Source organism: Hylobates moloch, unplaced genomic scaffold (assembly GCF_009828535.3).
Source record: "Hylobates moloch isolate HMO894 unplaced genomic scaffold, HMol_V3 SCAFFOLD_8, whole genome shotgun sequence".
Taxonomy (NCBI): domain Eukaryota; kingdom Metazoa; phylum Chordata; class Mammalia; order Primates; family Hylobatidae; genus Hylobates; species Hylobates moloch.
Window position 1 is genome coordinate 120,226,780 of NW_026652283.1, and position 144,179 is coordinate 120,370,958.

The window sequence follows — 144,179 nt, forward strand, 5'->3', positions numbered from 1 at the left end:
CCACACGCACACCACATAACAAAGAACGGGTAAAAAGGGCATACACACCCTTTTTCATTTTACACCAGAGCAGAATCAAAACTAAAATCGGAGTATACAGAAATCCAAGCCACGTCAAACCAAAACCAAAGTATCAAGCAATTCAAGTCAAGTCAAAAACAAGACCCCAAGTGCTGGTACAGGCACACCGTGGGTGATCAGGCCACGCTACCACTCAAATGGAGTGGGCAAGTTCCAAAGACCAGTCTTACCAAGTTTCAGACGTCCAGACTTAAAGTGCCAGTTCCTTCCCGGTGTTCAGCCACCACATTGATCCTCCGCGGAGGCCTGCCCCACACTGCTCTGACGAGGTGTTCCACGAGGGCAATTGCCTACCCAGGAGCGCTCTCAGGATCCGCTTCGCTGGAGCTGGTTGGAGTCCCCCGCAGGGATGTTCCACAGGACAGGTCTAAGCCGCCTAAGGGGCTGCCTCGACCCGTTAATCACTTTGCTTCCCGGTCAGGGAACCAAGAAATGTAGCAGGATGAGCCGTAGACAAAACTCCTCAGATACCGGATTAAAGAAGGAAGAGGTTTTTTATTTGGCCGGGAGCGTCGGCAGACACGCGTCTTAAGAGCCCAGTTTCCCGAAGACAGAGTTCCTGGCCCTTCCAAGGGCTTACAGCTCTAAGGGGTTCCACGTGAAAGGGTCGTGATGGATTGAGAGCACATGTGGTTAGGTTGGGGGGGTTAATCTTTTCACCTCAGGCCAGCTCATCAGTGCCACGGGCTGGTCTCGCCACTGACTTCATTCCTCTTGTTTTTCAACTTTTACTTCCTCCTCCTCTTCAGAGACAGGAGACACTATAGAAATGGCTTCTCTCCTCAGTAGCACTCAGTCAATCATAGCATTTTCTAGATTAGAATGACTCATTTCCCCCAGTGGTGGCTTCTGGTGCGCTTATGAAAGTGAGTTCTGAGGTAGTCTTGTGGGGCCACCAATGAGCACTGCTAAAGAGCACAAAGGCCTTGCTCATTATCTGAGTCTGGCGATCTGTAGAGGAATGGGAATCAAAATGCAGGAGGGGCTTGAGAATGGATCAATTGGGTTTTCTTTCTCAGCCTCAGCTTTAGGTGGGAAGCTGAGGCACCGAGGATACCGTGTGACTGTGCCCTGTCACACACCACACAGGGGCACATCCAGATCCAGGACTCTATCCAGGAGCTATTCTTTCCTTCCTAGCACAGTACTGCAAACTCATCCCCGGCAGAGCTAGCTGGGCTTGTGTCTTCCCTTCTGAGGCCCAGACAATGCTCTTATTCTTTCAGCCAACAAATGTCGGAGTGTCTCCTCTCTGAGATAGTGTCCTCTCTCACAAGGTTTTCCCTTTGTGGCAGAAACATCAAAGAGCACAACTTCAATTGCCCATGCTTCTGTAACTCAAAACGGCTTTGGCCTCCTCTTCTAATTCCTAAACCCAGTAGAACCAGGAACTGTGCTCTGCAACCTCAATTATAAACATACAGGAGTCGGTTAATAAATGTTTAAAAATCTGTGAATGATTACATTGGGATAAGGGACAAGAAGTAGATCTTTTCAAAGAATCAATACGCTATAATCTTAGAAAAGCTGCAATTCAGTAGGTAACTTGAGACTGCTGTATAAAAGACTAGAATATTTTTTGTTTTTTTCTTGTTGTTGTTGTTTGTTTTTTGTAAGTTCGCCCCAAAGTTGACAGCTGGCCAAAGAAGTTTTCAACTAATTGCCTCTTGCCTAGTTTCAGGATTAAACTATATTTGATTTGATTATATAAGAAAAAGAGGAAAGACTTTGCCCTGAGTAACAAACTGTGGGTCATCCTTATCTAAAGTGTACAGAGGGGTACTTTTTTCATTCCTAAAATAATGCCGACTCACAGACACACACATAAAATTTGCCAGCGTGGCATGCGGCCCCATTTTTCCAAATCCTTGGCCTGGGAATGTGGAGCTGACAGGCTGGCCTAGACGCAGAGAAAATCCAGGCTTCCCAGGAACTGAAAAGCAAATTGATCTTTGTTCAACATCTTCAGACATTCAACATTTAAGACTATTCAGCATTTCGGCCAGGCATGGTGGTGGGAGCCTGTAATCCCAGCACTTTGGGAGGCCGAGGTGGGTGGATCACAAGGTCAGGAGATCAAGACCATCCTGGCTAACACGGTGAAACCCCATCTCTACTAAAAACACAAAAATTAGCTGGGCATCATGGCGCATGTCTGTAATCCCAGCTACTTGGGAGGCTGACGCAGGAGAATCGCTTGAACCCAGAAGGAGCAGGTGGCAGTGAGCTGCGATTGCACCACTGCACTCCAGCCTGAGTGACAGAGGGAGATTCCATCTCAAAAATAAATAAAGTTTAAAAATTCAAAAAATGTTTAAATGAAAGGAAGAGGTGGATAGGAGATCAGAGTGACTACAGGAACAACGGTTGTAGAAGAGAGAGAGATGTCACGCTGGCTGTGAAAATGGAGGAAGGGGTCAACCCCACAGAGCAGGAACTCTACATGATTCACTGACACCCGTATAGCACCCAGAATAGCATCTGGCACATAGTAGCTGCCCAATAAATGGTCATTGAGTGAACAAACAAACTACTCGCAGGTTCTTTGGTGAGGGGTCAGGAACCCACATTTTGCTGGACTTTCCCAAGAGGCCAGCACTCTGTGAACCCTTATGTCATCTCCTAAGAAACACTAGGATGAAGGTGTTATCCCCACTGCACATATGAGATGAACAGACAGCACATCTTCTCGGATAGTTATAGAAATTCTAATGCAAAGATGATCTAACATAACGTATGGTCCTATTATTGTGAAGTCACTGTATGGACACACTTAACTGATCTGAATTCAATATGGAAGAAAAAGATGAGAATAGTCTTAAATTTATCTACTGTCCCTACTATCCCACCAAATGAGTGTATTCCCCCCAAGGGAAGCATGAACTCACTGGCCTTATGTTCTGCATGCCTCTGATCGTATGAGTATCTTTCCAAGCTGCGAATGAGTCCAGTGTTTAGAGATACACATTTTTCCCTATGCAATAGAGCCGTCAAATGGAAGACCACTATTTCATTTTGATGTTCGACTAAAGAAACATTACCAGAACTGGAGAAAACAAAACAAAACAAAACTAGCTATGTTGAACTAGTTGCAAATAATGGTTATCCTTCAGTTATTATTGATTCTTCTTTTCCCCACAACCTGTGTCCAACCCACCGGCTGTCCCTGCCAACTCCCCCTACAAAGCATGAACTGAATCTGCTGCAACTTCCCAACCTCAACGCCACCACAAATCCAAGCTTCCAGCATCTCCGGCCTGCACTGCTGCGAAACTTCCTAGCTGGCCTCCCTGCTTGCCCCACTACCAGCCTGCAATCCATGCTCCCCATAGAACATGAAAAGAGAATGAGAGAACTCGAAAAGGGAATTCAGATCATGAAGTGTCCTTGCTCAGAACTCTCCCAACACACTTGGAAAACAAACCCCAAAGCATCTATAATTCCCTGCCTGCTGGGCCCCATCCTGGGCCAGTCTCCCTGGGGCTGCTTTGTCCTGGCTTATTCTCTCCGCAGGAGCTTATCCTAGCTCTTCCCTCTGCCTGGATGCTCTTTCCTTCCATCTTTGCCTGAGGCTCCTTCTTGTCACTCAGATCTCGGCTGAAATGTCACCTCCTGGGAGAAGACTTTCCTTGTCATTTCCTATTACCACATAGGTCTTTGAATAGTGCTTAATACCCACTGATGTGTGCTGACTGGCACCCTGCACCAGATGTCAACCTCTATAAGAGCAGGGACCTTGCCTGCCTCGATCACCAGGTAGCTGGTGCACAGTAGGCCCTTCACAAATAGTAGCATCATTGCTATCAGTATCATCAGGACAAAATTTGCATATTCACAGTTATCTGCAAACCCACACTAAGTCTTGACTCTGCCAATGGTGGGTCAGAGGGTCCCCCTAAATGACCACTTACTTCTACTTTCAGCCAAGGCTTCAACTGAGCGGGAGCTAAGAGTATATGTCTCTTTGGGTAGACTGGAGGGAAGGGGCCCAGGAACCTTGTCCATATCTAGCTTGAGAAAAATGAGGACTAGTCTTTTTCTTTTTCAGAATCACCACCCAAGCCCCAGTTGTACTCATAGCTGCTAACTCTGGCTTGATTTCAATACCATCTTCCCCATCTCAAACACCTGCCATGGCCTGTGGTCTCTGCACAAGTCCACTAGAATCAGACTGTTAGAAAAAGCCCACTTATACTAATTTAAAAAAATCTATCTCCCTTTTGCTTATTGTTGGCCCTTGTGACAATTTAGAGCGAGTCTAATGGCCCAGCCGTCACCCTTTTCACATTGGGAGGCAGCTGTCAGTCTTCCTATTTCCTTCAGCGTCAGCCTTCATAGGAATGATCTCCAGCCCTATCACTCATCTGTTACGCTTTTTAGTTTGTCTAAATCCTTTTTAAAATGCTGTGCTCAGAAAGACATGCAGTACTCCAGATCTCATCTGATAGTGTGGGGATCGCTATCACATCAGACAGTGTGGGGTTATAACCTCTCCATTCTCTATTTGACTCAAGGCATTGGGCAACCATGTGACATAGACACCTTTTGCAGTGTTTACTGTCAAATGAAATTCCACAGTTGTTTTTCGACACCAGCCTCCAGCCTTCCCTTTCATGCATGGGTATCTCAGAGTCAGGGAATATTTTGGGAGGTTCTGGTGCCACAGAGTTGGCTCCACATACATCAAGTTCTGATGTTGCAACATTAGCTAGTAGCTGAGACTACACCAATACCTCGGTCTAGGGTCAGCGCTTGGTGACAGTGGCCCAAGGCACACAGAGTCATAGATTCTTTTTTTTTTTTTTTAAAGACAAATTCTCACTCTGTCGCCCATGCTGGAGTGCAGTGGCACGATCTCGGCTCACTGCATCCTCCGCCTCCCAGGTTCAAGCGATTCTCCTGGCTCAGCCTCCTGAGTAGCTGGGATTACAGGTGCATGCCACCACACCCAACTTTTTTTTTTTTTTTTTTGTATTTTTTTAGTAGAGATCGGATTTCACCACGTTGGCCAGGCTGGTCTCAAACTCCTGACCTCACGTGATCCACCTGCCTTGTGATCAAAGTGCTGGGATTACAGGCGTGAGCCACTGTGCCTGGCCCTGAGTCATAGATTCTAAGGAATCCAGTTTAGTGTAGGGCCTGCTGTTCTTGCCTCTGACCCAACAAGTGCAGGCATCCTTGGGAATTCTGCTAAGCTGTTGGATTTGACCATGGGCACACAAGTCCAAAGATAAGTAAAAAACCACAGCATCAGTCTGTGTGTTTCTTATGAGTAAGATCCCAGACTTTGTTCAGTCCAGATATTTACCAGCAAAGATCCCAGCACATAGGGGACAAATACCTGGAAGTCTGGGAGAGGTACAGAGAGACTGGGTCCCTGGGGCTGAGTATTAAAAAAGTAGGGCACACAGTGGTCCTCATAAAATAGGAACCAAACGCAAATCAGGAATCAGAACAGGGTGCTGAGGTCAGACAGACACTGCTTCATGCTGCACTGCAGGCTTTCTAGTGTTCAGCGACCTATTTTATTCTAGGACGTGGTCTCAGCTCCAGAGTAAGTGAAAGCGAGACAGAACCTTGTCTTTGCTCATTGTCCAGCACCGTGGGGTCTCTCGTTCTCCTGTGTTCCTGGCTTCCCCAGTGGAATCCCTTTTTCTCACTTCCATCACTGGATTTCTAGAGAGATGATCAGTTCGGGGGCACATTTTTGTCTGCTGCTAATTAATAACAGTTTGTATATCTATGGATGTTAAATGCAAGTTAATCACCTTCCATTTGATATTTGTTTCCATTTTAATAACCAGTATCACTGTTCCTCCTTTGTCTCCAACCTAAGTTAGAGGCTAGTTAGAATTCTTTTTGGAGTTCTCATTGTATGCTATGCTTTCCCTTCTTAACTTTGGCTACAAAGGTAAAGAAAAATGTGTATAATGACTTGTTTGATGTCTGTCTCCCTAATAGACTGTGAGTCCTGTGAAAACAGGAGCTACATTTTTCTTTTTTTTTTTTTCAGATGGAGTGTCACTGTCACCCAGAGTAAAGTGCAGAGTGCAATGGCGGGATCTCAGCTCACTGCAACCCCCGCCTCCCTGGTTCAAGTGATTCTCCTGCCTCAGCCTCCTGAGTAGCTGGGATTACAGCTGTGCACCACCACGCCTGGCTAATTTTTGTATTTTTAGTGGAGACGGGGTTTCACCATGTTGGCCAGGCTGGTCGAGAACTCCTGACTTCAGTGATCCACCTGCCTTGGCCTCCCAAAGTGCTGGGATTATAGGCATGAGCCCCTGAGCCCAGCCAGGAGCTACATCTATCTCATTCCATGGCTTATCTTCCAGTACAGTGCCTGCTGCACAGTCGGTGTTCATAAATATTAGAGGAGTGAGTGAGCGAGTGAATGAATGAATAAATGAGACAAATCATGGTTACAGTTGGGACTTGACTTTGTGACCAAGATTTTTTCCACTAGGCCCTACATTGCCCTGGGGTTAGAAGGTACACCAGCTGGCCCACCCCATTTATCCAACCTGCTTGTAATCCTGTGTCTACCTGCAACCCCCAGCCTTGTGACCCTAGTCAGTCATCTTTGAGGTCACCCCCTCCCCATTTTATTTCTGTCTTTCTCCATTTGTCTGTCTTTGGAATTCAATTTCTTCCATCTCTATTGTCTGGCTTCTGATATGGGTCTGGCTTTCTTATTTAAAGGAATTCCAGTTGTGTTTTTTCTTGGTTTGTTTTATTCTTGTCTAGGCTATAGGTGTCTCTGCATTCTGAGGCCACTAATGTTAGATTGTCTCTCTTTCATTTAGTACCTTTGGGGACCTTATCAAGCTGCTACTGCTCCAATCTGGCCTCACTGAAAGTCCTGATCATATACCCTGTTTGGTTCTATACAGGCTTTATAGGATAAAGCCAAGAGGAGGCTGGGTGCAGTGGCTCCCACCTGTAATTCTAGCACTTTGGGATGCCAAAGTGGGAGGATCACTTGAGCTCAGAAGTTCAAGAACAGACTGGGCAACCTCAGGAAAAGCCATCTCTACAAAAAAAAAAAAAAAAAAAAAAATACAAAAATGTAGCTGGACACAGTGGCAGGTGCCTGTAGTCCCAGCTACTCAGGAGGCTGAAGCAGGGGGATGACCGGAGCCCAGGATGTTGAGGGTGCAGGCAGCCGTGACTGAGCCACTGCACTCCAGCCTGGGTGACAGAGTGAGACCCTGTCTCGAAAAAAAAACAAGGGGATTTCTAGTCAACATTTACTTACTTATAATATAGAAAATGTAAGACGTTTTTGTTCTTCAAACTTCACAGTCATTTTTGAGGAGGAGCTGCTTTACAGTAGAATGGAGAGGAAAGAATTGGGGTGATACCTAAGACGAGAACATCAGGATACACTACTAAAGATCGCCGGGCTACTCAAAAGGCACAGGCTACCAGTGTGACCATGAACAAGTCACTTTTGTGGGCCACAGCTTCCGAATTTGTAAAACAAAGGAATCAATAGTTTCTTGGATTCTTTCTAAGTTTTATGATTCTCTAGCATTTTGAGTTTTTTAGAAGAAAGTTCGTTATAGAAATACTAAGAATAATTGCTAACTGCCCCAGTTTGTGCAGAATCAGAACTTTGTGTTAATTTGTTCATAGACCAAGTTGAATTTGCATTAGTGCCCTTGACAAAATAAGTATTGGCTTTTTAGATTTTTTAATTACCACGAGACTGGTGTACTGACGTGGTTCTCAGAGCAATCTTAGAGAACAAGGAACTGTTTATGAGTCTAGTAACCTTGCAGTAGGCTATTCATTCTTTGGTATTCGGTTTGACATTTATTTTTCTTTTTCACTCATATTGATTTAAATATCATTAGCCCAAAAATGTACCAAAGGGTAACTGCATTGACTGTTTTGGCTCCCCTCAGCTATTACTTTGCAATCCATCTTTTATGGCAAAGCTTCCCTCGTGAACGAGCCAAGAGGGCTGAGTTTGAATCGCAGTCACACTTTTTGCAGCAAGTGTGGAGTGTACTTTAAATGTAACAAAAGCAAAGCACGGGATCAGGGAAAACATTTGCTAAATGGCAAATGGCTATTTGGATCTATTCAAGAGAGTATATGTTATGAGAGGTGTGAATGGCACTATTCAACTGTACTGTATTAAAAAGAAAAATGAGTGAAAATCAATTCCCATGAAACTGTGTATTTCCATTGAAAAATCTCCCTGGTTGATTACATTTTGAATCTTACTATTAACCCATTAATCTTCCACCATTTCTTAATTGTACAATTGTACAATGGATTTTTAATGGAAGCTGGTGGGTCTACCCCTAAACTGAAGAACTACATTTCTTCTTCTTCTTTTTTTTTTTTTTTGAGACGGAGTCTTGCTCTGTCGCCCAGGCTGGAGTGCAGTTGCTCAATCTCGGCTCACTGCAAGCTCCGCCTCCCGGGTTCACGCCATTCTCCTGCCTCAGCCTCTCCGAGTAGCTGGGACTACAGGCGCCCGCCACCACGCCCGGCTAATTTTTTGTATTTTTAGTAGAGACGGGGTTTCACTGTGGTCTCGATCTCCTGACCTTGTGATCTGCCCGCCTCGGCCTCCCAAAGTGCTGGGATTACAAGCGTGAGCCACCGCACCCAGCCTAGAACTACATTTCTTAATTGAACAATTATACAATTAATTAGTTGTATAATTAACAGGGTTTAACTGTAAGATTCAGTTGGCCAGGTGCAGTGCCTCATGTCTGTAATCCCAGCAATTTGGGAGGCCAAGGCAGGTGGATTGCTTGACCCAGGAGTTCGAGACCAATCTGGGCAACATAACAAGACTCTTTTCTCTATGAAGCATTTAAAAAAAAAAAAGAAAGAAAGAAAGCCTGGCATGGTGGTAAGCGCCTGTAGTCCCAGCTACTCAGGAGGCTTAGGTGGTAAGATCCCTTGGAATTCACCTGGTGACAAAGCAAGACCCTGCCTCAGAGAGAGAGAGAGAGAGAGAGAGAGAAATTGTAAGATTCAAATAGCCCAAAGGTTTCTAAGAGCCACCAGAGAAGAAAGAGAATCTTCTGGGATGCAGGAGTTATTGTTGACAAACGTGATAACTTTCATCCCATAAGGTCAGAGCTCAGAAAAAAGGAAAAGAGCAAGAAAGCCTCTGAATTTAAACATTTTTGGTTGACTGTCTTTTTAAGTCTATTTCTTCTGATTGAAATTCCAAAGCTGGGGGAGATTGGGTTGTAGGGAAGGAGTCTCCCAAGTTCATCTTACCTTTGTTAAACATCTGTCATGATGTTAACGGATGTTTAGTGGAAGCTGGTGGGTCTAAGCCTAAACTAAAGCAGTGTTTTCCCACAGCCCTTCTGCTGGATTTGTGTTGGGAACCACTTTTTATAATTAACCAGCCAGTACCCTGTCTTTGGGGCAAAGAAGAGTCAGCTACAATGTGACAAAAAGAAACAATGAAGAATTTAAAAACACATATTCCTGTAGGGCTCCTGTTTTGTGGAGAGTTTGTATGTTTTCACTGTCCTTCCCTCTCCCCTATCATTCTCCCTCTCCCCAGCCTCTAAAATGCCTGCCCTTTCCATAGATTACTGTTTTCTTATCCAAGTCTTCAAACCTGAATTTGCAACACCTACTATTCTTAAGAAAATGGTGGAAAATTCTTCCAAGAATCCTCATTCATTCTAACTAAAGGAAGAAAGTATGTGTTCTCTTTTAAAAACTACAGGCAGAGGGAGGGGCTTAAAGAAGCAAATAAAAGAGGTTTCAGAAGACTAAACAAAGTTAACAATGCAACTACTAAAAAGGGATTGGAAATTATTGAATTCTACAAACTTATTGTTAGATTTTTAAAAAAAAAACTGGAAAACTGAAGAAAACACCAGATCAAAATGTAAAGTGAAGCCTCATATGATGCCAGTTCACCAAAACCTAGTGACCTTCCACAGTGAGAGAAGTGTGGCTGATGTGCGGCCCAGGGAGGCACCACATCTCCAGGACCCTATGGAGTGAACGGTGGTCACGTGACCACATTCTGGCCAATGGATGAGAAGTGTGCTACTTCTAGACAACTCTGTAACACTTCGCAAGCATGCCCCTCACCTTCTTCCCTTTTTTTCCCTGCTGGCTGGCTATCTGGGCATGACACCTAGACAGACAAGACAAATGGTTTAGAGAATAGAGAATTAACAAGCTGGAAGCAACCTGGGTCCCTGAGTCACTGCAAGGACAAAGCCTCCTGCTGATCAGGCGCACCCCCCAAGACTGTTAGGTAAGAAAGGAATCAACTTCTATCTTACCTGAGTCCTTGCATTTTTGGGGCCTCCTCATTACAATAGTTTATTGTGACGCTAACTGATAATTTGGTGTTGGTCTTTAGCAATTAAATCACAAAGCATATGAACAATAGACTTTTTGTCAACGACCTTATGATTGCTCTATTGGCAGAGAATCCATGGCAGTGTGACTGTCCCCTTACCTGAGCCCTATGCAGGCAGAAACCATGCCTCCCCCTTAGTTACCCTTTGCACAGAAGCAGTGCTTCTGTGTGCAAGGCCAAATATCACTGCCAGGTAATGCTCCATAGTGACGGTGGTGAAGACGACTAGCATCAATCTCTATGAAGCAGGTCTGCACTTCTTTGCCTCCCGTTCATTTTCAGATCTGGCTGAATTCAGCAGGAGGGAAATCTGGCATTAAGCTCACCTGTTCTCTGTGCTGGGGTGCCACAGAAAACCAACACTGGGCACAAGCGTACCCTTGCTCTTCCTTTCTCCAGGACACAGCCTGGAGAAAGGAAGCACCTTTGGCACCTAATTGGCACCTCAGCAGTGGCAACTTCTTTCACCAAACCAATCTCTATACTAATGTCCTGTTATCATGGAGGTCTCATCTACCTTTGACGGAGGGCTTTCCAATGCCCCTCTTGAGCTCCAATCCCTCCTCGATGCTAGAGCTTCTCCCAGTGCTGCTGCAGAAAGCCCTGAGCATCCAGCTATCCATCTATCCAGCTATCCACCACTTCCAATGCCTGACCACAGCCCCATCTCCCCCGAAGCAAATAACAGCTTCAAGGTACCTTCTGTTTACCTTTTGAGATGGGTCCATTCTTCTTGTAATTTTTGCAGAAAATTGTAGAGGAGAGAGCTAACTGCAGGAAATGCTCCAGATTTCAAATAATAGACATATAAATTGTCTATTCACATCTGTCAGTTGACACCTGCCACTGAAGACGGCACTGGCAGAGTGAAGGATCTGTCTTATTTTTGGTGATGTGTTGGAGCAAAACCACAGAAATAACTCACATGTCCAGAAATTAGCAGCCTGGCAACCTGACTCATCTTGAATATAGGTAAATATCAGGAAGAAACAAAAAAGGTCTCCAAGTGGCTAGCATACAGGAGGAGAGTGGAAAACAAAGATGATTCACATTCTGGGCACTCACGGGCACATATTTTACCCAGAGGAAAGTTCCTGAGACCATATATTGAAGACTTTGTTTTTTAAAAATAACAGAATAAGTTAACTTCGTCTGGATTCCCAGTGCACAGAGAGTCAGAAACAAAAGCTGAGGATGAAAAATGAAACCCCATTGTCTGAAAGTGATGCTGCAGACAAAAAAGAAGAAAGAAAGAAAGAAAGAAAGAAAGAAAGAAAGAAAGAAAGAAAGAAAGAAAGAAAGAAAGAAAGAAAGAAAAAAGATATTAAAACAGATACAACTGAGAAACCCATAAGGCTCACGGAGCATTGGGTGAACAACTCACTGTCTGGCTAGCCTCAGTCACCCTGAGGATACATCCGTATTATAACACAGTTTTACAAGTGATGCACCCAATAGGTTTTTGAGCTTTGGTGTTTAAAAACAATGCACTTTCATCAGTCTGTAAATTTTAATATATAATTGAAGTACTCACTGTTCAGAAATGCCTTTAAATGAGCTATCATGCTGGTGCGGTGGCTCACGCCGGTAATCCCAGCATTTTAGGAGGCTGAGGCAGGTGGATCGCTTGAGCTCAGGAGTTCAAGGCCAGCCTGGGCAACATGGTGAAACTCCATCTCTATGGAAATACAAAAATTAGCCAAGTGTGGTGGCATGTGCCTGTAGTTCAGTTACTTGGGAGGCTGAGATGTGAAGATAGCCTAAGCTCAGGATGGGGAGGTTGTAATGAGCTGTGATTGCGCCACTGTACTCCAGCCTGGATGACAGAGTGAGACCCTGTCTCAAAATAAATAAATGAATAAATAAATAAATAAATAAGCTATCATTACCTCATTATAGAGATAAAAACCTCTGGATTAATAGCTCTGTGTTTTGAGTACTTGTTATGTAAATTAGACTCCCCATTTCCTAATGTACACTCATGCCAAGAGGCCAGCACTAGGAAAACGTCAGTATTCCTTGTGGTTGTAAGATGACAACAGAAGCAATCCATAGTCTGGAGGTGACCAGGACACTTGGAAGATGGAGGAACATTTTTCTTGAGGGTAGCTGAAGGCTATAAGCCAAAGGCAGAGGCTGAGGCCTGAGTCAGAGCATGCCCTGTGGCTTTGGCATCTGCAGAGCTGGGAGTCTCATTTGCAAAGTTAGTGAACGAGGCAAAGCTCTCACCTAATATGCTCTTCCACTTTTTCTGTACTTATCTGACACTTTCCTCTTCTTTTAAGGTTAAACTTACAGTAACATTTATGACCACATTGGCCCTTCCTGGTCTTCCCCTTCTTAAGTCTGCTCATATAATTATCTAAATTACTCATTTGGCACTTGTCATAACTGTTTTATTTTGTTGTGTATGTATTATTCAAACAAATAAGAAGGAAGCCATTAGCTGAAGGTTGTCTTGGTAACCAGAGCTCTTATATAAGCAAACCAGAACTTAACTTGAAAACATTTCTTGTAATTGACTTTAAAACAAAATGACCCTCAGCCAATTGCAAGCAGCCAACTAGCCAATTGGTTATATAACTAGAGACCTCACATCAGACCATACTCAAATAAGGCAAACACTCATCTATAGCCAAGCAGGTAATTTTGCCTCCGTGTTCATTCTATAAAAGCTTGCTGCTTATGCTGCTGGAGTGAAGCTCCCTGAATCTCTTTAAGTTCTTATCACTGCCCAACTTATGAATCGTTCTTTGCTCAAATAAAATCTGTTAAATTTGTCTAAAGTTTTTCTTTTAACAATTTGGTGTCATAAGTGAGATGTGAAGGAACCCTTTGGCAACTCTCAGGAGCACTGAGTGTTGAAGCAAAGGTGCACACCAGGCTCACTGTGCCCACTGCTCTTTCATTGCAACTGAAGGTCATGGATGAGTTCCTTCTTAGCTTCCAACTCTGCAAGTTTACATTTTCAGCTCTCTCTGTAACTCTATTTGAATAATTACTTAGCCAGATTGGATTCAAAATGCGATTGGATCTGATAATTAACTTTACTGAATCCAGTTAGGAGCCTTGGGTAGGTGGCTTCTGAAAACAGGTTCTTTTAAGATTCCAGGAGTCTGGGACTTCATTTTATGAGACACTAGCTACATTTATGTACAAAACTTATGGTTCAAAAACCTGTGTATTTTTGGATAAATAGGTTAACCTTACTAAAAATAATATAATTACAGTGTTAACAACAGGGAAGTTTAAACTGACAAGGCACATTAGAAGAAAAAAACAGATTCCAAGGTGCCTCAAAAACAATGGGATGGATTTTTAATTGGCATGCTGAGGCTTCTAAAAAACTAAATGAATCAAAGACTGCCTTTCCAGAAGACTGTTTACAAACGGCAAATGAGAACTTTTAAGTCTTTTTTTCACAAATACTCATTGAAAACTTTAGCCATCTAGATCAGTAATGCTGTTCCACTGGCCAGAAATACAGCTCAAATCCAGATTTTTTAATAAACGAATGAGCTTTATATTATTGTACCTGGCACATGACTCGCACAATTAAAATTTAATAATGAAAGCCTCAGCCAGTCACAAACAGCCAACCAGGTTACTGGAGATACAATTAGGGACCTTCCATAGGACCATATCCAAATAATGCAAATAACTCATTACATAATACTCAAATACAGCTGTATTGTACAGAGAGAACAATACATGAATTGTTCTCTGCTGAAGTAAACTCTATTAAATTTAATTTGTGACAAGACATGGTGGCTCATGCTTATAATACCAGCACTTTGGGAGGCCAAAGCAGGAGGATTGCTTGAGCCCAGGAAGTAGAGGATGCAGTGAGCTATGATCATACCACTGCATTCTAGCCTGGGCAACGGAGCAAATCCCTATCTCTTAAAAAAATAAAAAATAAATAAAATAAATGTAATTTGTCTGAAGTAATTTTATAACGGTATATATGTATGCATATATGTATGTATTTTAATTTTCGTTACAGTACAATTTATATATTTCAAATAGATGTAAATTAATATCATTTACAGTATCTTAAGATAAATTGCCTTTGAATGAGAGCTTTCTTCTCTATAGTTTGAGGTCTACAAGACATAGCTAGAAAACTTACTACTGTGGAGAATAAAGACTGATGAAATCAAATGGGGGAAAGGGAAGACCTGTATTTTTTTCTTTTTAATTTCTGTAATATTGTTGTTCAGTGGGTCACGATGTCAGGAGATCGAGACCATCCTGGCTAACACGGTGAAACCCCATCTCTACTGAAAATACAAAAAAAAAAAAATTAGCTGGGCGTGATGGCGGGCGCCTGTAGTCCCAGCTACTCGGGACGCTGAGGCAGGAGAATGGTGTGAACCTGGGAGGCGGAGCTTGCAGTGAGCTGAGATCGTGCCACTACACTCCAGCCTGGGCGACAGAGCAAGACTCCGTCTCAAAATAAAAGTATATATATATATATATAGTCGTTCAGGTCATTGAGAGAGTTTCATATTTTCTTTAGATATCATTAGGCACTAAAGTTCTTACAGAACAACTCTAATGCAATATGAATTCTACCATTTTGCTAGCACTGATATGTGGCTCTTGGGCCCATTATTCTATTAGCACTATTATATTCATATTGATTTGGTTACAAATCTTACAAATTGGGGGTGCTTCTGGGGATTTAGGCTCACATTCCATTTTAAGGTTGTATATTCGGTTTTTATAAATTGTACTTTGAGGCCCAATGATTATCCTTGTCCATCTTGTATTATATCTTCATTATCTTCTAGACCCCAAGCTAACTGTGCCATCACTTCTTCCTTTCTGGCCTTCTTTTGAGTTCTTGCAACAGTCAGAGATTTCAAGGCACTTTTGTTCCTGAGCTGACAGTGGCTGCCATCTTGCATGAGCATTCATGGAGATGGTATTTAAAACCATGAGTGTGTGTAAGTTCACCAGTGGGGTGAGTGTTCATAGAGATGAAAAGAGATACAAGGACTCTTACTTCCTCTTTCCCCAACTGTTTTAGGGGGCAAAAAGTCATAGGCTGGTGGCAAAACTCATTCTTCAAGAATTTGATGCTGTTTTAAGATAAGCACATGTGAGTCCACACTTTGGAGCATGCAGAAATGAGAAATGAGAAGACAATCCAGAAGCTAAAGGATAAAAGCCATGGGGAGAAACAAATGCAGCAAATCCTCCAATTACTGCAGCTCACCCAGCCGTGCTGCTCGACTGCCTGTGGTTGTGGTTGAGCTTTATATTTTGTTTGTTTTGTGGCATTCTCATTTTGGAAGGAAGAGAAAAATAACTAGAAAACAAAGTTTCATCACTATTTTAGGACAAAAAGTAACCTCCAGGCTCTATCCTTCAACTTTTGACAGTCTTTATTCCTGTCCTAAGAGCCAATGAGTAGAGTTAACCTAAAAAGCTACAAGGTCTTGGCTAAGCAAACAAAGGTTCAGTTTCATTCACTGAGCTATGCTTTAGAAGGCAGAGGTAGTAGGTAGGTAGGTAGATCATAGATAGGTAGATAGATAGATAGATAGATAGATAGATAGATAGATAGATAGATAGATACAGATATACAGATAGAGTTGTATACATAAAAATATATATTACGTAAATATATACATAAGAAGGACGACATTAACAGGCATTTTCTAGTAAATTAAGAGTTAGCCAGGAAATGTAACCATGACACCTTTAACCCCCTCTTCCCAGAATCCCAGCTGACCTGGTATTTGCTAGACACTATTGTTGAACCCATGGGAACAAGACTTTTCAAGTTGGTATATATATACTTGAAAATTTGTAGATATATATATACACACACAGACACACAAGTAATAAAGCTGGCATTAACAGACATTATTGATGATTTTTCAAATACATATATATATTACTGTGATCAAATACACATATATAATCTTCAGCATATACATTATATATAATATATAATATAATATACATAATATATAAAAATATATACAGTGAGACTGTCATTAAAAGATGCTATTGTTGATTTTTCCACAATACTGTAATACTCTCCTTCAGGTGGCTGGGAGAGTATATACACATATATAATATAATATATATGTGTGATATAATACACATATATAATATATATGTGTGATATAATACACATATATAAAGAATCTCACACATATATTACATATATAACATTCATAGTAAGGCTGGCATTAACACACACTATAGAACCACTGGGAGCAGGACTTTTCAAGTTCTAAGCACATAAGCCACATTAAACAAAACACTACCCAGCCCTTAGAGGATTAGGCTGTGAGTCTTTGACTTCTGTGTGCCTTTTGCCACGTTGGCAGATGGTACAACTCCTCTTAAATCATCAACCCCAAGCTGTCCAGTTTGCCACAGCCGAAACAACCTTGGCCCTAACAGATGGAAGAACAGTCCCACTCGAGGCAAGTTATCAGTGAGGTTGTTCGCAGGAACTTTCCTTATTAGCTTCTGCCAGAAATTATACTCAGGACGCCTCGTGACTTGGAATAGTGGCGGTAGGAACCTTGCCAATCAAGAGGATCTGTTTCCAAGTCATCTGGCGTGGCCCCAGAAAGGCTCCACCTGATTGGCTGGGAAGGTCATATGCCTAGCCAATCAGAATATTCAAGAGGCCAGTTAAGCAATTTCGTCCACCCTGGAAGGTTAAAATGGAGCTTGAATGTACTATTGTAACATCTCTTTTCTTTTTCACCAGCCAGACTATCCTCTTGCTTACGTGGCTTTTCTAAAAGACCCAAGAAAGTAACCCCAAAGCTATTGTAGAAAAAAAGATAGCATTAAAGATTTTTGCCCTTTCATTCTCTTCCTCCTCTGGCCACGCCTCTCTTCTCCTTGGATCTTTCACAGCCTGGAGGGAGGGTCTTGCATCTCATTCCACCATCTTCTTTTTTTTTCGGGTGGGGGGGCCTTTTTTTTTCCTTCTCTTCTGGAACTAGAGAGCTGAGTTTTGAAAGTCAATTTCAGCCAAGACTTTTTTTTTTAATTAACATTTTGTGTTAAGTGATACTGCCAGGCTGGGATTGACTTAACCAAATAAAAGGACATTAGAAATCCACAGAGTCAGATCAATCTTTAATGAAAATCCAACACAAATGAAAAAGCCACTGCTAAGTAGCAAGGGTTTGAAGGCAACTCCAACTAATTGGCAGTCATAGCGCTTTCACTTGCTGCCAAATTCCAGAGAACTGGCTCTCAATGCTGCCCCACCAAATAAGGCCAGTTCTCTACAAGGCTTGTGTTGCTACGCTGCTAATTAGGATAACGTGGGATACAGAACACCCCTAACCGAATGCAGCTTCTTCTCAGCATAGATGCTTCCCTGAAACTCCAGGAGATTTAAATGCCCCCTAAAACTCTCCCTGCCATTTTGTAACTTGCATCAATTAGCTGTGATGAAATTGCTAAGCAATATCTGTTCTCACTACATAATGCAACACCCACTCCCTAACAACGGCGGGACTGAACAGGGTGAAGAGCTCATTGGATTAACAAATATATTTCATATCGGGGGGCAATAGACCATGCTTTATCAAATCCAAGTCTTTTAAATGATAATACAGAAAGAGGCTCTTTGCAAACTTTAAATTCTCAGGGTTTTTCTAATCAACTGATCGTTTAGAGACATTTTTCTCACCCGTAGCTGCATATGAGAATCAGCTGCTTTCGGGTAGTGGTGCCCAACAGAGGCCAATCATTCAGAAACTCTGAAGACGGAGCCCAGACATCAGTGGCCGCCTTTCCCCAGTCTCCCTAGCTGACTGCAATATGAAGGTGGGATTGAGAACTGCAGTTCCACAGGAATAAGGTTTATTGTTTCCAATGATTTTTACAAACGTAGAATAGGAAAAAAAAAAGTGTTGTGTAAGATATTTTAAAACCTGATCGTTTACAATCCCTATTTAGCCTCATGGCTTTGGATATATCCATTGATGGAGTAGGTTTTACCTGCAAAATTAGTATTTTTCTCAGAGGTGTCAAGAAAATGATGGCGAGCTGTATCAGTTTGCTGGGGCAGTTATACCAAAGTACCACAGACTAGGCGGTTTGAACAACAGAAACTGATTTTCTCCCTTCTGAAGGCTAGAAGTCCAAGGTCAAGCTGCTTGCAGGGTTGCTTTCTCTGAAGCCTCTCTCCTCGGCATGTAGTTGGCCATGTCTTATTGCGTCTTTATGGATTCTTTCTTCTGTGTGTGTCTGTGTCCCCATCTCCTCTTCTCAAGGATACCAGTCATGTTTCGATTTGATCCACACATATGACCTCACTTTACATTAATTACCTTTATAAAGGCCCTATCACCAAACAGTCACATTCTGAAGTACTGAGAGTTACAATGCCAACATATGAATTTGGAGGGGGGGCACAATTCAGTCCATAAAAGGCATTCTGAGGTGATAGTGGATGGTGTGTGTGTGTGTGTGTGTGTATGGGGTAGAGTGACAGTTAAGATTGAGTGCCAACTTGATTGGATTGAAGGGTGCAAAGTATTATTTCTGGGTGTGTCTGTGAGGGTGTTGCCAAAGGATATTAACATTTGAGTCAGTGGACTGGGAAAGGCAGACCCACCCTCAATCTGGGTGGGCACCACCTAATCAGCTGCCAGCACAGCTGGAATAAAGCAGGCAGAAGAACATGGAAGGAGCCAACTTGCTGAGTCTTCCAGCCTTCTCCTGTGCTGGATGCTTCCTGCCCTCGAACATCAGACTCCAAATTCTTCAGCTTTTGAACCCTTGGATTTACACCAGTGGTTTGCTAGGGCCTCTCGGGGCTTTGGCCACACACTGAAGGCTGCACTACCGGCTTCCCTACTTTTGAGGTTTTGGGACTCAGAATGGCTTCCTTGCTCCTTAGCTTGCAGACAGACTATTGTGGGACTTCACCTTGTGATCGTGTGACTCAATGCTCATTAATAAACTCCCCTTCATATATACACATCTATCCTATTCTGTCCCTCTAGAGAACCCTGATACAGGTGGTGGTGCTGGGAAGGTGAAAATTCGTCTTTAAATCGAATTCATTTTTTTAAAAAAAGACACTGAGAATAGATTGAAAAGTTGCCTGGGCATGTGTAAAGATCTTGAACCAGGGCCCATCATGATGGGAAGATTGTGCCAGAGGAAGGAAGTCTTAGGACCCACTGAAACTCTAGTGCTGCGGGTTTCCAGGAGATGCCTTGTAAAGACGTAAAGAATCACCTACTCATTTGAATTCTTCAATTGCCTCCATTGTTCAGAATGCACCAGACAGCCTAGGATGCTCTAAGAGCATGGCGTAATAGACCTTCCCTTCCCAAAAGATCTCTCCTTTCTTGGCTCCTCAAATGCTTGCAAAATTTATATTCATTGAAAAGGTAAAGCAGTCTGCACAATGTGTGAAGTCTTGGTGCTCTTGAATTGTAGACATCTGTTTAGTTAAAACACTGACAAATAATTTTTTTCACCTTAATAATCCACTCCCTAAAATTGTGGTTCCTGGGAAATATCACCTCCGTGCGTTTGAACTTTAGTGCTGAGTTTAGCTTTTATAATATTACATATTTCCAGAAATGAGAATGAGAGCAAATATAGAAACAAAACAGAAGGGGAAATCACAATATGTGTGTATGTATGTATATCTGCATGTGTGTATGTGCATAGGTTCATGTGTGCACACATGTATATGTATCATGTGCACATGTGTGTATGTGTATGTGTGCAAGTGTGAGCATGTGCGTATCTGTATGTACACATGTGTATGCGTGTATATATGTGCACATGTATGCATGTGCATATATACGTGTGTAGGTAAGTTCATGTATTATGTGTATGCATGTCCACACATATACATGTGTATGCATGTATGTGTATGTGTGCATGTGTGTGTGCCTATGTATGTGTGCGCATGTGTGTGCACACAAGTGTGTATGTGCATGTATGTGTTGAGTGTGTGTATGTATGGGGTGCACAGTTAAGGGAGCATGGGACCAGAAAACGCAAAATACAAGCTCATGGAGGATGTGATCTACCCGGGTTGTGGATTTAGACCTGTCATGAATGTGAGTTAGTTTGAATGGATCTCCCAGTTCCTTGACTTATCCTACAACAAGAACAAAGATAATCACCATTTTTGCAGATTTTATGCCCCAAATCAATCGCTGTGCCATTCCTCTAGCAGAGTAGATTGTTTCTGAGAACCTTACATGTGCATAGCACTGTGCAGAGAGCCATGGCCAACACAAAAGGGTGCATTGGAGTTTAGGTGGACAGACAATGTATACTGTCGGAGATAAAGCTGGACACTAATGAAAGTGGCAAGGACAGCTTTTAGCAGCTGTATACTACTGCAATAGGGAAAAGAGTCCAGCATGAAGTGACCTCAATTTTGATTTGTGCAGAGTTAACCAGACATTTTTTTTTTTTTTTTTTGAGATGGAGTCTCGCTCTGTCGCCCAGGCTGGAGTGCAGTGGCGCAATCTCGGCTCACTGCAAGCTCTGCCTCCCGGGTTCATGCCATTCTCCTGCCTCAGCCTCCCAAGTAGCTGGGACTACAGGTGCCTGCCACCATGCCTGGCTAACTTTTTGTATTTTTAGTAGAGACGGGGTTTCACCGTGTTAGCCATGATGGTCTCGATCTCCTGACCTTGTGATCCGCCTGCCTCGGCCTCCCAAAGTGCTGGGATTACAGGCTTCAGCCACCGTGCCTGGCTAACCAGACATTTTAAAAAGAGAATGAAGGACTGGGGAGGGAGACAAGGGGGTTTCTCAATAGAGTCAAGGAAGTGAAAAATTACAAAAGGTGGGAGAGGGGACTGGTTCATGTGAACCCAGCTGGGTTTGCTCACTGACTCCAATTGAAGTTAGGCTTTCACCCTCCCACAGAGCCTGGGAAACAGGGGCCCTACCTTCAGGTGATGGCTGCAACCAACAGTACTTTCTTTTGACAGCCTTGAGTTTTCTCAGGTAGTCACATTAAGGGAGCTGGGGTCATCCTAGGGACGAGGCTTTGAACTGTCAAAAATTATGTTAGTGCTTGTTCAAGTCTATAGGCCAAAGTTGAGGCCTAGTAGAGAAGAGGGCTCAGAGGAGCCTGGTTAGGGTGTGGTCAAAGAGAGAGTCTTTGTCAATACACAAGTTCAAAGATAAACAACACCATGAAACTTACAGAGCAATGCAAAGGCTATCATGGGGTTATGGTATACGAATGCCCGTGTAGTGCCCCAAGAGAAAAAAATTCAATCCTTTCAGAACCAAAGGCTGCAGTGAGAGATGTGAATTCGGAGCCATGCCTGTGGACTGGACTCAGGACAAGGAAAACAGGGAAGAGAAAGTTCGAGAATGAAAGGACTGGGCTAGTTCTCATAATGAGTCAGGCACCACCATTTTCATTTGTTTGTTTTTCACTGATTTGCGTTTATCAGATTTCAAATTCAGGAGAAAAGCACTGAACACATTTGTAATAAAATGTAAGTCAAATTTGAGTCAATCTCTCAGTTTTTAACAGGGCTTTCTTTCAGTCCCATTCCTACTCTAAACAAAAAGGCAAACAAACATATGACTTCATGACCGGCTCACACTATGATTACTGTCAGTGGGAAACTAGATCTTGGCTAGGGGCATGGTAATTTAAAAGGGTTCAATTTGGCCCTCAATAAAAACTGGTCATTACAGAACATGTGAGACCTGACCCTCCTTCACGCAGCTGCCCAGTGTGGCTAAAATTGGCCTCCTGAATTAGAAATTGCTCAGGAGAGAAAACACACCATGGGCTGAGGGCCTTTCAAAACTCTTTTCTTGGTCCAAAAGGAAACTAGGCCAAAAACAGCAACCAGAGTGGACTCAAGTTTATAAAAGCTATCTAGATTCTACCACAGGAATGTGAAGGAAACTTAGGTCTTTTCTTTTTCTTTCTTTTTTTTTTTTGACAGGGTCTCATTCTGTCACCCAGGCCTGAGTACAGTGACATGATCTTGACTCTCTGCAACCTTGACCACCTGGGCTCAGGTGATCCTCCCACCTCAGCCTCCTGAGTAATTGGGACCACAGACATGCACAACCTATGCACAGATAATTTTTGTATCTTTTCTAGAGATGGAGTTTCACCATATTGGCCAGGCTGATCTCGAACTCCTGGACTCAAGCGATCCACCTGCCTTAGCCTCCCGAAGTGCTGGGATTACAGGGGTGAGCCACCGTGCCCAGCCATTAAGTCTTTTCTTAAGCAGTATCTTTTTATCCAATTTGCTTTTTAAAAAGAATTTGCTGTCATGTTCGGGTTACTGTCCCTTTTCTACAATTTTTTTAAAAATTTAGTTACTTTAAAATAAAAGCCAAGAATATGGGATGCCATAGGAGATGACTTCTTAAGCGAGGAAGACTTTTCTCACTCTCCTGCCCCAGGCTGCAATATACATGGTGCAGTACTAACCTGCTCTTTGGGCCTGGGAATGTGTGAGCACATGATCTGATTTATCACTCTGAGACTCACGTGCCCCTTCATCTACCTGGTAGGCCAGCTAGCCTTTGTGCAACCCATTTGCTCTCACACAGACCTCAGGCTGTCACTACCCTGTCTTTTTGTTGTTGTTGTTGTTAGTAATAGGGAAAATACATCCTTGTGAATGGTTAAGTCTACCAGTGTAAGTAAGCTGAGATAATTGCATGGCTTTGGGCGAGTCGCTAACTAGCTTTCCTTGTTCATAGCTCTACTGGGTAGGCAGTGGAAGGGAATGACAGTGAACTTGAAATATGAGTGAGACTTCTCCTTACCCAACTCCATGCTTTGTCCTCCTCCTCTTTCTGTTCCTCCTCTTGCAAACATATCCAGCTGGATGGATGCAGCATCCAGGACCCTAATGAATATTCCCTTCTAGAATCTCCACCTTCACCTAGCTGTTTTACCTCCCTGGCAATAAAACCATCATGAAAAAACCTGCGTTGTGCCACATTTTTGAGGGTATACTCTATCCTGGCTTTCCAGTCAGGAAGATCAAGCGGTAGTGGCAACAGATGACTCATCAACTGGCTAGACAACTTCAATATGTGAATTTAGTGGCATCTGAACACATGCCAAGGGATCTGGCAGCAAAGATGGTAGGCCCAGTATAATGGAGCTATTGTTATTCCACACCAGCCGGTTTCCCTAGGGAACACAGACCCAGGGTTATCTTGTGAGATTTCAAGGGAAGCTCAAACTCTGACGGTTTATGTGAGATGTTCTGATTTTCCAAGGTTGGCTTAATTTCTTAAAACATTGCAAGAGCCAAACAAACTATGTCTGAAAGCCACCTTTATCCTTAGGCTGCCAGTGTAAAACCTCTGCCATGCTCATGGCTGCCATCTTGAAAGGGACTAACACTTCCTGTTTGCATGGGAATTAACATGCCATGGAGTGTGAATGCCTACCTGGTTGCTTTCATATATTAAAACTGCAATACATATCTTCTTCCTGGTGTGTAGTAAAAAAAAAAAACTGCAATACAGAGTTACGGATACTGGTGGCTAGCTAAGTGTTTTGTTTTGCTTCATTTTGTTTTAGAAATAGGATCTTGCTCTGTCACCCAGGCTGGGGTGCAGTGGTGCAATTGTAGCTCACTGCAGCCTCGACCTTCTGGGATCAAGCAATCCCCACTCCTCAGCATCCCAAGTAGTTAGGACTACAGCCATGTGCCACCACACCCAACTAACAGACAAACAATGTCTGAAAGCCACCTTTATCCTAAGGCTCCCAATGTAAAACCTCTTTTATTTTTATTTTTTGAAGAGATGGGGTCTTGCTATGCTGCCCAGGCTAGTCTCATACTCCTGGCCTGAAGTGATCCTCCTCCCTTGGCCTCCCAAAGTGCTGGGATTGCAGGTGTAAGCCACCATTCCCAGTCGTTAGCTACGTTTTTTGCTGTCTGTTTGTAAAAGAGACGGCATGCTCAGACGTGCATTCATCACACAAATGCTGAATGTTGACTCTGCCTGGGGCTGACTCCAGCTGCCTCCCAGTGAAAAGGTCTCTCCTCCAAAATCAAAGCCAAAGATACTGTTAAGGCAGAAAAAGAATCTTGAAAAAATGTTACTTTTGTGTTTGCATAATAAACGATATTTGAGGACCAGGAATTGTGGAATTGGCAGTACCACAGCAAGGGACTTTCTGGTAAATATTTTATTGATGCTGAGAGAAGAGTAGGGTCTCAGTGGAGAAGAGCCAAAAGGAGGACAGGACATACATCTCCATCCCCTCTTTTCTCCCTCTGCTGGTGAAGGATGGGCAGGCTTAGTTAGTGAGGTACCAGGCTAGCTTTTCCTAATGAGGAAGACTCGGGAGTAAGCTGTGGTGTGAGCCTTATGGAAAAACTCACATTCAACCCAGACATCAGCAGGGATAACATATTACATGGGAATTATAGAAAACTGTTCAATTTCAGTGTTCTCTCTCTGCTTTGCTAGACACTTTCTCCTGTCTCCTGCCCTTTTTTCAAGCCTCCTACACACTTGGCATCGTGCTGCTCTCTGGCTGCCCAAGACTACCTTCCCCTCCCACCTTCATCCACATACCAATACCCTCGGCCTGTGTCAAAATTTCCACTGCCTCTGGCCCAATGCAAGCTTGCTGTAATTATCCAATTACAATAGAGGGAAGGTAGGGCTCACCTCAACTTCTAGAGAAATGCTGTCCAATAGAAACATCATGTGAACCAGAAATGTAAGCTACAGGTGTAATTTTAAATTTTCTACTAGTTACATTTTCATAAGTAAAAAGAAAAAGTAAAATTATTTTTAATAATAGATTTTATTTAACTCAATATACCCAATATATTATCATTTCAATACGTCATTGGTATTTTCCAAAAATTATTAATGTGGTATTTTACATTCTTTTTTCTTTGCACTCAGTCTTTAAAATCCAATGTGTACTTTACACTTACGGCACATCTCAATTTGAACTAGCTACATTTAAGGTGATCACAGTCTTTAAGTGGCTAGTGACTACGATTTGGATTGCACAGACACTTCCCTAATGTGGGACAGTGATTAAATTCCCACCTCCTGGCCGGGCGTGGTGGCTCATGCCTGTAATCTCAGCTCTTCGGGAGGCCGAGGTGGGTGGTTCACTTGAGGTCATGAGATAGAGACCAGTCTGGTCAACATGGTGAAACCCCATCTCTACTAAAAATGTGAAAAATTAGCAGGGCATGGTGGTGGGTGCCTGTAGTCCCAGCTACTCGGGAGACTGAGGTAGGAGAATCGCTTGAACCCGGGACGTGGAGGTTGCAGTAAGCCGAGATTGCACCATTGCACTCCAGCCTGGGCGACAGAGTGAGACTCTGTCTCAAAAAAACAAAAGCAAAAACAAAATGAAAAATAAATTTCCACCTCCAGATCTTTGTCAATCATATAATGCAATAGTGCCTAGACTATCCTATCCTTATATATTTGAATAAAAATTCAAAATGTTTTTAACAAATTAAAATGGTCCGTTGACTCTTACAGAGTCAAAGGCAACTAGGCTAAATGAAAAATTCTGTATTTAGACTCACAAAAGTCAACCACGTAAACACAGAAGGAGGAAGACTGGCTTAGGAGTTCATGTAGGGGAAAAAATCTGTTTTTAAGTTAAGCACCCTCTTTTTTTTTTTTTAGCACACTCTTTTAAGAGCCACACTGTGATAGGATTTTTTTAAACAGACGCAATTGATGTAGCAACTCAGAACACAGGAAATAATTGGTCAGAGCCAGAGCTGGATTTAGGGGTGTCTCTACCATGCAAGTGTCCAGAAATCCAAACTATAAGATGCTTCGTGTCATTGGATGTGTAAAAAGAGGGAAAAAAATGTCGTTTTCTTGAATTCTTGGTTGAATGTGATACTTTCTGATATGCTCATTGCAGTGAAGGCTGAGCTCTCTGAGGACATGTTTGAGTTATAATTGAGGGTCATTAAATGGCTTATAAGGAGGTGGGTGCAGTTATCTATAGTAGGACTAATGTTTGCCAGTAGGGTGTGCAGGACTGGGCCACAGCTGAACTGATTAGAGCAGTAGAGAAGAGGACCAGAGCTGCTGTGAGCCAGTCTTCCTTGCTTGACCCCAAGGCACAGTTAGACAAATATTGAGAGCGTATCCATTTGAAGGAACATAAAATTATTAACTAAAGACTATTATTTATTAACTGCCTAGGATACCCGTAGTGTCCTCATCAGACTATATCTAGAGAAGTGAGCTGAATTTTAAACATAACATTTCAAGATGGACTTTGGCAAATGTGAGCTTCTGTGGAGTGAGGGAGAAGGCTGAGAGGGATGAGGCAACTGTTGAGATCCAGAGCTGGAGTAAGGAGTGCTGGACCATGAAGGTGTCCAGGGATCCAAACTATAAGATGTTCAATATCACTGGATGTGTAAAGAGAGGCTCAAAATGTCATTTACTAGAATTCTTGGTTCAATGTGGTACCTCCTGATATGCTCATTGCAGTGATGAGTGTATGGTCAATTGCCTCCCATGTGAGTTTCGAGAACTACAGACGTCCAACCTAAGAGAGAAGACTAAGAATATTCAGAAGATTCTCATGTAAATGGTGCAGCAGATTTATCCTAATCTCTGATTCTCTGGACATCAACTGGGTATCCAACAATTCAGTTTAATTCTGACACTACCTGGAGTTAGCCTCAGATCCCACAAGTTAAAGGGGCTCAGTCCCACAGACTGCTCTCCCTTAAGACATCAGTTATAAGTACTGGGTTCCCAGGTCACCTGAATTTGTCTGACTTTGCTACAAATTCCAGGGTTTGCAGCATGCCATCCGCCACCTGCCCCCCACCCCACGCCACATTTCCTTAATTTGCTAGAACAACTCAGAACTCAGGAAAATGCATACTTGGAACTATAGTTTATTATAAAGGATGGGAATGAACAGCCAGATGAAGAGGTACGTAAGATGAAGTCCAAAAATGCCCTGAGCACAAGAGCCTCTGCCTCTTTGGAATTGAGGTATGCCTCCTTCCCAGCACATGGATGTGTTCACCAACACAGAAGCTCCCGTTTAGATTTTACGAAGGCTTCATTACATTGGCTTGATGGATTAACTCATTGGCCATTGGTGACTGAATTCAATCTCCACTGCCTCTTTCCTCCCCATAGGTTGGGGACAAGAGCTGAAATTTCTAACCCTCAAATGATGGCGTCATGTTTGACCAGCCCCCATCCTGAAGCTATCTGGGAGTCCCACTCTGGGGGTTCATCTCATTAGAATGAACTCAGGTGTGAGAGAAAGGGGCGCTCGTTACAAATAACAAAAGACACTCCTATCACTCAGGAAGACGTTCCAAGGGTTTTTGTTTTGTTTTGTTTTGTTTTTAGAAGCTCTGTGCTAGGAACCAGGGACAAAGACTAGATATATTTCTTATTATGCCACGTCTGTATTATCCCCAGCATGGATTACTAGTGGAAGTTACAAGAAGGCAAGTTTTAATCAAACATGAGAAAGGATTCCCTCAAAATTAGAGAGTCCCATCAGTTGAAGGTTGGTTTGGTCCCTTGGGTAGTCAGACAATGAGCACCCTGCTCTCCAGATACAGCAGAGGGAGGCTAAGCTTATTAGGGTTGTAGAGATTCTCATTTAAAAAAAAAAAAGTTGAATCCAAATACCTTTAAGATTTCACCAACTGGGTATGGTGGCTCATGCCTGTAATCTTAGCACTTTGGGAGGCCAAGGCAGGTGGACTGCTTGAGCCCAGGAGTTCGAGATCACCTTGGGCAACATGGCAAAAACTCGTCTATTCAAAAAAAAACAAAAATTAGCCGGGCATGGTTGTGCATGCCCAGCCACTTGGGAGACAGAGGCAAGAGAGTTGCTTGAGCCTGGGAGGTTGAGGCTGCAGTGAGCCAAAACCGCACCACTACACTCAGCCTGGGCAAGAGAATGAGACACTGTCTCAAAACATAAAAAAAAAAATTTTAGAAACCAACTTACCAACTTCAATATTCTAAACTTAAAAAGAAAAATCAAAGATTTAGGATTTATATTTTAAAAGAACAATTCTTTTAAAATGTCAAAGTAAATACAGATCACATGGAGAAATTTCAAGTTTTTCAGGTACCTTGCCAAATATCAAAATGACTTCTGCAGTTGTCCCCAGGCAGACAGCAGAGAAAAACACCCAGGGAATCCGCATTTCGGCTCAACACCATTGCCATTGCTTCACCAGCACAGTCCCCACACCCGACTTTGCAAGCTTGTGGAAACACTCCTCTCAAAGAAAGAGGTAGATCTGGGGGAAGTGTGAGGGCTGGCCCAGAAAATCTGACTAATAGGAAAAAAAAAAAAGGTGTGTAGAGAATCTTCCTCAAAGTGCAAACTTACTGTTCAATGCCGCTTTGGAAAACCCTTTAAATTAATTTGGTCAGAAGCTATAATCATTGCTGTTTGTGCAGCCACAGATGCCTCTCCAAGAATGCACATAATTGCAATTGGGAAAATAAAAAATCAGGTTTCCTTCTAAATTTGTTGCTAAATACATTGGATTATTGGGCCCACAAGTCACCAATCCTGAATCAGCTCCATTTTCAGAGTACGGAAGTGGTGAGATTGTTCTTACAGAGGCTGGCTGACAACAGTATTGCTACTATCGGCATCCAGCACAGAAAGTACACATTAATATGGCTAGCCTAGAAGAATGACTTATTGATGAAACAAAAGACCTCTATATTTCCAACCCCAGTTGTCACTGCTCTGATCTGATCTTACTCAACTTCAAAATGGCATTTGATCTAGCTGACCACATCCCATTTCTTGAATTATTAGGTGCTATAGATTTCCTGAACACCACATTCTTTGTGATAGTTGTATTCTTGTTCCCAAAGATTCACGGCGTATCCTTGTGAGAGAATTACCCATCCCCTCAACCACAAGATTGATCATGGAAGGTGAATGCAAGTGACAGATGCTGCACCCCGGGAGAATATTTTAGGGTCCTTGCCTGATTCCACCATCTCTCTTTTGCCTCCCCTGCAGGCTGTTCTGATGGGCATGTATCTTTCAGTCTGGGTCTGGAAGGAAGATGTGGAATAGACTGACAGTAGGACTGCAGCCACCATGTAACTTGAGTGAGAAATAGACCTTTTTTCTCATAAGGCACTGAGCTACAGGGACTGTTTGTTGCCTTGCATAATAAAATCTGAATAATGCACACCCCCTCCCCAGTTTTCTCTAACTTCAGTGTTCTTTACTGAACTCACTCTTTCTCTGTCTGAGTTTTCAAGGTGATCATACCTTCCTCTTTAGCTCATCTCTCTCCCTGCATGAGCTCATGACTAGTCCTGGGATTTTAGGTCAGTCTCTGTGCCCAAATGCATGTTTCAATCCCTGCTTTCTCCACTGAGCTCCAAATTAGTGTTTGACAAACTGCAGCTCAACTGTGGCCTGGCATCCATTTCTGTATGGCCCAAAAGCTAAGAAAGGTCTTTATACTTTTAAAAGATAGGGAAAAAATCGAAGAAGAGTGTATAACAGGGACGCTGTGACCCCGAAAGAAAAAGTTTGATTACCTCTAGTCTAGACTCATATATAGCTCAAGTATCATGTGTCCCACCCAAAACTTTTGATGTCCCCCTGCAAAAATCGTTTCCTGCCTCACTCTTCTCCATTTCAGTAAATGGCATTTCTATCTGCCAGCTGCCTAAATTTAAAAACCTAGAAGTCAGACATCAATCCTCTCTTGTATATTTTTTACCAACTTATCAGCCCATTCTCTGGTTCCCCTCTGACATACACTCTGAATCAGGTCACTGCTCACCGCTGTTAAAATCCTGGTCCAGGCTGCCATCATCTCTTGTCTGGAACCACAAGATTCACTTGGGCTCCTGCTCCCCTACTCCCTATTTATTCTTCTTTATGACAGTAGCTTGATTTCTCAGAGATGACCCTGAGACCCCATGACTTGCTGCTAAATGACCTTCAGTGGCTTCCCATTTTCCCATGGCATCCCCATGATCTCACCACTGCTCTCACCTCTCCACCCAAACCTCCTAGCATGCACCACTTACTCCCTACCCTACAGCCTCTCTGGTCCACTTTCCATCCCTCAAACACACCAAGACTGTGCCCAGCTCAGGGACTTTGCTCTTTCCTTCTGTCTGGATTAGCCTCCCCCTAGACATTCACATGGCTGCTTCTTCGTGTCATTAGGGCTTGCTTCAAATGTTCTATCTTCAGAGAGTCCTTCGCTTCCTCTGCAACAAAGTTGTCATTGGAGGAGCCATCTAAGAACCTAGAAGTTGCCTTAGATGTACTGATGTTGCTTTAGCTATGAAGAAGACATGGAAGCCCCAAATCTGGACGTGGCTTTAATAGACAAAGAAAACACTCCATCTATTTGGAGCAAAGTGAGAGGTAAGCTGGGTGGGGCAAAGCAGTGTGGCAACCAGGATAGTAGCCTTTTGTTAGAAATGAAAGTCTGAATCCAGGGGATAATTAGAAAAGTCAATAAGGTGAAGTTTTCTGAGAAGCCTAATCCCTGCTCCAAAGCACCACTACACAAGACCAAACAGCCCTCCAAACAAGACAGGGAGGCAACCCTCCACGGTTTTAATTTACAGGACTCAGGAATTCCTGACATTCTCCTCCTCATCTACCACTGATGCCAGAAAGGAAGTTTTAATTTTTTCCTTTTATCTTATGATACTGGTTCCCATTAAGTTGCAAATCCTCTTGGATACAGAAACTCTTAAAGACATTTAGAAGGACATGAAGAGACACTTTTCAGAACACATGCATGTGGCCAACAAGCACGTGAAAAAAATCTCAGCGTCAGTGACCATTACAGAAATGCAGATCAAAACTACAGTGAGATACCATCTCACACTAGTCAGAATGGCTATTATGAAAATATCAAAATATAGCAGATGCTGGCAAGGTTGCAGAGAAAAGAAAATGCTTATACCCTGTTGGTGGGAGTGTAAATTAGTTCATCCACTGAGGAAAGCAATATGGCGATTCCGGCCAAAAACAGAACTACAATTTGACCTAGCAATCCCATTACTGGTATGTACCCAAAGGAATATAAATCTTTCTACCATAAACATACAGGCATGCAGATGTTCACTGTAGCACTATTCACAATAACAAAGACATGGAATCAATGTAACTGTGCATCTGTGATAGATTGGATGAAGAAAATGTGGCTCATATACAGCACGGAATACTATGCAGCCATAAGAAAGAATGAGATTGTGTCCTTTGTGGGAACATGGATGGAGCTGGATGCCATTATGCTTAGCAAACTAATGCAGTAACAGAAAACCAAATACTGCATGTTCTCACTTATAAGCAGGAACTAAATGATGAGAACACATGGACACAAAGAGGGGAACAACACACACTGGGGCCTACTTGAGGGTTGAGGGTGGGAGGAGATAGTCAGTCACAAAAAATAACTATTGGGGGCTAGGCTTAGTACCTGGGTGATGAAGTAATCTGTGTAACAAACCCCCATGACACTAGTTTACCTATATAACTTGTACATGTACCCCTGAGCCTAAAAGTTTCAAAAAAATAAATCTAAAAACCACATTTGGAAGGAAGAAGGCAATTAACTTTTGTTAAATATATAGTATGTGACAAGTCCTGCATTTGAAACTTGTGCCAATGGTCAAACAGGTAGTAACTGGCTTCTAGAATTAGAACTCAGTCTGCAGGTGTCCTAAGCCACTGTTCTTTCTGCTCTATGATTGGTCCCTGTTTTGTCATAGATACTTGGGTTAGAATAAAAGCTTGTAAGGGGGAGGAAAGGGCAGGAGATTCACAGATGGCTTCACAAGTGAACACTGTGGATCCAGGATAAGGCAGGAAGCTGGGCACGTGGATTTAGAATCCTAGACGATTCAAACTGGAAAGGACTTAAGGTATCACACGGCCCAACCAAGCCAACTTCACATGCAATAAACATGAGCTTCAGAGAAGGGAAATGACCTTTCTAAGTGGAAAGATAATTATTTAGACATTTTGCTAGTAAGCATTTACTAGATTATACTATGATTACAAACAACACTAGACCCCAGCTCTCAGTAGCTTACAATAACAAAGATTTGTTTCTCATGTGTGTTACATGTCAGCTGTGGACTGGCTCCAGACGGCAGCTCTGCACAACAGTAAGTTGGCTGTGGGTCTGTTCCACAACTCCTCTTCCTTCTGGAATCCAGGCTGAAGGAACAGGCTCTATTTGGACATACAATTCTCACGGCAGAGGAAAAAGAGTCAGAGGAACTGGTCGAAACATGGTGGCTTTTAAAGCTTCTGCTCAAACAGGGCATCACATTGTATCTGCTTATATCCCGTCAACAAAACAAGTCACAGGGCTAAGTCCAACATCATTTGGGGCAGGGAATTGATATTTCTCCCACAGGAGAGCACAGCAAGTCACGTAGCAATTTGGGGATGGAGGTGTCTAATCCTTGAAGAAAGAGGGAGTGAATAATTGGGAACAATAACACCATATACCACTGTTAATTTGTGTTTCATTCACACTGAATTTTGCCTTCCCCAGGGAAGATGGTATCTAACTACTGCATTCCTAACCTCAGAAGGGTTTGTGTTGCCAAGATAAAGGCAGTTTTCTGGTTTTGATTTTGCAAAGCCTCAGTTAGAGATGTCTCTGGAGAGGGTGAAAAGAGAGGTGAGTACCCTGGAGAGAGAAGAAGGGAAATGCTGTAGGAACAGAGGAGAAAGATTTTATTCCTCAAGCTTAAAAGATGAACAGGATTTTTCAGTGGGGGAAGTCACAACAGTTGCAAGAATCAGCTAAACCTTGCTCTACCACAAGGGATGGCCAGACCTCACAGAAGCATGCATCTGAGGTGTTCTTAGAGAGGCCAAGAATGCCAACCTCGATGAGAAGCCCAGCTGGGTGCAGGCTTGGTTCTCCATGTGCCTCTCCAAAGAATCCCTCTCCAAAGGTTTGAGATCGTGTGAGGCTCCAGGGACCTTCCCCAAACCCAGGGATGCGGGGGCAGAGGCGGAAACATCGTAACATTAAAGTTCCTGTCAAACCAGTTGCACAGGGAGCAGAATAAATTTACTTAAAGAAATAAATAAGACATTTCTTCCATCTCATACCGTGGAGCAAAATTCATTCATTGAGATCTCACAGCTTAATAAGGGACAAGACAATTCCTTAGATTTTCATTGAAACAATTGTTCATCATTCCCTGTGCCAAGCCCTTTGTATTGGTTTGCTAGGGCTGCCATAATGACGTACCACACGCCAGGTGACCTACACAAGAGAAATGTATTGTCTTGGAGTTCTGAAGGCTAGAAGTCCTAGATCAAGGTGTTGGCAGAGCCATGCTCCCTCTGAAGGTGGTAGGGAAGGACCTGTTCTGGCCCTCTCTACTTGTTTCTACTAGTTTCTTGGCTTCTGGCAGCATACCTCCAATCTTCATACAGTGTTTTTCTTCCTGTCTGTGGGTGTGTCCAAATTTCCCCTATTTATAAGGACACAATATATTAGGGGTCCACCCTACTCTGGTATGACCTCATCTTAACTAATTCTATCTGCAATAATCCTCTTTCAAAATAAAGACACATTCACAGGGGTTAGCACTTTTTTTTTTGAGATGGGGTCTCTCTCTGTCACCCAGGCTGGAGTGCAGTGGTGCAATCTCAGCTCACTGCAACCTCAACCTCCTGGGCTCAAGAGATCCTCCCACCTCAGCCTACTAAATGACTGGGATCACAGGCATGCACCACCGCGCCCAGCTAATCTTTGTATTTTTTCTAGAGACAAGGTTTCACCATGTTGCCCAGGCTGGTCTCAAACTCCTAGGCTCAAGTGATCCACCCGCCTCACCCTCCCAAAGCTCTGGGACTACAGGAATGAGCCACCGTGCCCAGCCCAGGTTAGGACTTCAATGTATAAATTTTGGGGGACAAAATTCAACACATAACCCTTCTTGTGACGCTGCATTGTATATTGCTACTGAGAGAGTCATGGACTTGGAACTCATGGGGCCAACCATCGAGAAGAAGGCAGACTCTGAGTCCGCTAGTGTGTGAGGCGGATCTCTCCATCTTTACCACTTCACTCCCCTGTCCCATGGCCATACTGAGGCACAGTCTTCTAGTTAGACGAGTGTCGGAAACGCTCTTGAGAGCCTTATTAAGCTGCGGCAGTCTTTGACAGTGTGCATACCCACCCCATCCATCTGCTAAAAGAACCAAGAGCCATTCCCCTGTGAGGTGGCCTTAGCCAAGAATGTGCCCCATAGGAATCCTCTAAGAACAAAAAACTTCATGTGTTAGTTGTTCTATCAGGTTAATTGGGCAACTGATGTAGTATTCCCAAAAGCAAAAGAAAGCTAGCAAACCAGTACCCTGAGAGCCCCCGATGCTCTTCTGCTGCCCTGGAAGAAGTCAAGTCAAGGCAGCCAGAGGACTGCTCATTGCCTCTCCACGGCTTTCGGGACATCTGTCTTGATGTGAAACATTACATTCCTCACTTAAACTCATTCTGCACCAAGCACATGCACACAGGAGGTCCCCTGCTGCAGTGAATTGCCACCTCCAACTCTATTCCATTAGCTTTCTGATCCTTGTAAAGAGAGAAGCGGCTTCCTTGTGTGGGTTAAGAAGTTCGTGGAACCTAATGAGTCCTTGAAAATCTGAAGTTAAGAAGAAAGTGCAGTTTGGATAATCTGGAGAAGGATGATTCCAGTGCATTTTATGAACAATTTCCCACCTTGAGTCTTATGTATGCCAAAAGACAACTTTTTTAATACAATCAGATGCTCCTTGGGCCAGCTGATTTAGGTAGAATCTGGAATTAGTGGAATTAGGTGTTTTTCGCAGCCATAACCTTGTCTTGTATCTGGCACTTTCTTTAAAACAAAAAAAATTTAGAATTTTACATACATTATGTATATACTTTTGTATGTATATCATACCTCAATAAAGTGGTTTTGAAAAACATTGATATTAATATTAGTATTAATATAAGATTAATATTTTATTATATTAATATCATTGTATTAATAACTAGTAATGTTACTAAATGCACGAGCATATGACTTCCACTTGGTCTAGGCGGGCTTGAGATTGTGTGAATTTTCTTCTTTTTCTCTTTTTTAAATTTAAGATGGAGTTTTTGTGTCTATTTTTTGATGTTTTGGATGAGTTTCAAAAGAGAAGGAAGAAAATGCCTTTACTCCTCCATTCGATAACTGACCATTTTCTGACCACAAGCCCCAAATTATCCCAAAGTTCTCATGGAAAGATTCTATTTAAACTTGTTCACTCAATGACACTCTGTCCCTTCACATCATCCCTCTTCTCCACAAAGAAGCCAACATTCTAAAGCTCCTCCAGGGAGGACAAATCAGGCCCTGAGCCTGACCCTCCATCTGGAAGCTCAAAGCAGACAGACAGTTGTGAGGAGTGGGAGAGGTTGACAGGACTGTGGCCCAGAGAAATGGACTCAGGCAATCAAAATCACAACGATAATAATAATGGTGCACCGATTGAACACTTAGTATGTGCTGGGCTCCATATTAGGAACTGTAAATGTATTGCCTCATTTAATTCTCCCCATTTGACAGGTGAGAACATGGAGGCCCAGGGATATTAAGGAACTTGTCTAAGGAATTAAATGGCAGAGTTGGTGATATGGTTTGGCTCTGTGTTCCCACCCAAATCTCACCTTGAATTGTAATAATCCCCACATGTCAAGGGCAGGGCCAGATGGAGATAATTGAATCATGGAGGGCAGTTTCCTCCATACTGTTGTCATGGTAGTGAATAAGTCTCAAAAGATCTGATGGTTTTATAAATGGGAGTTTCCCTACACAAGCTCTCTTGCCTGCCGCCGTCTAACATGTGACTTTGCCCCTCCTCCGCCTTCCACCATGATTGTGAGGCCTCCCCAGCCACGTGGAACTGTAAGTCCATTAAACCTCTTTTTCTTTATAAATTACCTAGTCTCAAGTATGTCTTTATTAGCAGCATAAGGACAGACTAATACAGTTGGGTTTACAGCCTACGAGACCTCAACCTTTTTCTCATAGTGAGTTTTTACTTCCTCTGTTTCCTTCCAAGAAGGAGTGTAAGAATCTGCCTCTTTAGTCTCTCAGGGATCAAGCCCAGGAGCTTGGCTCCCTGCCTTGGGAGAGTAGTCTATCCCGCTATCCCCCACTCATGGAGGGTAATCAATAAAGTGTATTCTTGGGCAAGCTGTTACAAGAGAAACAAGCACTTGTCATACTTTTGGCTGCTCAGCATCTCAACTCCCTTCTCAAGTTCCACCTTTGTGTGAGCCTTCATAGGAAGCTGATAGGATATGGGGTTGCCACCAGGATATGGCCAGGAATAACACTCTTGCCTAGAACTTTGAGTCTGGAGCAGGGAGTCCTAGGAGCAGAGATAATTTAGAACCCATCCTAGTGGCACCACCGGCAGCATTCAGGGTCCAGTGGCACCCATGCAGCAGTAGTGATGGCAGCCACCCTAATCAGCCTGTATCCACTGTGTGGTGCCTTGCCCTGCACCCGACAGCCAGCTTTTCTTGGTATTTGTCTGTTTCTCTGTCCTCCCTGCTAATTGTCTGAGCTACTCCATATTCTACCAGTAAGTTCCCTTTCTGCCTACAATAACTAGAGTTTGTTGTTTGCTAATGCTGAAGGGCATGAACAATTACAGGTGCACAGGCAAACAGAGCCAGCTTCATCCAGCTTAGGAACAATTAATCTTACTTTGAGATTTCTCCACCAAAGAGGCCAGGCTGAGCCATTCATCTCCCTCTGCCTCACCAAAATTTGGCATCTTTTACACATTTTAAATTGCTTATAGGCTAGGCGCTGTGGCTCACACCTGTAATCTCAACACTTTGGGAGGCCAAAGCAGGCAGATCACCTGAGGTCAGGAATTCAAGACCAGCCTGGCCAACATGGCAATACCGTCTCTACTAAACACACAAAAATTAGCCAGGCGTGATGGTGTGTGCCTGTAATCCCAACTACTTGGGAGGCTGAGGCAGGAGAATCGCTTGAACCCAGGAAGCAGAGGTTGCAGTGACCCAAGATCGTGCCACTGCACTCCAGCCTGGGCGACAGAGCAAGACTCCGTCCGAAAAAAATTAAAAAATTAAAAATAAAAATAATTTAAAAATAATTGCTTATACTTTTATGGGCTGAGCTGTTCTTCGGAAGACCTACAATGAAAGAGGAATATCTTTTGATCAAAAAATAGAGAAGATTTAAATGGTGTTAAAGATGGTGGCAGATGGTAAGAGCTCACTGTGAATGCCAAAGAAGACACATCATCTTTTTTTTGTAGACTGTGCATTTTCTCAATTGAGTTTTTTTTAAATTTGCTGATGTCATGTTTCCTTAATTTGTTGGCTGCAGCTGCATCTCAAGACATGGTTAAGTATAGTCCAATGAACCATGGTCATAGCAGTAGTTTGGAATGGGCCACAATCAGCCTGCACTTGACCCTGAGAAATGGAGGGGAATAGCTACATGTGTGGAGAAACAGGCATGTGTGGTAGAGAGAAGGCGAAACACCAGGCCGAGGCCCAACCCAGGCAAGCAGCATGTTGGTGCTGGGGTTGTCTGTGATTGACATGGAGGCATGGGTATCCCCTCCCCAGTCATGGGGGATTCAAAAGTAGCAATTCTCTGGTTCCAAGCAAGCAGCTGACATTAGATAAGCAATACAGGATGTAGCATAGACCAACCTTTGAATCAAGGAGAGGATGGGCTGATGAGAGAAATACAGGGTCCTATTTCTAAAGAATCTGCAGAACCCTCAGTTTTGAAATATAATGATTTAGAGAAAGAAAAAAATGGCAAATGCCAGTCATCAGACATGGGCACGAAGGAAGGTGGGGTCACCAGCAAAAAAAAAAGGATTTGATGTAAGTAATAGAACCTTCCATCTCTGCTTTCTGCAGTCAAGGCCTTTCCCAGAAGAAGAGCAGCAGCAGAATCAGGCTCATGAATGTAGGCCATGCTCTCAGACAGAAGATGCTGCAAAGACTGAGTGACCACTTGCAATGGATCTTGTCTCATTCATTCTTTGTTACCAAATTTGTTAGCAATAGAAATCTAGAAGAACCTTATAGGATGAGCTGGCCTCTGTCCTACTTCAAGACCAATAACAAAAACAGTAACACTCCAAAAGAGCCATTGCCTTTGACTTGTTATAGGAAAAGAGATTCTAAAACTTCCCCCTGTATGTAGCTAATTCTACCATTTATTTCCCACTCTTGTTTGTGTCTGACTCAAAACTCTCAACTTTGCTTAAAATTGAGGCCACCATACACCAGAAGTATACATGATTTATGTATACTTGTCAGTACTCTCAAAGAAATTCCTTATTTGCTTCAAGTTCAAAATTATGTTACCTTACTCAACAATGTAGAGTGCGTGTATCATGTAACAGGTTCTGAGGATTCAAAAATGAATAAAACACAGTCCCACCTTTGGGAAACTTACAGTATAGTCCATAGCTGCCTTTTCTCAAGACAATTTTACCCCAATTCCTACAAAAATGTTCAGCAAGAGAAGTTTAGAAAGGAGGGGAAGTTGGAATGCGGTAATAGAAAAATAAAGGGAATATATGAGAGATTTAAAAAGCATATAATGAGGAACCCCATCTTTCCTGTTTCCAGAATTGGCTGTCTCACAGGCCAGAAGACTAGGACTGCCACAGGGGAATGCCTACAGGCCCATGGAGGCCTGTTTCAGACCAACCTGACACACACAAGAAAGCAACTATGATTTACTCCATGACTGAGAGACACAGAGTACTGTGTGCGTAATAAACTGTTACCCATACGACCTTTGTCCTTGCTTAATAACAGCAGTGGCTCACACCTATAATATCAGGGATCTGAGAGGCCAAGGCGGGATGATCACTGGAGCCCAAGAGGCTTGGGTCCAGGAGTTTGAGACCAGCATGGGCAACATAGCGAGACCCCATCTATAAGAAATTTTAAAATTAGCCAGGCAAGGTGGTGCATACCTGTAGTTCCAGCTACTTGGGAGGCTAAGGTGGGAGGACTGTTTTAGCCCAGGAGTTGGAGGCTGCAATGAACTATGATCCCACCATTTTACCCCATCCTGAATGACAGAACAAGAGCCTGCCCATTCCCCCAAAAAAGATAATTTATTAAGTAGAGATTGTGGTCTTTGAGCCCAAAGAACCACAAAATGAGGAATAATATGTTGTTTGCATCTTTCTGGAGTCTCACACTGTAACAGGAACAGGCTCTACAGAGCCATTTGGTGCCGTTCAAAGCTGCTGTTGGTTCACATAAGCATGCACCTCAGAGGAGAGATGCTTAATCAGCTTTCTGACTCCATGAGGAAGCCACTCTTCAGCTCTGTGTGAAATGCTGCTTGCTGAACTTACCTAGCCCTCTGTTTGCTGCACGTGTAATTCTACGCAGCCATTTTCCAACAGAAGAAAATGCACAGAGTAGATCATTTTTGCTGTGTGCGAGGGTCTCCATGATGATGAGCCTGTTCTACCATTTAGGGTTGACAAAGGATTGTTGAAGACTGACAACACTGTCAAGCAGCCAGGTGTGCCGCACGCCTTGTCCAAATCACAGAACTATAAGACTTGTTGGATGGTACTGAATGATTCAAAAACCTGTTTAATATGGAGCTTGGATACTATGTAAATGGTATTTTCTGATCATCTCCTGAAGAACCCTGTAGTACTGTTATTTGCTTTTCTGTTTAACCCACGAGAAATACAGTACACATTGTACTAACAGAATAGCTTAAGTCACTAAACCCTGCTGGTTGTCTCTCCATTTGTTTAGATCTTTCTTTCTTCTTTTTATTTCCTTCAGAGAAGTTTTACGTATTTCTTCAGAAAGATTTTTCACATTTCTTTTAGATATGTTCTGAGTATTTTATCATTTTGCTGCTATTGTGAATGAACTTTTTTTCCCATTATATTTTCCAGCAAAGAATTGCTGTAGAAAGAATAGCAACTGGCTTTTGTACATATTTTTTCTTTATATTTTATGGACCATACTTATTTCTTTCAAAATTTTTCAGCTGATATTTTTGGATTTTCCACGTATGAGAATAAATCATCATCAAAATAATCATGCTTATCTCTTCCTTTCCTACCTATGTATCTATTAATTCCATTTTCTCCCTTATTAGAAAGTTTGGATGCTAATAGTAATGGGGCATTCTTACCTTGTTTCTGACTTTTATAGAAATTCCTTTATTAATAAATCATTGAATATGATAGCTGCTATTTTTTTTTGTTATTTTTTTTTTTTTGAGACGGAGTTTCGCTCTTGTTACCCAGGCTGGAGTGCAGTGGCACGATCTTGGCTCACCGCAACCTCTGCCTCCTAGGTTCAAGCGATTCTCCAGCCTCAGCCTCCTGAGTAGCTGGGATAACAGGCACGCGCCACCATGCCCAGCTAATTTTTGTATTTTTAGTAGACACAGGGTTTCACCATGTTGGTCAGGCTGGTCTCGAACTCCTGACCTTGTGATCTGTCCGCCTCAGCCTCCCAAAGTGCTGAGATTACAGGCGTGAGCCACCGTGCCTGGCCTTGATTTCTTTATTTACTTTTTGCCATATTAAGGGAGCTTCCTTTAACTCCTAAGAATTTAACATTAGGTAGAGTTTTAGGGCACTAATGAATAACTTTTTCCCACCTTGAGTTTAGAACCAATTCTGAACATAAGAACCAGACAGACACAGATCAAAACACCAGCTTAACTGGCGAGACTAATTGAAGAATGTGGCACAGATGTGTAGACTCAGATGGCTTTCTAATTTTTCATCCTAGAAATAAACTCACCTAGATGAAAGTGCAAAATGGTAAGCCTCCTCCACACAGCCATGGCTGCCCTGGTAAAATTAATATCACACGAAGGAAAGCATTCCAGAAAAGACCCTGTCTGCAGGCTAGCACATCTAAAATGGGAAGCTCACAAGGGGCAGAGCCAAGGCATTTCAGTGTATTCTCCAATACTCACCAGACACTCCCTGGGAGGAAGATCCAGAGAGAGGACAGAAACATTACTGTTAGAAATCCCTTTATGGAAAGATGAGGCTCACAGAATTAGAGGTTTCTAATATAAATGGCTAGTCAGTTTTCTCAAAAGCTTGTTAGGCATCCCAATGAGTTGTCTATTACAACATAACAAATTGCCAACATAGCAACTTCACACACACTTATTATCTCACAGTTTATGTGGGTCAGGAGCCTGATCATAACTTAGCTGGGCTCTCTGCTTTGGGATCTCTTATGAGGCTGCAATCAAGGTGTTGGCCAGGATGGAGTCTCATTGGAATGCTCAACTGGGGAAGGATCTGCTTCTAAGCTCCCTCATGTGGTTGTTGGAAGATTCAGTTCCTTTTGGACTGTTGAACTGATGCTCTCGGTTCCTAACTAGCTCTTGATCAGAGGCTACCTTTAGGTCCTTGCTTAGCAGACCTTCCTGATGCAGCAACTTGCTTCATCACAGCCAGCAAAAGAGAGTCTGCTGGGAAGATGGAAGTCAAAATCTTTCATCATTTAAGCATGGAAATATTATCCCCTCACTGTTGCTGAATTCTATTGGTGAACAGAAAATTATTCAAGAGTAGAAGACTCCACAAGGTTGTGAATACCAGGAGGCAGAGATCACTGGGGACCATCTTAGAGGTTGCCTCCCACAGGCATCTATAAAAATGACATAATCAACACAGTTCAGGCCGGGCGCGGTGGCTCAAGCCTGTAATCCCAGCACTTTGGGAGGCAGAGGCGGGCGGATCACGAGGTCAGGAGATCGAGACCATCCTGGCTAACACGGTGAAACCCCATCTCTACTAAAAATACAAAAAATTAGCTGGGCGTGGTGGCGGGCGCCTGTAATCCCAGCTACTCGGAGAGGCTGAGGCAGGAGAATGGCGTGAAACTGAGAGGTGGAGCTTGCAGTGAGCCGAGATCGCGCCACTGCACTCCAGCCTGGGGGACAGAGAAAGACTCTGTCTCAAAAAAAAAAAAAAAAAAAAATCAACACAGTTCTTAATTTTGAACTATTCTTAAATTCTCAAAAGAAAAGTTGCTTGATCATAACGTTTTTAATGAACAGATGGATTAAATTGCTAATATTTTCTTTAGGACCTTTACATCTATACTGATGAAGTATTAGGTCTACAGTTTTTGCTGTTTTTATTGGGTTTGAAATGTGGATTATGATATCCTAAAAAATTGAATTGGCAAGTGTCCATCTTTTCTTATACTGACATAATTTAATAACATGGAAATTGGCCTGGCACAGTGGCTCACGCCTGTAATCCCAGCACTTTGGGAGGCCAAGGCAGGCAGATCACCTGAGGTCGGGAGTTCGGGACCAGCCTGACCAACATGGAGAAACCCCGTCTCTACTAAAAATACAAAAAATTAGCCGGGTGGGGTGGCACATGCCTGTAATCCCAGCTACTCGGGAGGCTGAGGCAGAAGAATTGCTTAAACCTGGGAAGCAGAGGTTGCCACAAGCTGAGATCACGCCACTGCACTCCAGTCCGGGCAAAAACAGCGAAACTCCATCTCAAAACAAACAAACAAACAAACAACATCAAAACGCCACGGGAATTACTAGATCCTTTAAAGTTTGAGAGTATCCTCCTATAACACTATCTGGAAGTAAATCTTTGACAAAATTGTCAATCTATCCTTTCTCATTCTTAATATCTGCAGGTATTTTTTTTTTGATACAGAGTTTCACTCTTGTTGTCCAGGCTGAAGTGCAATGGCATGATCTTGGCTAACTGCAACCTCTGCCTCCGGGGTTCAAGTGACTATCCTGCGTCAGCCTCCCAGGTAGCTAGGATTACAGGCATGCACCACCATGCCTGGCTAATTTTGTATTTTTAGTAGAGACAGGGTTTCACTGTGTTGATCAGGCTGGCCTCAAACTCCTGACCACATGTGACCCACCCACCTCGGCCTCCCAAAGTGCTGGGATTACAGGTGTGAGCCACTGCGTCCAGCGCAGCTATCTTTTAAAGTGTTTTCTAGGCCAGGTTTATCAGTGGTTTGTTTCTCTTGTTGATATTTTCTAAAACCACTCTTATGATTTTATCAAATTTTAAATTTTGTTATTTTCTAATTCTTCATTAATTAATTGTATTTATTTTTTTGAGACAGAGTCTCGCTCTGTCGCCCAGGCTGGAATGCAATGGCATGATCTCAGCTCACCGCAACCTCCACCTCCCGGGTTCAAGCAATTCTCCTGCCTCAGCCTCCCAAGTACCCGGGATTACAGGCATGCACCACCATGCTCAGCTAATTTTGTATTTTTAGTAGAGACAGGGTTTCTCCACGTTGTTGAGGTTGGTCTTGAACTCCCAACCTCAGCCTCCCAAAGTGCTGGGATTACAGGTGTGAGCCACCGCGCCCGGCCGTCTTCATTAATTTATATTTCCAACTTTATTTTGGTCCTTTATTGTTAAAACTTCTTGAATTAAATTTTAACTAATATTCCATCTTTCTTATTTTATCAGAAAATAACTGAAAAATATGGATTTTTCTGTCAGGATGGTTTTTGCTGTATCCTTTAGATTCTGATGTGCACTGCTTCCATTTATCTTAAGTACCCCAAATTTTAGATTTGTTTTCTTCATTTATTCAAAAGGCATGATAAAAAGGTTTTATTGTAATTTTAAGAAGTTAGACCACTTTTGTCATCTTTTAATAGTTAATCTCCAGTTTAGTGTATTGCAATCAAATAACATGCCCAATAATCATTTAAATTTTTACACTGTATTGAGATTTTCTTTGTAGTTTAGTACATGATCAGTTTTTGCAAATGCTCATTGGTGATTTGAAAACTCTGCAAAGAACAAAATTGTATTTGTCTACAATTAAGTTTATGTACTTACATACTCAATACATATTTGAATGTATTGTTTATTCAAGTACATTATTACATATCAAAATATTCAAATATCCAATATTAAAATATTTTTGAATATTTAAAACAGTTTTGGTCTTATTTTCAAACTACTTAATCTGTTTAATACTGAAATAAAAAGATTGAAATTGACTACCAATATTAAGATCTGTTAAATTCTCATAAGTTTTCTAACAGTTTTATTGCCTTATATACATTTTTGCTATGTTACTCAGTACATAAAGTTTATGACTATTGTAGGTTTTATATGATTCTACCTCATTATTTTTAATATCATTTTGTCTCATTTAGACCCTTTTGTTTTTTAATTTTCTTTTGTGCAATAATCTTGCTATCCATCCTCCTGTGTTTTTTTTAATAATACTTTCTTGGCATATCTTTCCCCATCCCTTTTTTTAAACCTTATTTGACTTTCTACTTTTAAAATGCAATCTTAGATATTCATCTAAATTGTCTTTTAAAACTATATGAGAATCTTTGAAAACAACGTAACAGTCTTGTTTTGGCAGCAGATTCAACCCATTCACATTGATGATGGCTTTTACTTATAATTACGGTTGGAAATATAGTACAAATGTCTTGGGCCTATAAGGTGGCAGGCCCATATATTCTATAAACCATGTTTCTCACTTATACATATTTTATCTAGAACTAGTCCTGCAGAAGATGAGCAATTCTGCACTGAATAAACATAGGGTCTTGGTGAAATTCTTGCAGCAGCCAGCTGGAATGTTAACTGTCTCAACTTAGACCTACTATTGGCAGCCTATGCTTAAATGAGGCAGGCACAAAGTAGAGGTCTGTAAGCTCCTTTCTGTATAGCAAAAACTACATCGGCAACATTTCAGTGCCTCTCGGCTGCCCTGATGGTCCCCAGTATCGCAGTGATGTTGTCCAATAACGTGTCTTGAAGGGCCCAAACCACCAATGTTAGGGTATTAAGGTACAGAGAAATACTAAGAAAGCTGCATTCATCCAATTCTGTCTTTTCTTTAACATGGGGATAGTATTCTTGACCAGAGTCATCTCAACAAATCTCCAGAAAACCTTTGCTTTTTTCGTGTCTTAACTTCTTCAGAAATTGGACAGACGTCTATGCTTTGCATGTCAAGAGCTCTGTTGGTGTCTTATTCTGTTAATATCAAACTAGATAAAAAAAGATAAGATGACTATATTGAAAGAAAATAGTTGGATCAAGTAACAGTCACTTTGGGTCTGTTTTGGATATTCTAAGTAAAAGCAGAGAAAGAAAAGATGTTCTATTTTGATTCTAATCCTAGATCTTCCCCTATAAAGAGCCTCTAATAAATGTGGAATCCTGGGTAGAAATAGGACAGCCTTGAAATGTCTTTGTAAGAATAGGTGGGTAAAAATTTATATTACTGTAGAGACCTACTAAGGGTGATAATATAAGAAGGAATTTTTAAAACGACATTTTAGAATTTGTACGTAATTCCTCACTTCTGTGTAACTGACTCCAGGAACTTAAGAAGGTACTATGTTGATTTATTTTATTTATATTCTAGGATTGAGTAGGTAAGTAAATATCTGAGTACTCGGATTCTCATTGTCAGAGAAACGAATTACACATAAGAAAATGGGAAGGCCAGAATGAGCCCTATGGGTTTATATTGGAATTGGAGATAGCATGTACTTATGGTTTTTAATATTTATACAGAGAAAAATAGAAACAGATGTTGTTACTGAGTCAAACCTGGGTCTGCTTGCCTGGGGGTGAAGTAAAGCCAAACATCCACACTGAGGTTTTGCAGTGGGAGAAAGGAGGGTGTTTACTTGCAGGGCACCAAGCAAGGAGAATTGGGCAGCTCATGATTAATAAATACACAGCCTCCCTGATGGATTACAAGCAAGGGTTTTTAAAGGCAGGGGTAAATCTCAGGAAAGCAGAAGTTACAGGCGAAAGTGTAAATCGACACTTGGAGGTTATAGATTGGTTTGGCCTAAAAAAGGTGGAATATCTTGAAGCAGGAGTTCACAGGTCATAGCTGGATTCAAAAATTCTCTGATTTGTGACTGGTTAGGAGAGTGAAGCTTTGTCTGAAATCCTGGGTAAGCAGAAAGGAATGTTAAGGTCTGGCCTGTGGCATGACTTCTTCCAGGTCCTTCAGGAAGAAATTTAGAACAAAGGAGGGTCAGAATTCAGTCCTCAGTTTCCCCCATCTGAGGTCCACGTGCCAGTGGATTCATTTGGTGGGGCTCTAGGTTTCTGAAAAACAACTCAAGGACATGTGTTAAGATGTTCTCTTTAGTTTCTACAGGGAACCAAACATCTTGTGGCTCTAACTTCCTTGACTATTGTTTTTAAGCTACAATGACCTTCTTACCAGGTTGCTCATTTGGTTCTCAGGGCTAGCTAGTGTCTGGTATTTATTTTCCTTGAAAAACTCAAGACTTTGTTTCCACATTTGGGGTAGGGGAGGGCAGCAGGCCTGTAAGAGGATGCCCCTGCTCCGTCTCGATGTGTGTGTATTATACATGTATTTCTTCACTCTGCCCACTAAGAGGATCCAGAAGAAATGGCTCTGCACCAGCGATGAGAACAACCAGCCCCCAGATCTTAGATTCTGAAGACCATTCTCCAAGTAAAGACACAGGGCTCCTTGAAGAAAAGGCTGATTGAAGAGCTGGAGCAAGGAAAGAACAAGACGAGCCTGGAATATGTTGATAATGTCACAAAGTAGGAAAGTGTCCAAGGAATGTGCCATGTCACAGGACACACAAACCCCTCTGAAGGGGCTCCCAATGGCCAAATCTGGGATAATTTGAGCCAGAAACTAAATAGTGACAGTAATGGGTTATATCTCATAGAATAAAATAAGAATCCATGAGCCCAGACTGACATAAATAAATAATTTTTTGGGGGGTGGGGGGGACAGAGTCTCACTCTCACCCAGGCTGGAGTGCAGTGGCACAATCTCAGCTCACTGCAAGCTCCGCCTCCCAGGTTCACGCCATTCCCTTGCCTCAGCCTCCAGGGTAGCTGGGACTACAGGTGCCTGCCACCACGCCTGGCTAATTTTTTTTTTGTATTTTTGTAGAGACAGGGTTTCACTGTGTTAGCCAGGATGATCTCGATCTCCTGATCTCGTGATCCGCCAGTCTCGGCCTCCCAAAGTGCTGGGATTACAGGCATGAGCCACCGCACTTGGCCAATAATTTTAAAGTAAATAAATAGGGGTGAAAGGGAGACTCATCCTTTCTGTACAATTTCAGTGAAGTGACAGAATTAGAAAATCACCACCTAGAAAGCACCACAGTCATAACCGTTTCAGGTAAGAATCCTCAAAGGATGCTAAAAGTGTTGGGTGAATGTCTGAGGACCAGGATATTTATTTTCAAAGTGTCTCCCCATCAGATACTGCACTATTTGCAGAGGGGGAAAAAATAACTATAGCAATCAGGTAATGAAAGTGAATCTCACCAGAATGGATCAGTGTCCTGATATATGCATCAAAAATGCACAACCTACATCTCATCAGGAAGACCCATCAGACAAATCCAAAGTGAGACATATTCTGCACAATAGCAGGCCTGTACTCTTCAGCAGTGTCAAGGTCATGAAAGACAAAGAAAGACCAAAGAACCACTGCAGATGAAAGGAAAGGAAGAGAACAGAACAAATAAATGCAATGTGAGATCCTTGACTGGACTGGACCAGAACAAAAACACGAATGGGACAACTGACAAAACTGGAATATCTAAAGATTAGATGATAGCATCATATCAACGTTGATTTCCTGATGTTGATCTCTGAACTCATTTTACTCACATCATTGTAGTTATGTAAGACATTTAAATTTGGGAAGTCTGAATAAAGGATATACAGTAATGTTTTTGTAATTTTTAAAGCTGGAAATTATTTCAAAATGAAAAGTTAAAAAAAAAATCCAAGCACTACTCTTTTGTGGATAGACAATATGTCCATCTGGTTTTGAACTTGGTAATTTCATTTGAGTGTGATAGTTCTGTATTTTACAGCACACTTCTGTGTTTTTACCCACCCAGAAGCTGAGAGTTCAGACTAGGTGATTAAATTCCATGACACACTCCCTGGACGCAGTCATAGTCATAGGGCAATTAAAGGCACTCAGAAGCATTGGTGGGCTGGGCACGGTGACTCAAGCCTGTAACCCCAGCACTTTGGGAGGCCGAGGCAAGTGGATCACCTGAGGTCAGAAGTTCAAGAACAGCCTGGTCAACATGGTGAAACCCTATGTCTACTAAATATAAAAAATTAGCCGGGCGTGGTGGTGGGCCCCTGTAATCCCAGCTACTCACGAGGCTGAGGCAGGAGAATCGCTTGAACCTGGGAGGAAGAGGTTGCAGTGAGCCGAGATTGTGCCATTGTGCTCCAGCCTGGGCAACAAGAGCGAGATTTTGTCTCAAAAAAAAAAAAAAAAAAAGTGTTGGTGCTGGTGGAACCTGGGAAGGAAAGTTAGAAGCATATGAAAAAGGGACAAACAAAATTCTTGCCTTTTTTCCTTGCTGTCTTTTATTCTGCCTTGCTGGCCACAATCAGCTTTAGGCTGCAAGCCAACCCAGAAAAGGACCAGTCTCTTCAAAATACAGGTTTTATTTTGTTTTTGTTTTGCTTTGTTTTTTGAGATGGGGTCTCGCTCTGTCACCCAGGCTGGAGTGCAGTGGCGCGATCTCGGCTCACTGCAACCTCGGCCTCCCGGGTTCAAGCGATTCTCCTGCCTCAGCCTCCTGAGTAGCCAGGGCTACAGGTGCGCACCACCATGCCTGGATAATTTTTGTATTTTTAGTAGAGACGGGGTTTTGCCATGTTGCCCAGGCTGGCCTCGAACTCCTGATGTCAGGTGATACAACCACCTCAGCCTCCCAAAGTGCCGGGATTACAGGCGTGAGCCACCGCACTCAGCCCAAAATACAGGTTGATCAAAGACACACCTATGGTCTTAGATTCAGCCCACTAGTGGAAACTTCTGAGAGTGGCAGGAGGTGGGGCACAGGATGTGGCAGCCAGTCACCCCTAGTTGGAAATATTCTGGTGACCTAAAGTCTATAGTCTGACAGGCAGACTCAGAGGAGTTTGAGAGGAGACTAAAAATCTGGCTGTTGGTAAAGGATAAAACTGATTCAGGTTCCCAGGCAGCTGCTCATCTTCACGTAGCCTTCAAAGCCAGGACGAGCACTTGCGAAACAAAGGAGCCCAGGAGCCAAGAGCGGATGGGCACCCTCCCCAGGCATCTTGCTACACTGCTGGCATTTTCCTGCGAGGCTGCGTTTCTGCTGGGAGTTAGCGGTTTCAGAAATTTATTCTTCATAGTCCCTTTGCTTGGAGACAGAAGACCTGGTCACACCACTCCATCTAAATGAAAATAGCTTTAAATTACACCGGATATTTGATTTTTTTTTTCTTCCCATGAGTTGTTTTGGCTGTGGGCTCAATTTGCATTGAATCTGATACACCTATTCTAATATCCTTGCCTACGTGGAAAAAATTCAGCATACACTCATTCCTTTCTGAATCACTGAGATACTAGGGGTACGATAAAATATGGCAGTTCCTCTACAGGTCATATTAAGAATATTCATGTTTTTAAAATGTGAAATAAGTAATGACGGGTGACACTGTGCAGTTCTTACATTTTTAATATACCTCAGAGCTGCAAAGTGGAGCTGGTGGAAGTCATCCCTGCTGTATTCGTTTTCTGCTACAGAGAGAGAAAATCATTAGATTTTTGCTGGGGCAGGACATCCCATCTTTCTGTTTAGACCTTTAGACACTGTGCATGTGCCTGGACTCCCAAGTAGGCGAGGCGACGCGCCGTCGCGGATCCAGCCTCCCAGGCTCAGCCTTTGTGCTTCCTCCCATGTGAAATATGCAAAGACCCATGAAAAGTACTCATGGAAATGCCATTTGCACCAACTTCTAAATCTTCTTGTAGGTAAGGAAGCAAAATGCAAATGGGTGGATTTAAACATCGACTTGGAACCCCTTCTCTTACCAATACTAAACTTCCCCAGTAGAAAAGCTGCTTGGTCATATGCATATATGACTGGTTCCCACCTCCCACAGCCAGAGACTGCCTGCTGCCTGATAAAAAATGTGTTTAAAATGGAACCTTTTCGTTGTTGTTAAATCTAAGACACCGATAGGGCCCTCTTTCCCAGACGGTCTTGCACAAATGGAGGGTCTTCAATGAATACTGCTAAGTCTGAATATGAAATGAAAGATTAACAGCTATGTAAGCCAGTGACAGATGATGCAACCCAGTACAGCACAGCCTCGTATGCCGTCAGCATCACTCACGACAGAACTAAAGTAGAACTGAGAACATCTCCTGTCTTTCTTCTGCTTGAAAAGAGCCACTCAGTTTCCTCAACACCAGACTGGTTGTTTTTGTTGTTGTTTTTGTTTGAGACCGAGTCTCGCTCTGTCGCCCAGGCTGGAGTGCAGTGGCGCAGTCTCGGCTCACTGCAAGCTCTGCCTCCCGGGTTCACGCCATTCTCCTGCCTCAGCCTCTCCGAGTAGCTGGGACTACAGGCGCCCGCCACCACGCCTGGCTAATTTTTTTGTATTTTTAGTAGAGACGGGGTTTCACGTCGTCTCAATCTCCTGACCTCGTGATCCGCCCGCCTCGGCCTCCCAAAGTGCTGGGATTACAAGCGTGAGCCACCGTGCCCAGCCAGACTGGTTGTTTTAAACACTAGTTAGAATTTATTGTTTTGGCCTGGCCTTTTGGTGGGGAGTTTTATTGCTGAATTTAATTCATACAAATCTCGTTATGTTTATTTTGTAGCAAAAACAAAAATGAAAGACAGTGCTAATGTGTACAAGCAATTTTCACTTATATTCTAAGACACAGAAAAATATCAGAAATGCATATAAATAGCATTTTTAAAGGTTTGACTCATCTAAACCAGGCAACAGTCATAAAAATAAAGCAAATTAGAGATAAGACACAGAAGGTAAACTGCTCAGCGTCCACCAATCAGTAGAAAAGCCCTAATCAGAACTAGGAGTTCTGGAAAGCCAGGCCAGAACAAAGAACAGAAGGGCTGGGGTCAGTAAAACAAGATATTCTTTTGCCATGGTGAGATCAGGAAGTTCTCAGATAGACCACAGCTTAGATGTTGGTCCATTTTATTTTTCATCTCCTCTGGCAATACATATTATTTCAAAGAATTAACATTTTAAACTTGAATGGAGCTATGTCAAATGCAAACTCCTTTTTAATTGTCTCAAACCATAATTCATACATATCTCAAAAGTTTAAATAAAAATAAGGATTGTGTGATTTTTCAAAAAAATGATGACCTACTTTGAAGAATCCCCAAATGCAAGGAATACACTAACTAAACCAGGTTAGTAAGGAACCCGGTGTATTTTCCTTTTTTTTTTTTTTGGACAGACTCTCGCTCTGTTGCCCAAGCTGAAGTGCAGTGGTGCAATATGGGCTCACTGCAAGCTCTGCCTCCTGGGTTCACGCTATTCTCCTGCCTCAGCCTCCTGAGTAGCTGGAACTACAGGCACGCACCACCATGTGCCGCTAATTTTTGTACTTTTAGTAGAGATGGGGTTTCACCATGTTGGGCAGGCTGCTCTCGAGCTCCTGACCTCAAGTGATATACCCATGTCAGCCTCCCAATATCATGTTATTCTTTTGCTTCATGGCGTTTACCACAAACTATCATTATCCAGTTCATCTATCAGTCAGTTTACTCCCCTTCAAATGCAAGTTCTATGTGATCAGAGAGCCAGCCTGCCATCTTCAAAGTTCTAATGATAAAATTTGGCCCAGGGCCAGGCCAGGCGCACTGGCTCACGCCTGTGGTCCCAGCACTTTGGGAGGCCGAGGTGGGCAGATCACCTGAGGTTGGGAGTTCGAGACCAGCCTGACTAACATGGAGAAACCTCATCTCTACTAAAAATACAAAATTAGCCTGGCGTGGTGGTGCGTGCCTGCAATCCCAACTTCTCGGGGGGCTGAGGCAGGAGAATCGCTTGAACCCGGGAGGCGGAGGTTGCAGTGAGCAGAGATCGTGCCATTGCACTCCGGCCTGGACAACAAGAGCAAAAATTCTGTCTCAAAAAAAAAAAAAAAAAAAAAAATTGGCCCGGGGCCTAACACTTTGAGACAGGCAAAGATGATTTTTTTTAAATAAATAACAAGTACATGAATGAATGAATGAATGAAATTCATAATCGATAATTCAATACAGCATCAATAAGGAATAAATTAATACATACATTAATGGAAAATGAAATTAGATTTTTAAAAATTTCATGCTCTTCCATTACAGGCAGTCCCATTATATAAAGGCTGGGGCCGGGCCGGGCCGGGCCGGGTGCGGTGGCTCTCGCTTGTAATCCCAGCAATTTGGGAGGCCGAGGCGGGCAGATCACGAGGTCAGGAGATTGAGACCACGGTGAAACCCCGTCTCTACTAAAAACACAAAAAAATTAGCCGGGCGTGGTGGCGGGCGCCTGTAGTCCCAGCTACTCGGAGAGGCTGAGGCAAGAAAATGGTGTGAACCCGGGAGGCGGAGCTTGCAGTGAGCCGAAATTGTGCCACTGCACTCCAGCCTGGGTGACAGAGCGAGACTCCGTCTCAAAAAACTAAAATAAAATAAAAAATAAAGGCTGGGGCCCAGTGTGGTGACTCAAGCCTGTAATCCCAGCACTTTGGGAGGCCAAGGCAGCTGGATCACTTGAGCTCAGGAGTTCAAGACCAGCCTGGACAACATGGGGAAACCCTGTCTCTACCAAAAATACAAAAAATTAGCCAGGTGTGGTAGTGTGCACCTGTGGTCCTAGCTACGTGGGAGGCAGAGGAGGGAGGACAACTTGATCCTGGAAGGTGAAGGTTGAAGTGAGCTGAGATCGCGCCACTGCACTCCAACCTGGGTGATAGAGTGAGACCCCATCTCAATAATAATAATAATAATAATAAAATAAAGCCTGAGTGGTCTCTAACATTCTGTAACTGAGAACTGACTCCTTCCTGAGTCTCCCAGGGATCCATGGGACCTATAACATAGGCACACCCATCATCAATGCACGTGTTTAGGACTGTTGGCTTTGACTACTTTGGAGTCATCCTGCAGGCTTTTATCTGTTCCCATTTTTCTAAAGCTTCCATCTGATTTACAAAAGCTCTTAAACTAGAATTTGGGAAGGAGTCACTTCGAGAAAACATTTCCTTTACTTTCTTATTCTCAATTTGCTGAGGAAGCATTTCTTAAAACTATGGGGAAAAAAATTTGCTCCTCAAAAACCAGCTGGAACTGAATAAAAAGTTGTCTAAGAAAGTACTGATTGTCAGCAGAAGAGAGATCTATGTGAGGGTAAGTTTAGTTTTTTATGATACAATTGATTGATTGATTATTTTATTTTTATTTAAAGACAGGGTCTCACTCTGTCACCTAGGCTGAAGTGCAGTGGTGTGATCATAGCTCACTATAATCTCAAACTCCTGAGCTCAAGCAATCCTCCCACCCCACCCTCCCAAGTAGCTGGGACTTCAGGCATGCACCACCATGCCTAGCTAATTTTTGTTTTTAGAGATGGGGTCTCACTATGTTGCCCAGGCCAGTCTCAAACTCTTGGCCTGAAGGGATCCTCCTACCTTGGCCTCCCAAAGTGCTGGGATTATAGGTGTGAGCCACCATGCCAAGATGCCAAGCCTAATATGCATATATATATATATATATATATATATATTTTTTTTTTTTAAACAAAGTCTCACTTCTTCACCTAGGGTGGGAGGGCAATGGCATGATCTCGGCCCAGCGCAACCTCTCCCTCCTGGGTTCAAGCAATTCTCCTGCCTCAGCCTCCCCAGTAGCTGGGATTACAGTCATATACCACCATGCCTGCCTAAGTTTTGTGTCTTTGGTAGAGATGAGGTTTCACCCTGTTACCTGGGCTGGTCTGGAACTCCTGACCTCAAGTGATCCACCCGCCTCAGCCTCCCAAAGTGCTGGGATTACAGGCGTGAGCCACCACGCCCTGCCCTTGATGTAATTTTAACCTCATGTTAGAAGTCGGGACTTAATGAGGACTGAAATCAGGACATTGGGGCAGCTTGTCTAATTAGAGCTCCTATAATTCTTGTCAACATGATGAAACTATAAGACCCTCCTGATCTTTGAGTCTCTCACTCTGAGCCACTTCCTGAAAGGAAGCTCCACCTTCTACTTCCATCGGGAAGGCTCAAGTCATCTTTGGCCCCGAGGAGAAGCTAGGGGTGCCAGTGTTCAGGCCCCCACAGGAGAGGCCAAGGGCGGGCCTGCGTCAATATGGCAGGGAGAACCTGTTCTCTATCGCCAGACCTCCACAGGAAGGACAGCACTCTCGGTGCTGATGAATTCGGAAATAGGAAAATTGGCACAATCTTAGAATGGGACCTTCGTTTAATAAATGAGGACTTGGAAACCAGACAGGTAAAGTGATTTCTACAAGATAAAATCATGGTAGAAAAATCGTGGCACAGCATATAGATCCTAAGTAGAGAGAAACTGAAGGTCATGTTTTAGGGTGCAATACAGACATGTTAAGTCCTTCTGTCCAGTGCAATCTATTTTTTCAGGAAGCCCCCAGCCTGAAAGTTGTTCTCTGCAGGAGGGGTTATGGAGAAAAGACCACAGAATGCCCCTTTTGCTGCTGCAGTACCCAGAGACAGGAGACAAAAGGAGACGCCTGTGTAAAAGGAAATGTGGCTGGCATACTGCAGCAAGAACAGAAAGAAGTTCTAGCCATTGTACACATCTGAAAAGAACCCAGTGAGGGAGAGCAGCCCCTGGAGTAACTGAAATAGAAATTAATGAAACCAGGACATTAAAATCTAAGCTTTATGTGACTGTGCTCAGATCTAGAGACGTTTCTGCACTTAGTAGAAAAACTCCAATATGTCGATGAAAGTATCCAGACTGTACCCTGCAGGGAACAGAGGAGAGGCTCAGCAGTGAGGCACAGCCATGGCAACAGAGAGGAAGGTCCTGACCGGACATCTCAGACATATCGCTTCAGCCATTACCGGCTAAGGCTTCATCAGGGATGCCCAACACCTGGAGCTATCACCTGCACAACAGTGAATCCCAGCGAGCTGTGGGGGGCACCAGTTATAGAAAGCGTATTGGCTGAGGGGTTTGGCACACTGTACAAACTGTACAGTAATACATCCCACACCAAGGCTTCTGTCTCTGCAAATGAATCTCTTTAGAGAGTCCCACATTCCTGAAGAGTTGTTAGAGGTAGGCTTAAATTTGCCAAGCTTACCAATATAAATTGTATCAGCTCACAAGATTGGGGCTGCACAGAGGTCCCCATGGAGTCACACACTATGCAGAGACCTACCTGGAGACAGGGTGTTCCAGCCTGAGTGTGCAGCACATGACACACACTGCTCCAAGGCTCTAAGAGTCAGGGAAACTGGAAAGGCAGATGTTTATATCCAGAAAAGGCATGAATTGTGGAGTTAGGCAGAACTGGGTCAGAATCCTGGGCCCTACTACTGATTGACCCTGGCGAAGCAAATTAAGTTGGTGTCTTAGTCACTTGGGCAGCCATAACCAAACACCAGATATTAATACTAGCTTGAACAACAGGAATTTATTTCTCACAGTTCTGGAGGCTAGAAGTCCAAGATCAAGGTAGCAGCAGGGTGTCTAGTGAGGACTCTTTCCTTGGATTTGCAGACGGCTGCCTTCTTGGTGTGTGCTCACCTGGCCTTTTCTCAGTGTGTAAAGGTGGAAAGAGAAAGAGGAAGCTAGCTCTCTGGCGTCTCTTCTTTGGGCACTGATCCGATCATATCCATCCAGCCCTCACGCCTCATCTAAACTTCATTACTTCCCAAAAGCCCTATCTGCAAATACCATCACATTGGAGGGAGGATAGGGTTTCAACATATCAATGAGGGGAAGACACAATTCAGTCCACAGCAGTTGGCCTGTGAGTCAAGTGACCTTCTCCTTCCCAATCTGTGAAATACAGACAGCACTGTTGTAAGAACTAAATAACCAACTTCCACCGAAAAAGTCAAAAAGGTGTTAGCATAGCACCTGGTTACACGGTAGGTATTCCTATTCATTTTCTGACAGCTATCTAGACAATAAACCTGTGGACACTTCCCCCAATTTTTAAAATATTGTGATAAAATATGCATAACATAAAATTTACCATGTTAGGCATTTTTAAGTGTACAATTTGGCAGTGTTAAATGTATTCATGATGTTGTACAACCAATCTCTAGAATTCTTCTCATCTTGCAAAATTGAAATTCCTACCCATGAACAACTTACCCATGAAAGAACTCATTTCTCCCTTCCCTAAAACTTTTTAATTATAAGGAACAAATTAAAAAATCAAGAACTGTAACTGCTACTCTAACTAGCTGCTAAGAATCTTCTTTTTTATTTATTTATTTTTTTTGAGACGGAGTCTCGCTCTCTCGCCCACGCTGGAGGGCAGTGGCGCGATCTCGGCTTACAGCAAGCTCCGCATCCCAGGTTCACACCTTCTCCTGCCTCAGCCTCCCGAGTAGCTGGGACTACAGGCACCTGCCACCACACCTAGCTAATTTTTTTTTGTATTTTTAGTAGAGACGGGGTTTCACCGTGTTAGCCAGGTTGGTCTCGATCTCCTGACCTCGTGATCCGCCTGCCTTGGCCTCCCAAAGTGCTGGGATTACAGGTGTGAGCCATCGCGCCTGGCAGAATCAGTTTTTCTAACAAATTAAATTCCACATTTTTTTAAAAAGTAGATATCGTCCCATCTCCACTAAAAAATACAGAAAAATTAGCCGAGCGTGGTGGAGGGCGCCTGTGGTCCCAGCTACTCGGGAAGCTGAGGCAGGAGAATGGCGTGAACCCAGGAGGCGGAGCTTGCAGTGAGCCCAGATTGCGCCACTGCACTCCAGCCTGGGTGACAGAGCGAGACTCTGTCTCAAAAAAATAAATAAATAAATAATAGTTTTAAAAAGTAGATATCGTAGTTGCTTCACAATGAGAAATTCAAACTAAATTCCAGATTTTTTTTAAAAAGTAGATATCTTAATTGTTCCACAATGAGAAGTTCATGCAGGAACAAACAATGAATTAGAAGCGTCAATACAGAATGACTGATCTGGTAAAATTCTATCTTTAAAAGATTACGAGAGTTCAAAATTGCCATATTATATTCAAACTCTGTCAAATGGAAGCCTACAGAGTCATTACAAAGGTTGTTTGCACGTCCAGCAAATACTTAGCAGGTCTATGTGAATCAGGAAGGAAAGAAAACAGGAAAGTTGAGTGTACAATAAGGCAGGGTTTTCCAGACTTTCCTGATAATGACCACCCAAGATACTTGTTAAAACTACAAATTCCCGGGCCCCATCCCAGACCCACTGAATCAAAATCTCCAGATTGGATTTCAGATGTAATGTTCTAAAACAACAATCCTCTAGAGGGTAAGAAATCTGTACCCAACAACACGTCCACCTTTCTAAAGAGCTGCCCAGTAATGCTGAAGACGATATAAAGCAAGTACTTGAGGATGGTACCTCCAATCTGTCAGGTTCTAAAAGGTGAACTTAAAGGTTTGTTCCAAGCACACAGGCACATTTAGCCACAAATGAGGCACACTGCTAGGGGACACTGCTAGGGGCACTTCGAACAAAATCAGGGACAGGGCACTATGGGATGTGGTAGACAGGAACTAAGAGCACAGGTCATGAACTAAGGGCACAAGAAATGAACTAAGAACACAGGGGAGGTGGAAGGACTGGGGCCCCTTTCAACCTCCATGTTCCCTTCAAAACATGGTATGACTTGGAATCAGTTTATAATATGTTTTTATTTGTTTTTTGACAGTGATAATATCAGCAATTTAAAAAGTCAAGATGGAAACTGAAAACAAAAGCTATGTAGCATGTCTTAGAGACCTGCCTGTGTTACCTGGGGCCTCTGGTGCAGGGTGCAGCCCCTATGGCAAGCAACAAGGCTGATTAAAAAAAAAAAAAAAAGGAAGATCTCCAGGGTCCAGGGGATGCAGTGGGGACAGAGCATGGAGATGGAGAGAGAAACCAGGTCACAAGAGGAAGTTAGCTTTGGTTCTGAGTTGGGAGACCCAGCTGTTTTGTGCCAGATGAAGCCTCCAGCCCTGTGTCCCCTACCCGGCTCCCACTAATACCAGTCTAAGAGAACAGGCACTCACAGTCTTCTAACCTAATTATTCTATGCGGAGTTACAAGTGAGGGTTTTAGTGCCAACGTCGGCACCAATGAGTCCTTGCTCAATATTATTTATTCTCTTTATTTTAATACTGGTGGCATCCATCAAAAAGAAGAATAAAAAATAAACACTTCCTTGCAAATTCCAATCAATGCTCTTAATTTGCTACAAGGTGAGTTTTTCTTTTTATTTCTGCACATATCTTCCGCTTCTAATAGTCCAAGCATTGACTCACACACAATTCCTGTTGCCAGATTTTCCATGGCTTTCCTTTCTCATTGAAGGATTAATAGATTATGCTTAACCACAGTCGTTTAGAAGGCAGAGGTGCGGGTGGAAGAGAAAGTGCAGACTGTATTAAAACTATGTTAAAAAAACTCCTTTGTCTGTCTAAATTCTAGACTGAACCATGGGACTCCAGACAAATCAGTCTGTCTCAATTCCCACCTCCTTCATATCTGCAGTATTGAAGCACAGTGCATCACTCTGAATTAACGCTATTCAAGTCAATGATGAAAAACACAAACAATTGTAAATCCCTTTTGCGATTGCAACATTCTACAAGAGCTGCTGCTGCTGCTGCCGCTGCTGAATTGTGGTTCAACAGTAAAGTGAGAACTATTCAAGGTCAGAATACGAGTAAGGCAGGGAGGGAAGGCTGGAAAAGATAATTACATTTTTGAGGGTCCTTATGTTTTTAACACTATTGGATTCTCAAAATGCCCAAACTTAAAGCATGTCTGTGGTTCCTTAAAATGTACATGCTCTGTTAAAACCTGTGGCAAGTTTTCAGCAAATACGTAAGAAGTGATCTATACCAAATAAAAGTAGATTTTTAGAGTATCACATTTCTCTGACAGGATGATCTTAGAAATTATCTCTCTAGAACTAAGGAACTCAAAGAACACATTTAAAGGCTAAGTTAGCATTTCACACCTCCCAAGAGTAAGATTACACTTGAGGAAACGATGGAGGATGGGAGGGAGGAAAGAGGAAAGAAAGGATGGAGGATGGGAGGGAGGAAAGAGGAAAGAAAGGATGGAGGATCAGAGTACAACATTATCCTTAGTGCCAAGAAGAAATGTGATGACCAAGCTAACTTTTTAACAGCAGGCAGCATGTTATTGATCCAAGGCTTGCCAGCCATCCAAATTATTCTTTGGTCATTGTGTCTGAATAATAGAAACAGAAAACCATATTATCCATAGGAATGGAATATTTTATCTCAATCCCACATAGGAAATGTCTCGGTATAATACTACGGGAGAAGCACTGGGGAGAAATGAATCCAAAGCTTGCGGTAATCAGGACAGAAGCTGAGCCTGTAAAAGCAACTGCTCACAATTCAATCCCATGGCAGTTATGGAGGCCTTCAGCTCCCCAGAGAGGGCCACAGTGATGGGGGAAGGTGTCCCCTGGGGGTGGTGGCGAGCACTCTGTGACGCACGAGATCCCTGGGGTCTGGAAGATATAGTAATAATGAAAATGCAGCAAGTCACATTTACTAAGGACTTCCTATATTCCAGGCACTGTGCTAAGGGCTGTACATACATCATCTCATTGAATCCACACGATGAATGGGCTAATGCAATACACACCATTATTATCCCATTTTACAGATTAAGAAACTATTAGCGGCGGAAGAGACCCGAGTTACCTGCGGCATATCTGTACGGGTCAGAAGCAACTTCAGTCCTCGCTTCCTCAGAAGAAAGAATTCGACTGAGGGGCATAAAGCAGAATCCTGGAGAGGAGCGGAAGTTTATTTAAAAAGCCTTTGGAACAGGAAAGAGCCGGGCGCGGAGGCTCAAGCCTGTAATCCCAGCACTTTGGGAGGCCAAGGCGGGCGGATCACGAAGTCAGGAGATCGAGACCATCGTGGCTAACACGGTTGAACCCCGTCTCTACTAAAAAAAAAAAAAAAAAAAAATACAAAAAAATTAGCCAGGCGTGGTGGCGGGTGCCTGTAGTCCCAGCTACTCAGGAGGCAGAGGCAGGAGAATGGCGTGAACCCGGGAGGCGGAGCTTGCAGTGAGCCGAGATGACGCCACTGCACTCCAGCGTGGGCGACGGAGCAAGACTCCGTCTCAAAAAAACAAAAAACAAAAACAAAAAACAGCTGGAAAGGAAGGAAAATTTGCTTGGAATATACCCAAGCTGGCGCCTGAAGGTCCAAGAGAGAGGAGAGCAAAAAACGGCCTTTAACCTTGATCCTAAAACTTCACAGGTTCACCTCTTTCCCATGATTCTTCCCTTAGGGTGGGCTTCCCGCATGCGCAGTGCTTTCCTTAGCCTTTGGAATTGAGCACGCGCAGTGCGTTTAGGGAGTTACACGCATGCCCAACTGAGACTTTTTCCTTTTTCCTGTGGCGTGTACCCCGGAACATCATACTTTGCCATTTTATCTCTTAACACATATGCCCAAGAATCTGCTTCTCCCTGGGATCTGCATTCAGTTAACACTTTTAATGCTAAGGGTGTGCACCATCAAGAGATTGTCTCTCCCTGGCTGCTGAATTATGATTTTTAGAGAGGCAATGCGATAACTGTGGAACTGTAATCCGACATTTCTAGTGCGTCGGGGGAGAGCCCACTCACGCCTGTCTACCTGTAACAAAACTAGGTTTTGGAGACAAAGAAACTTGTTCAAGGTCACAGAGCTAGTTATGAGCACAACTGTTCATGGCAGAACTTGCTGGATCTTCTTAATATTAGAGTGTCGGAGCTCTGAAATTCCACTATTTGAACTCTATCTTCCAGTCCAACAAGAGTGTTGCATCCCCCCCACCCCTGCCACCACACCATTCAGAACAGTCTCCCCCCATCTCACCATGGCTGCTCAGCCTTTATTCACCGTTCAATTCAGCTCAAAGGCTTCCCCCTCTGTAAATATCCTCCTTGGTATTCCCATTGTTTCTTTCTCTTCCCTGTAACAGAACTTAGCTCCCAGCACTGGGAGTGCCTGACTCTTTGTAATGTCCCTCCAGAAGACTCTACCCTCTTCAGAAGGTACAGATCTTACCTATGCTGCTCCCCTTTGCACCCATGGTACGTGGCACCGGGTCTGATGCAGAGCAAATGCTCAAAACTATTTCTGGAATGAATGAGTCTTCTAACTGCTCCATTTACTGTTGAGGAAGTGAACATTCAGAAGGGCTGTGTTGATTGCCCAATGCCACACAGGAAGCGGGAGCACAGGCATAGTAAGTCAAAAGCCAGGTCTCGGACTGGGAGTGGTGGCTCACACTTACAATGTCAGCACTTTGGGAAGCTAAGGGAGGAGGCTTGCTTGAGCCCAGGAGTTTGAGACCAGCCTGGGTAACATAGTGAGACCTCGTGTCTACAAAAAAATTAAAATAGCTGGATGTGGTGGCGTGCACCTGTGGCCCCAGACACTCCGGAAGCTGAACCAGGAGGATCCCTTAAGCTCAGGAGAGTGAGGCTACAGTGAGCCGTGATCACGCCATTGCACTTCAGCCAGGTCTCCTACCTCCTAGAGAGAGCTCTTTCCACTTTGCCAATGTCACTCTCACCTAGAATGTTCCAGTTCTATTCTCTACCATCTCCATCCTCTCATCCTGACAGCCCCAGCTCCTGTTTCCTCCTCACTCACACTAACCTCAGCAGACCCATTGAAGGTCAAAAGCATTCATTACGCAATTTACCACCTAACACCTTGTGTTCAAAATTCCACTGTCGTTTCCAATCGCCTTTTACATCTTGCCCAACCATGTTTAATGCTCTTCACTATCCTCAGCTGCACCCACACTTGGCTTTGTAGCTTGTAGCAGGGGCTCAGGTCAATGTTAATTTGATTTTGCAGTGCCACACAGAGCACAGGTGACCCTTGCTTTTTCATAGAGTAGTAACAGGGAAACAATAAACGATAGTCCCCACCCCAAGATAGCCAGAGAAGACCAAAGAGATTCTCATTCCCCATTCATGTCACAATTCTAACAATACCAAAACTGAATACCCAGCAATCTTATTCCTAGTGGGCCAGTGTTTCCTGATGCCTGTCTCCTCCCCCACTGTATATATTGATTCAACGAGAGGCCCCAGCTACCTCCATTATTTATGCTCCTCACTTTCCCTGCCTGTTAGCTATTCTCCAAATTGAGCTATTCAAACCAACTCATCAGATTACCTTCGGAAACATTACAGGCTGGTCAAGGGATGAGAGCAAACAACAAACACTAAGATTGCAAAGCCATTCTTGAACACTGCGCTAAAGGCAGAAAATTGAACACAGAGGAGAGACACCAAGACCTTCAAGGAAGCCATTGAAATGTCCTCAGATGCCAACAGACAGGAAAATGTGGCAGAGAGGAAAGTCGCTGGGGCATACAACCCACCAAACCATCACTCTGATTTGAAGTCAAGAAAAATAAGGGGAAAAGTACAGTCTACTAGATTTACATGGTTCCCCAAAGGGGAGCATGTTAAAATATATTGTTAAACCATTTTTAAAATCTGGTTTCAGGAGAAAAACCTTGGCCCAGTTTTATTCCTCATTTACACAGTAAATACATTCATTCATCATTCAGCCTCCCTATCTCTTTGAATTCTATGAAGTGCTGCCTACTTCATCTCAAAATATCTATGCTTGCAGAAGAATGTGCAGTTTAAGCACAAAAGCTTTAAAATGCCACAAGAGCAATATCAAAAATCAGTTTAAGAACTTAACGCAATAAGAGAAAAGACCAATAAATCTCAAGTATGAGTGCGTGCATATTTTAATAAGAGAATTCCTGAGTACAGCATTACAGTTGGGCTTGCCATACAGAAGATATTTTCCAATATCCTATGTTCATAATTGCAATAAAAGGTCTTATTGTAAATGCTATGGTCAGGAATTGGAGGGGGGTGGGGGGGGGCGCATCTGAGGTTAAGGAGTTTTATTAAGGAAGGTAACTTGTAGTTGCCCAGGAAAATTGATCGTTGATTTTCCTGCTCAAATCTTGAATTTGAAGTTAGGCAGTCGAGTCTTACCCTTTTACATCATTTTTCTTTTCTTTTCTTTTTTTGTTTTATTTTTGAGATGGGGTCTCACTCTGTCACCCAGGCTGAAGTGCAGTGGTATGATTAGAGGCCACTGCAGGCTCCAACTTCTGGGCTTGTGGTCCTCCTGCCTCAGTCACCTGAATACCTGAGACTATAGGTATGCACCACCATGCCCACCTGATATTTAAAATTTTTGTACAGATGGGGTTTTACTGTGTTACTCAGGCTGGTCTCAAACTTCTGGCCTCAAGTGATCCTCCCACCTCGACCTCCCAAAGTGCTGGAATTATAGGTATAAGCCTCCACGCCCAGCCCTTTATAATATTTTTTAGGGAATTTTGGCTTTTAAAAATGGTTATTGCATAGAAAGATCCTCTCTTCTTTTATTTCTCTGCTCCCTACTCCCTTTTTAAACTTGAAAAAAAAAACCAAACAAAGTATTTACATTGATATTCATTCACACATTTTTCTAAGTCCTTAGGGATATTCAGATGAACATTTTGGTGTTAGGGAAAATAACACTTTCTTCCAAGCCTTTCCTTGAAAAACACAAATTTCCATTCCACATTGCAGCAGGTGATGAGACAAGATGGTGGCACCTTAGATCATGTAGGCAATGGAGATGAGAGACTGTCATTGGTCTGATGTGGCTGGAAGGTTGCCTGACAGCAGGGCCTTGGACCAGATGGCTCTCCAGTGACCTGACTCTGCTGTACTGCATCCCCAAGTGCAGGGGACAGAATTAGAGCAAAACCTATTTACAGACAAACACTACTGTAATGTCCTATCAGATGACTTTCATGCGCGTCCATGTGAAAAGACCACTAAACAGGCTTTGTGTGAGCAATAGAAGCTTTTAATCACCTGGGTGCAAGTGCGCTGAGTCCAAAAAGAGAGTCAGCAAAGGGTGGTTGATTATCATTAGTTCCTATAGGTTTTGGGATAGGCGGTGAAGTTAAGAGCAATGTTTTGCAGGCAGGGGTGAATCTCACAAAGTACATTCTCAAGGGTGGGGAGAATTACAAAGAAACTTCTTAGGAGTGGGGGAGATTACAAAGTACCTTCTTAAGGATGGGGGAGATTACAAAGTACATTGATCAGTTAGAGTGGGGCAGAAACAAATGACAATGGTGGAATGTCATCAGTTAAGGCTGTTTTTACTTCTTTTGTGGCTCTTCAGTTACTTCAGGCCATCTGGATGTACACATGCAAGTCACAGGGGATGCGATGGCTTGGCTTGGGCTCAGAGGCCTGACAATGACAACATTGTCCATGAACAGAGGGAGAGACAAAATAGACAAAGGACTCCTGAAATCATGAGTCAATGATCTGCACATTAGTATAAGATCTGGATGAGATATTTAATCCCCACTTTCTGTGATTAGAAACATACCCACACACACATACACATCCCCTTAACTCTTAAAACAACGGAACCATGCTTAGAATGCCACCTTCTATCCCTAGAAAGACTAGCCAAGAAAAACCGCGCCAGTGTAGCCATCCAGGAAAAAGCCTTTGAAAGGAAGTCACACCATCAAAAGCCTTCATAGACCCATTGGATAGCACTAAAGGCAGCAAGTTTTGTTTGTTTGTTTTGTTTTGTGTTTTTGGTTGTTTGTTTTGAGACAGAGTTTTACTCTTGTTGCCCAGGCTGGAGTGCAATGGCACGATCTCAGCTCACTGCAACCTGTGCCTCCCGGGTTCAAGCACTTCTCCTGCTTCAGCCTCCCCAGTAGCTGGGATTACAGGCGCCTGCCACTGTCAGGCCTCTGAGCCCAAGCTAAGCCATCATATCCCCTGTGACCTGCACGTATACATTCAGATGGCCTGAAGTAACTGAAGAATCACAAAAGAAGTGAAAATGTCCTGTTCCTGCCTTAAGTGATGACATTCCACCACAAAAGAAGTGAAAATGGCTGGTCCCTGCCTTAACTGATGACATTACCTTGTGAAATTCCTTCTCCTGGCTCATCCTGGCTCAAAGGCTCCCCCACTGAGCACCTTGTGACCCCCACCCCTGCCAACCAGAAAACCCCCTTTGACTGCAATTTTCCTTTACCTACCCAAATCCTATAAAACGGCCCCACTTCTATCTCCCTTCGCTGACTCTTTTCGGACTCAGCCCGCCTGCACCCAGGTGAAATAAACAGCCCTGTTGCTCACACAAAGCCTGTTTGGTGGTCTCTTCACATGGATGCGAGTGAAAGCCACCACGCCCAGCTAATTTTTTGTATTTTTAGTAGAGACAGGGTTTCACCATCTTGCTCAGGCTGGTCTCAAACTCCTGACCTCAGGTGATCCGCCCACCTCGGCCTCCCAAAGTGCTGGGATTACAGGCATGAGCCACTGCGCCTCGCCAGGCAGAAAGTTTAAAATTGGATTTTAATGCTATTTAGGAAATGAAGAGTGAGGTGTGTAAAATGAAAATAAATCTTGGGACCCCAGAATCACTAAGCAAAGGGAAAAGTCATGTTGGGAACTACGGCAGGCAAACCTGCCTCCTATTTTACTCCTAAATAAGACTGTTAGAAAGATAAAAAGCTACATGCCTCCCTCACAGTTTGCCCACAAAGGACAAAGGACAGACAGAACTCAAAGTGATTCCTCTGAGGCCTGCCTGAGGCAAATGCATATCTGATAGCTTCCTCTGCCCTATTGTTTTCGTAAAAATGCAGATTAACTTAACCAGACTACTTTGTGTATTCAGTGGAAGGTTGATCAAGAACTCAAAAGAATGCAATCTTTTGTCTCTTATCTACCTATGACCTGCAAACCCCTGCTTCAAGTGTCCCACCTCACCGGATTGAACCAATGTACATCTTACACACATTGATTGATGCTTCATGTCTCCATACAATGTATAAAAGCAAACTGTGCCCCAACCACCTTGGGCACATGTCGTCAGAACCTCCGAGGCTGTGTCGCAGGTACGTCCTTAACCTTGGCCAAAATAAACTTTCTAAATTGACTGCTACCTATCTCAGATATTTGGAGTTCACAGGTGCAGTGCCTCCACAGAGTCACTCTGGGCCACAGGAAAGATCTGAGTGGCAGGTTTGAAATAAATAATATTCATTTTCTTTCTTAGATTTCAAAGTGCATCATCACTGTGTGTGTGTGTGTGGCTGAGAAAGAACGCAGTGCTGTCTACCAATTCCCTCTGGGCTCATAAGCAAGTGCTTGTTTACAGGAAAAGAAAAAGTGGCTCTTTAGTGCCTTATATTGATGAAATGAGCCATACTAAGTGTATCATTGATCAATTTCTTGACAGCTCTGAATCAAAAGGTCAGAACCAAAGAGAGAAGGAAACTGGCTGGGGAAGAGCCAAGCAGAATTGACCCAGGTGCTAAGTGCGAAGTCGTTATCTCTCTGGATTCCCTACAGTTAGGAAACAGAATCCCATTTGTCACCTCCTGGCACTTATTTCTGGACTCATAGATGTTTGTCACCAAAAGGATGCTGAACAGTCTCTAGTACCTCTTTATCATTTTGTTAAGGAGGAAGCTGACCTCCAAGTAGATTTTGGGATTCCTATGAATTTCTCATAGTCTTAACAGGCAATGACTAAGTGACAGAGCTCAGGTGTCCTGGGTTGCAGCATGTGCCGTGCATAGCAACAGGGAGAGCAGGGGTGTCAGGGGAGAGAAATGAGCCCCAGTCTCATCATCTGGCAGTAATGGGGGATGCACCTTTTCTTACATTAATAGAGATGAACAAACACTGCTCTAGCACATTCACATTTTAGTCTTCCTGAAAACCGTGCTTTCCCATTTTGCAGATGCAGAAACTGAGGCTCCAAGAGCAGAAGTGACACCGAAGTCACCTAGCCTGTAAGTGACCCTAAATTTTATGCTGCTGCTTCCCTTTTCTTGTGCGTCCCTTATTTCAAGAAATAGACCCGAGGTGCAGGTCCATTTCCTACCTAGACATACAAACCTGACAAAGACAAAAAAAAAAGAAAGAAAGAAAACCAACAAAAAGCACTTTATATCTATTCTTGACCAGCCATAGTGGAGGCTAGCCCATCACACACACACACACACACATTCACTTAACTGTTAAAACAATTTGACAATATTTAGAATGCTTGTCGTACATCAATTTCCTAAGTGAAAGTCAATACTTACTAGTATAAATTGAAGTGAAATTCTTCAAGGAATGACACGACTCCATTCTGATTCGAAGGCTATTGCTACTGCCATATGTTTCTTTAACTTTTAAGAAGGTCTTGTCTTTTTGTTTTGTTTTGTTTTGTTTGAGACAGAGTTTCGCTCTTGTTGCGCAGGCTGGAGTGCAATGGTGTGATCTTGGCTCACCGCAACCTCCGCCTCCAAGGTTCAAGCGATTCTCTTGCCTCAGCCACCCTAGTAGCTGGGATTACAGGCATGTGCCACCACGCCCAGCTAATTTTGTATTTTTAGTAGAGACGGGGTTTCTCCATGTTGGTCAGGCTGGTCTCGAACTCCCGACCTCAGGTGATCCACCCACCTCGACCTCCCAAAGCGCTGGGATTACAGGCATGAGCCACCGTGCCCGGCCAGGAACGTGTTAAACTCACATTCTTTGGTAGAAGAATAAGATTAAGCTGCTATCATTCCTGCATTCTACTGGCGAGTGTCCATACTTTAAGCTTTCTTTTTAAGTTATGGCTTATCTCAACTTCCCTGGCTTTTCCTGTTGGAAATGAAAGTCTGACTCTAGGCAAGCTAGAAGCACTGCTGTGCAGCACATTTGCAGCCTCTTTGCTCCAGAGCAGAGAATTAAAACTGTCAGATGCAGCCCCTGTGAGGCTGGTTCCCGGACGCCGGCCAGGACAGCAGCAGTAACTATGAACCAGGGCGCTTGGTCTCAAAGCTGTGCTCAGAGCAGATTTATATCATGTAAATGATTGTTCTAATAAAGAGATTGGTACACTAGCCAAAACTCAAGGACATGCAAGATGTATTAGGCAATTTATAGTCCAACAAGTTTCCTGTGGCGAAGGCAGTAGAGAAACATTCCCAAAATAAATGTCATTTTAATTCTTAATCTAAAAAGAATTATCATAACCACCACTGGTTTTCCCCACTAAAATTAATTCTGCATTATCATCTATAATGCAGCAGGACACTAGAAATCTGTGATGACCTTCTGTCCCTGTTGACATGAAGAGTTCAGCACCTGCTCAACAATGCAATCACACCTCTCAAATGTACAAAAGTTGCATTAATTCCTTGGAATGATATAAGCCTAGGGATCTGGCATCATTGTTTAGACTCTTTCAGTATATGTTCGATCTATAATAATTGCCATGGTTAAAAAGAATCTTCAATGCTTGTATATTTTTAACTGCATTTAAAATAAAAAGGAAATGGAAAAATATTTTATTACCTGCAGAACCATGATTCCAAGTAACTGCAGTGTTATTAAAAATGGTGCAATAAAATTCATAGTAAAAACACATAATTACCAAAAGAAAAAACCTGGGCAGGGTGGTGTGAGCCTGCAGTCCCAGCTACTTGGTAGGCTGAAGCAGGAGGATTCCTTGAGTCTAGGAGTTCAACCTGTAGTGTGCAATGATCATACCAGTGAATAGCAACTACTCCATCCTGGGCAACATAGCAAGACCCTGTCTCTTTACATTACAGTAATATAAACATTCAAGTTTTTTAATTAGAAAAAAAGAGGCACAGAAGTCAATACAGGTGATAGTGGCTTCCGCTGGTAGAAATTACCAATAGTAGATGATACTCAAGACCTTTCTGTGTTCCACTCTGCAGAGTATTGTCTATCATCAAGGCTGCTGCTGGCCTCTCTAGGAGCTTTTGTGTCCACTAGAAAAAGATGTTCCTCCGGCCTGCCACAGGCTGTGGAAATGCTCGCTCTAGGGGGCAGAGTGCTAGCCAAGGGTCACCCCACAGATGAAGGAGCCTTCAACTTAAGCCAGAACTTTGTGCAGAATGCAAAATATGCACCCCTCTGCTGGCCCTGTCTGTAGAAGTAAAGAAGTTAAGAAACAGATCAATAAATGACGGTCTATTGATGTGATGAAATACCAGAAAGTCATCAAAATTGTGTTTTAAAGAATGTTTAATAGCCAGGTGTGGTGGCAGGCACCTATAATCCCAGCTACTCAGGAGGCTGAGGCAGAGAATTGCTTGAACCCAGGAGGTGGAGGTTGCAGTGAGCCGAGATCACGCCAGTGCGCTCCAGCCTGGGTGACAGAGCAAGACTCCATCTCAAAAAAAAAAAAAAAAAAAAGAATATTTAAATATTTAAACTGCTCTTTAAATATATCAGGGAAATATTTGTCATAGAATATTAAGTTAGAAAAGTAGATTATAAAGCCAATGATACAGTGTGATCCCAACTTTATGAACTAATTATAAGTTGTAAATAACATGAGAAGGTTTAGAATAAATGTTAATTATCATCTCTGGATAGTGCGATTGTGGCTAACTAATGATTTTGCTATTGATACATGTGTGCATTTGAAAAATTTTCTTCAATGGGCAGGAATTATTCCTATAATAAAATAAATTATATATAATTTTTAAAATCTATGATTCTATCTGCTTTTCAGTCAGGGAAGTAATACCATCTACTTACTTATGTTGAGCCATATTCTTTCCAGTTAAGAACACGTTGGGATGTTAAAGCCATAAGAAAGCAGTTGATTATTTCTCCAAGGCTGTGAGCTCCTTAAGGATGTGCAAGGAACTTATGGTGGTTTAAAAAGAAGAAACTTGCAGCTTAAAGCAGGAGGTAAGGGTTTGAATTCTACTTCCAGTAGCCATTAGCATATGACCTTGGAAAACTACTTAATGTCTTTGATTCTGTTTCACCTTTTATACAATGGGGTTAATCTGCCTATCTTAAAGACTGCACTGCGCATAAAATGAACTCATGGAACCACAGCATAGGGCCTGGCACTTAATAGATACATAATAATTGCAGTCTTATTACAGTGATCTTGTGTACCACACATCCCCTAGCCCACTGCTTTGCACATATTAGGGGCTGAATAAATGATATGATCAATGGGTTGCGTTAGACTTTGAGGAAGTCTGGCAGTTTCAGGAAATCCAAAATGTTATATAGCTGGGTAAGCCCTACAGAAGTGGCCTTATTAGAACAGACCCTAGGTTGTGTTAGCGAGCACAGAGCCTCTCTGACAGATCACTTCTCTACTACCTGTGTGTTTGGGCACTTGTTACGTGTGCTGATATATGGTTTCAAACTCCTGGGGCTCTTCGCCCTTCATGGGTGGACCTTTAAAAGCACGGTTCTCTCTATGTGGGAAAGGAAACTCAGAGCTTATGAGCGAACCTGGACTTGAAGCCTTACAGCAATCTCCAAGGCCAGCACTTATACTAACCCGATTAATACGAGAGGGACCTCCACTGGAAACTCAACTGAATAAGCAGATTTAACAGGGGAAGGACTTTTGTAGTGGTACCAGGAGGGTATAAAATATTGGGCCTGCCTCTCCCTCAGAACGCAGAATTAGAGGATGTGTATCATGTGGTCAGGAAGCGCAGACGGACAAGACTTAGGAAAAGCTAGGTAAGCTGTTCAGAGCCATAAAACAGCTTTTGTAGCTCAAGAGGTTCCATTTCTTTCTTTCTTTTTTTTTTTTTTTTTTTGAGATGGGGTCAGGCTCTGTCGCCCAGGCTGGAGCGCAGTGACGTGATCTCGGCTCACTGCAAGCTCCGCCTCCCGGGTTCACGCCATTCTCCTGCCTCAGCCTCCCGAGTAGCTGAGACTACAGGCGCCCGCCACCACGCCCGGCTAATTTCTTGTATTTTTAGTAGAGACAGGGTTTAACCATTCAAAGGATGGTCTCCATCTCCTGACCTTGTGATCCGCCTGACTTGGCCTCCCAAAGTGCTGGGATTACAGGGGTAAGGCACCGTGCCCGGCCTTAAATTATTTCTGTGTTTCTACTTAGATAGGCAGACTCAGACATTTTACTATAGAATCCTAGCAATTTTTATATCATCTCTGTGTTCTCTCTTTTCCAGTCATTTTTGCTTATGTTCATTTTTTAAAATATCAGCTTATCTGAAAAAGAGTGATCAGCACTACGGGACACGCGCAGAGCTATTCCCCCAGGCCGTCCTGACATCCTTTATCGCGGAGTAAATTACAGATGGGGAGGCCACTTCCCCCAGGAAAGGGATGTGTCAGGACAGGCAGGGTTGGGTTCACTGTAAACCTAATGAAGTCAAGTAAGGCCAGGCACGGTGGCTCATGCCTGTAATCCCAACACTTTGGGAGGCCAAGGTGGGAGGGTCACCTGAGGTCAAGGGTTCGAGACCAGCCTGGCCAACATGGCGGAACCCCGACTCTACTAAAAATACAAAAATTAGCCGGGCGTGGTGACAGGCATCTGTAATCCCAGCTACTTGGGAGGCTGAGGCAGGAGAATCACTTGAACCTGGGAGGCAGAGATTGCAGTGAACCGAGATCGCACCATTGCACTGCAGCCTGGGCGACAGAGAGAGACTTTGTTTCAAAAAAATAAATTAAAAAATAAAGTGAAGGGACCTCTCACTTACCTGGAACCCTCCCTTTACAAAATTCTGTATGATGAATGTATTTGCTTTCCTGCATATAAGGCTCCCAAACTTCATAAACTCCAAGCCCCACAGCCCTGGATCTACCACTGGTGACTGGGCAAATCAAATGACAGCGACAAAGGACAGACTGGCGGAGGGATTGGGGTTTGTCCCCTCGAGGGGGTGTGGTTTCTGCTGGAAGGTTTTGGCATTGCTTTAAGGTTTTAGAGCTCTTCCTGTACAAACCCCAGCACAGCGAGAGGTTATTATTGGATTTGTACGATTTTATCTATTGATGATTGATATCTGAACAAAGCATAAAAGGTTTCTTTGGTGTCGGGTGCAATACTGATTCAGGCCATCCTCAAGATAACACGAAGCAGGACTGGAGCCTCAAATAACAACCTCTCCCTAAGCAGCACTGCAGAAGCCTAAAAAAGAAAAACAAGAAAAGGTAGGCAGTGCCTCCAGGAGCCCAGCGCTCTTTGATTATAACCCACTGAAGCCACCTGCGTCCTTAAGAGGAGCGGGGTGCTCAGGCGGACAGCTGACTCCTTACAAACTGGGCCTCATGGGTGGTGTGGGAAACTCCGTTGTTGGCTTATCATTTTCTCTTCCCCACGTGGGCAATGCTGTGGTGGGTCTGTATGGTGGGGAATGAGGGAAGGGCTGGTGAATATCTTAGAATAACAAACAAAACCCTGTACGGGATTTCTCAAAACACCAAGCCTTTGTTTTCATTGATTGACTGATTGATTGAATTTTTTTTTTTTCTCTAGAGATAGAGTCTTGCTCTGTCACCCAGGCTGGAGTGCAGTGGTGTAATCTCAGTTCACTGCAGCCTTGAACTCCTGGGCTCAGGGGCACTGATTCATTAACATACTCCTGCATTTGGAATATTCTGAGAAACTCTTAGCTCTGCCTTTTAGCATTCTAGCTGTAGCATTAAGAAGAGGGTCTTATGGAAAACAAAATAAGCAGGGTAAAAGGTAAAGGTGTTTTTTGTTTTTTAGAGATGGGGTCTTGCTCTGTTGCTACAAGTATATGCCACCATGCCTGGCTCATTTTTTTTTTTTTTGGAGACAGGATCTTGCTATGTTGCCCAGGCTGGGCTAAAAGTTTTATATTCAATGTTATTACAACTAAGTATTTTATGTACCCAAGAAGAAAATACATTAAAACACTAACAATAGTGGTATTAGAAGGTGGGTTTTCAATTTTCTAAACGTCCTTCAATATACATGTATGAATTTATAACATAAAAGGGATGTCATACACTTGGAAGGGGTGCATTTTATTAGTTTTTGTCCCCAGCACTTGGCCTACTGGAAAGCAACCAATACATACTGTTTGAAATGAATAATCCATACGTAAATGGGTTACTGGCCTTCTTAACAGCGTTTAGTGGAATCCACTGAATTTGCAAGACCAGCCTGGTAGAAGACAGCTGCAGCTCTCCTCACACTATTTTAATCAACCTTTCCTCCATCTAATTATTTTTGTGGCCGTGGGGTCCACTAAAAAGGTAAAAACCTGCAGACTATACCATGATGCCGCTTTAAGTGACAATAACAAAATTCATGATTTCCTAAAATTGCTAGGGTATTTTGAATGACCCTGGTTCTTATGCTAAGTTGATGTTTAATTCTTCAGCTTTAAAAACATTATTATTAATCATTTGCACAACGGAAAAATATGCCTCTTGTTTCAACCAGATAGGTCAGTCAGTAATCAAGTTAAGCCAAGTCAGTGACATTAAAATTCTGATTTAATTCTGACCACCTGAGGGTTGTCTCCATGGGATACTTTGGCCTGGTCAAGCTTGTGTAGTTATGTTAAACACTGGATCCTGCGAAGAGAAGGAAACACCTGTCTTGGGGTGGGGGGCGGAGACAAGCTGGCACCAGGCTTATTCAATTTTCCTCATCTTGGTAAGATCAATGGAGGTCACCGCCCTGGTGATGTGGAGACCATGCCAACCGCCTCCGCTGCTTTTTTTTTTTGAGGTGGAGTGTCCCTCCGTCGCCCAGGCTGGTGTGCACTGTCACGATCTTGGCCCACTGCAACCTCCACCTCCCGGGTTCAAGCGATTCTCCTGCCTCAGCCTCCCAAGTAGCTGGGATTACAGGCATCTGCCGCCGCGGCTGGCTAATTTTTGTATTTTTGGTAGAGATGGGGTTCTGCCATGTTGCCCAGGGTGGACTCGAACTCCTGAGCTCAGGCAATCTGCTGGCCTCGGCCTCCCAAAGTGCTGGGATTACAGGTGTGAGCCACTGCGCCCAGGCCTCAAGCTCTTTTTAATCTGTTTGTCTCCTCTTGTCGTGTTAGTCCTCTCCCCACACCTTTCTCCCTCCCAGTGCTCCTCTGCCTTGAGTTGGTTTCTCTCTGCTTCTGGCTTAGGCCTGGTGCTTAGGGTGGACGCGTGGCCACTGTAATTCCCTGCAAGCCACACACCAAAAATCCACAGTCCAGGTGAAGAGCCATGCAGTTGAAAACATTCCTATGGTAAATCTGGGGACTTGGCCGAATCTTGTTCATTCCGATCAAACCACAGAATGCCTAAAGTAGGCATGATTTAGGTCAGCCCCTGGTTTTGATGTGAGGCACTTGCAGCCAACAGGTTGCCTAAGCAAAGCCAGCCAGTTTATGGCAGCATTGACCAGGAGCCCAGTGGGAGCCCTAGGGAGCTGGTTCCTTCTGTTCCAAGTAATGAGCAACTCCCATCATCCATGGGTGACTCTGGAAAATCTCAAGCTCTCTCTGGTGGTTCAGCAACTGCTCAGGTCCCTCAAGGTGATGTTTAATGGCCTTTTTCAGCAACAGGGGCCATCTGCCATAGATATGCAAAGGCACTATTTAGTAGGATGCTGATAACCAAGAACTCACGGTAGGACAAAGCTGGCTGTATTTTCTAAAATGCTCATAAAATGTCCAGACCTTCATGCTGTTCCAAAATCCTGCAGTTCTCCGATCAAGAGGTGGAGTCTTGGCCAGGTTCAGGCTCACGCCTGTAATCTCAGCACTTTGGGAGGCCAAGATGGGAGGATTGCTTCAGGCCAGGAGTTTGAGACCAGCCTGGGCAACTTAGGGAAACCCCATCTCTACAAAAACTTTAAAAATTAGTCGAGCATGGTGGTGCACACCTATAGTCCCAGCTACTCAGGAGGCTGAGGTGGCAGGATTGCTTGGGCCTGGGAGGTCAAGGTTGCAGTGAGCCATGATCAGACCACTGCACTCCAGCCTAGGAAACAGTGAGATCCCGTCTTAAAAAAAAAAAAGAAATGAAAAGAAAAAGAAAAAAGAGTTGGAGTCTACATCCTCTCGCCTTCATCTGGGCAGGCCTTTGCGACCTCTGAGGGTGCGTCAAAAAAGGCTGACGGTTCTCCCTCATGTCCTCTCTCCCTCTCTCTTTCTCCACGTGCCTCTGGAGCTCTAAGCTGCCACAGAAGAAGCCATACTACTCTGACATGCAGAGACGTAGAGACAGAGAGAGATGGCAGCCATATGAGAGAGTGAGCCTTCAGGTGATTCCAGTCCCAGTTGCCGTCTGACTGCAGCTACATGAGAAACCCCAGTAAGGGCTGGAGGTGAGAACAAGGCACACACATTGTGGCTTATGGAGAAGGGGATGATGGGCTGGGGTGAAAGCTGTCTTCACAGAGGAGGTACAACTCGAATTGGGTCTTGAGGGATGAATAAGAGCCCACCAGAAAAACAAAGGAAGAGGCTCTCTGGGTAGACAGAGCAGCCTACGAGGCTACAGATGAGGTGTGCAACAGCCACCAGAAGATGCATGGATTCCTGGGGTTGGAAATAAAGGACTTCATCTGCAGAGTTAAGAAGAGACACCAGCAAAAGGAAGCACCATGTGATATTCTTTTCTTTTCTTTTTTTTTTTTTTTTGGAGAGAGAGAGCCTTGCTCTGTCGCCCAGGCTGGAGTGCAATGACATGATCATACTGCAGTCTCAAATTCCTGGGCTCAAATGATCGTCTCACCTCAGCCTCCAGAATAGTTAGGACCACAATTATCCATCAGCATACCTGGATAATTTTTTTAAAATTTTTTAGTTGAGACAGAGGTCTCACTTTGTTGCCCAGGCTGGTCTCGAACTCCTGGGCTCAAACAATCCTCTAATCTTAGCCTCCCAAAATGCCGGGATTATAGACATGAGCCACCACGCCCTGCCAAAATGTGACTTTCATTTGAGAAAGCTCATCCTGACTGCAGAGGAAAGGGCAAGGTCTGAGTGGGGGTTGGTAGAAATATAGGCAATGCTGTGGAAATAGTCCAGGTGAGAGAGGATAAAAGTACCAAATTAAGGCAGCAGCAGTCGAGATGGAGAGAAAGTGGCAGCGGGGAGAAGGGAGGTGGCTTGAAAAGGATGTGGTCACCTTCTAGGGGTGAGAGGGAAGAAATCTGCGGTGGATCCGGGTTTGCAGCTCAGGCAACAGAGTGGTCAGTGGTGCTATTCACGTGGCTTTAGACTGCAGGAGCATGTGCTGGGTGGGAGGCACATGGACTCCTGCTTTTTCCACCGGTGTATGAGCTTCTGGGGACGACGTATGCTTCTCATCAGCAACAGAGGCATTTTTAAGTCCAGAAAACGGAAGAGCCTTGGAATAGTAAATAAAATGATGAAAGAAGAGGGTGATGAGCGAATTTGGAGGGCTACCACCCTTTGAGAAAGGAACAGAGAAAGCAGACCCTGGAAATAAGTGTAGGAAGAGCAGAGGAGCCGATGACAAGTCTGGGATCCCAAGAGCCAAGGGGCGTACCCATCCCTGGGCTAAGGAATCAGCTCTGAAGGAAGCTCGCCTCTGGATGGAGTCTAGATGTTTCTCCCTTGCCTTACTGTCTGTCCTGCAGCTATTTAAGGCACAACATTTGAAGAAATGTATGACCCAGCACTGATCTCTGGTTTGTCATTTAGGGACAGTCATAACTGTTAAGTTTTTCAAGTTAACCCATTGACTTTAAATGGTTTTGGCCAGGAGTTTGCTTAATTCTTTAGGTACTGATCACAATTTTCAGTAAGAACACACTTAAAATGCAGGAAGGAGAGTGTTGTGGCCTTTGGATGTTGCCCAATTGATACAGTAACCAGATCTGCAGGTATATGCAAATTCCTCCGGGGCACACAGGACCAGAGAGCTTGCACATTTTTTAGAATACTAAGGAATCCTGAGAGCTGCCAGCCCTTAATTAATATTGATGCTCCCTTTCCTAGAAATGCTGGGCTTTGAAAGCACCTTAGATGTCATCAACTGCAACCTCTAAAACTTACAGACTTTGGATGGTGTCATTAGAAGGCAGGGGCCAAGGGACTTTTAATTCCACTGGAAGCAGAACAAGAAGAGAAACTTGATTCTATGCAGAGCTGACCTCCAGGTGGATATAAATTATTGATGAGGACTCAGTCTGATGAATTTGGGGGTAAAGATGGATTGGCTGTAGATGAATCACAGACTTTCAACCACAGCGCCCGGGGCTGGGACTGTCATTTTCCAGATGAGGAAACAAAGGACCACGGAAGTCAAGCAACTTGCCAAGGTCAAACCCAAGTTAGAGCCAGAGCTGGGATGATTCCTGGGGCTGACCCCTTGCTGGGCTCGTTTCCTTCCGCCCGCCCAGCCATCTCTGGTTTTATCTGACGTGTCTGATGTCAAACGTCATGAATATGGAAAGCAGAAGACCTTGTTCTAGGCTGACAAATGCTTGCAGTTAGGGAATTTTTTTTTTTTGTCAAGCTTTTCCAATGTCTACCAAATGCACCTGTGGAATATGCAAACAAAATTCCTGCTGCGTCTGGGCCAATCTAATATATCTTAGAAACTCAGTGATCATTGTGTCCTTAAAGCAGGTTTGGAAAATTAAATAAAATTTTATCCACAGAGAGAATGTAATTGTGAACTGCCTCCCAAAATCTAATTGTTTTATTTCTCAGGATATGTATTATAGCACCACAGTGTGCTACAAGGAACTCACCAATTACAGCTTAAAACTTCCAGGCTTGGCCAGGTGTGGTGGCTCATGCCTGTAATCCTAGCACTTTGGGAGGCCGAGGCAGGTGGATCACCTGAGGTCAGGTGTTCGAGACCAGCATGGCCAACATGGCAAAACCCTGTCTCTACTAAAAATACAAAAATTAGCCAGGCGTGGTGGCGCACGCCTGTAATCCCAGCAACCTGGGAGGCTGAGGCAGGAGAATTGCTTGAACCTGGGAGGCAGAGGTTGCAGTGAACCAAGATTGTGCCACTGCACTCCAGCCTTGGCAACAAGAGCGAGACCTCATCTTAAAAAAAAAAAAAAATACTGGTTCAGTGCTCCCTTCAGCACGTATCTGGATGTCAGCCTCTGCTTGCAACCCTGCACTTTGACTGCTGCCCTGCTGCTGCTCCTTCTCCTCAAAACTTTCCCTGCTCCACAAGACCCCTTGTTGATTTAGCCCAGTGTGCTTTTTTGTTTGTTTGGTTGGTTATTGTTTTTTTTTTTCTTTTTTTTTTTTTGAGACGGAGTCTCACTCTGTCACCCAGGCTGGAGTGCAGTGGTGCAATCTCGGCTCACTGCAACCTCCGCCTCCCTGTTTCAAGCGACTCTCCTGCCTCAGCCTTCCGAGTAGTTGAGATTACAGGCGTGCCACCACACCCGGCTGATTATTGTATTTTTATTAGAGAAGAGTTTCACCATGTTGGCCAGGCTGGTCTTGAACACCTGACCTCAAGTGATCCACCCGCCTTGGCCTCCCAAAGTGCTGGGATTACAGGCATGAGCCACCGCATCTGGCCCCCAGTGTGCTTTTTACAGGCTTTGTTTAAAAAAATTTAAAAATCGGGAAAGAGAGAGAGAGGCTTCTGTGTCTATTATATTGAAAATGGCTCCCACACGCTGTCTCCTCTGTGCAAGCCTTTCTTCTCTTGGCTTCCATAATATAGAATAGCAGAGTTTTTCTCTCAAGGACTAAATCTCATGATTTAGAATCACTTCCTAGAGCACGATGTGGAGAAGGATTTTGAGGCAAGTCCAAGCTCTGTGGAGAAAACTGATCAATTAGTGATGTCTGCAGTGGGCAGACCATGTGGAAGATGGCCCCTAGGATAGAGAGGGGTTAAAGAAGGAAGACAGGGAAGAGACGGAGGCCAATGGTATGGTGCACTGCCGAGATTCCCCCTCAGGACTGAGGCCCTCACTCTCCCAGCTGTTGGGAGTGTTGCTGGTTGATGGCTGTTAGCTGAGTCTCCAGCCAGGAACTGCGCTCAGCAGCAGAGAACGGCCTTAACCCAGATCCCAACCTGGGGCATCCACATCCACTGACTAATCAATAGAGGATATAAAGCCCTGACCCCACCTTGGTCTCAATAGGTCAACTCTGAAGTACTATCCCAGCACCAGAGCTTCCCGTGGGATCCTCTGAAGCTTTAAGAGGATAGAAAGGTCGTAGCTGGTGGATTTGTGATTTGCCATTGCTGATTGCTCTTCTCAATTGTCTGCCTCCTTTAAAAAAAAAAAAAAAATCCTGTAAATGTTGATCTTTTCTAAAGACCTGTCCCCAGCCTAGCATGATATCTGGTACATTGTAGATGCTCGGAGATTGTTAGTTGATGTCTCCATTTCCGTCCTCTCTCCCATAACAATTTTTTTTTTTTTTTCTCTGACACGTAGTTTCACTCTTGTTGCCCAGGCTACAGAGCAATGGCGCAATCTCGGCTCACTGAAACCTCCACCTCCCAAGTTCAAGTGATTCTCCTGCCTCAGCCTCCTGAGTAGCTGAGATTACAAGTGCGTGCAACCACACCCAGCTAATTTTTGTATTTTTAGTAGAGACAGGGTTTTGCCATGTTATCCAGGCTGGTCTCAAACTCCTGACCTCAGGTGATCCACCCGCCTTGGCCTCCCAAAGTGCTGGGATTACACTAACAATTTTTTATAATCTCTTCTATCATATCAACCTACCACTTCCATATACGTAATTCGTAAATTGGTATAATATCCACCTGGCCGAGGGAAGCTCTACTTGACAGCACACCATGACTTTAAAGGGCCAAATTTCTAAACCATATTAACCTCTCTCACCTGCATACAATTCCCCACTTTTGCCTACATTACTTCCATTAATGGGAATTTCACCTCTGTCTCAGTTCCTGTTTTCCCTTGGGCATCCTTTTAATTTAATCCCATGCCCCTGGACAACTGGCAACATCTTTTCTCTGGTCTATTTGGACAGTCTGTCAATCGTCTGATCTACTGTATATACTGCTACCATATTGGTGTCTACTTTTTTTGTTTGTTTTTTTTGTTGTTATCCTAATTTATTTTCTAGTTGGCTCTTTTTTTCAACTTCAGGGAATACAGGTGCAGCTTTGCTACATGGAGAGACAAAAGTGCAGATCATGCCATTCCTGCCTTTGTTTGGGTTTCCCCAAAAGTAACCCTGAAATAAGAATTTGGGTGTAGGTAGTTCATTTGGAAGATGACCCCTAGGATAGAGAGGGGTTAAAGAAGGAAGACAGGGAAGAGGCGGAGGCCAATGAATGGTATGGTGCACTGCCGAGATTCCCCCTCAGGACTGAGGTCCTCACTCTCGCAGCTGTTGGGAGTGTTGCTGGTTGATGGCTTTTAGCTGAGTCTCGAGCCAGGAACTGTGCTCAGCAGCAGAGAACAGCCTTAACCCAGATCCCAACCAGGGGCATCCACATCCACTGACTAATCAATAGAGGATATAAAGCCCTGACCCCACCTTGGCCTCAATAGGTCAACTCTGAAGGACTATCCCAGCACCAGAGCTTCCCGTGGGATCCTCTGAAGCTTTAATGGCACCACAGTTCAACAACTACCTTCTATCCAATCCTACTTTCTTCTTCATAGGTGGTGGTCTCAAAGGAATTCCCTAATAAACTTCTTGCAGGCAACTGCACATGGCAGGGTCTATTTTTCAGGTGACCCCACCTAAGACAGCTAATAAAGTTGCATTTATAACAAAAATACTGCTGTGAGCAACCGAGGCTCAATTCTTCCAGGACACCTCAAAACACGGTGTAAACCTCAGCAATGACCTATCATGGAGCCAGAAGGCTGGGGTGTTTATCCAGCAGCTTCTGTCCTTCACTGGTTGAGGATGCTCCCAACGCTGTAATGTCCTGGCACTTCTAGCCTGTCTCTAGGGGGCCAGCCCAGAGAATGCTGTCAGGCAAAGATGCTGGAAGATACCAGCTCAAGGGGACTTGTCTGCAGGCAACTCTAAGAGTGGACCAATGGGATCTGGGCAGAGAACACCAACAGCATCTGCTACAATTCCCCCTCCCCAAGAGTCGTCTATGGCTCCCCATTTCCTACAGCAAGGATCAAGCTCACAGAGCAGTTGTCAGCCACTGATGTGACTGGTTGGTTGGAAAAATGCAGCATTTTGACATTCTAAATTTAAACAGGGCAATCACGTTCACAGACTTCACACATTTGCTACTTACGCAACCTCTGAAAACTTTTAAGATCTGGACACTTGGTCTAGAAAGTAAGTCCAGATTTTTTTGACTACACACTTGGCAGCATTTGTGACCTGTTATCAAGCAAGCTTTCTAATCCTGTGTTCTTCTAATCTACTTCCTGCCACACAGATTGGTCAATCTTGTGTGTGTGTGTGTGCGTGTGCATGTGTGGTGTGTGTAAAACAAACAAAATTCTAATCATGCAATACTCTTCCAGAAACTTTCCACTGACCAGATCAACTTCAGATTCTTTGGTAAGGAAACAAGGGCTCCCACCATCTGGCTAATCCCTTTACAAAGATATATCATACATAGTCATGCCATCCCTAGGTACTCACAGGGGATTGGTTCCAGGATCCCCGCAGATACCAAGATCCTCAGATGCTCAAGTCCATTAAATAAAATGATGTAGTATTTGTATACAACCTATACACATTCTCTTCTATATTTTAAATCATCTCTAGATTACTTCTAACACCTAATACAATGTAAATGGTTGTTATACTGTCTTTTTAATTTGAATTATTTGTATTGTTGTATTGTCATTTTTCTATTTTTTGAATATTTTTGATCCATGGTTGGTTGAATCAGAATATTTAGAACCCATGCAGACAGACAGCCATTGTGTTATATATTATATATAAAAGAATATATCTATCTTGCCCTTTACTAGGAGAGCCAATCCTATAACTCCCAGTCTAATGCTGAAGGCCTGGGAACCAGGAGGGAGAGTCGGTGCTGGTATAAGTCCTGGAGCCTGAAAGTCTGAGCATGTGATGTTGAAGTTGAACCCAGGAGGATAAGGAAGAGGCTGCTGGGGAAGGAAGATTGCAATCGGAGCTATCCATTCCCCAGGCAGAGGGCGGGGAAGCTACAAAGGCTGTGTTCACACTACACATCAATATATACTTACCACACCTAGGGCAGAAGCTTTCGCGTGGGTCCCCCCGAAACAGGCTGAGTGTCCAGCTTCCACGTAGTGTAAACAGCAGCAATGCCAAGAGACATGTGCGTGGAAATGGTGGCCTTTAAAATCTTTGAAGTTCTTGGGGAATGTTGGTGACAGCTGGACATTGAAGAGCCTTTGGTGGCTCTCAGGCTGCTTCTCATTGATTGGAGGTGTCTCTAGGTCAGCACACACAATTTGCGATTTTTATGGCTTAGTAATAGCTTGTTGTCCATTTTCAAGGATTAAGCCAAGTGGCATTGATGTGATGATTACAGACGTTAAGTGCCCTGCCCATTACTGCAATTAGCACTCTATTAAAACGGACAGCATTTGTACAGACAGCCTGAAGCTTCATAAGCTAAAAGGTAAGGCAACATTAAAATGTGGCCAGGAACAAGGAGACTGCATTTTTCTGAAGAGGGCCAAGTTCCCTAAACAGACCTCTGGCCAACATGTGTGACTTGGCAGAGACGCATCTTTGCTAGAAAGGGATTTTGTGAACAGCTTTCCATTTTACCATCTACACAGTAACCAACTGAAGGCCATTAGTCATTCCATGCAACACTGCTGTGAAACATGTGAATAATCTCACCATATTGCAGTTTGACAGAAGTTATAAGGCAGGTCACTGACAGATCTGAATTCCAAGATTCGACCTTTGATCTTTTGATGTTTCTCAGCATCTTCCAGACTGTTGTCTGATATCTGCTTTGAGAGGCTTCAGGAGAAGAGATATGTTGCCAAGCCCAGTAGTTAATGTTGGGTTTTATAAACAATTAAACAACCATCTGTTGGTCTGCTTCAGCGGCTGTGAAAGCAAGGCTTAATTGCTGTAGGGATCAAAATGGACATGATACATTTGGGTGACCGCATTTTGGGTTCCTCCAGTAGTTTCAGTCATCGTACTATTAAAGAACTTAACATATGGGCCTGTAGTGATTTGTTGACAGTCATTCCTCTCTCCAGTGGTGAGCACATCACTGCAGCAATCCTGGCTTGTCCACTCCACATCCTCAGCCCTGACCAAGCATCTGGCATGTAAATTGCATCAAATCAATGAGTGAATAAACGTGGATACTACAAAGATAAAAATCCTTTATGTTTAAAAGAAGAGTTTTCCCTTTAAAATCTGCATGAAGTGTTCATATGAATGGGTTTCTTGCTAGCACCTGTGCTGGTGTAAGTGATGCACTTGTGCCTTGTCCCTGTGTGTCTGTGTTTGTGCAAGGATGGCCTATTTTGGTATGTCTTGGTTCCTTTCTGATAAGCCTTAAACTGGTCAGTTGAATCTCTCTCATTTGATTCTGTTTCTTCTACTGTGGTTTGGCTCAGTGCTTGGGTGGAAGAAGGCATTCTTCTGCCTGTCCTGCTATAGAAAAAAAATTGCTCAGCACATAATCTGTTAGTTTCTCTCCTTGTTCTCTCAAGGCCTAAGATTGCACAGAATTGAATCATGCATAATGTATTTCCCAATTCTGTTAGGATTTCCTTCCTAAAATTTCGCTGATGCTCACTGCTATGATCTGAATTTTTGCATGCCCCCAAAATTCATATGTGGAACTCCTAGCCCCCAAGGTGATGGTATTAGGAGTTAGGGCCAAGAGGTGGTAATTAGGTTATGGGAGAGCAGAACCCTCATGAGTGAGATTAGTGTCCATACAAAAGAGGCCAGAGAGAGCTCCTTTGCCCCTTCAACCACACGAGGACACAGCAAGATGGCACTGTCTACGAGGAAGCAAAACTTCCTGAGACGCCAAAGCTGCCTGCACCTTGATCTTGGACTTTCCAGCCTCCAGAACTGTGAGCAATAGATGTGTGTGTTATTTACAAGCCACTCTGTGGACAGTATTTTGTTATAGCAGCCTAAATGGGAATAAGACACTCGTCTATATTCATTCTGATCTCTTTCCCACCTTTCCATACACTACAATGCAGCATTGCAAGAACCATGAGATCTTGGGTCAGTTTGTGAAGTGCCAGGTTAAATAAAGCTAGCCAGAGTCCCACAATACAGGATTCCTCTGAGCCTGTTTTTTTAAAAAAATTTTAAGTTTAATTTTTAATTCTGGGGTACATGTGCAGGTTTGTTACATGAGTAAACATGTGCCATGGTGGTTTGCTGCACCGATCCACCCATCACCTAGGTATTAAGCCCAGCATACATTAGCTATTTTCCCTAATGCTCTCCCTCCCACCAACACATCCCCCGACAGGCTCCAGTGTGCTGTTCCCCTTCCTGTGTCCATGTGTTCTCATTGTTCAGCTCCCACTTATAAGTGGTTTTTGGTTTTCTGTCCCTGCATTAGTCTGCTGAGGATAATGGCTTCCAGCTTCATCCATGTCCCTGCAAAGGACATGATCTTGTTCCTTTTTATGACTGCGTAGTATTCCATGGTGTATACATACCAAAGATCTAGAACCAGAAATACCATCTGACTCAGCAATCTCATTACTGGGTATATACCCAAAGGAACATAAATCATTCTCTTACAAAGATACATGCACGCCTATGTTCATTGCAGCACTATTCACAATAGCAAGGACATGGAATCAACCCAAATGCCCATCAACGATAGACTGAGCCTGGTTTTGATCCCCGAATACTTTTGTGATGACCTTCTCTCAAGAATAGTGTTCTACCCAAGCACTTTGGAGAATAATAGCTTACTTGGCTTGTTGTTTTTCCCTGTTTCTTTACATGATCCCACCTTTTCTCCAATGTTTCTCTAGAAACAGTATTTTTCCTGGGTTTTCCTGTATCTAATTTTGGTCATCTCTTAATCAAAAGTGTTGTTTAAACAAATAGTTATTAAATACACTGATAAAGGTCTTTAGGGCCGGGCGCAGTGGCTCACGCCTGTAATCCCAGCACTTTGGGAGGCCGAGGCAGGCGGATCACGAGGTCAGGAGACCAGGACCATCCTGGCTAACACGATGAAACCCCATCTCTACTAAAAATACAAAAAATTAGTTGGGTGTGGTAGCGGGTGCCTTTAGTACCAGCTACCTGGGAGGCTGAGGCAGGAGAATGGCGTGAACCCAGGAGGCGGAGTTTGCAGTGAGCCGAGATCGCACCACTGCACTCCAGCCTGGGCGACAGAGCAAGACTCCGTCTCAAAAAAATAAAAAGGTCTTTAAATATTTGCCAAATAGACAGAGTTAGGAAATCTTGAGGCCCCTGTGCACTGTAAGGAAGGTGGCCACGACCCATGTCCTGCTTCCCCTGGGAGAAGGAGAGGTGGGCATTTCTGCCAGTGAGTGGCACAAGTGTAGAGTCTTCTGACTCACTGTTCTGTAGCTGGAAGTGGCCACAAAGGCACTAGGCACATTTGTCCCAATGGAGGTTTTTCCACAATCCGTATAGAACCCTAAACTCGGCCGGACGCAGTTTATTACATGCCTGTAATCCCAGCACTTTGGGAGGCCGAAGCGGGTGGATCACCTGAGGTCAGGAATTCGAGACCAGTCTGGCCAACATGGCGAAACCCCGTCTCTACTAAAAATACAAAAATTAGCTGGATGACCATCCTGGCTAACACGGTGAAACCCCGTCTCTACTAAAAATACAAAAAATTAGCCAGCCGTGGTGGCAGGCACCTGTAGTCCCAGCTACTCGGGAGGCTGAGGCAGGAGAATGGTGTGAACCCAGGAGGTGGAGCTTGCAGTGAGCCGAGATCGCGCCACTGCACTCCAGCCTGGGCAACAAAGCGAGACTCTATCTCAAAAAAAAAAAAAAAAAACATAGCCGGATGTGGTGGTGGGCACCTGTAATCCCAGCAACTCGGCACGCTGAGGCAGGAGAATCGCTTGAACCTGGGAGGCAGAGGTTGCAGTGAGCTGAGACCATGCCACTGCACTCCAGCCTGGGTGACAGAGTGAGAATCTATCAAAAAACAAACAAACAAACAAAAAACCTAAACTCATGACCTTCTAGTGATCTGGGAAGCCTTGAAATCTTCCTTACTTGTTTCTGCAACATATCATCTTATTTATAAAAATGACAGATGACACATATTCATGTTTTAAATTAGTGTAAATTCAAATTAAAGTTAATTTTTGTTTTGGCAAGATGTCGTTGAGGCTGGTATGATCCCCCCCAGGAGGAAATACTCTATTTTGAGATCTAGGGAGTTCTCAAGGCACAAAGGTCAGTGGGACATAGGATTCACAGCCAAGATGACAAACTTCCCCCCCTCCTGATCACACTCTCTCCTTGCAAGAGTCACTTGCTTCACACGCCATGTGACAAGTGCCAGTCCTGGCTGGGGGCCCTGCAGATAAGAAGACAGGGCTCAGCGACTCAGGAGCCTGCACTCCTCTCAACTCCCACAAACCATGGACCCAAGGGTGACACACTCTCTGCACATTGAGCTCTGGGCCCCCAGGTGTGACAAAGCCAGAGATGTCAGTGATGTCTAGCTGCCCTGGCCTCAAAGTATTCACCCACCCTAGACAAACTTCTCAGAGCAGTTTTGAATAAAATGAATTCCTTTCTGGTTTACTATAGAATTTCCCACCTCCACTGTGTTTATAGCAGGCTATTTGTTAATTTATTTTCCATGCTGTTTCAGGACGTGGGTGTACTTGAGAACTGTTTAGGGTAGAATTTTTTTCCATGTGTGGCTTCCTCCCGGAAACAGAGATATTTGACATCTGTTCATCCATTGTGTGGCCGTCCCTTGCACCCCGCACAAACCTCAGAAACCTGCCTCCCCAAGTGTCCCCTCTCATGGTTTTCTTCTCTACCTACCCAGACTTCCTTCCTACCTGCCCTGCAGCAGCCATTCGGGGAGGCTGTAAACCTCCCCTCCTCCAGCCAGAGCTATAGCCACCACGAGTAACCTAATCATCCTCTCTTTACCTCCCGCCTGTGAATGAGATGGTTGTCCTAGCAATCAAATTGAATTAAGGGCTATGTTTTCAAAATCCCAAATTTATTCTTTTGAGGCCCAGTGAAGGCCCTATAATTCAATCTAGCAGACTGGGGAAGAAAGCCAAGGTGTCCCCACAGTGAGACCATCACCCTCTTTCATCTGCTCACTGTGAGCTGCAGCCTCATGTGGTATAAACAGCCTAAACTTTGGGGTTAGATCTTACTTCAAATCAAGATTCTGCTACTCACTGCTGTGTGATCTTAGGTGAGTTACTTAACTTCTCTGAGTTTCACTTTTCTTACCTATGAAAGGGGGTTAAACAAAAATACTTCCCTTTCAGGATATTGGTGTCAAGTATGTAAAGTGTTTTGCAGAAAGAATACTCAAAAAGTAATAGTCCTTACTGTTTAGATTGAGGCTGTGGCACATAAACAAATAGTAATGAGCTGACCAGAGGGTTTTCACCTGTGGAGGTCATGGCTCCTGCTTTGCCCAAAAGGCACCAGCCACTTTGTCGATAGCAGAGACAACGTCTCACCTGGGTTGCTGACACTGCTCACAGCCACACCTTCCAAGGCTGATGCACATTCCCACAGCGTGCCCAGTACATCACGACGCATCATCTTGGAGACTTGAACTTGAGTGTCTCCTCACCACTAATGACCCGACAATGAGTTTGTTCTCACCTGGTACCAAGTGAACTTGTTTTCTAAGCCCTGAACACACCATCCTGCCCTCCTTACTGCTATCTTATCTAGGGGAAGGGAGAGAGACCATCGAGACCCCTGGAAAGGTGACATGGTTTGGCTGTGTCCCCACCTAAATCTCATCTTGAATTGTAGCTTCCATAATTCCCACGTGTTGTGGGAGGGACCCGGTGGGAGATAACTGAATCACGGGGATGGTTTCCCCCATACCATTCTGGTGGTAGTGAAGAAGCGTAAGGAGATCTGAGGTTTCTATAAGAGGTTTCCCCTTTTGCTTGGCTCTCATTCCCTCTTGTCTGCTGCCATGTAAGACATGCCTTTTGCCTCCCGCCGTGATTGTGAGGCCTCCCAAGCCACGTAAAACCGTGCTGTGAGTCCATTAACCCTCTTTTTCTTTATACATTACCCAGTCTCGGGTAGGTTTTTATCAGCAGAATGAAAACGGACTAATACAAAAGAGCTCCAAGAGAGAGGAGAAAGTCTCCAGAAAGCCCAGCGGACACCTGCTTCCGCATGCAGCTTCCGAAGCCCTCGGGCTCTCTGGCAGTCTTTCCTGAGCAGGAGGCAGGTTGGAGAGTGTCCTGTACCTTCCAGAAGCGGGCTTGGTCATGGCCAAGGTAAAGGCAACGTAGGGGAATTATTAATTTCTTTTCTCTGTACTTGGAAACACGTATTTGACAATAACAACAGGTGGATAATAAACTCCGTACTAACCAACACCGGCTATGGATAATGTAGTGGCTATCGTGTAGATCTGCCCTGTGCCCATTTCCTGCTCATTCTCCTTAATTTACTGACAGAAAATGTTCCTCAACAGAGTGGTGAGCATGGAACCAGGCTGGGTCATCCCTTTGTCCACAGTTATGCAGCCATCAGTGTCCCCCCTGGGAATTCTGTACACTGACGACAGGTGGAAGATGCCCTCTTTCTTCTCTGCTGTTTAAGTGGGGTTGATGTTGGCCCAGAGATGTGAGCAGCCATGCTCCTTGGGATATGAAGAAGTTAATCCTAGGCCCAATTCCGCCCCTGCCTTCCTGGTATTTGGTTACGAACCAACTCATTTCTTCTTCTGGTTTGTTTGATTAGGCTAGTTGGAGCAGGGCTTCTCTCTTTTGCAACCTAAAGGGTTATGACTCCCCTAAGGAGAGAAGCTATGAAATCTACAAATGCAGGAGATGATTTTGCCCCTTGAATTTGGACCAGTGTTTGATGAAAGGATGTCAGGTGTCATGAGCCAAGTCTGCTTGCTTAGAAAGGAAGTTTTTGTTACTAGAGCCCTTAAAAGTCAAACTTTTCTTTCTTTCTTTTTGTTTGTTTGTTTGTTTTGAGACAGGGTCTCACTAAACATCCCAGGCTGGTCTTGAACTCCTCAACCTCCTGAGTAGGTGGGATTACAGGGGTGAGTCACTGTGCCCCTGACCAAAGTCAAAATTTCTAAGAACTTTGAAAAACTGGCTAAAGCATGTCTTCTGTATCCTTGGACTTTTCTATAATGAATACCTTGAGTTTTCCATGGCTCTGAGGTGCTATGTTGAAGGTGTGCCTCTGCTTATTGTTGGAAATTCACTGACTTTCTGATTACCGGACATTAGCTTGCCTTTGGCCATGCCACAGGCTTTGGGCCCTGCCACTCACAAACTTCTTCATCGTGGTGAAGATGGGATCACTTGGGCCTGCCAATAGATCTTGTCCATCAGTGTCAGCCTGGTGGGGGATGCAGAAAAACCAGGAGCCTAGCTGGTCCTAACATGAATCGTATCTGAATCTGTGACTCTAGACAAGTGACGGCTCTTTTCTGGGTCTCTTTTTTCACCTGTAAACGAAGGATGCTAGCCAAGAAGACGTAAGAGGCCTTTTAACTCTAATAATCACCAGTTTTTCAATATAATTCATAAATCAAAGTCTTGGCATTTGGAGTAAAATTAAGGGACAAAGACTTGCTATGTGGAGCTCTTCCACCTGAGCAAACACTACGCCCACAAAGTAGAAATTCCCAGGGGCAAGGCAAACAATAGGACCACCCTTGCAGTGGGAGATGAGGTTAAAGAAGTCATTGGGAGACAGACCTCTTTTCTCAGCAGCAAATAACACTCCCACTGCCAGATTAGAGGATCGTTACAACCAAAGTTAAAACACACAGAGAGATGGGGAGGCATAAAATTGGCATTTACATACAACTTTAGAATCTCATCAAGAAACTAAATTACCACGGTGGATAAGATACAATAACTACTCTTTTGAGTACTAATCAGTCTGATTGCTGTTTTATGGTAATAAAACTAGGGGGTATTAGGAAGCAAGGTCATTTACACATGAAAGTTGACTGGCTGAATATGAAATGCTTTTAGATGCTACTCCATTGTTTTCTGACTGTAGTAGTACAAAGAGGTCAGAAGTCAGTCTGGTATTTGTTCTTCCATCAACAACTTGTTTGGGTTTGGGGGTGGTATTTCCTGTGTGGATACTTTTAGCACTTCTTTTTTTTTTTGGTCTTTGTAACTAAAAAATGTTGTCAATATGTGTCTAGGTGTGGGTGTTTTAAAATTGATTTTATCTGGAATTTGTGAGCCCAGTCAATCTATGTACTCCAGTCTTTTTCCAGCCTGAAAATATTTTCTTCAATAAAGTCATTATCACTTATTTCTGTTGTTCTGGTTTCTTGATTAGTAATACTGTTAAGTCTTAAACTGAATTCGCATTCTTTATATTTATCAGAATCTATCACTTTTTATGATCGCTTATCATGTCTAACTCTATGCTCTTTTCCTGTAAAAGACCTCTCAAGGTTCACTTCCAAAAAAAATTTCCATTTTCTACACTGTCAATTTTGCTTCTTTCCACCTCCATGAGGGATTTTAATTCTTTGATTGCATTTTTTTTTTGCCATCCATTCTTATCGCATCTCTCTTTGTATCTTGTCTTCCTAACTTTTCATCTTACTTCTGTGTGTGGTTTTGTGTAATTCATAAACCATGTCTTCCTGCAATCCCAGATGTTTTTAAGATTTTCTTGTGTTTCCTGTAGTAAAACTGTTTCACAGGGGAAATTTGGCAAACTGGTGATGCCCCTGGAATAGTCACCATGCACTTGATAGTTTACAAATGTGTCAGCATGTAAATTTGTGTTTCATTCTCATATACCCCAACATCTTACACTGGAGGGAAAGGCAAGTCTTTGTTTTCCAAGGTCTTGGCTCTTTTAGCCCCAAAGTGGTGCTAACAGCTCCTTCATGTTCCAGGAGCCTCTGGAGAAACTGCTTCCATAAAGCGTTTGGGAATTCTGGGCCCTCCCAAGAAGGGGCCAGAACTGTCCAAGAGTGGGGGGACCTCCAGCCTGGTACTTCTGTGGAATTATAGAAAGATCCACCCCAGGAAGGGGGTGAATCCCCAGAGTCTGTGAGCTGTGGGACTGAAGTTCCTGCAGGTGGTAGGACACCCCATCTGAGTGCAACATTCTGGAAGAGGCTTCTCTCTGGGGGTGCATGAGCTTCCTGTCAGGTCTGCCAAGTGGGCATCACCAAAGCCTGCCTTGAGCAGTAGCTCCAGTGGGTGGTGAGGACCTGACCTGCACAGAGGCTGGGCTGCAGAAGGAGCAGTGCTAAGGGCTGTAACCACAGAGTCGAGGAACAAAGGGCCTGTTCCCAGCTGCATAAGCCACATAAGCCAATTGACATTTAGCTTCTTGCTGGCCTTAGTAGGTGGAGGGTTAAGATCCAGATTTCACTGTATTTAGAATAATCAAGAAATGTGACGTTTTTGCACTTAGGTTTTGTGGAGCAAGTCATCTTGATCATACATAAATACTGTTCCAGGAAATCCTCAGAATAACGCTACAAGCAGGCATTAGTATTCCCATTTTGCAGATCTGGAAACAGAGGCACAAAGTTGGCAGGTAATTTCCCCCAGGTCCACAGCTCACTGAGGCAGAGTCAGCATACTCATCCAAGACCACTAGGTGACTGAGATCTTACCGTACACTTCATTATCTCTAGGGCATGAGGGTTATGTGAGTCTTCAGCTTTTTGTCTTTCTTCCTAGGAATTTCAGCAGGAAGTTAAATCAGAAACTTCCTCACTTGTTTTGCAATCGGTTCCTTCTTTTCATAAACCATGTCTTGGGATTGTTCTTAAAAATTGACAAACGATGCTGACTTATAAGAGGGGAGAATGACAAACAGAATTGCTTATTTACTAATCTTACAAAATTAAAAGAGAGAAATTTCTAGATTTTATAAACTAAGGAGGAATACTTTTAAAAAGGAGGAAGGAAGAAAAAAGAATAAGGGTTAAACTCAGGGAAGAAAGGATAAGTCAGTTCTCTTTTTGGAGCAACGGGCCACAAATAAAATAAGAGACAAACAACCCCCCACTTGGGGGGATTTTGCATTTGAAAATGACCAAAGAATTAACAGAAAGAAAATGGGAATGGTGCCAAATATCTTTGTTAAGGCCGAATATATGGTTATAGCAATCTCTAAGGTTTAGACGGAAATAATGGCAAAGTTTGGCTTTGTATATTTTATAGTCCTGGCTATCTACCAAGTAAGACTCATACTAATAGTGAGTTATCAGGTTGTTGTTTTTGGTGAAGAATAATTGTATAACAAACTCGAGTAGCCTTTATAACAAATGCGCTATTGTCCTGTGCATTTTATTATATAGTAGGTGAAATAACCTCATTAGACAACGGCTGCCCCTCTGCCCTCTGAGATGCGTGTCTCCTCAGGCACACAAGCCGGGCGAGAAGCAGTGAAGGAATAATCTCAACGTGTGTGACCTCCTAGTTTTAACTGCTCTATTTCAAACTCCAAAATAGCCTGTGGCTCTGCATGGAGAAATCTTTAACATGAGTTTTGAGAAGGAAGAATGCAGTCTTTAAGTCGTGATTCCCCAGAGGATATCAAATAATCATAAGGAAAACCATGAAGTCAGTTCACTTCTGACTCGAAATTTCACAGAAAAAGAGGAGTGACAGAAAATCAAAGGCTGATGGAAAACATAGTGGTGTATACTTAGGACTCATTGTACATAAATACTTAGTTTGTTTTCCTTCATCTTTCAAGCGAATCGTTGCTTTCTTAATATAAATATATATCATTGCATGGTTGTGAGTATGATCCAGGCAGTTTTGTAAATATCAGGATGGAACAAGCTGAAATTGCTTATACATACTCTAAAGTGCTTGCAGTATCAGAGTCATTTGATTCCAGAGGCATGCAAGAGAAACACGCCAGACCTAACGCGCAAGGCATGCAATAGCCAAGTGGTTAGTTACAATCCTAAAAGCAGCTTGACATATTTTTTTTCCTCACAAAAATGCAGGCCACTTGTCATGAAATTCTGCATGCAATTTTACTGTGCCTTGCGTTATATGTATATAAAGTTACATGTTTAAATATAATTTATGACCACACTAGTTATGAACAGAGGATGAATAAGCAAAGAATATAAATATAGACTGGTTCTGCCTAATGGTATTTAAGCTTTTGGCAAGGTGGCATTCCCTGGTTTCTAGCCTCTCCACCTTCTCCCTGACCAGCCACCACTTAATACCATTTCAGTCGACAATATGGGTTATGAGGTCCTTATTCATAATACAAATTGGCTGTGTACTTTGAGATTCAAAGCTAAAGCACTAGATAAGGTGTGCCACTATTTTTGCCCAGGCATACAGTAAATGATTCATTCGTAAAAATTCTCATATGGCTGTTTTCCAAGATGAGATATAATTTTCCCCAAGTCCACAAACCAAGACCTTATTGAGATTATTTAACTTAATTTTCCCCAGTAGCAAGAATGAAAGGTCAATACTAAACTTTCTAAAAGGTTAGTATTCAAATCTGGCAATATGCATCCAGCCTGAAGACTATCTATACTCTGTAGGAAATAGCCAGGAATGTGGACAAAATTTAAATATGAAGATGCTTATTGAAGTATTAGTTTGGTGCAAAAGTAATTTTGGTTTTTGCTCTTGCCTTTAATGGCAAAAACAGCAATTACTTTTGCACCAACCTAACATATTTACAATAAAGAAAATTTGGGAAGAAAAATCTAAGTGTCCCACAATAAGAAAATAGTTAAATAAATTATGATCTCTCTATGTGAAAGAATATTATGCAGCCATTAAAAAGCATATGGCAGGAAAACTGTAATACTAATATACTCAAAGTGAGAAACAGTCATGAATAACAATCAAGATATTAAACTATATATACACACTATGATTCACATAATATAATCTTTATGCACAGACTAAACACTGAAAGGAAATACAGTGAATTATATTGGTAGCTATCATTGGGTAGCACTAATTCTATTTTCATCTTTATATTTTTCTGTATTTTCCACAATGTCTAATACTAATACAATGACTTTGAACAACTTACGTTTGAACTGCATAGGTCCACTTACAGTTGGATTTTCTCCTGCCTCTGCCACTCGTGAGACGGCAAGACCAACCCCTTCACTTCCTTCTCCTTCTCAGCCTACTGAAAGTGAAGACAACCAGGATGAACACCTTTATGATGATCCACTTCCACTTAATGAATACTAAATATATTTTCTTTTTTGAGACAGGGTCTTGTTCTGTCACCAAAGCTGGAGTGCAGTGGTGCCATCACAGCTCACTACAGCCTTGACCTCTCCAGGCTCACATGATCCTCCTACCTCAGTCTCCTAAGTAGCTGGGATTACAGGTGCACGCCACAATGTCTGGCTAATTTTTGGATTTTTTGTAGATACATGGTTTGACCATGTTGTCCAGGCTGGTCTTGAACTCCTGGGCTCAATGAATCTGCCCACTTTGGGCCTCCCAAAGTGCTGGGATGATAGGCGTCAGTCACCGTACCTAGCCAACATATTTTCTCTTCCTTATGATTTCCTTAAGATTTTCTTTTCTCCAGCTTACTTGATTGTAAAACTACAGCATAGAATACATATAACATACAAAATATCTTTAATTGACTGTTGATGTTATTGGTAAGACTTTAGGTTGACAGCAGGCTATTGTAGTGAAGTTTTTGGCGAGTCAAAGTTACATGTCGATTTTCAACTGCACAGGGGGTTCGTGCACCTAGCCCCCACATTGTTCAAGAGTCAACTGTAGTCATAAAAAAGAATAAACGACACAAATCAAAGAAAATATATGACGCTTACACAAAGCACTGCACAAAGTATGAAGTTGTAGAATAAAATCAGTTCTGTAGTCACATAGCTTTCAAACAACTGATCCATTTATCAACCTCACTCAGGTAGGGCTCTAGGAGCTTTGGTGTGTAAAATACTCAAGATCTTCTCACATGCTAAGGACACATTGTCTGCAGACAGAGGCTTGTAGAGTTCCTTTGTAAGTATTCCTCTGCCTGTCCCCATAAAACATGACCTTGCAAGTCAATGTCAGTCAAATCTGAAAGAGGGGCAGGGGGCCCCAGGTAACATAATGCGCCAGAACACGTCTGCGGCTCTGACAGGTGCAAACAACTCCACTCGGCTAAATATAAATTCACTTGGGCAGTTTGGAAGCAGTCTTTCCCACTTGCTATTCTGATCAAGCAAAAGAATGTTCTCTTCTTTAGTTCTGACTCCCAAGGCTGGTTATTTTTATTTAGATTAATTTTGCAATCATTTTCATTCAACAAGAAGCAAGTCAGAACTCAAAAAAAAAAAAAAAAAAAAAAAGATTTCTCTTCCAAAATCTCCAATGAGAATAGGACTAGGTTTGAGCTGTTTTTGAAATGCATTCAGTTGAGAAGGAGGTAAAACATTCGCAATCCTTTTTAAAACTTTCTGGATGAGCAGAAAGCTGATGTGAACACATGTATAAAGGAACATTGTTTAATATTTAAGCCAGAAAGAGGACCTAACTTTTAATCAGCAGAGTGGAAATTCTTTGGGTACTTACCGAACTCTGCGTCTTTGCCAATTCCTGCCATGTTCCCTGACATGACCCTTTAACTCTAACTCCTCCTCCAGGATCCCAATGGTCACATCTATAGGATCATCCTCTGGTCATCCCCATTCCCCACCCACTCTGCTGCTAAACACGCAGGGTCTTCCTCTTAACTACCCTAACACAGAGACTTACCTTAACATACATTTATCCCAAATCAATATTTTTTAGCCAATGAGCTTCTCAGGGGTAAAATTATATTTCACCTATTTTTCCACGTTCAGCACCCTGGCTTAAGGAGGTTCCTTAGTAATATGTTGTTGAATAAATGAATACACGAGTGAATGAAGAGATGACTGAAGAAGCCACACATGAGCCTAAATGCAAGGAAAAAGATGGACAGTGCTACCACTAATAGCCATGAAAAAGAATAGTTTATGGAAGAAGAATAATTTACTATGCTTAGCCACTGCTGTTTTCTGGTTTTGTTTTTTTTTGTGGGGGGGGGGAGGAGAGTTATTAAATAAAATTAAAGCTGAAACCCAATGGCAAATATAATAGAAAGAACTTGGTGTGCATTGACTGATGCACTAAGCATTGAAATTTTCCATTTTCACTTTCCCTCTTTGTTGCCATAAAATGAGAGGGTGAGGCAAGATCGTGTCTGAGGGTGGGTCCAGCTCTCAGGTTCTGGAGCTCTGGACTGCTGGGTCTCCTGCTGAAGCCGTCCTCTGAGCTTGCATCTCAGTTCTATCCTGATGTCAAAGACTGTGCTCTTTTCAAACTCATAGATGCCACCCTCCTGCCTACTAAGGCTGTGGTGTGCCACGACTAAGTTTAACCCCTCTCTCCTGGTCTGAAATAGTCATCTAAACCACAGGGGAAATTATTGACTAAGGTTTCCTAGATCTATGCAAGAAAAATGCTTCCAAACCCTAATGCCACAAAGCTGTATTTACTTGTCCCAACTCTTCCCCGGTGTGGTTCGGATTACCCTTTGCCTGCATACATTTTGCAATACCTGTTGGCTCTTCATCTTTGCCCACTCCTCCAGCATGCTCACTACACCTGAGAAACTTAGCCAGTACTTGGCTTAAAAATCTTCAACCTACTCATCACCTAACAAGAGAGGGTTTAAAGTTGGCAGAGGGCAAATTGCACAGAAACGCTATTTGCCAACCACCTACCAATAGCTGATTTCACAAGTGGTCTCTTATCAGATCTGCCCATCAGAAAAGAAGGAAGAAGATTAATGATCACTCTTCAGACACCACGACTTCCTCCGGCGAAGCTCTCTATAGAGCTAAAGGCTTGTATTGGATTATTGTCACCGATGACTGTTTTAGGCTTGCATTCCTAGTAAAATTGAAGCTGAGCCTATATCCCTTAGAGTAGAAATTCCCAAATGCCGTATTCAACATAATGAGTTTTCAGAAAGCTAAATACATCCAATGGGAAAGACTGACCTTTACCTCCTTCCTGCATTTGGTTGTTACTGCTATTAAAGAGTACTTTAAAAGATAAAAATATAAGGATAGTAATAGAGGACGGCAGGGTTTGTTTATTTTCACGTCTTTCTTGGCAGTTTAAAAAGTTGGCAATCCTATATCAATTTCTAATTTTTTTCTAAAATTTTACTGGTCATTAAAATTAGAAAACTGGTAGCCTTATGCCTAAAGTGGCTAGTTCAGATCAAGTTACATGTAAACTGAAGAAAGGAAGAGCCTCTGATTCAAACTCTTTAAGGTCATCATTTTTTTCTTTTTCTAAGATCATTTTCTATAGATCTCAAGGTGCATAATATGTATCATGGAGGCCCTTTAGATTTAGGTAGTGATTATAATCGATTCAAGTCAGGAAATTTCTTCTAAAGTATACCTACCTGTGAAACCCTTCATATCTGGGGCGCTCTGTGCCACGGGTGTCAGACTTTTGCAAAAGCCCTGTCATTCTAACGTGACGCTCTCCTGTAGGAAGTTGCCCTCTGGTGCCCGCCCTTGGGCTTCTGATGAAACGGCGACCCACCACCCCCTTCCCAGACCCTGGCCCGCAGCCGGATCACTCCGGGCGCGCTGCCGATCACGTGGCGAAGTGGTGCTCCCCAGCGCCGTGGCTGCGCGCCCACTGGTCGGCGGCTGGAGTCCCGGGCGCGCCCATTGGCTGCGGGGGGCGTTCACGTGGAAAGGGGCCTGGGATGGAACCCGGGGTCCCGAGAGGTGGCCAGAAAGTTAAAGGCGGTAGCGCGGCCGCGGGGAGCTCGAGTCTCGGGTTACTGCTGGAGGGAGGAGGTGAGCGCGCAGCTCTCGTGCACGGACGGACGTGGCGGCCCGCGGGGGGCGCGAACCCGAGCCCGGCGCCCAACTCCTGCCGTCACGGCCGCTGTCCCTGTTCCCCCAGTGCGGATGCTGCCGCTGGCTAGCGCGTCTGCCGTCCGGGCTTATGAGCTGAACCCGGTACGTAGCTCCCCAAGCCTCGAGTCCGAGTGAAGGGCTGGGGACAACAAGGCGAGGGCGTGCAGCGGGGACCCGTTTGGGTTCCTGTCACCTACATTTTCACCGTGCGACTTGCACTGGCACACCCGGGCTGGAACACTCTAGGGAGCTGGCCCCAGGGAACTGTTGCTTCAGCGTGGAGAGGGCGATCCAGGGACCCCAGCTGGGAAGCGCCTCCCGGGCCCACGTGCTCCACCGCGCTGCTGGGCCCGGCTGCTACCGTGACCAGGGAGCTGCGGCTGCGGCGGCTGATCCCTTTGCTACCTGTTGTTCTGGCTTCGAACCTAGCGCAAGTTCCCAGCCCCGGGTCCCGAGAGGTCTGGAGACCTCTCCAAAGTTGGGTAGTGGGATTTGGAGCTTAAGGACAAGCCGATTCGTCTCTCTCTGGGCCTTAGTTTCCCAAAAAAACGGGGGGAAATATACTTGGTAGGCTCTCAGGCCACCGAGGGCGACGGGACCTAGGACGATTCCTGTCCCGGGCCGGCGGAGGCCAGGCGGCCGCGCGGGGGTGCTGGTGTCGCGCTGCTTGCTCCGACCGGGGTTGCCCCTTTGCCGGCCCCGCCCGGGTGCGATAACGGGCTCCTCCTCCTCGTCGTCTTCTTCCCCCCGCCGACATCTCCGGGAACCCAGCCCAGGCCCTGCCTCCCGGACACACCGACGCTCACGTAGTCGCCCTTGCCACAACCCTGCGGGCTCTCCGATGCGGCGAGAGAGCTGGGGAGGGGGCTTCTCCGCGGCCCAAAAGGTGGGTGCAGCGCCAGGCCAAGGAGGCTTGTAGGGAGGTTGGGGGCGGAGTACAGCCCTGGCCAAACTGGACGGAGGGGAGAGGGTCGGAGAGTTAACTTGAGGGATCCTCCAGCCAGGAGAGCACTGGCCTGTTCCTGCCTCTCTTTGGAATCCAGAAAAAGGGATGTGGAAGGCACAGTAGATGCAAAAGAGGGAGTGGGGGCCGGTAATGATTTACTGGAAGATTTGGGGCCTGTCAGAGCATTGCTTTCTGAAAAAGAAGAGAAAACAGAGGAAAGACTAGACTTGAGAACTTGGAGACTTGGAAGGTGTTGGAACCTGTGGTCTGAGTGGCGGGGCCTGCCTGGGAGACCCAGGGTGCAGCAGAAGAGACAATTAGAGCTTTGGTCTGGGAGGAAGAGGAGGAGAGGAGGAAATGTTTCCTTGGGCAGAGTTGTCGAGGAGCCAAAACTAAAGTGAAGACAGCTGGAGGACTTACCACAAAAGTACAGTTGAGGTATTTAGGGAAAAACGTTAGTGGGAAGAGAAGCGGCACCAGGGGTGGGTCACAACATACAATGTCAGGGCCAGCAGGGACCTTGGAGGGATCCTCAAGCCCAGAGCAGCTGAGCGACTCGCTCAAGTAGCAAAGCAAGGTGCAGGCATTCTTAGCCTAGTGCCCTGTTTTCCCTCATACGTTTTTAGATTGCAGGGGCTGTGTCATTTGAACTTGCCTCTTTCCTAGAATATGCAACCGCATTCACAAATATCAGTCTCCAAGATGCTTTGGATGATGGGGACACGATCGAGGGGTACAAGGAGGCTTTAAGGCTGTGAATAGGCCCCCATGGTCTGAGTACAAAGGGGAAAGAAATGCACTCTCTTCATGCTGGATCAGTGAAACCTTTTGGAAGGGAACACAGAATTGTTGGAGGGAGGTAGATAGCCATGTCTTTAAAAATGGCAATTATAACCTGGTTGTGAATGTCGACTGAATGCAGTTTGGCAGCTTTCAGTGTTCCTGGTGGGTTACTTGTGCATCTGATTTTTTTGTTTGGTTTTGTTTGTTTTGAGACGGAGTGTCCCTCTGTCGCCCAGGCTGGAGTGCAGTGGCGCCATCTCTGGCTCACTGTAAGCTCCGCCTCCCGGGTTCACGTCATTCTCCTGCCTCGGCCTCCTGAGTAGCTGGGACCACAGGCGCCCGCCACCACGCCCGGCTAATTTTTTTTTGTATTTTTAGTAGAGATGGGGTTTCACCGTGGTCTCTATCTCCTGACCTCGTGATCCGCCCGCCTCGGCCTCCCAAAGTGCTGGGATTACAGGCATGAGACACCACCCCCGGCCTTTTTTTGTCTTTTTTTTTTTTGAAACGTAGTCTCACTCTGTCGCCCAGGCTAGAGTGTAGTGGCGCCATCTCGGCTCACTGCAAGCTCCGCCTCCCGGGTTCGCGCCATTCTCCTGCCTCAGCCTCCCGAGTAGCTGGGACTACAGGCGCCCGCCAGCACGCCTGGCTAAATTTTTTTTGTATTTTTAGTAGAGACGGGGTTTCACCGTGTTAGCCAGGATGGTCTCATCTCCTGACCTCGTGATTCGCCCGCCTCGGCCTCCCAAAGTGCTGGGATTACAGGCGTGAGCCACTGCGCCCGGCCTTTTTGTCTTATCAGAAGAGAGAGAGAGAGAGAATGAGAGAATGGAGGGGATGATGTCGTGTCCCTGATACAAAAAAGATTTCCTCCCTATGAAAGGTACAGCCAGAAAGTCAGTAGCTCAGCTGCCTGAAACCGTGAAGGTCATGGGGTTATTTTCTGTGCAGGTCTATAGTTACCACCATGGCCGTCTAACCTTGGCCAGCTGTCTTGAGAAGGTGTGTTGTCATGAGTGGAACAGAGAAAGCGTTTATGCAAAACTATCTCCATGATCTGTTAGGGTTTGCCCTGTCTTAGCCGTGAACACTGAAATCTACCCTCAAGCATGGCCCAGTCCCTCACCAGGGAAACTGACCCCTGAGCTCTGAGGCATCTCTATGGAAGCAAGTGTTAGAATTCATACCGACCTGGGAGCAGCACTCATACACTCTTATTTCTACCCTGCAACTGGTATCAGATCCTGAGTCCTGCTCTCATGGTTCAAATATATGCCCATAACTTCTGGTTCTTTTTTCTTCCCCCTGGCCAACTTTGGTGACTCATATTCCCTGGCCTGGGAAAAGGACAGAGCTGGAGCAGCCAGGAAGTCTGTCAGGAGAGGAGGCTAGGCTGCAGCCTGGTGCTTCCTGTGTTGGAACAGATCATTTTCATGTCATTTGTAAAAGAAGCACCTGTCCAGGTGCCTTCTTTTCAGGAACTTAATATTACCTTGCACATCTCAGTTGCTAGGAGTACTTCTGCGTGGCGGCAGCCATCCCTGTCACAGTCCGCTGGGGAGTTCCTGAGTAGCTCAGGAAAGCCCACACCAAACCAGCACTTTGGTGTGCTGATTCTTGGAGAGTGACCGGGTAAATAAAAGCTGGAAGCTATCTGTGGGACAGGCAAGGTGACTGACAGTCGAGTCATACCCCAGATTGAGGCCACACAGGTTAATGTCCTCACCTGCAGTTATGGTGACACACAAAGTGAAGGGATTCTAGACTGGGGTTGCTTGTGCAATGTCCCTGGGGTAGTAGTCCTGCTGGTAAATCTTGGGCCATCAAAACCTTACTTTTGCCTTTCATGGAAGAATCTTGCAATAGCAGTTTGGCTCCTGCGAGTGCGGGCAGCATTGTTTAATTAGCTCTGGCTCTCACTAGAGCCTGGCCTCTCCAAGCCGGACTTCTTCTGCTTGTTCTTACAGCTTGGTGATAAAAGGGATCTCAGGGGCAAATTTATGCCACTGGGTTGAAACAGTGAAACTCTAGCAAGGTCTTCAGCTAAGTCTCTTCAGCGTGCGGGATTAGAACTTGGGACATTGGCTCTAGTGGGCTGTAAGCGTGTAGATTCTCTGATTGATCATTTTGCTTTGGAATTCCGTTTCCACAATATCTTGAGAGTTTCCAAGCCTTTTTCTAACACGCAGGAAATCACGTAGGAGGTTGGTTTGCAGGCTTGTTGGAGGTGCAAAGAGAACTTGCAGATGACCTGTGCTGACTCAGGTGAGGAGGAAGCTGTGAAGAGGAACCCCTCCTCCCTCAGTTCACACCCAGATTTTTCAGGATGGGTAGAGTGGGGGCACCGCGATGCCAGACATAGCCTCTTGTTTGGTTTTTATACTTGTTTAAAAACGAGGCTGGGCATGGTGGCTCATGCCTATAATCCCAGCACTGTGAGAGGCTGAGGGGAGCAGATCTGGAGGTCAGGAGTTCGAGACCAGCCTGACATGGTGAAACCCCGTCTCTACTAAAAATAAAAAAATTAGCTGGGGTTGGTGGCACACGCCTGTAATCCCAGGGGTGGTGGCACTGTAGTCCCAGCTACTTGGGAGGCTGAAGCAGAAGAATCGCTTGAACCTGGATGGCAGAGGTTGCAGTGAACTGAGATTGCGCCACAGCACTCCAGCCTGGGCAACAGAGCAAGACTCCGTCTTGAAAAAAAAAAATTAAAAATAAGACAAAACAAAACAAAAACACTACCTGTGTTAAAGTTAGAGCTGACGGTATAATTCCAACACAGTTTTGCAAAGGACAGGATTAACTAAAATTTAGATATTTTGTAAGTATAGAATTTTTTTTTTTACATTGAACCTGTTAGTCAATCCATTGAACCTCTGCAAACCTACCTTGCCTAATTCAGTCAGCACTTTCATTTCCAGAACAGTTACGTGGCTATAAGAACAGATAATTGAAAGCAAATTTGCCCTTAAATTTTTCACTAGATTGATTTTCTTAAAGGGGAAACAGTGAGACAGATATCCTTTAAAATGAATGTTTAAGCATCTGCCTTCTGGCCATAAGTTATTGTTTTATTTGGTTCTGAGTATGTGTATTTCTCTGACTGGCCATCTGTAAGGGCTTCTTGCATCCCAGGGAAGTGCTGTACTTTTGGAAAAATGGGGTCAAATCTGATGTGTTTGTCCTTTCACCTTTTTTTTTACATGTTTGGTTAATCACAATCAGAAGGTGAAAATGAGAGATTATTTATAGAACTGAACCAGTGGTCCCAGCTCTTTACAGAAGACACTTGGCATGTTGCCTGTCACTTCTCAGGGGTGGCCATGGCTGCTCGAGAGTGAGCTCCCCAACACGTCATCACACACCTACACCTGTGCCATAAGGAGGGGAGATAGGTTGAGGGGAGATAGGTTTGGGGACTCATCTAGATCCTGTGTTCTGCGATTCTCAGACTTGAGATTTTAATCCTAGTTTTGTCACTCATTTCCTTAATTTAGTCCATTGAAACTGTCAAATCAAAATATAAATTTGCCATGGTAATTACAATGATAAAAAGTGCTCAGACTTTGGGAGGCTGAAGCGGGAGGATTGCTTGAGCTCAGGAGTTTGAGACCAACCTGGGCAACATGGTGAAACCCTGCCTCTATAAAAATTGAAAAATTAGCTGGGCATGGAGGTGCACACCTGTAGTTCCAGCTACTTTAGAGGCTGAGGCGGGATGATTGCTTGGGCCCAGGAGTTTGAGGTTCCAGTGAGCTATGATCGCACCACCGCACTCCAGCCTGGGCAACACAGCAAGATCCTGTCTCATGAAAAAAGTGCTCAGCTTTAGTGAGGCAGTAGTGTTGGGATGGGTTTTTGGATATCTTAAAATATTTGAGGATTTTTTTTAGGTTCATTTTGTTCTGATGATAGAAGCAATATTATTTTAGAATATATAAGACAATACAAACCAGGATACCAGAAATTCCTCAAATCTTGTCACCTAGGTATTCTGATTTTAAATATATATCTCTAGTCTTTTTTCTCTGCATTTACATAATACAGTTGACCCTTGAACAACACGGGGTCTAGGGGGGCCTAGCCCCCACACAGTCAAAAATCCACATATAACTTTTGAGTCCCCAAAACCTTCATTTTTTTTTTTTTTTTTTTTTGAGACGGAGTCTCGCTCTTGCGCCCAGGCCAGAGTGCAGTGGCACGATCTCGGTTCACTGCAAGCTCCGCCTCCCAGGTTCACGCCATTCTCCTGCCTCAGCCCCCCAAGTAGCTGGGACTACAGGCACCTGCCACTGCGCCCAGCTAATTTTTTGTATTTTTAGTAGAGACGGGCTTTCACCGTGTTATCCAGGATGGTCTCGATCTCCTGACCTCATGATCCGCCCGCCTCAGCCTCCCAAAGTGCTGGGATTACAGGAGTGAGCCACGGCGCCCGGCCAACCTTCACTTCTAACAGCTTACTGTTGACCAGAGTCTTACCAATAACATCAACAGTCGATTAACACATATTTTGTATTTTATTTGTAACATATACTGTATTCTTATAGTAAAGTAAACTAAAGGAAAGAAAGTGTTAAGAAAATCATAGGAAAGAGAAAATACATTTACTATTCATTAAGTGGACTTGGGTCATCATAAAGGTCTTCATTCTCATCCTCTTCACATTGAGTAGACTGAGGAGGAGAAGGGGCTGGTCTTGCTGTCTCAGGGGCGGCAGAAGCAGAAGAGAATCTGAGCATAAGTGGACCCGCAAAGTTCAAACTCATGTCATTGAAGGGACAACGGCATTTTTCCCCACAAGTCTAGTTTCTACGTACAATTTTATCTTCCCTCTCTCTCTTTCTATCTCTATAGACATAAATATAAATATACTATACTTTTTTTCATTTCATTTGAATCTTTTTTAAAATAATGGCTTTAATGATGATATAAAATTACATCACATGGGCTGGACATGGTGGCTCCCGCCTGTAATCCCAGCACTTTGGGAGGCCAAGGCGGGTGGATCACCTGAGGTCAGGAGTTTGAGACCAGCTTGGCCAGCATGGTGAAACCCTGTCTGTACTAAAAATACAAAAATTAGCTGGGTGTGGTGGCAGACTCCTGTAATCCCAGCTACTCGAAAGGCTAAGGCAGGAGAAATCACATGAACCTGGGAGGTGGAGGTTGCGGTAAACCGAGACTGTGCCGTTGCCCTCCAGCCTGGGTGACAAGAGTAAAACTCTGTCTCAAAAAAGGAAAAAACAATAACAATAAAAATAAAAGTACATCACATGGATGTGGTACATTTAATTTAACCAGGTACCTGTTAATTGTCATCTAGGTTATTTTGTCATCTTTTTTCCCCCTATAATGTGGCATTGAACATTTTCGTATCTTAACCTCTATATGTTTTTAATTCTTTACTTAGGATAAATGTCTCTATGTGATATTAGAATAAAAAATGATAAAAAAAATTAGATAGGTGGTGCCAATTTAAACTAATGAAAATGTTTGCATCGGTTGGACACAGTGGCTCATACCTACAAATCCCAGGCATTTTGGGAGGCCAAGGCGGGAGCATTGCTTGAGTCCAGGAATTCAAGACTGGCCTGAGCAACATAGTGAGACCTCATCTCTACAAAAAATATTTTTTAAAAATTAGCCAGACGTGGTGGCTCGTGCCTGTGGTCCTAGCTACTCGGGAAGCTGAGGTGGGAGGACCACTTGAGCCCAGGAGGTGGAGGCTGCCATAAGCCATGTTCATACCACTTCACTCCAGCCTAGGTGACAGAGTAAGACCCAGTCTCAAAAAAAAAAAAAAAAAGAAAAAGCTTGCATTATCTTTTCAATTTTTTTCCTAATTCAATAAATAAAAAACAGACATTGTTTTTCATCTAAATTTCTTAAATAATAAGGTTGAACATTTTGCATCTTTATAGGCCACTTTTAAAATTTTTTTCGAGAATTTTCTATTCATGTTCTTTGCTTATTTTTCTATGTGGAATATTTGACTTTATTATTGCTTTGTAAGAACACGTTACATATTAAGGTATTAGCTCTGCTGCTAGGCTTATTGTAAAATATTTTCACAGTTTGTCTTTAGTCTTTGTTTTACTTATCATTTTTACTTATAGAAAATATAGTTTTTGTTAACTCAGATTTATCCTCTTTTAGCATGATTCTATTTGCTTTTTATTCTTATAGAGCTAATTTTTTACTTGTGGAAAAAACAAATATTCACCTATATTAAAGGCTTAAAAATACGAAATTGCTGGTTGTTTTTATTTTATTTATTTTTATTTTTTGAGACAGAGTCTTGCTCTGTGGCCCAGGCTGGAGTGTGTGATCTCTGCACACTGCAACCTCCACCTCCCGGGTTCAAGCAATTCTGCTGTCTCAGCCTACAGAGCAGCTGGGACTACAGGTGCCCGCCACCACGCCCAGCTAATTTTTGTAATTTTAGTAGAGACGGGGTTTCACCATATTGGTCAGGCTGGTCTCAAACTCCTGACCTCAAATGAACCACCTGCCCGGCGTCCCAAAGTGCTGGGATTACAGGCGTGAGCCACCACCCCAGCCTGCTGGTTCTTTTTAAAAGAGTGGTATCCTGACATTTAAAAACCTACCATAAGCTTAATGAAAGCAGGTTTGTGTCTATCTTCACTATTGAATCCCAGCATCTTGCTTGATGCCTGGCATATAGGAAACACCTAATCCCTATTTGTGGGATGAATCCATTTCTTTTTATCAGATTATAGCAAATATAAAGCCACAATGAGATGTCACATCACACCCGTTAGGATGGCTATTTTCAAAAAGACCAAAGAAAATAAGCATTGGCAAAGACGTGGAGAAAAGGGAACCCTTGTCTCTTGCTGGTGGGAATGTAAATTAGTACAGCCATTATGGAAAACAGTAGGGAGGCTCCTCAAAAAACCATAACCAGAACTACTATATGACCCGGCAATCCCACTGCAGGACATATATCCAAAGGAATTGAAGGCAGTGTATCAGAGAGTTATCTGTACTCTTATGTTCATTGCAGCATTATTCACCAAGCCAAGATATGGAATCAACGTAAGTGCCCATCATTGGATGAGTGAATAAAGAAAACATGGTATATGAACACAGTGGAATGCTATTCCACCTGAAAAAAGAAGGAAATCCTGTCATTTGTGCCAACGTGGATGAACCCGGAGGATGTTAAGTGAATAAGTCAGGCACAGAATGACAAATACAGCATGATCTCACTTATATGTGGAATCTGAAAAAGTCAAACTCATAGAAACAGAGAGTCCCAGTGGTGGCTACCAGAAACTGGAGGTGGAGGGACTGGAGAGGTATCCTTTGGCCAAAGGATACAAAATTTCAGTTAGACAGGAGGAATAAATTCAAGAGATCTCATGTACAATATGGTGCCTATACTTAGTAATGATATGTTATATACTTGAAAATTGCTGAGAGTGGATATTAAGTGTTCTCACTGCAAAAAAAGTGTGATATAATGTATGTTAAATAGCTCGATTTAGCGATTCCACAGTGTATACATATATGGAAACATGTTGTACACCATAAGAATATACAATTTTTACTTCTCAATTAATAAAGTGTGGGCAGAGAGGCTCACACCTATAATCCTAGCACTTTGGGAGGCCAAGGCAGGAGGGTGGATTGAGCCAGGAGTGTGAGACCAGCCTGGGAAACACAGCGAGACCTGTCTACAAAAAATTTTAAAATTAGCCAAGCACGGTGACTTGCGCCTGTGGTCCCACTTACTTGGGAGGCTGAGGTGGGAGGATCGTTTGAGCCTGGGAGGTCGAGGCTGCAGTGACCTGTGATCATGCCACTGCGTTCCAGCCTGGGCGCAGAGCGAGACCCTGTGTCTAAAAATACATAAATAAATAGTATCCCTCAGGACAGCTATCTGTGGAAGACACCTTTTTAGTCAAATAGGTTTGGGAAATTTTAAAACAGTATATGCCCTTTTAATTATCCTCTGTGGCACATTCGCCAACAGAAGGCCCCAAGAAATGCTGACCAAAAAAACCTGTGCATTTAGTTTTAAAACTAGTGGGTTTCATACTCTTTTGTTTGTTTTAACCTTGAACCACCCCCCGCCCCCCACCGCATCTCGTCCCCCGACAATATAATCTTCCCTCAAACCTGTGTTGTGCTGGACCACACCGGGGTTCATCCTGACCTGTCGCTGTGTGGGCATAGATAAAAGGAAATACTGTTTGCCAGTCCCTGCTGGAATAATGCCTTCACACGTCTGTCTGATCTGATTGCTCCGCTGTTTTCTTTCTTCTCTTCCCTTTCCAGGGTTCTAGCCTATTCATCTAGCCCCATGATGGCCGTGGACATCGAGTACAGATACAACTGCATGGCTCCTTCCTTGCGCCGAGAGAGGTTTGCCTTTAAGATCTCACCAAAGCCCAGCAAACCGCTGAGGCCTTGTATTCAGCTGAGCAGCAGGAATGAAGCCAGTGGAATGGTGGCCCCGGCTGTCCAGGAGAAGAAGGCGAAAAAGCGGGTGTCCTTTGCCGACAACCAAGGGCTGGCCCTGACAATGGTCAAAGTGTTCTCGGAATTCGATGACCCGCTAGATATCCCATTCAACATCACCGAGCTCCTAGACAACATCGTGAGCTTGACGACAGCGGAGAGCGAGAGCTTCGTTCTGGATTTTTCCCAGCCCTCTGCAGATTACTTAGACTTCAGAAATCGGCTTCAGGCCGACCATGTCTGCCTTGAGAACTGTGTGCTCAAGGACAGGGCCATTGCAGGCACTGTGAAGGTTCAGAACCTCGCATTTGAGAAGACCGTGAAAATAAGGATGACGTTCGACACCTGGAAGAGCTACACAGACTTTCCTTGTCAGTACGTGAAGGACACTTACGCCGGTTCAGACAGGGACACGTTCTCCTTCGATATCAGCTTGCCTGAGAAGATTCAGTCTTATGAAAGAATGGAGTTTGCTGTGTCCTACGAGTGCAATGGACAGACGCACTGGGACAGCAACAGAGGCAAGAACTATAGGATCATCCGGGCTGAGTTAAAATCTACTGAGGGAACGACCAACTCCCACAGTGGACCGGATTTGGGAATATCCTTTGACCAGTTCGGAAGCCCTCGGTGTTCCTATGGTCTGTTTCCAGAGTGGCCAAGTTACTTAGGATATGAAAAGCTAGGGCCCTACTACTAGTGACTGCAGGTGACAGGGCGTGGCGGAGCTGCCGCAGACTAGCCTAGCTCTGCTCACTGTGCAGTGGAGATGGAAGGCCAGGAAGGAGCAAAGTGGAACTTCCGTGAGGCCCAGTTTGGGAAAATAAAAGGATCCTCTTCACTTCTTTCTTAAACCAGCAAATCCAGCCAGGTTCAGATTACACAACCCGTGTCTCACTCAAAGGAGCGTTGGTGGCTGGCGCGCTTTCGCACTGTGGCAGCTACGAGAGTCTGCAGGTCTGTGCTGGAAAGGGTATGGATGGGAATGAAGCCTGTGCCAGTGCTGATGAAGCTGGAGGAGTCTCTCCACTGCTCTCCACTCAGATGTGGGACATCAGTCGCCAAAAGCCGCTCAGTCCCAGCCACCTCGCGTCGGACCTTCACTGTTCATCGTGTTCATCTTTGGGTGCTCTCTGCCAGCCAGGCCTTTCCTGCAAGCTGCTGTGCTTCCCCGTCCACGTGTATCTCTGTGCTGTGACACACTGACCTGACCTACATTTCCAATGCAGCTGCAGAAGAGAAATGGGATTGGCTCTTGTTTTCTGCAAGTTCATCTTTTGCATTTTATGTTCTTCCACAATTGATCTGATGTTCAGGAAAAGATAATAAAGGCAAATTAGTTTGTGGGTGAGACAGGCATTTCCTCCCCCCTCTTCTTGACCCCACAGATATATTCCAGCGGAGAGCAACAGGCCAGTCATTGAAACCCACTGGCTCCTGTGCGGTGTCACAGATTGCAGGGTTCTGACAAGGCAGGATGGTCATGAGTGGGGACACTTTCAGCTTCTCCTCTTGCCTTCTGGGGGAGCTTTCTAAGTCTCCACAGTTACCGTGAGTCACCGGAAAAATCTGATTTTTCCCCGGAAAGCTCAATGACTTTAACTTGCTTGGCTGGTTTGTCTCGTTCTTTATGAAAGAATTTTGGGGCCAGGTTCGTTGGCTCATGCCTGTAATCCCAGCACTTTGGGAGGCTGAGGCGGGCGGATCACAAGCGCAGGAGATCGAGACCATCCTGGCTAACACAGTGAAACCCCGTCTCTACTAAAAATACAAAAAATTAGCCGGGCGTGGTGGCCGGTGCCTGTAGTCCCAGCTACTCGGGAGGGTGAGGCAGGAGAATGGTATGAACCTGGGAGGCAGAGCTTACAGTGAACTGAGATCGCACCACTGCATTCCAGCCTGGGCGACAGAGCGAGACTCCGTCTCAAAAAGAAAAAAAAAAAAGAGAGAATTTTGAATCTCCTTTCCCGAAGAGTCATCTTTTCTGCTGTGTTTAGGACATTTGATTTGCATATCCAATATCCCTTCGAAACCTTCAGAAAATGGTTCTATCTTGACTGTGATTTACAATATCTAGGACACTTTACCAGCACCCAGGGACATGGACTTGGGTGTTCTTATTTATGGTGTGTATGTAAAGAGATAGGGGAGAAAAACCTCACCCAAGTTCTTATACGTTATTTTAAATGTCTGCCAACTCTGAGATTTCAGAGATTCATTGTTCTTAACCATATTGGACTAAAGTCTGTTGGTTAGTGCTGTTGTAAAAGAGACCTCCGGGGTCGAGCATGGTGGCTCACACCTGTAATCCCCGCACTTTGGGAAGCCAAGTCGGGCAGATCACCTGAGGTCAGGCGTTCAAGACCAGCCTGGCCAACATGGTGAAACCTCGTCTGTACTAAAAATACACAATTTAGCTGAGTGTGGTGGCAGGCGCCTGTAATTCACCTACTCGGGAGGCTGAGGCAGGAGAATCACTTGAACCCAGGAGGTGGAGGTTGCACTGAGCTGAGATCATGTCACTGCATTCCAGCCTGAGCGACAGAGTGAAACGGTGTCTCAAAAGAGAGAGAGACCTCCGGGACAATCATTGTCAGATAGACCCCAAACCTGTGATTTTTCTTGGGCAAGACTGGTGTTTACTTAGGGGTGCTTTAAAAATATATTTTTACTTGTGTATTTGTAGGAAGTTGTTTGTTTTTTTTTTTTCTATTTTTGTTTGTTTTTGGAGTTTGGTTAAATGACTATTTTATTTTCTGTTTTGCCTGATCTTACTAAAGTGAAGTTTTCCTAAGGCAAGCAAGAAGAGGAGTGGAAGCACAGTTGCCTGGATTTGGAGGCACAGCTGTCAGGCTTTTCAAGCTAAGAGTCTTGTGCTTGGATTTTCCAGATTACTTTGAAAAGACCTCCCATTTGTGGCTTTGTACATAACTAACAGGCAGATATTGAGTGCCTTGGCTCCTAGAGTTTTGTGGTTGGGTTAGATTGTTTTTGTTGTTTTGTTTGTTTTTGTTTTCATTTCTGAAGTTTAAGATGCCTTGACTTTTTAAATGCTCTTAAGGCTATTCAATGTAATTCTTATTCCTAAAACTGGCTGTTCTTAGCCTGAAATCTAATGCTTTGTTTTTTGTACCTCTCTCAGGTGGGTAACACTCTAGGATTACATGATAATGTAATTTTAGGGGAAATCACATTTTTACCTTATGCTGTTACTGGGCAGAACCACGTTTTATGTAAACATACCAGACATGGGTAACAGACAGTACTTTAAATGTTACAAATTTGGTGATCAGAACTATTAACAGCGTAAATCGAACTCACATGGAAGCAAAACTGATTTCATGTAGGTCCTGAATTTTACTTTGCATTAAGATGTGCCCTCCCCACAATGCAGGAAAGGCACAGACTGCACTGTCATTGACATGTTACCCGACTAAGGATCATTCTGTGTTCATAAGAAAAAGGCCCGAAGTGACTCTGTCGAATAAAGTCAGTTTAATTTTATCTAATAATGATCTTAAGACATTCCCATGTCAAAATTTGAAATATGGTAATTCAGTGATAACTATCTCTTCTAAAGCAGCCGTAAACCCTCCCCACTACCCATCTTTCTCCCAGCTCACCCCGGCTTTTTTTGCTGGGGGTGCTGGATGCAAGCCCCCAGCCAGCACACCTGGGATGCTCACCCCGCCGCACAGTTCAGAAGGCAAGTCCTCACCTGCTTGCAAAGACCCTTCTTCTCCGGTAAAAGACTCTACTTGCCTGAGCGTCCTCATCAGGGCTGTCATTCAGTGATGTATGGGGGTCTGAAGAATACTGCCTTCTATCTGTCTTCTGTTTACCACTCGGTCCTCTGCTACCCACCTGCCGCAAACAGTCTTTTTCCTTTTGGCCCAGTTCTGTCCCGTGAAATTCTCAGATGGCCTCAGGAGCTGCACTGATGGATTCTCTCCTTGTTTGATAGCTCATCATCCGTAGATAAGCCTACACACTTCAGAGGGTGACAGGTTTCTTACTTGGAGACTTCACTGCACCTTGACTTGTAGATTTGCCTTCAGACAGCTCTTGGTTATGGTAACAAGTGGCCCCCGAGTCCCAGAATCTTTCCTGGGTTGCCCCAGAAAGACCAGCCACCTGTCACAGGTGCAGTTGTCTGGGAATAGGGAAGCAACTTCATTTTTGTTTTATATTTATTCCCTCAAGTGCCCTGAAGAGCATTTGCAAACTGAGTACAATAAATAAGCTGGATTATACAAAGATATTTAATAACTAAGCTTTCAGTATCTATTGGAAGACATGAAGCATTTGAGTGGGTTTCTTTATTTAAAAGATTATTCTACTGGAGCTGGTGAGAAATAATGGAGCCGTGCAGTTCTCCAGAAATTAAAACAATGTCAGAGTCAATGGTAGAATTTAATTCACCTTTAAGATTTCATTTTAATGGTGGTAAAATTATACATTTGGAACTGTTCGGAGGTTGCTCTGTGGTTTTGATCTTTTCAAACCGCTTTCTTTTTGAGAAAAGGCATTAGTTGTAGTCACACGGGCATTAAATGGGCCATATATGCTTATCAATCAAAAAAGTGTTCATTTTTTTGGAACTGCCCATTTTCTGGATCTTCTCTCTCAATGGATAGGGGATGAAAACCTTGGCTGCCTTTTATTTGTTTCTTCTTCTAAAATTTCTCACCTGAATGTAGTCCTGGGAGAGTCCCGATCACGTCTCTCCTGACATGTTCACTGAAATCGCAGACAAGAAGTTACACGGATAATGGGATCTTGCAGGGTCACACAAAGACAATTTGGCAGCTTATCTTAATTTCCTGCAGTGAGACAACACATCTGGAACGGAGAAGGACAGCTGTTGTTACGGGCAGTTTTTCCTGGTCATGGTTGTAAAGCTCTGCAACCCACGTTGTAAAGCCGTGAATGTTTTCAGTCTTGTTGACGAGTTTTTAGAGACTGCTAGGCCTCTGAGGGCTTTGAGAGTGCAGCTGTGATGGTATTTCACTTTTACTTCAATGTGATTGTAGAACCAAGGACTCATCTTCATTTTATACCTAAAAGTGCCTTGTCAACAAATTTCTGCATGTTTTAAAAGATAAATATTTTTGTACACAGAGTTCAAGGGGAAATGCACTTTAAAAATCCCAAGAATGGATGTTCTTTGTGTGGTATGAGAGGTTGGTTTGTATCTCAAAAGCAAAAATGTAATAAAGGAAGACAAAACAAAACTGAAACTGTCTTTCTATTCTTAGAGCCAGAGTAAGTGGAGAAACATTTCAAATCGATATGTTTCCACGTGTAGATTTTAGGTTTCCAAAGAAAAAGCTTGGAAATGGCTGAGTTAAAGGTGCAAGGCAGATAGGAGATAATTGCTTTAGCATAGCTGAGAAGGTAAGTGCTAGGGAAGAGATACAGGAGCTAGTGTTATTCTGCACCCATTTTTAATGGTCCTAGGTCATAGGCATTCTTACCCTGTCGTTTGCACTTGAAGTACAGTGCAGACAGATGTATTCAAACAAAAGCAGGAAGACTGTAAATGGCTATCATAGCTTTCAACTGCTTGAGCAAACAAACTGTAAGTAGCAAAACAAAACAGCCCCTGATAGGTAGTGGATAGTCACCCTAAGTGAGATTTCCAGAGCTGCTTTTTTCCAAAGTTCAGGACAAGATGCAGGCAGAGTGGGGTGGGAAGCTGCATCTAGAAGTTCCATGTCAACAAGTCCTCTGCCACCCTGGGGAAGTGGGCTGTGGCTCTAGTGGAAAGGCAGAGTGTATTAAAGTTTAGCAGCTAGTGTGCAGACGCAAGAAGTGAGCTCCATACATAACTTTCTCCAGATTTTTACACTCTGCCCACAATTTGCCTTCACAGACATGGGAAGGATGGAGAAGTTAACTCGGGTTTTTGTGAATGTCTGTTTGAGGTTCAATGAGGTTTTAATAATCATTACCTAATCGTAGGTTGTGAGACTAACTCCTCAGGAATGTCTGGAATAAAAACAACGTAAGAAAAAGAAAAACACTTTTCTAGAGTAATGTCTCCAGAATGGCAAATGTCCAGCTCTGAGTAATTCAAATGAACATTGACCACTCGGCTTCCATATGCAAAGCAGTGCCAGGTGCTTTTCCGGCAACCCCCACAAAGAACATTCACATGTTCTGGGTAACGCCTCTGGTGAGCATGGAGAGCCACTGGAAGGTATTGGAATTCAGGAAGTCTGGCTTCCAATCCAAGCTCTGCCACCGACCTCTTTGGCCTCCCATCTCCTGTCAGTGGTTCTACTGAAGGGGCCCTGAGCATGCTTAGTAGGAATAAGGCAACCAGAGGCTCTAGCAGTGCCCTGAATGCTTTTGAGAGTCAGCCAACATGTTAATTTTTAAGAGGTTTCTAAATTTAGACTCTCATAAGAAGCACCTTATACACTATTTGTGTCCTCTCCAGGAATCACGGGAGTGAATCACATTCCAGACACTTGCTTGGACTTCATGACATCCTCCGTGACTGGGCTGGAAGAAATAGCACAGAGCTCTCTTTTTATGGGTAAAGAGAGGAAGGTGGCTGGGCACAGTGGCTCACATCTGCAATCCCAGCACCTTGGGAGGATCGCTTGAGGCTAGGAGTTTGAGACCAGCCTGGGCAACATAGTGAGACTCCATCTCTAAAAAAAAAAAATTTAATAGCTGGGTGTGATACCGTGTCTGTATACCAACTATTCAGGGGGCTGAGGCAGGAAGATGACTTGAAACAGGAGTTCGAGGCTTCAGTGAGCTGTGATTGTATCACTGCTCTCTAGGCTGGGCAACAGCGTAAGACTCTGTCTTAAAAAAAATAAAAAGAGAGAGAGAGAGGGAGAGACAAAGGCCCTGAGTGAGTTTCTTCAAGCCCCAGAGTCCATCAGTGACTGAGCCAGGAGGACGACACAGGTCTTTTTTCCAAGAACTGTCCCTGTGAACCAGAATCAATCTCATAGAACTGAGACCAAGATGATGATTCTCAAAAGTTGTCCCTCATGCTGGAGAGATACAGTTCCCAGGAGAGGAGTGAACACAATTGTTTTTCTACAGGAAAAGCCACATTCCTCCCAAGGGCATCCTCAGCATGTACTAGGACCACAGACCGCATAGAAGTATGAAAGTTAGAATGAAATGATGTGGGTCTCTGAGGGCCTGATTAAACCTCAGGATAAACTGGTGGAAGGAAACCACCAAGGAACAATGGCTACAGGGGCATTCCAGGAGAGAGGCAAAATTCTTGGCCACAGCGTTCCCTTCCACCAGAATAGAAACACTGTGTGGCAAGGAAAGGCTTTAACTAAACCTCATTCCTTCTTGTCACCTTCCCTTGGAGGAGAAGAGAGAGAGGGAACCTCAACAGATGCCTTTTGCTTTCTGCATGGGATTCTCTGGTAAGTTACATGCTTGCATTGATATTGTTCATTCCACAAACACTAGTTTGCCTCTCCAGCACTGGGGGACCCGGGGCTGGGCCTTGGATTTGGCAAAGGTAGGATGAGGATACAGAATTATCAGCATTCTTTGGGACCAAAGACATCGATAATGATCCAAGATCCCAGCCCTCTACCCAAAGCTACAAGATCAAATGGCCAGGTTGGGGGTTGGCAAGCTTTTCCTGTAACGAACCAGGTAGTGAATGTTTCAGGTTTTGCAGGGCCACATGTGATCTCTGTCACATATTTGTTTTTATTTAAATGCCCTTTAAAAATGTAAAAACCGGCCGGGCGCCAGTGGCTCACGCCTATAATCCCAGCACTTTCGGAGGCCGAGGCGGGCGGATCACAAGGTCAGGAGATTGAGACCATCCTGGCTAACACGGTAAAACCCCGTCTCTACTAAAAAAAACAAAAAATTAGCCAGGCATGGTGGTGGGCGCCTGTAGTCACAGCTACTGAGGAGGCTGAGGCAGGAGAATGGGGTGAACCCGGGAGGCGGAGCTTGCAGTGAGCCGAGATCACGCCACTGCACTCCAGCCTGGGCAACAGAGCAAGACTCCATCTCAAAAAAAAAAAAAAAAAATGTAAAAACCATTCTTAGCTCGTGGGCCATACCAAAGCAGGACCAGGGCAGACTTTGTCCCTCAGGCCATGGTTCGCCAACCCCAAGCAAGAGTCACATAGGAAGAGAATTGAGAGCCGACTTGCTGAAGTCTTGAGGCCGCAGGTTATTTTCAGTGGCTTGCTTTCTTTTCTTTTTAAGATGATCATATAATTTATGATCTAAACTGGGATGCTTTCGAGAATGAGTGAGGCTCCTGTGAGTTAGCCGGGAGCACCCGGTGTATACTAGGAACACCTTGGGCAAACCTGACGGCACGATCCCTGTCCGAGCTCACCTCTCCTGGTCCTTTGGGATGTTCTTAGACCTCTCAAGAGCTCGGAAAGCCCAGGCTGGTGTGCTGGGAATCAGTTCTGGCTGGACTGTCCTCTTTTTGGATGGGTTATCATGGAGTGGTGAGCCGGGAATCAGTTCTGGCTGGACTGTGCTCGTTTTGGATGGGTTATCAGGGAGTGGTGATTTAGTCTGTGGTTTAGATTTGTTTTTATCGGTTGGTTTTCTTTCCTAATTGTAGTGCTGGTGGCCAAAAGCCCTCTGGAAATTTCAGCCAATTCACTCTCAACAGTAGCTTCTTTGGGAGGAAAGAGGTGATTCATGGTTTGGGCTTATTTCCTACCAGTGCTTTTCCCCCACCTCTCTCCCATGGCCAACAAATCGAGGCTGGCCAAGCTCCCGAGGAAGCTGCTCATTGTGGACAGAGACACTGAGGCTGGATTGCAGTATTCCAAAACCCAAGTCCCCAGAAAGTAACATCAAAGCGCTCCTAGGAATTTAACTCCAGGGTCTCAGCTCATCTTTCTCTAGCCCAGCAAGTTCAAGAGGCCCTAATTAAGCACCGCAGGAGACCAACGAGGTAGAAATTCATCTCTGAAGTGCTCTCCCCGGGCCCTGGCCCTAAAGACCCCCTGCTTTCCTGGTGGCACCATGAGGGCAGGCACACACGCTCTTCCTTTTCATCTCTGTTGCCTCCTCTGGCTGGTATTTACCGTTACTCCCATGCTGAAGGTGGGTCTGTAATGCCAAGGATCCTAACATTAGTGCTGAGGGGTCTTGGAAAGGTTTCAGGAAGCCCCCGATATATCAAAGGGGAACACTTCACCACGAAAGGAGGGTTAGTTTTCCAGCATCCATCCAAACACCACACATCACCACCTGCACTGCTAAAGCTGATGAGGAAGAAAAACTGGTCACTGCTTCAGCCGGGCTCCCTTCCAGAGTCACCGTGTGGATTGCCTTCTGGTCAACATCTTGGTCTCATTTAAACATGGAATTAGCCAGGTGAAATTTCGCTGATTTTATTATCATCACACCATTTTATTATAAATTATTATATTATTAATTTTTCATCATTAGTCAAGTATTTATTGAACCTATTACTGAAAGATTCCTCCCAATTTTTTTTTTTTTTCACATAGAGTCTCACTCTGTCACCCAGGCTGGATTACAGTGGCACAATCTTGGCTCACTGCAACTGCCACCTCCCATCTCCCAAAAATTTTCATAAGATCTTTTTGAACATTGCTTTGCACATTTGCTCATGCAACTAAGTATTTGTTCACACAAATTTTCCAGGCGCTTTCCTCTTTGATTGATCAATCACCTCACCACCTTGGGCTCTCATCTCTTCTGTTGGTCACACACTATATTACACACACAGACTTTGAAAACAAACATTTTTTAAACAGTGTTTTCTCCAGAAAAACGTCCCTCTCACCCTGGTTGATTTTCCTGCTTTGAAATGTCATGGCTTTGCCCCAGGCCTTCTGTAAGGCAGGACACACTCTGTCCTCCCTGGGCAAGCAATATTGAATAAGTGACGTTCTGCTGTCGGTGGCAGGAGCCAGACAGACAGTGACAGGGGGCATTAATTCCAGCCCTCCGGGACACCACTCACGCCTCATCTCAGCCTCTGCACTGCCTCCCCAGACAGGGAATGCAGAGGCCCAGGTCTCCAGCTGCAACCTCAGTCCTGTGCAGCTGAACTCAGACAGGAGCTGCTGGTGGTTTTCTAACATTTTAAGAAGCCATGGAATCTGTTCTTAAACCAAATCCAATGTGAAGCCACGGACAAGTAGGTAGAAAATAGGGCCGGGCACGGTGGCTCACGCCTGTAATCCCAGCAATTTGGGAGGCCGAGGCTGGCGGATCACAAGGTCAGGAGATCGAGACCATCCTGGCTAACACGGCAAAACCCCGTCTCTACTAAAAAATGCAAAAAAATTAGCCGGGCGTGGTGGCGGCCACCTGTAATCCCAGCTACCGAGGAGGCTGAGGCAGGAGAATGACGTGAACCCGGGAGGCGGAGCTTGCAGTGAGCCAAGATTGCACCACTGCACTCCAGCCTGTGCCACAGAGCAAGACTCAGTCTCAAAAACAAACAAACGAACAAACAAACAAAAACACAGAAAATAGGCCACTCAGGATAGAAATTGCACCCATTCCCCCTCCCTGAAGCATCTCCTGAGAGCCCTAGGGCCCCAGAAATATGAGTGCAAGCCCTTTCCTTCCAACACAAGAATTCCACTCTCCTGCCTTCTAGGCCAATGAATGTGGTTGAAGGATATCCTACAGAATAAGGCAAAAGCAAGTGAACAAGCAAAACCTCCATGGGAAGGACATACAGCTGTGGACCCCAAAATAAACATGGACTCTGGTTATGTTTTCCTTCTGTTCTCGAGGATAATTACCATGTCTTTTCACAAAAAAAAATTGGCTTGTTCACACAGAACCACACTTGAGCTGCCTATTATACACATGTGATTTATATTTACTTTCATACACTAAACTGCTTGACAGGGCAACGTCTATTCCACACTAATAATAACACATAAGACAAAATTACAGAGTGCCTCTATGGGCAAGGGTATGACTGGGACTAAGTACTCTATGGGAATGCAGAAAGAGAAAGCATGTCATTGTCACCAAGCTATTTAGATTCCTCCAATAGTTATTTTAGTCTTTGCCCGAATTATACATTTTTTACTTCATTTGCTTGCATCTAAGACCAGAGAGTCCTCACGTTTCCTTTTTACAATTTAAACTGTTGTTTTGAAATAATGCTAGATTCACAAGCAGTTGTAAGAAATAGTACAGAGAGGTTCCATGTAACATTGACTCAGTTTTCCCCAACGGTAACATCAGGCAAAAGTAGAATACAGTATCACGATCACGACATTGACGTTAATCCAGTCAGGGTATAATTTTTACTCTGTTTTTGAGAGAGAGGGTCTTGCTGTCACCCAGGCTGGAGTGTAGTGATGTGGTCACGGCTCACTGCAGCCTCAACCTCCCAGGCCCAGGCAATCCTCCCACCTCAGCCTACCAAGTGGCTTGGACCACAAGTGTGTGCCACCATGCGTGGCTAATGTTTTGTATTTTTTTTTAATGTAAATAGGATTTTACCACATTACCCAGGCTGATCTCAAACTCCTGGACTCAAGCGACCCTCCTGCCCCAGCCTCCCAAAGTGCTAGGATTACAGGCATGAGCCACTGCTCTCGGCCCCAGTCAGGATATAGAACCACAAGGATCTTTCATATCCTTCATAACCACAGCTCCTCCCCTCTCCCCGGCTTTTCTCCTCTCCCACCCCACTCCCCCCATGGTCCTTGACCCCTGGCAACCACGAATGCGTTCTCCATTTCTTTAATTTTGTCAGTTCAAGAATGTTATATAAGTGGAATCCTACATGTAAACTTTGAGGATTGGCATTCCCCACAGCATATTTCCCTGGAGATTCATCCAAGTTTGTCCATGTATCAACAATTTGTTCCTTTTCATTGCTGAGGACGATTCCACAGTCCAGATTAATAATATACTGATGAGCGTTTGAGTTGTGTCTAGTTTGGGTTTATTATGAATAAATCTATTATGAACATTCATGTACAGTTTTTTGTGCAAATACTTTTTCATTTCTCTGGGATTGACGCTCAAGAGTGAAATTTCTGGGTCATATGGCAGTCTCATGTTTAGTTTTATAAGAAACTGCCAAAATATTTTCTAGAGGGGCTATACTATTTCACAATGCCACAAGTAATGTATCCAGTTTCTCTGCATCCTCATCAGCTTTTTGTGTTGTCACTGTTTTTATTTATTTATTTAGAGACAGAGTCTCACTATGTTGCCCAGGCTGAACTTGAACTCTTGGGCTCACACAGTCTTATAGCTATGCACCACCACACCTGACCACTGTTGTCACTACTTTTTATTTTAGCAATTCTGAAAGGCATGTAGTAACATCTCATTGTGGTTTTAATTTACATTACCTCAGTGGTTAATTACGCCAAAACTTTTTGTGTGCTTTTTTGCTGTAGGTATATCTTATTTTGTGAAATGTATATATGTCTTTGGCCCATTTTCTAAGTAGACTGAGGTTTCTTTTTCACTATCGAGTTTTGAGAGATCTTTATATATTCCAGGTACTAGTCTTTTGTCATATGTGTTATTTGAAAATATTTCTCTCAATCTGTAGCCTGCCTTTTCGTTCTCCTCACATGGACTTTCTCACAGTAAAGTTTACTTTTTATCTATTTTTTCCTTCATGGGATCATGCTTCTGACGTCAAGTATAAGAATTTGTTGCCTAGGCCTACATCTCAAAGATTTCTTCCTTTGTTATCCTCCAAAAGTTTTACCATTTTACATTTTAAATTTACAAATACGATGCATTTTGAGTTAAATTTGATAAGGTGAGAGGTTTGGGTTGAGGTTTATTTTTTTGCCTATACATGTCCACTTACTTCAGTACCATTTGTTGAAAGGGCTTTCTTTTGCGTCTTTGTCAAAAAGCAGTTGGAGATATTTACATAGGTTTATTTATGGGTTCTTTCCTATTTATATAGGTTAATTTATGGATTCTCAATTCTGTTTCAATTATGTATATACCTATCCCTGAACAATACCATACTATCTTGAGTACTGTGGCTATATCGTAAAACCTACTATGAGATAAAGTAATTCCTCAGACTTTATTCTTTTTTTTTCAAGTTTTTTTTTTTTTTTTTTTTTGAGACGGAGCCTCGCCTTGTCACCCAGGCTGGAGTGCAGTGGTGCGATCTCAGCTCACTGCAAGCTCTGCCTCCCAGGTTCATACTATTCTCCTGCCTCAGCCTCCCGAGTAGCTGGGACTACAGGCGCCTGCCACCACGCCTGGCTAATTTTTTGTATTTTTAGTAGACATGGGGTTTCACCGTGTTAGCCAGGATGGTCTCGATCTCCTGACCTCGTGATCCGCCCGCCTCAGCCTCCCAAAGTGCTGGGATTACAGGCGTGAGCCACCACACCCAGCCCCAAGATTTTTTTAAATTCTAGAATTTGTGTCTTTTCATATAAACTCTAGAGTAGTCTTGTCTCTGTCTACAAAAACTGTTGCTGGGATTTTGATCAAAATTGCGTTACATCTGTCAATCAATTTGGGAAGAATTGACCCAATGTTAAGTCTTTTAATCCATAAACATAGTATGCCTCTCCATTTATCTAGATCTTCTTTAATTTCTTTAATAAGCATTTTGTTATTTTCAGTACAGAAATCCTTCACATAAGTATTTCATTTTGTTTGGAGTGACATGTGTTCTAATTTTGGTTTTTGGATGTTCATTTTTATAAATAGAAATGCAATTAATTTTTGTATGTCAATCTTGTATCCTGCAGGGTTGCTGGATTCCCTTATTAATTCTAGGAGTTTTTTTAGATTACTTGAGGTTCTCTATGTAGATAATCATGTCATCTGAAAATAGCGGCAGTTTAATTTCTTCCTTTGCAAACTTTACAGTATCCATTTATTTATCTTGCACTCTTGCAATAGCTAGAGTTTCTAGCACCATGTTGAATAAGGGTGGTGTGAGTAGACATCCTTGCCTTGTTTCTAATCTTGGACATGAAGCAATATTTCACCATTAAGCATGATGTTACCTGTAGGCTTTCAATAGCTACTCTTTATCAAGCTAAAGAAGATATCCTTTATTCCTAGTTTGCTGAGAGTTTTTATCACGAGTAGATGTTGGATTTTGTCGAATGCTTTTTCTGTGTCCATTGATATAACTGTGTGATTTTTTCTTTCTTTGCAGTGGATTATATGGATTGATTTTTTAACATTGACCTAACTTTGCATACTTGAAATAAATTTTGTCATGGTGTTTAAGTCTTTTAATATATTTCTAGATTTGATTTGCTAATATTTTGCTGGGGATTTTTGTATCCAAGTTTATAAGCCATATTGGTCTTTTTTTTTTTGTATCAGTGTAATACTAGCCTCATAAGATGAAGTGATAAGCATTCCTCCCCTTTTGTTTCCAGGAAGAAATTGTGTAAAATTGTTAAATTTTCACCAGGTGCAGTGGCTCACGCCTGTAATCCCAGCACTTTGGGAGGCCGAGGTGGGCAGATCACAAGATCAGGAGATGGAGACCATCCTGGCTAACACGGTGAAACCCAGTCTCTACTAAAAATACAAAATAATTAGCCGGGCATGGTGGCGGGCGCCTGTAGTCCCAGCTACTCGGGAGGCTGAGGCAGGAGAATGGTGTGAACCCGGGAGGCGGAGCTTCCAGTGAGCCGAGATCACGCCACTGCACTCCAGCCTGGGCGACAGAGCAAGACTCCGTCTCAAAAAAAAAAAAATTTTTTATTTAAATGTTCAATGGAATTCACCATGGAAACCTTCTGGGCCTAGAAATTTCCTCTTTGGGAGCTTTTAAATTATAGTTGAATATCTTTATTAGTTATAGGACCTAATAAGTAGTATTTTCATTAAATATTTTTGCACACTTCCTCATACATTTGAGCACTCAATAAATATTTAATCAACTGGTTTTCTCAGTGGATTTTGCAAAGACTCTTTCTAAATTAAATGTGACATCACAATAATCAATCATATAAACTAATTCTTAGTAAAATAAAATGCTCTCATCTACTGTGCAAAGTTCTTGTTCTGTTTTTTGTAGTTTCTAATAGCTTTGATATTTTAGGCAAGTCAGAACTTGCCTAAACAAACATTTCATTAACAAACCTTTTTTATGTGTGATGTACTCTGCTATTTTCTACTGTATTCTATATTATTTAAAAAAATACTGGCTGCAACTCATTAAATTGATTTCAGGACCCACTAATGGGCTACAACCTGCAATTTGAAAAACAGTGTTTTAAGTATTGTCTCATGTCCCTTCTACTTCAGATATTTACTACCAAACGTGTCTACTGCTTTTTTCTCTTGACTACAACACAAAGCGTATTAGACACCTACAGCACTGTTATTTTACAATTTATTTTCAAATCAATTCCAAAGTAGATTTAAGATAGTTTACAATAAATGCAGAGTTATGTTTTTAAGGGAAAAGGGAAAAATGAGAAATGATGGAGAATGTACTTTCCCACTTTTCAGGAATTAAAAGAAAAGTATCAGGAAATACAGATATCAAGTTATGTAGTCTAAATTATTTCTCACTGTACTTTGTTAAAGGAGATCAGAATTTCAAAGATCAGAAGAGGTTGCTGACAGTGGAATTGTCCAGCCATTGCAGCCCTCCCTCCATGGGAGAAAAGAAAGAGGTCTTGGACAAATGTGGGACTCCTGTGGTCTGGAAGAAAATCTGAGGTAAACAGACCATCTCTCCACCACTAGAGCCTGAGCCTGGCTTATCCCCCCAGCTGGGAAAGCAGCAGCTATAAGTGCTGTTCGCTATTCTTCCTTTAATTACAAGAAAAAGACAAAAAACAAAACTCACTGAGAAAGAGAGATTTGAACTGTGGCCAGAGAACGGTCTTTCCAGTGTTATCATAGCACACACTTTTCACTCTGTTTTCCCTGTCACTTTGCCATCCTTCTGACATTTCCTTGTCACTTTGCCTGTTGTTCAGGATGTGGCCATGATTCATAGTTTTCATGAGGTCCAAGACAAAAAACTGTAGAACCACAGATGTGAAGAGATCGTGAGCTCCAACCTCCCCATTTTACAGATGCAGACAATGAGGCCCAGAGAGGTTAGAAGACTTGCTGAACGTTGAACAGAGAGTTCATGGCAGAAGCCAGCCTACACCTATGACCCTTGCTGTCCTCCCAAGCCTGGATGTCCTGCTCTTCAGCTCTGAGCTTAAAGTAGCACAATTCAGCAGTAGGGTCATTTCCCCACCTATACAGAAGTCATTCTCACATCCCGTTCTGTCAGCCTATAAATCAGAGGCAGGAGGGAGAGAGAGTAGGTGAAAGAAAAAAGGGCTTTGCTTCTTCTCCCTTGCTTAACCAGTTCAGAAATTTACAGATTTCAGCCCTATCTAAAATATGAATTAGTGAGGTAATGGAACACTGTAGAAAAATAGATGTGAGCCTTTACCCAGTGTTATGGTTAATGGTCCAGCTGGGAAAAATCAAACCTTGTCACCGGCTAGTAATCACCTACTAATTGCAAGATACTGTGGGTAATTACATAAGCCTGCCATACTGCCTCTTGCCCTCAAGGAGCTTACAATCTGTTTGGAAGTGCAAGCAAGTACTCTTTGACCAAGTGATGGGATGTGTGAGCTCATAAAAGGGAACCAGTCATCCATGACCATAGAAACACATTTATTTTCCCGTTGCTGATTTCAACAGTGGGCAAAACACAGGATCACTCGATGTCTTGAATTTTATTCCAGTGTCATGCTGCCCATTAGGACCGAGATCAGGGCTGTGGGTTTCACAAAGCTGCCACAATTTTACTCACAACTGCACACAGTGGGTGGGTATCTAGACTATGTGGAAGCAGTTACTACAACCATTTCTATTTCTGGTAGTTATGGGTATTTTGCTCCCATCTGGTGGAGGCTGGAGACCATGTTCCCTCATAAACATGACAGCAGTAATGGCATTAAAGCATTACAAACTGTACCCCTGTGGGTGAGCACCTGTTTGTATCTCTTAGAGGGGGCTCCAGTGGCATTTGAGTGGGATAAGACGTTGTCATGCAGGACTGCCTTGTGCACTACAGAGCATTTATATCCCTGGCTCTTGCTCACCAAATGTCAGTGGGCCCCAGGCATTGTGACAATGCATAACACCCCCACGTTTCCAAATGCCCTTTGCCAGAAAAACCAGTGTTCTATTTTTTCATCTTCTTTCATCAGGCATGATGCATGTCTAGACCAGTTGACAAGCATTCTGCTGATTTAGCGACATTAAAGCCAGCACTGATAGCCTTATTCCCGCTGCAAAAACCAAGGCTGACGTGCACTGCAGGATGCACAAGCACCACCCCTCCCACCCTTCTGGCCATGATTACGATCCTGAAGTAGACTTAGAGATATTGAAGACCCTTGCATTTCAATGTTGATATCATCCTGACAGATAGGCTGTCTTCTCTGTCTCCTAAGGTGAAAAAAAGGAGTAACCTTGGCAGGTAATGTCAATGTAGCCTTTGCTTACTTCTTCTTCTAATTAAGAAACAAAAATCTGGCTTCCTTCCTCTCTTTCCTAATTCAGCCCAAGAGTCACTGAGCAGGCACAAGAAAGGGAAGTGACGGTGGCCTGGGCAAGAGTGGTATGGGAGCGAGATGGCAGAAGCAGCTGGTGGCACCTGGCAATGGCAACAATTAAGAGGACAGATTCAGAGTAGGGTGAGAGGCCCCTGGTGTAGTTGAGAGAATGGCTACCTACAGGGGCCAGCAAATAAACATACTAAGGATGATGCAACCCCAAGACGTCAAGACAGAAGTATAGATGTAAAGGTGTATGTGTGTATACATACCTTTGTGCGTTTGCATATATGGACAGATAAAAATATGTCTCTTTCCTAATTCTCTCCACTGAGAGGGCCCAGGGAAGCAATACTCCAGTAGCAAAAGGCCTACTTTGCATCTAGATCTTGGCTTCTAAATATCACTCTCCATGAAAAGGAACTAAAGCTCTTCAAAGAACTGGCTGATCTGGACCTGGAACAGAAAAAGTACCAGATATCCTGGAAGGGCTTTTGTCAGGAAGTTCTCAAAGAATGAGAGGCACACGGCAAAAGGATGCAGAATCCAGCTTCACAGGAAACCAACTGTCAAAATCTGGGTCAACATGAACCTGAAAGTAATTAATGGGAGTAAGCTTTGTAACCCATTGAATAACAGAAGAATAGAATGGATGATAACACATTTGGTTGTAAAAATGGGAGATGCAAAAGTTCTTCCTTACAACAGAATGCCAGTTTATTAATGTAAGGGGAATAATACAATTAGAAAATTACCATTTGGCAAACCACAGTAATAATTAATTCCAGCAAGAAACATCAATGAGTTATAAAACAAGGAAGCAAAAATGGAATGAGTAATGGAATATTTACATAATACTTATTAACTACAAAAGAAAAAAGATGGGGCAGACACCATCTTAATCAAGCAATCAAAGTTACCATCACCAATGGGGCAAAATGACATCAGGGGCTATTTGATAGTGGGCAGTGAGACCACTGCATCACTTCTGTGACATTCTTGTCCAAAAGGCATGACCTGGTCTAGTCCTGAAAAAGCAGAGGACAACCCAACTTGAGGATCATTCTACAAAATGTAAACTTCATAAAGGTCAAGGGCATGGAACTCAAAGAAAGATCCAGATAGAAAGAGGCTAGATCATAGGATCATGATTTGGACCCATTGGTAACAAGTACATCATGGGTAAAACTTGAAAGGAGTCTGAATCAAAGGCATACGGGGGCCGGGTATGGTGGCTTACGCCTGTAATCCCATGACTTTGGGAGGCTGAGATGGGAGGATCGCTTGAGACTAGGAGTTCAAGACCAACCTGGTCAACATAGCAAGACCCCATCTCTATAAAAGAAAAAAAATTATAAATTAAAAAAAAGAAAAGAAAGAAAGGCATATAGGAGTTTTTTGTAGTAGTCTTGCAACTTCTCTATAAATTTAAAATTGTTTCAAAATAATCTTTTTAAAATTGAGACAGATTAATAATTATAGACAGCATCTTATAGAATATAAAGATGATGTAAATATATGTCAAGTATATGTCAGAGTGCCTCAAAGTGCAGTCTGTAGACAGATGTTGGTCTGCAAACGGTTACCCTGCCACATCAAGAGGTGAAGCTTGCACCATAATGTGTGTCAACCTCCTCACCAAGCACACTGTAGTTTGGCGGACAGGTTTTTAGTGCCTGACTTTCTCCACGAAGAAAGCAGCATGTTTACAGTTTGCACCAAGCTCCTCAACCATCAGAGGCGCACACTTTGAGTAGCGCTTGTGTAAATGACAATTAATCATGAGTTGAGCTTCATAAAGGGGCATGTTAAATTGGAGCGTTCTCTCCAGTTAGAGTCACAGTTAAAAAATAGTCATAATCACCACGGTGAAACCCCGTCTCTAATAAAAATACAAGAAAAATTAGCCGGGCGTGGTGGCGGGCGCCTGTAGTCCCAGCTACTCGGAGAGGCTGAGGCAGAAGAATGGCGTGAACCCGGGACCCGGCGGAGCGTGCAGTGAGCCAAGATTGCGCCACTGCACTCCAGCCTGGGCGACAGAGCGAGACTCCGTCTCAAAAAAAAAAAAAAAAAATAGTCATAATCGTATGACGCCCAGGATCCCAGTTCAGAACACACTCATGAAGGCATTTTGGATGAAAAAGATGGACTTGGCATGCACATGACCCAGAATGGACCATAAATCAGCCCAATAACATCATGGACCTTTTTTGTTCAAGATTATTTCTATCTATCGGCATCTCTACAGTCCTTAAAGGAGAAGAATGCCTCCCACACTCCCTTAGTTCATCATTGATTCTTCACCAAATGAACACCAGTGAGACTCTTGCAATAGAGAAGAAAAGGTAATAATTTAAGACTCATTAATGTTTAAATGAGTTAGTACAGAGGAAAAGCTGTTTCATACAACTTTAGGAAAAACATCTCTTCATCCTAAAAGACATATTTCTTCAAGTGCTGGTGTCTAGCAAACTGGAAAACAAATGTCTGCACATGATTTTTTTTTTTTTTTTTTAGAGGTGGGGTCTTGCTATGTCACCCAGGCTGGACTGCAGTGACTATTCACAGGCATGATCATCACACACTACAGTGTTAAACTCTGGGCTTAAGCCATCCTCCTGCCTCAGTCTCCCAAGTAGCTGGGACCACAGGCACATGCCACCATGCCTGGCTTTTACTTGATTTTTAAAGTTCTTGGCCACGTGTTTCTTAACAATTATCTTTGAAAATCATCTTTGTTGGCACGTTCTTCTCGGGCAACTGGAGACAGTTCTTCCTACTAGTTTCACATTTTACCTTTTTGGTGAGTTCTACTTGCCCATTCCACACTGATATGAGCACTTTTTCCCCTTTCTTTCTTTTTTTTATTTTTATTTTTATTTTTTAACTTCCTGTTATGCACCAAACCATACTGCTCTGCTCCTGTTGCCAAGAGCTTATGTCGGCAGTGTAAATAAGATCACCTGCTTTGCATGTTGCCGTTCAGAGTGGCAGGGAGTTCAAGATCCAGTGGCTTCGGGGTAGCACTCCAGGCTGGTATACATGGCCTTTTGGACCATCCAAGTCTACCAGCAGTAAGGCACATTAAAGAAATTGGCAGGACCTTCAGTGTCAGCCAACATTATCAGCAACTGCTGCACATTCCGGAAGAACATCAACACCCCTACTTTGACCCACACGAATCAATAATCCTTGCTGCACCAGTTCTTCTGTAGCACCTGGAAGTGCTGCCAAACAAGGGGCTGACTGCCCAGGGTTGGCTCTTCCAGCCAGTATTGTTTGTCCTGGGTCTCCAGAAAGTGTCTCATCAGCACTAAATCTGCAAATATGAGTAACATACACCTGGACAGAGCCCTGGAGGGGGCAGAGAGGTTTTCAGTGATCAGCGGAAGTGCTGAAAAATGGATGGTCTTGCTGCAGGTGTGGTGGCTGCCAAGGCAGGCAGAGCCCTTGGGATAGAGCCACATCTGAGGTACCTTTTCATTTCCAAACTTAAAAAAAGCACGATGTTTCTTGATGTAGGTTCTCCATCATGTGGCCTCTGCCTATTCCCATAGCACATCCCTGCTGGCCACTGCCACACACTGTAGACGTCCACCAAAGCCAAGTTGCTTGGTGGGCCCCACATACCCCATGCTATTTCCCACCTCCAGGCTCTGCTCATAAAATTCCTTCTGCCCTGTTGACTAGAGGCAGTGCCCAGCATGGAGTAGCCACCTACGCGTGATTATGGGACTGAGCTCATGAGACTTCAGGTCGCTTCTCTTCATGTGGAGTCTCGCTCTGTCTCCCAGGCTGGAGTGCAGTGGCGTGATCTCAGCTCACTTGTCTCCCAAGTTCAAGCAATTCTCCTGCCTCAGCCTCCCGAGTAGCTGGGATTACAGGCATGTGCCACCATGCCCAGCTAACTTCTTATATTTTTTTGTAGAGATGGGGTTCACCATGTTGCTCAGGCTGGTCTCGAACTCCTGACCTCAAATGATCTGCCCGCCTTGGCCCCCCAAACTGCTGGGATTACAGGCGTGAGCCACCACACCCGGCCTGCCTGCTCTTTAAGGCTTCTCCTTGGTTCATTTCCCACAGACGTGAGATCTGACCTGTCTCAGCATAGGCTAAGCCTATCCCAGAGGCATAGATGCTGATCAGAATTGTAAACTGGAGAAAATAACACATTGCATGAGATTAACCAACAACATGAATATAGCTTCTAGAAATATCTCAGGTAATGAATGAAATTGCCTTATCCAAATTACAAAAATATCTGGGGTGTGATAATATCTGTTTCTGTGAACATAATGGTCCTTAGTTGCTATGGTAATCTTCTCTGTTGACCTGACTCTAGTGGATGAGGTTATCAAGGCCCTATCACTTCCCAGCATCAAAGCAATCTTCTAATCTGCCATACAAACTAGGGCACTTTTGGAGATCAGAAGGATTGCTATTTATAATACACCAATGCGACAGGTATAGATAAGACAGTTCCTGGCAAATTGAGATACATAGCGACTTTTCCTATCAGACTTTAAAGTATCTCACATAAATAGATCCTCGACAAGTGTTTGCTGGATGAATATATTTGTTTTTTCCTCCCTTGTTGTAATTTAAGTTTCTTAAGAACAGAGGTGGCAGCCGGGCGCGGTGGCTCACGCTTGTAATCCCAGCACTTTCGGAGGCCGAGGCGGGCGGATCACGAGGTCAGGATATCGAGACCACGGTGAAACCCTGTCTCTACTAAAAATGCAAAAAAATTAGCCGGGCGTAGTGGCGGGCGCCTGTAGTCCCAGCTACTCGGAGAGGCTGAGGCAGGAGAATGGCGTGAACCCGGGAGGCGGAGCTTGCAGTGAGCCGAGATAGCGCCACTGCACTCCAGCCTGGGTGACAGAGCAAGAGTCCGTCTCAAAAAAAAAAAACAACAAAGAACAGAGGTGGCTAGGTATGGTGGCTCACGCCTGTAATCCCATCACTTTGAGAGGCCGAAGCGGGTCAATTACCTGAGGTCAGGAGATCGAGACCATCCTGGCTAACACAGTGAAACCCCGTCTCTACTAAAAATACAAAAAATTAGCTGGGCGTGGTGGTGAGTGCCTGTAATCCCAGCTACTCGGGAGGTTGAGGCAGGAGAATCCCTTGAACCCGGGAGACAGAGGTTGCAGTGAGCTGAGATTGCGCCATTGCACTCTAGCCTGGGCAACAAGAGCGAAACTCTGTCTCAAAAAAAAAACAGAGGCAATGTCTAATGTTTCTTCTAGATTACTCACAGTAATGGACATATCATAGCCACTCAAAAATATCTGTTAAATGTCTTATGATGACATGTTCTTTCCAAGTGAAAATTCCCTATGGGTAACTGGAAATACAAGAATAGAACTTTGCTGAGAAGTTAAAGCTAGAATATTTGGGTAGGTCTTTAGAGGATATAGGGTTAGCTGGGAATAGAAACTCTCCCAAGCTACTATAGATACCTAAGAAAAATCAGTGAAGCGATCTGAAATATATCCACAGGAGGATGAAAGCCTCCTGTTGTTTGCTGAGCTAGAGCAAGAGAGGTCATGAGCTTTTACTAATCATTGTATTTTATAGTGTGGGAAGGGAGAAGAGAAGACTGGAGATTTTTTTTTTAGCCAAAAAAATATAGTAATAAAATGGCTACTTTTAGCTAACATCAGCCTTTGGCAATAATACTTGAATGCAATAGAATAAAAAGACAGCTGGGTGCAGTGGCTCACGCCTGTGATCCCAGCACTTTAGGAGGCCAAGGCAGGCAGACTGTTTGAGCCCAGGAGGTCGAGACCAGCCTGGTCAACATGGTGAAACTCTGTCTCTACAAAAAAATTTAAAAATTACCTGGGCATGTTGGTGCATGCCTGTGGTCCCTCCCAACTACTTGGGAGGCTGAGGTGGACGGATCACTTGAGCCTGGGAGGTCAAGGCTGCAGTGAGCCGAGATCACGCCACTGCACTCCAGCCTGGGCGACAGAGTGAGACCCTGTCTCAAAAATTAAAAAGAAAAAAAAAAAAAAGAACAAAAAAGAATAAAAAGATAGACTCTTCCATAGTTGACACAGGAAAGAACTGTGGAGCGCCAGTGACTCCCACTGCCTCATTTTACAGATGAGAGAATTAAGGCCCAGGGAAGTTAAATGACATCTAGTTACCTGTTCACCTTCTGGAAAATTCTTGCTGTGAGAATTTGACATTTGATTAGCCATTGGTGAGACCTCAGCAGTCCTGGGGAAACTTCAGTCTTCATTCCAAGGTATGGCTATAGTTTTGCCCCTTTAGATAAGAAACTAGAAACTTTTGAAGTTTTGCCAAGCTAAGGGCCTTCTTCTTGTTTGGTGACTCTAACTCCCACGAGGTCTAGGTTAGCAAATGTGGATCTGTTCTCCCAAGCAGCACGAGAAGTGGAAAGAGGGAGATGGCAAATGGAGGTCATAAGCAACAGTGCTGCCAACTGGCCTTCCCATGTGTGAAAATGCAGCCCTCGTCATCGCTGGCCCACGGCGTGTAAGATGCTGACGTGTGATTTAGACATCCCCAGAACCAGCTTGGAGAGGTCAGTCTCAGAGTAAATTGACGGCATAAATTTATGACAAACCACAAAGCTCCATTTTAAGTCCTGTTATAGTTTCAGCGGTGGCCAGAAATGTCACTTTTGCGAGGTCACTTTATGTTTGCAAGGCTGTCCTGGTATTTCAGGAATTCTCATTGTCACAGAATTATGGGAAGTAACACCTTGGACATTTGCACTTGGACCACCGCAAGATTAAGTTCATTCCCCAAAGTTACGCAGTGAGCCTAAAGGAAGGCATATTTTATGCCCATAACCTCATTCTAAAGCCATTTCTGAGAAGATCAGGAAGGTGAATTCTTCCATTGGCTGTGTCCCAAACTGTCATTCTCAAAAGGACTGCTGTAGCACACTGAGTCGGCGCCATGCCTCTTCCTGTGTTACTTTTTTTTTTCCCAAGCAGGATGATTTTTCCAGCACAATTATTTAAATGAAAATAATACAGGCCGGGTGCAGTGGCTCACGCCTGTAATCCCAGCACTTTGGGAGGCTGAGGCAGGTGGATCATGAGGTCAGGAGTATGAGACCAGCCTGGCCAAGATGGTGAAACCCCTTCTTTACTAAAAATACAAAAATTAGCCAAGCACAGTGGCGGGCTCCTGTCATCCTAGCTACTTGGGAGGCTGAGGCAGGAGAATCACTCAACCCAGGAGGCAGAGGTTGCAGTGAGGCAAGATCGCACCACTGCCCTCTAGCCTGGGTGACAGAGCGAGACTCTGTCTCAATAATAATAATAATAATAATAATAAGAAGAAGAAGAAGAAGAAGAAGAAGAAGAAGAAGACGACAAGGTGGAGATGAGGGAGGGGAGTTGTGAACCCTTAGAGATTCCAGAAACTGACAAGTTTCTTGTGCCAAGAAGGCACTGACAAGAGGCTTAATTTACTTAATGAAAACTTATGGATTGATGAATTCTTGGGAGAAGAGGCCCTGTGTCCAATTTGCCATGCTGTTAATATGGGGCTAGGCATGGTACTGAAGTGGCGTCATGGAAACTGAGTTCTGCAAGGAAGTCATAAATAGAAACAACCTTTTCCACCCACCTTGGACAGATTAGGCAGCGAGACAATTTTGGTAGGTGGGAAACATAAGCCGCCCAACTCCACAGCACAGGCTCCCAAGATGGATGACTATCATACCCTTGACTTTTCTGCCTTTGTAGGAATTAGTGCCTTATGATTGAAAAAAAAAAAAAGTGACCAGGCCAGGATCAAGGCACTCCTAAGGAATGGCAGGCCAGCAGCACGGACTGAAACATGATAGATCTGGGGGAAGCAGGGTTAGATAGAGTCAGAGATCTGGAGAACACCACATTAAGAACCAGAGATCCTGGCTTTATTATCTGAATTTCATTATTGGAAAATATCTGGGAACTAAAGATATCAATGATACCTGGATACTCTAAGATTCATGGTCCACAAGCAAAATTTTGCTGAGAGATTTATTTCTGGTTCGTGGCCACGAGAAACCAACTATAGAATTAGCCTAAGTAATTTCAGGAAGAGATCTCAGTTCATTCTGACTTACTGAGGAGCAAGTAGAGGTAAAGACAGGGACAGTGAATTGCCCAAGATCACACAGGGGGTTAGCAACAACAGGGACCCACAGTCCAAGCTCATGACTCTCAGTCAAAAGCATATCTTCCACACCCACAAGACTCCCTCCCTCTGGAGCCCCCTGGACCGCAGGCGTCTCTTGGATGTGGATGTTCCTCCTACGTAAGGGAATCAGAAGGGTAAATATTCAGGGTGTATATTTACATGACCATGAACCATGCTACTTTTGTCTATGAGGAAGGATGGATAAAACCTGTATCTACCCCATTCTGATAAGAAAAGGGGCCTTCAAGTCAGGCAGACCTAGATTTTAGTCTTGCTTCCAAATACACTCAGCTGTGTGACTGAGAGACAACTCAGTTGATCCCTTTAGGTCTCGTTCAATGATTTGCAAAATGAGAACAATACTTGCCCCTAATGTAAAGGTTTGGGGGAAGGCCAAATGAGATAATGTATATGTAACATTTAGCACCGGGCCTTGCAAAGAATATATAAGCAATTATTATTACACTTGACCCTTGAATAATGTGAAAGTTAGAGATGCTGACCCCCACCATGCAGTCAAAAATCTGCATATAACTTTTGACTTCTCAAAAACTTAACTATTAATAGTTGACTTCTGACTGGAAACCTTGCCAATAATATAAACAGTCAATTCGCATATATTGTGCATATGGATTATATACCATATTCTTATAATAAAGTAAGCTAGAGAAAAGAAAATGTTATTAAGAAAACCATAAGGAGAAGAAAATACATTTACAGCACTGTACTGTATGTATTGATACCGTAAGTTTCCAATGCCTGTTCACAAGATGAATAATCTGTCTGAAATGGTGGCAACCACAACTGCAGAGCTCAATCTATGGTACATATCAAGAAAGTCAACTTTTTCTTGTAATGTCATGACTTTTCTCTGTTTCTTGGGAGCAATTTCAGTGTTACTAGGGGCACTCTATATGGATCTCATGATATTATTCAAGGTTTATGGTATTACACTAAAAAGAATGAAAAAGTTTGAAACATTGCAAGCATTGCCAAAATGTGACACAGAGACACAAAGTGAGCACATGCATTTGGAGAAATGGTGATGATAGTCTTGTTTGATGCAGGGTTGCCACAGACTTTCATTTTGTAATAAATTCAGTAACCACAAAGCACAATAAAACAAGGTATGCTTATATTGGGAAGCTCTGTTATTTGATCCACACACATACATAATTGTTACGTCTTCCTGATAAGTTGATACTTTTATCATTATGAAATATCCCTCCTTATCTCTGGTAATAATTTTAGTGTCAAAGTCAACTTCACCTGATATTATTGCCACCCAGTCTTCTTATGTTTATTGTTTATATGGTATATCTTTATTTTTCTATTCTATTCTTTTATCTTTACTTTCAATCTAATGTTTTTACAGTTACAGTGTAACTCTTATAGGCAGTGTTCATTAGGTCTACCTTTTTACCCATTATGACCATCTCTGCCTTTTAATTGGAATGCGTACTCTATTAATATTTAATATAATAATAATAATTCTCATTTTTTTGAGATGGAGTCTCGCTGTGTCACCCAGGCTGGAGTGCAGTGGCGCAGTCTTGGCTCACTGCAAGCTCCGCCTCCTGGGTTCATGCTATTGTCCTGCCTCAGCCTCCCGAGTAGATGGGACTACAGGCGGCCGCCACCATGTCCGGCTAATTTTTTGTATTTTTTAGTAGAGACAGGGTTTCACCATGTTAGCCAGGATGGTCTCGATCTCCTGACCTCATGATCCGCCCATCTTGGCCTCCCAAAGTGCTGGGATTACAGGCGTGAGCCACCGTGCCCGGCCTATAATTATCGCTGTGGTTGGATTTAGGCCTACTATTTTCTATTTGTTTTCTGTTGGTCCCATCTGTGTTTTGTTCCTCTGTTCCTCCTTTCCTACATTTTTTTGAGTTAATGGTACATTTTAGAATTTTATTTTAATGTATCTATTCGCTTCTTATTTATGACTATTTGCATTAGTTTTCAGTGATTATTCTAGGGATTAATATATACACCCTTAACTTTCTTAATTACTTAGGGCCACTTTTGCACCACTTTACATGAAATATACAAATCTTGCACTTGTACAGGTCCTTTTATTCTCCCATTCTTTTTGATATAGTTTTCATGTATCTAGATACATTTTACCAATATCCATATATATCTGTATACATTATAAACAATGTCTTAATTTTTGCTTTAAATAGTTATATGTATTATAAAGAAATTAAAGGGGAAAAGTCTTTCATGTCCACCCAAACGTTTAACATTCTTATGCTCTTCATTCCGCCTTAAAATTCCGAGTTGCTATGTACTATGGTCTGAATGTTTGTGTCTCCCTAAGAGTCATATGTTTGAAAAAACCCTAAGGTGATGGTATTAAGAAGTGGGACATTTGGGAGGTGATTAGGCCATGAGGATGGGACCCTCATAAATGGGATTAGTGCCTTTATAAAAGAGCCCAAGGAAGCTCAGTTGCCTCTTTCACCATGTGAGGATGTAACAAGAAGACATCATCTGTGAAGCAGAAAGTGGGCCCTCACCAGACACCAAATCTGCTGACACTTTTAGCTTCCCAGCCCCCAGAATTGTAAGAAATAAATTCTGTTTACAAGCTACCCAGTTTACGGTATTTTGCTGTACTAGCCTCAATGGGTTAAGATGTGATAACTTTTCCATTATTCTAAAGAACTTATATGGTAGTATTTCTTAGAGTTCAGATCTGCCAGTAATTAATTACCTTAGATTCCGTGTATCTGAAAAATGTCTTCATTTCACTTTCATTCTTGAAGAATATTTTTACTGGATATAGATATTCTGGATTGAGAGTATTTTTCTTTTATACTTTAAAGATGTTACTCCACTGTCTTCTGTCTTCCATTGTTTCTGCAGAGAAATCAGTGATAATTGACATTGTTGCTCTCCATTGTAAACTATGTTTTCTTTAGCTACTTTCAAGATTTTCTTTTTACCTTTGGTTATTAGTAATTTGATGGTCACTTAACTGATTAATGTTGTGTATGTTCTGATTGTTCCACTGACCAGCCATCCCCCAATCTCCCTCCCTCTCCTCAGTCCTCCCTATTCCCTGAGACATAACGATATTGAAATTGGGCCAATTAACAAAATTGTTATTGTTAACAATTTCAATAACAATATTGAAATTAGGCCAATTAATAACATTACGATGGTTTCTAAGTGTTCATGTGAAAGGAAGAGTCACACATCTCTCACTTTAAATCAAAAGATAGGAACGATTAAGCTTAGTGAGGAAGCCATGTTGAAAGCTGACACAGGCCTAAAGCTAGGCCTCTTGCTGCAGCTAGCCAAGTTGTGAATGTGAAGGCAAAGTTCCTGAAGAAATTAAAAGTGCTATGCCAGTGAACACATGAATGATAAGAAAGTGAAAGAGCCTTATTGCTGACATAGAGAAATTTTTAGTGGTCTGGTTAGAAGATGAAACCAACTACAACATTCTCTTAAACCAAAACCTAACTCACAGCAAGGCCCTAACTCTCCTCAATTCTGTGAAGGCTGAGAAAGGTGAGGGAGCTACAGAAGAAAAGTTGGAAGCTACCAGGGGGTAGTTCATGAGGTTTAAGAAAATAAGCCATCTCCAATATACAGAAGGGTAAGATGAAGCAGCAAGTATTGATATAGAAGTTACAGAGAGTTATCCAGAAGATCTAGCTAACATAATTGATGAAGGTTGCTATACTAAACAACAGGTTTTTGATGTAGAAGAAATAGCTTTTCATTGGAAGAAGATGCCATCTAGAACTTCCACAGCTAGAGAAGAGACATCAATGCCTGGCTTCATAGGAGAGGCTGATTCTCTTACTAGGGGCTAATCCAGCTGGTAAATTTTAGTTGAAGCCAATGCTCATTGACGATTCTTAAAATCCTAGGGTCCTTAAGAACTATGCTAAACCTACTCTGCCTGTGCTCTATAAAGAGAACAAAGAAGCCCAGATGATAGCACATCTGTTGACAGCATGGTTTACTGAATATTTCAAGCCCATTATTGAGAACTGTTTCTCTGGAAAAAAAGTTTTCTTTCAAAATCGGACTTCTCATTGACAATGGACCTAGTGACCCAGGAGCAGTGATGGAGATGTACAGGAGATTAATGCCGCTTCATGTCTGCTAACACAGTGTCCATGCTGCAGCCCATGAATCAAGGAGTAATTTCAAATTTCAAGTCTTATTTAAGAGATACATTTTGTGAGGCTGTAGCTGCCATACATACTGATTCCTGTGATGGAGCTGGGCTAAGTAAATTAAGAAACTTCTGGAAAAGATTTGCCATTCTAGATTCCATTATGTGGTCTTGCATGTCATGGAGGGAGGTCAAAATATCAACATTTTTTATTTTTTTCTTTTTTATAAATATTTTTGGAGATAGGGTATCACTTTGTCACCAGGCTGCCATGAAGTGGCACAATCATAGCTCGCTGTAGCCTCGAACTCCTGGCCTCAAATAATCCCATCTCAGTTCCCCCAAGTAGCTGGGTCTACAGGCATGCATCCAAAATATCCACATTAACGGGGATTTAGAAGAAGTTGATTCCAGGCATCATGGATGACTTCGAGAGGGTCAGGACTTTAGTGGAGGAAGTCAATGCAGAGGTGGTGGGAATAGCAAGAGAACTCGAATTAGAAGTGGAGCCCGAAGATATGACTGAATTGCTGCAATCTCATGATAAAACTTCAGCAAATGAGGAGTTGCTTCTTATGGATGAGCAATGAAAGTGGTTTCTTGAGATGGAATCTACTCCTTTTGAAGATGCTGTGAACATTCTTAGGATTTAGAATATTACCTAAGCCTAGTTGACACAGCAGCAGCAGGATTTGAGATGATTGACTTTAATTTTGAAAGAGTTTCTACCATGGGTAAAATGCTATGAAACAGCATCACAAGCTACAGAGAAATCTTTCGTGAAAGCAAGTGTCAATCAACGCAGCAAATTTCACTGCTGTCTTATTTTCATAAATTGCCACAGCCACCCTAACCTTCAGCAACCAGCATCCTGCTAAGTTAGCAGCCATCAGCATTGAGGCAAGACTCTTCAGCAGCAAAAACATTATGACTTGCTAAAGGCTTGGATAATTGTTAGCAATTTTTTAGCAATAAAGTATTTTTATTTTTATTTATTTATTTTTTGAGATGGAGTCTCACTCTGTCACCCAGGCTAGAGTGCAGTGGTGTAATCTCAGCTCACTGCAACCTCTGCCTCCCAGGTTCAAGCGATTCTCTCACCTCAGGCTCCTGAGTAGCTGGGATTGCAGGCACCCACTACCACACCCGATTAATTTTTGTATTTTTCGTACAGATGGGGTTTCACCACGTTGGCCAGGCTGGTCTCGAACTCCTGACCTCAAGTGACCCATCCACCTTGGCCTCCCAAAGTTCTGGGAGTACAGACATGAGCCACCAGACCTGTCCTGACGTATTTTAAATTAAGATGATAAGTACATCTTTTTTTAGACATAGGGCTATTGGACACTTAATAGACTTTAGTATAGCAAAAAGATAACTTTTATGTGCACTGGGAAACCAAAATATTCAGGTGATTTGCTTTATTGGAATACTTGCTTTATTTATTTTTAGTTTTTATGTTTAGATGGAGTCTCACTCTGTCACTCAGACTGGAGTACAGTGGTGTCATCTTGGCTCTCTGCAACCTCCACTTCCCAGGTTCAAACGATTCTCCTGCCTTAGCCTCCCGAGTAGCTGGGATTACAGGCGCCCACCACCATGCTTAGCTGATTTTTGTATTTTTAGCAGAGACAGTGTTTCACCATTTTGGCCAGGCTGGTCTCGAACTACTGACCTCAAATGATCTACCCACCTCAGCCTCCCAGAGTGCTGGGATCACAGGTGTGAGCCACCGTGCCCAGCCTGTGCTTGCTTTATTGTCGTGGTCTGGAACTGAACCTGTAATATCTCCAAGATAACGTCAGAAAGTTGCATGGGACATTTGATGATTCTACATGGGAGAGAAGGTGATAGGAAGTAAACTGTTGGTGGCAGGAGAATGGAGGTACTGGGTTCAGGTAAGCACTTGTGCGGCATTTCACCTCCCCCAACAGTGGAAAGTCTGGCTTATTCCTCTGACCTTTATGAACAAGACATTCCTATGTCCTTAGACGTTCTTTACTATGACTTCTACAACAACCTGGGCGTCATACGGAAGGGCTTCGTCAGAGCAGGCGAGTGACCTTATATCTGATAACTAACAGTGTTATGAATTTGGCCTCAACAGACTCTCTTGAGATCTTTGAGAACTTGCCCTTGCCTGCATTGTGCCACATGCTATGAATCCTCTGCCTTCAAATAGCTCAGAATATATTTGGGGAGGTAAGTCAGAAAGACAAAAAAAACAATTCCTAACACTATAAGGCACCACTGAAGTTTCAAATAATCCATTCAGATACAAAGTCACCAGGGAAATAGAGCATTTAAGAATGGTAGGATTTAGAAAGGAATGGGGTTTGGGACTCCAGGAGTGGGTGTGCAGTGAGCAAAAGAAGACAATGATGTTGATGATCTTGGCTTCCCAGGAAACAGAGAGCATGGGACACTGGCTGGAGGGGAGCTTCACAGAATCATCCCGCCCTTCACATGAAAGAAGCAGATGAAGACCTAAGGTTATTGTTGGCTTCCTCTTTTGCCATTCATAAAACAATATACATGTTTGAATAGAAGCTTTGCAAACAATGATAGGGACTGTTGGCCAGATGTACCCTACAGGAGGTGGGAGAAAAGCAGCAATCCGTCCTAGCCCCATGCAGGGAATGTATTATTTTATGCCAAGCAGAGCCCCCAAAATAGTGTAAAAAGCCAAGATCTCCGCTGTTGGTGTGATGAATTTCCCAGGAAGGGGAGAGCAGAGGGGCTCTTTCCTTCTCTCTAAAACAAAGGAGAATGGTTTGGCCCCAAGCAGAAGCAAGCAGGGGATAAATAATTACTGGCGATTAAAGGAAACAAGGGATGATGTTCCTCTGTCCCAACCAATGGAGTTGCTTCTCTTTCCTTGATGTTCTCTCTGCATTTTGTACACAGTTTCTACCTCCCTATGAGGCACTTGCATCTCTATTGTCTTGGGATTTTTCTTCTCGTTCTTTTGGATATGGGTGTCTCACTACCGTATGATTGTAAGCACCCCAGAGGCAGGAGCTACTTCCTCTTCCTCTTCAAGTGCCCCCGAGGTTCAGGATACTGCAATGCAATGAACGGGTGTATAGTTAATGCGCCTGTCTAGTTAATCAAATGAATCTGGACAGAGCTGCTTTCTCTGCAGCTTTTACTACCCAGACCCCCACGTGTAGGCTGACTGGGCACAGGCTGAGATAACCAACTGTCCTACAGGAACTCTGGAAGAAGTGGCCACTGATAACCTGGCCCCTTCTGTGTTGTTCAGTGTCTGTGACTCTGAGAGCACAACAGATTTTTCCTATCTCACTACAGAAATTCCATGGTGCCAGAGAGGAGGCCTTGGCTTGAGCCACAGCCAGCTTTGTAGAAAGTATATAGCGGGACACAGAGGGTATTATGTTAAAAAAAGAGAATACCACAGAAGGGGCAGAACTAAGCAAAAATGATACCATGTCACTATAATGAACATTTTTCTAATCCATCATTTGAATGCAAAAGCCACAAATAGTTTGTTGAGTGTCTATATCTACAAAACGCAAAGGTAGGGGCTGGCATAGGAAACTGCTAAAAGCTTAAAATTTAACTTTGAAGAATGAGTAGGATTGGATTTCTAGGCCTGGCAATATGGCCAACTAAGAAGGTTTCAACAAAAATGTTTTTAAATGCACAGATGAGCTCTCAAGAAAGAAAATTACATCACTGTTTCCAAAAATGCAGAGAGAAGTTTAAAACAAAAAGCCCAGAAAAAACATGAGTGACATTATAACTTCTCTAGGGGAGAGGTTGGAAGAATGAGCATTAAAAAACATGTGACCTGGGGCGGCGCTTCTCAAACCGTAATGTAAACAGGAATCATCTGTGAGTCTTGCTACGATAAAAATTCTGATTCTGCAGTGGGGACTAAGGGTTTATTTCTGACAGCCCACAACATGCTGCTTCTGTGGCTGCTGGTTCAGGGCCCACACTAGGGATCTATGTAGCATTGCGTCTTAAAGCCAACATTGAGGCTATATGTTAACCTCAGCAAGGCTTTGAGCCTGATAAAACCATGGACCTGGTAACTGAAATTCCTGCATTAAGCTGGAACCCTGCTAGAGCTGCCTCCTTGGTTACAAGATCAACTACAAAAATCTACCCATCAGTACCAAGGTATTACAAGAAAGTGTTTTCTGTTTCTGGGTGGAAAAATAAAGTCTCTCTTGAAAAATTGGAACTCTAAGCCTATACCTTGCATGGAGGAAGGATTCAAATTTATTTATTTGGCCTAGGAACCCATATGTTCAGGAACAAACATAGGAAAAAAAAAAAAACTGATCTTAGGGCTGGGCGTGGTGGCTCACACCTGTAATCCTAGCACTTTTTGAGAGGCCAAGGTGGGCTGATCACTTGAGGTCAGGAGTTAGAGACCAGCCTGGCCAACATGGTGAAACCCTGATTCTACTAAAAATATAAAAATTGGCCAGGCACGGCGGTAGGCTCCTGTAATCCCAGCTACTTGGGAGGGTGAGGCAGGAGAATTGCTTGAACCCGGCAGGCGGAGGTTGCAGTGAGCCAAGATTGCCCACTGCACTCCATTCTGGGTGCCAGAGCAAAACCCTGTCTCAAAAAAACAAAAACAAACAAACAAAAAACAACTCTTAGTTAAGTGATACCCATAGAGTCCCTGGCAGAAATAGAGATAATAACATTAGAAGGATATTCTCACAACCCATGCCACGAGAAATGTTTACACACACACAATGCGTATTAGAGCACAAATTGAAAATTACAAAATACATAAGGCAACAATTCACCATTCATTCACCAAGAATGAGCAGACAAAATGAACAAGAGAATTAGACTTGATAGAACAGAATGGCAATCAGAAAGAGAATATGAAAGAAAAATGTTTGAAATGATGAAATACATATCTACAAAAGACAAAACCCCTAGAAGAGAACAAGGCACTATGAAAGTAGAAAAAAAAGATTTAAAAAAAGAATTTTAATGAATAAGTCTCATCATTGAGATTAAAATGCAGGGCACAGCATAACTGCAGATCAGCAAAACTGAGCAGGGAACATGGGAATTGTAAAATAGATCATTGTCATCTGCGATTGTAAAATATATGCACAGATTACCCTCCGCAACCAGAGATAAAGAGATAGAAAATATTACAGCATATTAAGAGAAATGGAAGATGAAGAGTCGACATTTCACTGGATTTGAGTTTTGAGAGAATGAATAAGAATTCGTACTTGAAGATGTTAGTCTTAGGCAGGACAGAGGAAACCAAATCTATACCAAGAAGCCTTGTAGTGAAGCCACTGAACACACACACACACACACACACACACACACGATTTAGAAAACCTTAAAAATATACAAGGGAAAAGGGTGAGAGAGAGAGGAAAAAAAAAAAAAAAAAACAGAAGGGAGGAGAGGAGGAAGCAATGAGAGAAAAAGACAGATTACACGAAGCATAACAATTCGCCTGACAAAAGGCTTCTCAATGACAGCGATGGACACCAGAAGATGGTGGAATAATATTTCCAACTGCTAGTGGAAAGTAATTTTAATCTAGATACTATAGAGGACTAAACTATTAAATAAATACAGAGATGGAACAAAAATATATTCAGATTAAGGCCGGGTGTGGTGGCTCACACCTGTAATCCCAGCATTTTAGGAGGCAAGGTGGGCGGATCACTTGAGGTCAGGAGTTCGAGACCAGCCTGGCCAAGATGGTGAAACCCCATCTGTACTAAAAAT

The 144,179-nt window shown here is 43.5% G+C and overlaps 1 protein-coding gene, 2 long non-coding RNA genes and 1 pseudogene across 6 annotated transcripts; 1 reads left to right on the forward strand and 3 right to left on the reverse strand.

Moving 5' to 3' along the window:
• Positions 1-10,087: 10,087 nt before the first annotated feature.
• On the reverse strand, positions 10,088-15,353 carry LOC116472487 (ubiquitin-conjugating enzyme E2 variant 1-like; annotated as a pseudogene).
• A 54,885-nt stretch (positions 15,354-70,238) lies between these two features.
• Positions 70,239-113,830, forward strand: PPP1R3B (protein phosphatase 1 regulatory subunit 3B). Of its 3 annotated transcripts, none has more exons than XM_058443233.1 (2): positions 70,239-70,336; positions 108,414-113,830. In XM_058443233.1, the coding sequence occupies exon 2, from the start codon at positions 108,439-108,441 to the stop codon at positions 109,294-109,296; it is 858 nt and encodes a 285-aa protein (XP_058299216.1). In that variant the 5' UTR covers positions 70,239-70,336; positions 108,414-108,438; the 3' UTR covers positions 109,297-113,830. The 3 variants fall into 3 exon arrangements, with proteins under 3 accessions (XP_058299216.1, XP_058299215.1, XP_032018390.1); XM_058443232.1 differs by lacking the exon at positions 70,239-70,336 and adding an exon at positions 98,345-98,482; XM_032162499.2 differs by lacking the exon at positions 70,239-70,336 and adding an exon at positions 99,165-99,266.
• On the reverse strand, positions 92,772-98,103 carry LOC131384105 (uncharacterized). 2 transcript variants are annotated; one of them, XR_009214627.1, is made up of 4 exons: positions 97,912-98,103; positions 96,296-96,406; positions 95,088-95,240; positions 92,772-94,629 (listed from the first exon to the last, which is right to left on the reverse strand). It is a non-coding gene; the product is annotated as an uncharacterized LOC131384105 (long non-coding RNA). The 2 variants fall into 2 exon arrangements; XR_009214626.1 differs by having other exon boundaries at positions 96,225-96,406.
• On the reverse strand, positions 104,743-108,451 carry LOC131384104 (uncharacterized). The gene is made up of 3 exons (XR_009214625.1): positions 108,255-108,451; positions 107,868-107,974; positions 104,743-104,840 (listed from the first exon to the last, which is right to left on the reverse strand). It is a non-coding gene; the product is annotated as an uncharacterized LOC131384104 (long non-coding RNA).
• Positions 113,831-144,179: the final 30,349 nt, after the last annotated feature.

Bases quoted from the DNA above. Each gene is read 5' to 3' on its own strand.
- PPP1R3B (XM_058443233.1), top strand. From the start codon at position 108,439: ATGATGGCCGTGGACATCGAGTACAGATACAACTGCATGGCTCCTTCC.